The sequence below is a fragment of the Balaenoptera musculus genome, chromosome 5, assembly GCF_009873245.2.
Source record: "Balaenoptera musculus isolate JJ_BM4_2016_0621 chromosome 5, mBalMus1.pri.v3, whole genome shotgun sequence".
Classification (NCBI taxonomy): domain Eukaryota; kingdom Metazoa; phylum Chordata; class Mammalia; order Artiodactyla; family Balaenopteridae; genus Balaenoptera; species Balaenoptera musculus.
In genome coordinates this window covers 116,733,105-116,877,283 of record NC_045789.1, presented here as the reverse complement: position 1 = coordinate 116,877,283, position 144,179 = coordinate 116,733,105, and the positions used below count along the sequence as shown (strand labels likewise).

Below are 144,179 nucleotides of genomic sequence, written 5' to 3'. Positions count from 1 at the left end.
CTCTTAATCCACATTCCCTCTTTCTCAGCATGCCAGACACAGGCTGAAAACTCAATGGTGTTGGTAGCTCACCTGTGCTACCCACTCTATTCATCCTTCTAACTTTCAGAGACCCTTTCTGTTGACATGCAGGGGTGCTCTCTGTCCACTGTTGAGTATACACCTGCCTTCAGAAGCAGCACATTTCATTTTTGGCAAATATCTGAGGGAAATCAGTGTGTTGCTCTATGAAGGAAATAAATGCTGAAAAGATCAACAAGACAAATGGGTTACCATAACATGTAAGTTACAAAGTGAAAGGAACTTATTTACATTTATGCTTTTCACCTGTTATATATGTTTGACTAAGACTTATGACTTTGTGAAATTAACATTTGTTAAGTGGAGCACAGGGTGCCAGATGGTGAGCCCAGATGGTGAAAAGACCACAAGAGGAATTGAGACGGAGAAGTTTATTAGTCACAGGTCTTGGGGGAAGTACATGGAACAACTCGAGGGGTCCCTCAGGGAGGTGAAGGCAGAGTGCAGGCAGAGAGAGCTACAGGACCTGGGGTCCTTCATTAGGGTCCATGGGTGGAGCACTTTGGAGTTCCCAGGCCAAGGCACAATTGGTCAAGTCAAACAAAAACGAACAGGGTTTTAGTAAGCTCCACGGGGGTCTCATCTAAGGGGCACACAAGGGGAAGGCCCTAAGAGGTAAGGGTGACTTTTGATCCCAAGGGCTGTTGGGAAACTCGTAACAGGAACTTAAATTTGCTTGTGACTCTGCAAGCTGTTCCCTAGGGCATGGGGTTGAGTAAGGGGCTAGTGTCAGTTTAAGGCCCTTGCTGCTGTTTGGCCAAACCAAATGGTTGTCAAGGCAACAATACCATGGAGCAGCTTAGCTAAACTCTTGACAATAAGTAAAGATGTATATGTACGTGTATATGTATGTGTGTGTATATATATATACATGTATAAATAAGAATATGTTTTAGTTTATATTAATTTATACATATATAAAACAAAAAATATTATAGCCAAGCAAGATAAAATGGTATCAAAAAAGGAGGAAAAGAAAGAATAACAAGAGATTCTTTCTCTGCCTCCCTCCATTTGTTCCTTTTTGGAATTTTCCTGTCTAATTTTTCACCTCCTACATTCTATAATTTACCAGATAAAAACATATCATTAGCCCATTTTTAACAAAAACATTTATGTTACAAATTTCTCTGTAAAAATATGTTTGGTAAAGACAACACACTCTATAAATTATAAACATTACTTCTGTATTGTTCATTTTTAAGCTTCCCAACAAAATGAAAATACTGCTCAATGACTTCTTAAATTTACTCAATACATGTGTAGTTTTTGAAAGCTGTAATTAGACCTAAACATAGAGACTCTGGAATATCTTATATCTATTCTTTTCAGTATAGATTTATTACTTGCTTCTAACTGGTTGTTATTGGAAAGCTATTCTTTTTCTAATGTTTCTCAACACTAGTTTCAGAAATGGTGGAAGAGCAATAACTTCAAGAGTTAGAGGAGATTCCAATTAGTTAATTAACTCAACTCCTTAATTAGATGATGACTCTGAGGCATAAATGAAAGTTAAGTGACTCTACCACAACGCCCCCATTATAAGTTTAAATATAATAGTAATAACCATAGGTGACATTTATTGAGTGTTATTCACTACTTTAAAACATTTTAAATACAGTATCTTCTTTAATGCTTAAATTAAGGCTAAGGCAAATACAATTATCCTCATTTTAGAGACAAAGAGCATAAAGAATACAGTTACTTAATGGATTATTTTTTTAATCTACTAATTTGGCTCCCACACCTCCAATTTTACTACTGTGTGTTGTTCTGGTTATAAATGACTTGGGTTTTAAAGGTCCCAGGTATGACACACTGCTCCTGACATTTTTAAAACTGAGAAGAACCACGTCTTTCCTTCCAAATTTAGTTTTCATGAAGAAATTATCCATAATCTGAAGTTTCTGGAATTATTATTTTATTGATGAAATACCACATTACGATCTTTTAAAGAATGTTTTTCATCTACATATACATATTCTGTTTAATATAATAGTGTGTATATTTTTATCCTTTTCATGAACAGATTCCCAAATTACCTCTACCGCAGAATCCTGGTCTACAGAGTGTCCAAGATATTTGACTCTTATCACTAACCCAGGTTTTCTCAACTTTTTAAATGAATGATAATTCTGCCCTATCTCCCATCCCCAACACACATACATCCCAGGAAGTAATGTCCCAGGTATGATTTTCAAATCAGATGGATGCATGCATTCTGCGCTGTTTTCTAAATGAATTTTGGTTGAGCCCACTTACCACGTGCAGCATCTCTCACTCTGTACTTTGGGGTTTCCCACTCCCCCCACCACAACTTCCACCACTACTGCTGCTAGTGATATTCTATTGATTCTTAAAACTCAATTAATCTATTTGGTATCACATCTGAAAGATGACATATTCTATCTGCAGAAACTGTGGTATTAGGGAAAGGGCACTGGATTAAACATCAGGCCAACTGGGTCCCTCCTTTAGCTTCACTCTTTGTTAGTTATATGAATTTAGGTAATAAATATGGCCCATATTAGCTGATACATGTTCACAGTTTACAAAATGGTTTAACATGCATGAACTTATTTGATTGTCCCATGTTGTGGGTTACCTGTCATTATTATTTCTGTGCTTACATATTTGAAACCTGAAGTTTAGAGAGATTATATGATTCCACCCAAACTTTTACCTAGACAAAAAAAGTGAACCCAGGCAGAACTCTAGGATTTTGGGCTTCAGATATAGGCCTTCCTTGGACATACCACACTTTTCTTGATTATGTGGCGTTGGAGTTGCAGCTGATAATCAAATGAAATATTATATCTAGAAGTAGTCGGTAAACTGAAATAATATACAGAATAAAATATTTTTTCTACTAAATCAATTTCTAAAGAAATACTGCATTTATTTTTTACTTTATATGTACATGAATTAGAAAATATAATTAATTATAAATTTTTATTCATTATAAAAATAAAACTGACAGTAGTTCTTCACTGTTTCACTCAGAGAATTTACTGTTAATCTACAATCACACACATACACACAAATACAAATACACACACATACACAGCAATGTATCTGCTATGCAGTCTTAGTTATTGAAATATTCATAGTGGAAAACTATTTAGAAACTACATGTTAATATTTGTGTTAAGATATCTATTCTGATAACTGTCATTCAGTAGTCTTAGGGTGTGATGGTTGATTTTATGTGTCAACTTAGAATGTGTTTTTGGATGAGGTTAACATTTAAATAGTGACCTTTGAGTAAGTAGATTGTCCTCCATAATGTGGTTGGGCCTCCTTAAATCAGTTGAAGGCCTAAATGGAATAGAAGACTGGCTTCCCGAGCAATAGGGAGTAAGAGAGAAATCATAAGAGATTTCTTTTGGACTTTATCTGCACCATCAGCTCTCCTGAGTCTCCAGCCTGCTGTCCCACACTGCAGATTTTGGATTCACCAGTCTCCATAAAGACATGAGCCAATTCCTTAGTATAAATCAATTTCTCTCTCTGTCTCTGTCTTTGTCTCTCTGTCTCTGTCTCTCTCTATACATATATATGTGTGTGTATACATATATACATATTCTGCAACACTTCACAGGCAGTAAACATTTATTTCTGAAATAATTTTTATAACTGTTACATACGCAATTCGAAATAAAATTTAAGATAGAAATTCTGAAATCAGTACAAGTGTCTACATTGCTTCAAGGCCCAAGTTTTGATTGAATATTTCCACATCACAAAGGCACTTTATTTTTAATAATGTTTCTCTTTTTTGAAATAGACAAAATTAGAATGATTTATGGATTTATGGAGCATGTCACATAATTTAGAGGTTTCTGTTTTCTTAAGATTGCTTTCTTCCGAAAACATTTTTTCCATTCCCTCTGAAAGGTACATTTCTTTTCTGTAAGTAAAAGTTTCTATTTTTTTCTATTTTTGTGATTTGTTTTATCTTTTTCACCCTTTCGTATCAATAGTTTCATCGAGAATGTCACTGGTTCTCTGCAAAGTTTTCTTTAAAGAAAGGGTACAAACATAAATGTCACAAGTCTATCAAAAATTTTGAACAAAATCTTTTGGAGAAATGCATAATTGAAAAGAAGACAAAAAATCAGAAATCTTTGGAGAATCAATGACCCTAGGAACAGTTTTTAAATTATTAAAGTTATTGTGTTGGCCAAAAATTTCTTTTGGGTTTTTTGTAACATCTTATGGAAAAACCCGAACGAACTTTTTGGCCAGGCCAAAAGTTTTGTTTCTTCAAAGTAATTACACTGTTTCAGCTGGAATTTTTGAAAGCTGATATATATTGTGGAAGAACAGTTTCAATATAACTCAACTTATGTTTCTGTCAAATGTAATATAACTAGTATTATAAAAGTAAAAAGATACAAGAATTTGACATGACGTAGGAGCAAAGTACATCTCTATATCATTTTTAAAATTAGATGAGCATGTAGCCAGACCCATTCATTGCCAAAATGAGTACAGGCCTGGATCTGCTCTGTAGCTTTGGATAATACAGAACTTTGTTGACTTTTGTCCTTACTTCCTAGCAAGGAAACCCTAAAACCTGGTAATTTCCTGTGTAATAGAAGTGTCTCTGTTATTCATGATGAGACCATCAGATTTGATGAGTTTATGATAATGAAGGGGTGGGTCCCTAGATAGTTTATGCAAACAAGATGACTCAGGATGTGGGTTGGCCCTGTCAGAAAGTACAGCCATGTGATTAGAAGTGTGGAACTTTGAGACAGGTGATATAAGCCTGACCTCTGGGTAGGGGATGGGGGCTGGAATTTGAGCTCAAATCATGTGGCCAATGATTCAATCAGTCATTTTTATACAATGAACCTGAAGCTTGAGGCAGCTTTCCTGGTTAACAATATTCTGTGCATATTGCTATGTGTCAACCTGCTGGGAGGATGACACCTCCTCACTCCAAAGAGAAAGGACATGGAAGCTTCAAGTTTGAGTCCTCCTAGACCTCACCATATGTATCTCTTCTTTTCACTGGCTCAGATTTGTATCCTTATTGCTATAATAAAATTGTAATCATAAGTATAGCACGTTGAGTGAATTATCGTACCTGAATGGTTAGTAGGAAGCCCAGGATTTGTAGCCAATTGCTCAGAAGTACAGATAGCCCAGGATCCCCTAGGCTAGCAGCTGGTTTCTGAAGTGAGGGCAGTCTTATTAGAGAGCGTATCCTTAACCTGTGAAATCTTCACTAACTCCTACAACTTAGTGTCAGAAGTCATTGTAGCTACCATGACAGTCGCAATTTTCCTGCTTTATACATTGTAAATCTATTGTCAGGCACAAGCTTTTGGTCATGCAACTTATTATTCCCACTGTAAAATCAGAGACATTTTGTTCAATAGTGTATTACCTTGTATTTAATTACTTTGGTTGCTAGTTTGGATAACATGCCCTGAATAGGTAATAGAATCAGTCAAAGCAAGTTTCATTTCTACACAGCAATAACTACTCTTGTCTTTTCCAGTTTAGTAAACTGCCCAATATCTTGCAATTACTAAACACACTCTAATTGACTCGAATGGTAGAGTCAGAATCAGTTAGATTCTTTTGAAGCTGGATTTACATCACTACAACTTGAAGGTATAATTTAATTCTCTTGATCAGGTTCTATTAGAGAGTGGGAAGACTTAGTGAAACTAAGACCTTAAAATACATTTTTAGAATTATTTTTTAATCAAAACGTCTCAGTAAAATGGAGCAATACATTAAATGTTGGGTAATAGGAGTTTTAACAAATAGAATTAACCTGTTTGTGAACCAAAAAAAAAAAAGATCATGCATTGCATCATCCCTTGAATTTAGGTAAAATATACTTTAATATATTTGAAAATACAATTAACAATAACTGCTACCATAAGTACAACTTTTAAAAAGATTTCCTTGACTCCTTTTTGTTCTACTCTTCATTCTGCCTGATTAATTTTTAATTGCAAGCTATTTACTTTGTACTCTAATATGTTCACTGCATCCACTTTTTGAACCTCCTCTCCACATTCTTTGGATGTTTCCTGATCATCCACTCAGGGACAAGATCCCCTGGAGGAGTGGGGTATGTCATTGAGTCTGATTTTTGCCCTAATTTGACTGAAAGGAATAGAGTGGATATGTAGTGTTGTCACTCTGATCATTGGGGAATAAATAAGGCTGCACATATAATAATGCTGTCATGTGTAAGCTATTAATAAACTTAAAAAGCAGTGCTCAACCTCTCTTCTGAGGGGATAAAAAATCATTCTCTCACACACACCCAAAATGAACACAAAGGGATGGAGGTTCACTAAGTGTTTATATCAGTGAATCCAGTTTAACTAAATAGGTTATATTAACCGTCAAAATTCAATGCAATTTAATCGGTCAACCAACTAAGACCCAATGACAAAGAGACTCATTTCTATGTAACTCAGAAGCATTTAACTCAAAATTAAGAATGGTCATAATATCATAGACAAAACACTCTACCATTTCACAAAAACTAATACAAATTATGGGAATAATCTCACCTCAGAAAAATTGATTTCTATTTTCATTCATTAACAGAGAGAAGACTATTTCAACTTTAGGTACATTCCATTGAATTACTGAATTATTCCATTGAACTCTGTGGAAATACTTTCATACATGCTGAATTTTTTAAAAATATATCTTTATTCATTCAAAAGTAATAACAAACCCAGTACATTAGAACATAAATATCTGTCATGAAAAATGACTTTTCCCAAAAAACTTAAGAAGAGGAGCCTTGTTGCACATTTTGGCAAATTTCTTTAGTATCTGATTTAAAGGATGACAGCTGCACTCTCCTGTCTGCTTTGCATTCATCTGTGGAATATGTGGCTTCAGCTGATATGAGGACAATCCTGCCTCACACATATATACATCATTAGAAAAGAGAGAAGTATTTTAAATAGTCATTTTAGATCATCGTGGCTAGTCTCCTTTGACATGGGGTTGGCCAAAATGCTCATTCGGGTTTTTCTATAATGTCTTACAGAAAAATACAAACGAACTTTTTGGCCAACCCAATACGATACCAAGTCTCGACAAGTAGTAGTTTCTTTAGGACCATCTGCGAAGTGGAATCTGAACCCATGACGATGGACATGTACTGGATCATACTAAAGTCCACAGTCCATCTTGCTCTTTGAATGGATCTTCACCCACAGATGATTTTGTGTCAACATCACTGGTGATTTGGAAAATAACGGTTCACTGAGTCATGCACATCTTCTATATTTCACTCTCTAATGTCTCACATTTTGTCACTGGCAATGAATACTGTCAGCTGTTTTCCTTAAAGTGACTTCTTTCATCTTCTAAAACATGCCTTCCAAATACCCCAGGTCTGTCTGTGCCCTGAAAAGAGCACGTAGCTCAGATCACAACTCCTGGGTCACACCAGCACCCACACCAGGACCCACACACCCTTGCAGCAGGGGTGCTCTCCCTGCATTTCCCCTTTCACCACCAAAACAGTGAAGGTGTGCGTTCACGTACATGCTGAATTTTTAAAAAAGACTATTTAAAAGGGAAAACATTAATTTACTAGAGGCATATGACTCTCCTACCTTGCCTAATGCAGGGCATTAGACCCTTCTGTAGGATCTGGAATTGAACTAATGGAATCATAGAAAAATATAATTCTACAGGTAAATCTTACGTTCCCCATATGTTCCATTAGTTTAAGTTTTGTTATCATTAGAATAAAGATAGCTAATATTCAAGTTTTTGCACAGCACTAACACATCAAAAAGCAACGTACAAAAGAAAACCCTTTTTATTGCCTTCTTTAAAATACACACATATGTATGCACTGTCTTTTTAAGTGACAAATACATTTTTAAATTAGAAAACAAATGTATTTATCATTTTCTTTGCTCTACTGGAATAAACATCTCATCTCGATACAATTGAAGCTCTAAATTAATTGTATAATTTAAAATAAAACCCTTTTAAAAAATCTGAACTCTTGGCCTATCCTGTATACAAGGTCTCAATTCAAGGTCACATCTACTTCAGCAACAAAAGACAATTTGTGTTTATAACCCTGCTTATAAATTTTATTGTTAAATAATAATTAATTGGCTGAGAATGTGCTGTTTATTATGTAATCTAATCCTTTGTTACTTTATCACCTATATTTCCTATTGCAGACATAAGAAATGAGGTTTAAGGTACAAAAAAGCAAATTAGAGACTGCAATTTCATTCTTTCTAGTGTCAGGCATATGTGTCTTCAGGTCAAAAGGCACTATGTCTCTGAATTCTTAGAGCAATTTAAATAAAGGGAATTATTCAGGAGATTACCGAAAAAGGATTAGTGGTAAAATTAGGCAGAACTCTGTGGCTCTGGGCCTGCTTGATTACACTCTTAACTGCCTGAATGACAAAGATAACCCCATCTGTGTGCTGTGCTTCAGGAAGCTACTGAGTAATTCAGAGCTCTCTATATTTTTTATCCATTTGTAAAGTAACAAAGAGCATGACGTCTTTATGAGTTTTTCTTACCAGGACAATCATTATCAAAAGAAAACAGTACATAATAATGCTGGTGTAGCACTGTCAAAACTTTTTACACATGTAATTAGTTATCGGTTTGATAACCTCATTTCCAAAGTCAAATAAATATCAATGATATTTAATAGGGATTCCCTTAATTCCAGTATCTGGACATACTTTCTAATGTTCCCTTTTGTCACTGATGGAAATTGTCTTTAAAAGGATGCCTCTTGTTCCATGAGATAGTAACACAACTCTGAACTGCTTGGAAAAGAAAAAGTTGGGTTAATGTACTGACAGGAAATGGACAGAGGACAAGGGTCTTGCTGTCATAATGATTAATTCAGATCAACACGGACTGTGTTTACTGTGGTAACTGGTACCAATCATGGTGATAGTTGAAAAACATGCATCAGTCGTGCCAGAAGTGAGTTGACTACTCAGTATAAGGAAAGCCCACCAGGGAAGTTGCACCAAGCAGTTCATCAAAGATGCTACCAAGTCAGCGTCCTCGACATTAACTCATTGCTGTACCTACATGCCTGTGTATACAGAATAGAAAATACCCATTTAAGAAGTGGCAGATCAAAAATCATATAAACTAAACAGTACATAAAGTAAAATATATATATATATACCCTCTATGTCTGGGTTAAAAAAAAAAAAGAAAATTCTAATATGGATTATTAGAATTCTTGATATTAATGCTATATGGATTTTAATTGTGCTGCCATTATTTAACTGTATAACTATTACATGTAAATATTATTAGCAATTATTTCTTTACTAATTTGTTTTACCAGCTTTAGTGTTTGGAAAACATAGCACCATACAGCTTCAAACAAATACCTCCTGTCATTTTATCCAGCCAAGTGACTGAGAAAGGACCCACAAGTTCATCTGTATGGACATTTTCAAACTTGTTAAGAGTTAACATTTTTAAGAGAGTGTTAGATAGTAGTGACTGTCCCAAATGCTTTACACATCATATCTATTTAGGATTGGTTCAGTTGCACATTAGAGAACCCAGTCTGGGATGGTTTAAGCTCCCTACAGAACACAAGAGAAAACCCAGGGCTTGTTCAGGGAATGCTTCAATAGTGTCAGTGTTTTATATCATAGACACAAGAATGAAGGCTTTATACCCAAGCCTTGACTCTTGTCCTTATGATCCTAAGAAGTCATTTGTTTTCTAGGTATCATAGTAATAGTCCAAGTGCAAATAGGGAAGAACAATCAACGATAGTGCATGTCAGATTAGTCTACCACCCTACCCCCAATTAACCTTTATGGGCTTTTGGGAATGAGTCAGCATCCAATGGTTTCTGCTTATATCACTCGTCAGATCTGCGTCACTTAGTCACCATTCTCTTTATGAGAGTCTAGGAAGTGTTTCTTGAGCTGGGCACATTGCTGTGTTCATCCAAAATGCAGTTCTTCTCTTCCAAGAAGGAGGAATTGAAATATGGATATATGACACGTACTGATCATCTAACAATATCTGCCACACATGTGGATACAGGGAGAAGGACTCCAGGTGGGGCGATTCAAGAGCCAAATCCCTGACACACAGCTTTCTTGTTGTGTGAGATTAAAACTGGCTGGCCAGGGAAGCTGAGGCACAGGAGGCAAGGGGGTAATAGTGTGAGGTAAGGTCAGAGAGTCAGAGCCAAGAGAGTCATTTAAGGCTTTGACTCATGGTAAAGATTTTGGAGGTTGGAAAGTCGGAATGAGATGGAAAATCACTGGAAAATGTAAGCAGAGGAGTGAGTCTGATCTGGCCGCAGTTTTGACAGAAGACCCCAGGAGCACATGATTTGAAATAAGGAAATCAGTAAGTAGGAGCCTCTTGCAATAACCAGGAAAGATGTTATATAGATTGGACTATGGTAAAAGCAGGATATGTGATAAGAAATGTTCAAGTCTAGTTGTATTTTGACAGCTGACAGGATTTGTGGACAGATTGAACTTTAGGTTGTGAGAGAAAAGTGAGTCTAACATCAATCGGATTCATTTTTAACAAAAATAGATGATGATTTTATCTAAGACTGTTCCAGCCTAAATGCATGGGTGCTCATAATTTTCCCCTCTTTATTACTATTGCAAATTTTATTGACAGTTATTCATACTGAATCATCACTGTAATCCTCAAATATGGAGAAGGGAGACTGGTCTGCAGTTTTCGGTGACCGTGAAATAGTATCCCAATCCTGTGGTCAGCATTTTGATGGAGACTTGAAATGAATTTCAAAGACTTTTTATTGTACTTTTTCTTCTCTATGATCTGGCATATTTGAAATAGCACTGGAGTAATGAGTTACTTTTAGTTTTGATAGAAGTTAAATGTGAAATTGTAGAATTCATGCTTTCAAGGAAAGGAAACTTGAAAAAAATTTTTCTGTTTCTCCTATGACTAAAAAATCCATTTAGGTCTTTCTACTCTTCCTTGGTCAATATTTTTAGTATATATCGCCTCATGAACCCCCAATTATTATCAAATGTTTTTATACAGCACTATGCAAAGATATCTCTGAGGATTGTTTTTAAACTTTCACTGAATGTTGTTGTTCCCCAAATTTCACTTATTAGTTTACAAATTTGTATGTTCTTCTCTTTTTCTTCTTACATGAATTCTATGTGTTAGAAAATTCAAAGACCGAATTCTCGAGTTTATCTGGGAGTGTTACTGTCTTTCTGTTTTCCTATTCATTCTTTCCTGACTTAATCATTTATCCCTGCCTTCCATTTTTCTTAGATTATTATGTTTTCTCTTCTAAATTCCCTTTAAACTTTGATTGTATTGCTCTATTGTTTTGAAGCATCTGATATTGCATTAGAGAATTCTACTCTTAGTGTTCTTCCCTCTTTATGCACAGAGGTGATATTCAAGTATTGGGTAATTGAAATGGCACAGGCACCAATCAATCAGAAAGGGCAATTGCCCAAGCACAGTGAGGCTGTCTCAGGGTGCAGTAGTGGAATACAGCACTGTTTATGGATGCTTTAATCTTTCTGCTTGAATACTTCAAGGAATTTTTGATCATCTCTAAACCCCAGAAAATTTCTTAAGACGTGTCTCAATGCTAAAAGATCCATCTATCTTACAATACAATATGAACTCTTTCAGTATATTGATTAACCCTCAAACATCTGCTTGAAACTTTTTTTCAAATGCTTTTATTTTATTTTCCTCTTAAAGGGTATTCACTGTAAGTATATAGTCTCTCTTATTTGTCCTCTATAGCTGTTATTTTTTCCATATTCTTTTTCACAAGTTATTTTATATTTCATTTTTGTTCCCTTTTCAACATCCATTCTACATTTTTTTTTTTTACTATCTCTAAAAATTTGCTGTTTCTGTGCTGATTTTTTTCTCTTTAATTTCTTTTCTGAGTTCTATCAACTAATATTTTGTCTCATCTATTCACCCATTATATCTTCCCTGAATTTTTATACCCAGGCCTTGAATTCTGTATTCAAATCCCTCAATTTTAAAGCAGTATATTTTGTATCTTGACTTTTAGTTGCTGTACTGCTATATTCTTGTGAAATGCTCTTCACCATCAATTTGATTGCATTGTTCCCTTATCTTTTCTTTTAAAATCATGCACTATCATTTACTTGATTCTGTGCTGGTTCCATTTGGTTTATTAATAATTTTTGAATAGTTCTTTTTGGTTTATTAATAATTTTTGCATAAGACTGTTCCTACCAGGCCAGCAATTGGCAGTTGTTTCATGTGAGGAATGGAAGACGTAGATCTGTAGTAGTGAAAAATATCCCTCATTCTTAGTGAAATATTTTTATTTTGTGGCATTGAGTGACTCTATGTGTGTACGTGTGTGTGAGTGTGAGAGAGAGAGAGAGAGAGAGAGAGAGAGATTACTTTTTCTCAAATAACAGAGATCTGGATCTATTAGACTAAAAACCATTCATAATTTTACTCTTTAGTATGTCCTTACAGGTTGCTTCTTACAGAAAATGATGATTTCCCACATACTGCTTTCTGAAGAAAATGATAATTTTACAGATTTAAAAAACTCTTACAAAGTTTATTGTTATTATTTTACAAAATAAAAATTTATAAAATTTTTGATATATTTTGCAATTTATTGCAAGATTGTAGAATGCCTATTAGAATATTGTGAAGTAATTTCTTTTAGTGAACACTCTATTCCATTTGAATGATCAATTTCCTCTCTAGCCTTCTTATATTTTTGGCTTCTTTGTTTCAGGGTTATTGTTTTATGATATGGGCTCTTATAAAGTCACATGGAATCATTCTCAACACCCTTCTCCTTTGCCTTTCTCTTATAAGGATTCTAGAAGACTGAAATATTTGATTTTCAAGCCTCCCTTTCAGCTAGAAGTAGCCACATATACATTCTTGCCATGTGATGTAGGAAGAAGTCTCTGTAGAAGCTTTTTCTCCACGATTAAAATAAACCAGTCACCTTTTTCGTCATTCTTTCTGCCTGAACTAGGAATGTCGTTCCTGGAGCTGCATTGCCACCATGAGGCCACAGGGGAAAAATAAGTCAAATGATAAGTATTCTAGAGAAAGGATAGGATTCAGGGTCTTTAATAACATGCTGGACCTTTCTGAAAGGCCTACTTCCATACTTTCCTATATGTGAGTAAAAATAACCTCCTCTCTAATTATGTTGGTAAGTTATGGCTCTTCTGTGACTTATTACTTCTGTGAATTGATAGAGGAATTTCCTGTTTCATACACAGAACTTTCTAGGAATAACTATTTTGAGTTCTAAATACCTTTCCAAGTCTTAAAATCAACCAGTTCTTTTGGACACTTGAGCCTCTCTTGTGTTCTGCCAGATACACAGGGCTGCTCGTGACCACAGCTCCCCTCTCTCTGCATATATTCTAGGTTAGCATTTCTCCCATGATGTGCCTTTATTAGAACTTTCTATTAATATTCCTTCAATAAGGAATTTGTTGAAATGTCGTCTTTGGTGGATGCTTTTTCATTCTTTTTGCTGCTTGTATACTGTGTGTGTTTTTCAATAAAACTTTAATGTTCTTCATTCTTTTATTTTGACCCATATTTCTACCTGATATCACTTTCTTCTGCCTGTAGGATTTCCTTCAACATTCCTTGTAGTGATAGTCTGCTGGAGATATATTCTTTTCACTTTCTAGCTCCTAAGTCTTCACCTTGACTTTGTTGTTGAAAGATACTTTCACTGAGTATAGAATTCTCTACTGGTGGGTTTTTCCTTTCAACATTTTGCCCCACTCCATTATTACATTCATTACATTAAAGAAGAATTCTACTGTCATTCTCATCTTTGTTCCCATTTATGTAATGTGTCTTTCTACTCTGGCTGCTTTTAAGGGTTTTTATCAGGGTTTTAGAGCAGTTTGATTATGTGTCTTGATGCAGTTTTCTTCATGGTTCTTGCAATGATTTTGATGAGTTTCTTGAATCTGTGCATTTATAGTTTTCATCTAATTTGGAATTATTTTTGCCATAATTTTTTCAAGTAGTTTTTCTGACACTCCATCCCTCCTTCAAGGACTTCAGTTACACATATATAAGGCTCTTTGAAGTTATCCCATGATTCACTGATGCTCTTTTCATCCATCCTTTTCCTTGATTCTTTTTTAACATCCATCTTCATGTTGGATAGTTTCTATGTCTTCAACTTTACTATTTATACTTAAAAAAAATTCTATTTTGTTTTAAGTGAGTCTAAGGAGAGAGGCTATTGTTTAGCCCCTTTTGCTAATTGATATTTTCTAGTGGCAGTGTAATAATATATGAGAAGGAGATAAAGAGTACTAATACTGGGAAAAGGAAGCAATTTCTCTTTCTGTTTTCTATCTGGTTGTCTGGGTGCATGTGTGTGTGCAGGTGTGTGTATATATATTATTGTATATATAATAATGATATATATACATTTGTTCTAACCATTTTTATTAAATTTATATTATATATTATATTGTATGTTATATATATGTATGTATAGTGGGAGAGATTTGAAAGTAATATACTGGTTTTGGATGGTAAGAACAAAATAATAAAATATTTCATATATTATACATCAGTTCATTTTGTATTAAATACTCAAAATAAATATTTTATCACAATAATTTGCTTTTTAATTTTAATTTTTTATAACTTGAAAAAACATTTAAAAATGTTATGTAGAAATATAACATTAACTTTATCAGGAAAAAATTTAAAAAGAAGAGTATGTAAGAAAATATTAAAATATATAAGAAATAATGTGGAAATTCAAGAGTTTGGAAAGAAGATACACTGCAAAGTCCTGGTCAGCACAGAACAGACAAAGACTTGGTGACTCTGTGGGATTTGGGAAGGTGAAAGAAATTATCTGACACCTCACTAATTTGAAAGGGAAAGTCATAGTAGCTATGTTGAGAAAATCAATGGATTGATTTCCTTGGGGTACCAGGCACAGAATTCTGTGATATAAATTATTATTAACACTTGATCTACATTAAAGTTGTTTCCTACATAATTCACAAAATAATTAATTATAAATAAAATATTTCCTCATTACAGATCTTTAATTAGAGCATAAATATGTAATAAATTATATAATATTAAATATTTCAGTATATATTGTAATAAATTTTTGTTGACGTATAGTTGATTTACAATAGTATGTTAGTTTCAGGTATACAACATACTGATTCAATATTTTTATAGATTATACTCCATTTAAAGTTTTACAAAACAATAGCTATATTTCCCTGTGCTGTACAATATATGCTTGCTACTTATCTATTTTATACATAGTAGTCTGTATCTCTCAATCCCATAGCCCTATCGTGCCCCTCTCCCCTTCACTCTCCCCACTGGTAACCACTAATTTGTTCTCAATATTCTATTTTGTTATATACATTCATTTGTTTTATTTTTAAATTCCACATAAAAGTGATAACATAGATTATTTGTCTTTCTTTGTCATACTTATTTCATTAAACATAATATTCTTTAGACCTATGCATGTTGTTGAAAGCAGCAGAATTTCATTATTTTTAATGACTGATTAGTATTCCATTGTATGTATATACCACTTCTTTTTTATGCATCCTGCTGTTGATGGATGCTTGGTTGCTTTCATATGTTGGCTATTGTAAATAATGTTTCTATGAACATTGGGGTGCATATATCTCTTCAAATTGTGTTTTTGTTTTCTTTGGGTATATACCCAGGTGTAGAATTGCTGGATCATATGGTAGTTCTGTTTTTAATTTTTTGAGGATCCTCCATACTGGCTGGGAATTGACATTCCTACCAACAGTGTACAAGGGTACCCTTTTCTCCACATCCTTATCAACATTTGTTATTTGGGATCTTTTTGATGATAGCCATACAGACAGGTATGACGTGATATCTCATTGTGATTTTGATTTGCATTTTTCTGATGATTAGTGATGTTGTGCATCTTTTCATGTGCCTATTGGCTATCTGTATGTATTCTCTTGGAAAAATGTCTATTCAGTTCTTCTGCTCATTTTTTAATCAGGTTGTTTGGTTTTTGATATTGAATTGTATGAGCTATTTATATATTTTGGATGAGGGTATCAGTCATATCATTCACAAATATTTTCTCCCATTCAGTAGGTTGTCTTTTTGTTTTGTCAATGGTTACCTTTGATGTGCAAAATCTTTTAATTAGGTTCCATTTGTTTATTCTTGCTTTTATTTCTTTTGCCATAGAAGGGAGATCCAAAAAAATATTTCTACAATTTATGTCAAAGAGTGTTTTCCACTAGGAGTTTTATGTATTCAGGTCTTACATTTAGGTCTTTAATCCATCTTTGTGTTTATTTTTGTATATGGTGTGAGGAAATGTTCTAATCTCATTCTTTTACATGTAGCTGTTCAGTTTTCTCAGCATAACTTATTGAAGAGACTGTCTTTTCTCCATTGTATATTCTTTCCTCCTTTGTTGTAGATTAATTTACCATAGGTGTGTGGGTTTATTTCTGGGCTCTCTACGCTGTTCCATTGATCTATGTGTCTTTTTTTTTTTTTTTTTTTTTTGCCAGCACCATGCTGTTTTCATTACTGTAGCTTCGTAGTATAGTCTGAGGCCAGGGAGTGTGATACTTCAAGCTTTGTTCTTTATTCTCAAGATTGCTTTGGAATTTAGGGTCTTTTGTGGTTCCATATAAATTTTAGGATTATTCTTCTAGTTCTGTGAAAAATCTCCTGGGTATTTTGCATGGAATTGCATTAAATCTGAAGACGGCTTTGAGTAGTATGGACCTTATAACAATATTAGTTTTTCCAATCCAGGAACATGGGATATATTTCTATTTCTTTGTATTATTTTCAAATTCCTTCTTCAATGTTTTATAGGTTTCAGACTATAGGTATTTTACCTCTTTGGTTAAGATTATTCCTAGGTATTTTATTCTTTTTGATGCAATTTTAAACAGTTGTTTTCTTGTTTTCTCTTTCTGATAGTGCATTATTAATGTATAGAAAAGTAACAGATTATGTATATTAATCTTTAATAAGCTCTTCTTTATGTTTGGTAGAATTCCACTGTGAAGCCCTATGTTCCTGGACTTTTGTTTGCTGGGACTTTTTGTTACAAATCCAATTTCACTATCATGAATCTTGAGTTAAGAGGTTTAATAACAGTATGAGTCTACAATATCTGAAAATATAATGAAGCATCAATGATAACATGTTGTAAATATTCACTATTTTTTGACTGATTTGAAAAAAGTTTCGTAATATGAAAGTCAAGTGTACTATATTATAATAATGATAATCTAGGCCAGTGGTCAGTAAACTTTTTCTAAAAAGGGCTATTTAGTAAATATTTTTGGTGCTGCTGGCCACAGTGTCTTAGCAAGAAAGCAGCTCTAGATGATATACAAACAAATGGGTTTTGCTGTTATTTACAAAAACAGTGGTATGTAGAATTTGGTTTGAGGGCCATAACTTGTCAATGCTTGATCTACCAGATGAATGTAATGTGAACTAAGGATTTTTTTCTCTTGTAAAACCACATGGCCAAATTTGACACGTGATGTAAAATTGCAGGGGCTCTAGATTTGCCCTCACTTGAAGTCAAATCACAACTCTACCTTTTGCAAGACAGTTGACTTTTGGTAATTACTTCCCTCATTCTTGCTTTCACCTATAAATGGACAGAATAGTAATATCTACCACATAGAGTTGGTATAAAAATTAAATAATATAATTAATTTAAAGCACTTAAAAAATATCTGACACATAGTGCATGCTCCATAAATATTAAATATTATTGGTATATCATTTTAATAGTTATAGACTTATGATAAAAAGTATGACACAAAATTAATTCCTAATGCTATGCAAACATATTCAGCATACTTTTCAGAATCAACCATATAAGCAAATTACTATGTTAAGTACAAATTGGAGAAAGATCTTCAACAACAGAACTGGAAATCCTAAATATAACTCTCAAGTTGACCTGAAAATATGTATATTTATTAAATTAAGAAAGTAAGTCACCACAACAACATTTTTAATACATGCAACCTATGTTTTTGGACATCTGTGTCACTGTGTAGATAAGACAAATGTATTAAGGAACATGTATCTATTTATGCCCAAATCAATTTTCCAGAGTCTTAGGAGGGAGCACAGTCCTGCTACCACTTTGATTTCAGATTTCCGGCCTCCAGAATTGTGAGAAAAATAAATTTCTGCTGTTGTAAACCACCAGTTTGTGGTAATTTGTTATAGCAACTAATACAGTTCCTAAGTACCTTAAAAGCACAGTATATTCATTCCTAATTATCAGTTAGTTTATATTTTAATCTTCTGTCCTTATAATAGATTTACTCTGACTTCTGATACAGCTAATGCACCCTTATGAAAGACGCACTGGGATTTCAGAAGAAAAAAGTATTCCAAAATATGGTCGGCGAAAACCATAGGAATTCCAGGAAGCCCATATCCTATAAGTCTAAAATTTTTAAATACATAGTCAGATAGAGTGACTTACACATAAAGAAAACAATTTTAGACAAAGAGCTGAAATTCTTATAAAACTATAAAAAGTTAATTTAAGAGAATGAAAACACAGAAATCACTCTGCTTCCTGAAAAATAAACCTGTCTCTGTAATTTAAATCATAATTTCAAAAGAGATATACATTTTTGGTATTTTATGTATGACTAAGATTTTTGATGTAAAGGGGATTTAGTCTATATAATTGCAAATTTACAACAAATTGTGTTGTATTTGTTTTTATCAGTTTTAGAATAACAATGCAGTTAAATCAGACTTGTTGGATATGAATTATTTATATCATTCATATTTTTGCAGTTAATATATTTTTAATCACCACTGAGTTCCATTTTATGTAAGAATAGATCCTTTTCTGTCAGAATAAGCCTTTTTTCAGGCTCCCAACTTTTCACAGCAGAATGTTGTGCATCTTTATACTGAAGAATAAGAACTTAACTTCAGTCAATAACACAAAATATTTATCAGGATACAAGGCACTCATGATAATGTGACAATAAACTGGTTTCTTTTCAGTTTACGCCAAAATTGTCACTGAGATCATTATTATTTGAAAGAAAGTCTGGAGGTATTGCTAATTAGCTATTCTTTCAGATCTCTGGTTTTTAAGTGTTAGTTTGCTTGAAAATCATCTGTGAGTCTTGTTAATATTCAAAGTCTTTGTTCTCTTATTTAATAAAAGTTGAGGAGGAGGGTCACATTTATGGTCTCTCTTTTTTAAAAAATTTCCCTCTTGACCCACAGGAGGGGAAATTTATTCCTTCTCTCTTTGTTTGTCCTCATCCTCTTGCTTCTGCCTTCATCTGTGGTCAATCATCCATCACCAGCTGCTCTAGATTCTCTAATTGGAAGGTTTCTAAGATGCTTATAAGCCCAGGTTTTATTTATTAATGGGTGGCATCGCTGTTTCAAAGTTAAGAACAAAGGTCTACCTGTCCTTTTTTTTAACCAATTTAGATCATGTTCAGAGGACCTTCTCTCATTTTTTGTTTCCATATTGTAATACCAATCTGGGTACCACTTTTCAGAGGTAAGAGCAAGCACATCTGGTAGGTCCATGTACTGGATCCAGCCATGGAGGGCTGGGAGTAGGGTAGTTTCTGTGAGAGCCTTGTCTGATTATTGATTTGCCTATATTGGAGATTTATTTTCCTGCATATGTTTCTTTCTAAGATCAGAGCAGAAATGAAATGCAGTAGTTGGGACTTAAAATTAAACACTCTAACTGAAGCATATTTAAGAGTTTTATGTTATAATGAAAGAAATATCCAAATGTAGACTATTTCTTGATGGTCAAAATATCATCTAAAAAACTTCATTATTTTGGTTAATATTCTGTGTATGTGTCTGTCTGATAAACCATGATAAAAGATTACTCATGAATTTTTCTCATAGGAAAGTGTATGTCTCCAGAGAGACCTATATACTGATGTTTATTTAAGTATTGATATTATATAACAGATTAGCTTAAACTTTGCTTTGTTTTCTAGGAAACAAAGTTAAATATTGTTCTCAGTAATAAACAGTCACAAACATCTGCCAAGTTACAGCTAGAAATTTCCTTCCTCTTTGTAAATGTTTCTTGGGACACCTTTTTACAGAGGAACTATCAGCAAGCTGCTAAGTGCAGCCAAGACTGACATTAAACATCAAAGAGCCTCATTATTTGGTGCCACTGCAAATCCTAGCATCTCAATCTCAACAAGACCCTAAACTCCACCTTGCAATCTTTCTGGTCAGCACTCTCTCCCATTTCTTTACCAGTTGTTTTCAGTACTTTTCTCCCTTTTCATCAAATCACCTAGTTCACAGCAGATGCACTCAATTCCTATATCTCAGAGACCACTAGACAGAACCTACTAAACTCCATATATACAAAATCTGCCTCCACAACTATTCTTGCCTTCTTATTCTGTGTACCAAAGTAAGAGGCTTTTCCTCTGTTTTAGACAAGTCTCTGCACCTTTGTCAAGATCATATCCTCCTGGCTCCACACAGATATTGTTCCATCAGTTATTCCTTTATTCTAGATTTTTATTCTCTCTAACTTTTTTCTCTCAGCAATTTGGTTTAGCATTTTTTAACATTTGCTCTTTATTAACTACAATATACTTTTTACTATAAAATAACTGTAGAAAAATAATCACTTAAGTGTCCACAATCTAGAGAGTACAATTGTTAATATATATATTTTTTGGAGACAGAGTTAATTGAGTCCAAATGATCCAAAGAGGTAAAATCTAGAGATCCAAGAAGACAGCAAGGGTAACTAATGGTGGCATCACGAGAAGTAGCATTTAAGTAATAATTAAGTCAGGAAAGGAAAGGGAAACTCTAGAAGAATTTTGAGTGTCAAAATATGTCAGTACAAAAACAATAAATAAATAAAAACCCCATCACTCTAAGGTCAGAAATCAGTATTAGGAAAAGGTAGGATGAGAATTGTGGGTCCAATAGGGTCAGGATTTTGTCTGAATTCTATCCTTTTTCCCATCAATACACATTCAGTGCCTCGATCCGAGGTTGACATAGAGTATCTTCAGTACATATTATTTAACTGAGTTACTCCACAAGGTGGGAACTACAGGATTGCTGGCCAAGAGTGAGGGGGGTCAGAAATGGCTGGTGGAGGAAAGAGATGTTGAGTATTGGTTACAACTTTGGGAACAACTGCAACAGGAAGAACTGTATCTTGTTTCACTAACTCCCTTCTTTCAAGCTAGAAATTAGGAGCTTAAGTAAACTTTTATAAAAGTTATCTTTTAAATCTGAAAGAGTAAAACGTTACATTGCTCTAAGAATTAATACAAAAAAAGAAAAAAGAAAACACAGTTGAATGTAATTTTCCAGACCGAAAAGGGAGAAAGTCTAATTTTTTAAAAAGTGAAAAAAATTTCACTTCTTCAAATGTAAATTAAAGAACACATTTTTTAAGTATCAATTCAATCATTAAATATATTATTAAACACATGGAGATGTTTTGTTTTTCAGTGGTCAAGAAAATATAAAGATGATCAGGATATTCTAAATTTTGAACACTCTAGTCACTGGGATAGAGACGTTTGGGAAGAATGTTTTCAGAACTTTTATAAAATTCAAAAAATAATTACGATTTTGCCAATGCAGATATTTTCTTAAATAGATAAAATGGGAAAGCTGAAAATTTTCTATAATTATAATTATAGAAAGAGAGCTCAAGATTTATTGATATGGCAAGGAGTATGTTCTTATTGATTATTCATCTCACTGCTAACAATGTTTTAGATGATTCTTGGTTCCTTCATGTAAGATAACTAAATCAAAACTTCTTCTCCACTCTTCCTTCCTTGCTTTTCCTTTGAAATACAAATATAAACAGCAGGAGAAGAAAGTGAAAGGGAGAGCTTTGGTTTACTCATCACAGCTGAAGAAGCAGGGTACAGAATGACACAAATAGATAGGAGTAAGGAGTAATAAGGAAAATGGGTTCATAGATGTTACTTTATATTATCATCCTGTTTTCATCTCTGTATTAGTACATTTACTAATTAATAGAAAAAGAAAAATTTTGATCGTTTACCATCCGTGGTTTAAAGCTTTTGCGCATTTTGTGTGAACCTTTATACCTCAAGAATACAATGGCAACAATGAAACTATATTATAATTTTCTTTTACTTCATATAGTCAAATTAGTAAGAAATATGCCTTCGTGAGGATCACGTTTTTATTTTGCTTATAGACGCTGTGTTTACAGAGAAAACTGGTTGAATATTTCAAACTTTAATTCACTTTTTTTCTAACGATGTATAAATGAATAAACAGGAAACCATTATGGCAAGAAGCACTGTAAACTGTTTCATTTATTTGGAGAACTGCTCAAATTCTCATTTAGATAATTAATTCATAGCCCAAGAGGTACTATATTGAATGAAATATTATAAAACTCAGCAGATTAATATAGTTTTAGTAAAGTGTTGTTTTCTTTAATATAATAGTAAATACACTAGTTCCCTTGAGTTAAAGAGTTTGGCAAAATCATTTAAGAAAACAAGTGCTTCAGCAATCTGAAAAAAAAAAAAACTTTAATAAATTTAAATTTTAGTAAATAGCATTAATAACTGTGGGTGTTAGAAGATTCTGAGTTTGGGTGCATTTCAGGCATCTATTTTAATGTCTTTTTATTCAGGTGTAACATTCTTAATGTCTGCAAAAACATACTCCTTACTTATTGTTCTATAATTCAGAAAATTGTTGTACTTCCAAGAATTGCCCAACCAGAAGGAGAGGCTTTGTTCTGAGAGTAATGACCAGGAGAGATGACTGATGTATGAGGCAGAGAGCTTTCTCAGAGATCCTTGGGCAATGCTGGCCAACAGCTACATAGATCCACAGTGGGGGTAGGGAGGCACTGCAAAAGGGGGCAAAGCTTGCAGATTTCCCAACGGAAAGTGATTAAAACGTGGATTTGGTATCGACTAATGTGAGAAAGCCTGCCTTTGAATGACCGTAAATCTGTGTTTACTTTCTAAAGCATTGTAGACTATAAAACTGACAATTGAGACAAACTAGGGCTTGTTAAACCTAGAAACATACACCTTCAATAAATTCATTTTATAAATATCAATGTGTAATTTTTTACATATATATGCATTATATAACCATAGATAGGATTAATGGTCAAATAGCAAGATTCAAAAAATGATTTAAGGTCTACTTTGTCAGAAATACATTCACTTGAAAGCACTTTTATTTTCTCAAACAGAACAGAGAAGCTGTTCTTGTCAGAAGGTTGACAGCAACAAAAATGAAAGGTTTACCCAGACCTGATCAGAAATGTGTATTATTTTGCAATTCTAAATTTTGCTAAGCTGTGCTTTGTGATTACGTTTCTGAGTGAAGTTTTTCCATCGTTCTGACTATAAAGCAATGCAGCTGTCTCATTGTCCAATAAAATTGCACATACATTAACTGTCTTTCAACTGATAATGGTGAATACTGGCTAAGCAGTATGGGCTGTATTCCTTATGGAAAGTACATGATTTTAAAGAACACTTCCTGTATTGTGTGAAGACCAATTTGAGAATATTTGGATATTATTTTTCTTAGATATTTATAAATGTGGCCTAACTCAGGATGCTTTCCTGACCTGTTTATAGTGCTTCTGTCTTAGCTTGAACTTTTTTTAAAAAAATCAAAATTTGATACAACTGAAATGGGAATTCCCCACAGTCTTACACTGTACAGAGAATAAGTAGTACCATTAACAAGTCAGACTCTAAGCTCAGGGATTCACATGTTAATCAGGTTAGATTTATTATTCATTTATCAATTGATCTGAGCTTAGAGTCTGACCATTGAAAGAATTCAGAAAAGTAAATGGATTTCAAAAAATTAATCCAAACACTTGGGGAACAACTAGTTATTGTCTGCAGAGACAGATGTTCTAAGCAGTCTCTCACTGGTTGTTCAGCTCAGACACGTTAACATCTCTAACTTCTACCTCCTCAACAAAATAGAATTTGGAGGACTAAAATAGATCAGCTGTGTAAATGTCTTAGCATCTTATCTGATATATAAAAGATGTGTATTACATTTAATGATAATAATTACTTAAATGACTACTTATTGTCTTTCAGACTTAGGATCCAACCACTTTCTGTTGTTTTTTTCCACTTGGAGGATTCTGAAGACTTTGTTTATTTTTATTTCTTACTATGTTTTCATTAGGTAGAGATCATCATAATTATTTTTTCTTCTCATTATATATATCATTTCTCTCTGCCTTTATTAATCCAACAACTATTTAATTAAACTTCTATGTACAAGAAATTACATCACTGAAATGGTGTAATTATGGGATAAAACTATGACAATCATATAATCTCATCAGTCCATTGGCAAACATTAACCCAAATAATTGTGAAATAATGCAATTTATTTAGTAATGGAGACCTGAATAAATGTCTCTCCTCAGGGCTGCTCATTCACATTCTTCTTATTCATACATACCTCAAATCGTATTTGAGTGTCCACTATGTGTATAATATTGTGGAAGGTAGCTTATAGTTATAAGAAAGATACACACCTCAAGAATTTAAATAAAAGGTTATTTAGACACTGCTCCTTGGTGAAAAACTTCAGGATGAATGTAGAATAAGCTCAGAAATTTATTGAATGATCTTACTTATATAACATTGATCTAATTCAAGAACAATACTCAATCCAATTAGATAACATTTATTTAGAAATATTTTTTCATAAGCAACCTAACAATTGTCCTTCATATGCCAACAACAAACACAATATAAAATTTAAAATACAACAGCATGAAAACTATAAGTTGTCTGGAAATAAATCTAAGAAAAGCTATATAGGACTTCTTTATAGGATAGTATATAATGTTATTGAGAGAAATTAAGAAAGATGTAAACAGATGGAGATATCTCCTGGTTGTGATCACCAAAGGGGTAAGTGCAGCTAGCAAAGGGAAATGCAAGGGTAGAGCCCCGGAGTATGCCAATGTTTATAGACCATGGAAAAGAGGACAAGACATCAAATGAGCCTGAGAAGGAGGAATAAAGTAAGGTGAAATATGAGATTATGAAAGTCATTTGAATGTTTCTAGAGCAAGAGATTAATTACTCTTATCAAGTGCTGCTGAGAAGTCCAGTGAGATGAGTCCTCAGTACCCACCACTGGAACTTAGGTCTATTTTTACATGGGTGACTTCCACATGGAAGTGATTGGTAACCTTTAAAAGAACAAATAAATGACATGGAGTGTTCAAAAGAGAATGGAAGTTTTTCTCTAGAAGGAGGGAGGAAAACTGGGTGGCAGCCTGAGGGGTAAATGTTGTCATGAGAATTTTTAAAACATATATGTTCATTGATGGGAAATTTCCAGGAAGAGGAAGGGATGATAATGCAGAAGAGAAAATAGACATTTGTGAAAAGAATATCCTCAAGGAGGAGATAAGTCATATGGTCTAGTATGAAATTGGAGACATTGGTCTTAGCCAGTGGTGTGGACAGTATATCCAGACTAAGAGTAAAGAAAATAATGTATGTGGCGGATACGCATGGACACATACATCTGTGTGATTGTGGCATTGGATGTTCTGTTCTGATCACTTAAATTTACTGAATGAAATAGAAACCAAGTTCATCATTTAAGAATGAGAAGAGGAGGTGGGTAGTTGAAGATTTTAAGAGAGGAGAAGGCACTCAGTATTCACCTAGGAAACTGGGGAAGAGAAGTGGAGGTGGGTAGTTGAAGATTTTAAGAGAGAAGGCACTCAGTATTCACCTAGGAGACTGGGGAAGTGAATGGACTAGGGAAGTTTCAGTACGATTTCCAAGCAGTGTTAATACCCTTTGAGCATATTCATAAAGAATGCAAAATGAAAATGCTCATAATGATCACAAAATCAAAATTTGTTAAAAAATGCACTTTATGCTTAAAAAGCAAGCTACAAAGCCACATGTAAATAAATTGCACAAAGATAGTATTTGTATGAATAAAATTATATTATAGAATGATAGAATTTATACCAGGCTGTAAAATAGTAATTACTACTGATTAGGTAACAGAATTATAGATATGTTTCTTCTCCTTATCTGTATTTCTGTATTTCAATGTTTCGTAATGAATGAATGTTGAGTTAATAGCAAACATACATTTCAGAACTTTTCATATGAAAATTAAGAACAAATAAGATTAGGAAAATAAACACATCTATCCTCTACCTAAATTTAACAGTGATTAACATTTTACCTTATTTACTGAATTAATCTCTCTTTTCTTTCTCTCCCATGTAGAAGTAAGCTATAGACCTTATGACACTTCAACCCTAAATACTTCAGAATGTATCTTCTAAAAAGGATATTCTCTACCTAGCTATCATGCTATTATCACACAAAAGAAAATGAATGATAATTTTATTCTATTATGTAATATTTCTAGGCCTAAATTAAAAATTATTTTCTTGTTCCAAAATATATTTCATAGCTTAAAAATTCAAATCAAGATTCTAATTATTCATAAAATATTTTGTTGCTATTTTCTTCCATCTTACTTATCTTAAACAGTTTTTGTATTTTCTTTCAAAATTGCCACATTTTGAATAGGTTAGTTGTCTTCTGGAACATACCGTAACATGGATTTTTCTGATTGTTTCTTTATGACTAATAAATATATTAAAATATTTACCCTCAAGCCTATCTTACACCCAATAGTTTGCAACATGGGGAATACAGCCAATATTTTGTAAAAACTGTAAATGGAAAGTAAACTTTAAAAATTTATTTAAAAAATTTAAATAAATATTTACCCTTACAAGTCATGAGATTTATACATTTTAAGCCCATTTTCGTGTTAATTTTGTGACAATTAGAAATATGACATTATTCAGTGTTGAATAGGGCATATAAATGTATCCAATGAGCATGAAAGGTACAGCAGCCTTTTAAACACTGGGAATCATATTGCATTAATTGTCTGTGAATCAAAGTTAGTGGTCATAGCCAAAATTTTTAGAATAATGAAATATAAAAGAAAAGAAAAGAAGAGAAAGGAAAAATAGAGAAAAGACAAAGGGAAAAATAAGAAAAAGATGATGTTTCAAGATGAGATAATGGTATTATTTTTTTAACATCTTTATTGCAGTATAATTTCTTTATAATGGTGTGTTAGTTTCTGCTTTATAACAAAGTGAATCAGCTATACATATACATATATCCCCATATCTCTTCCCTCCTGCATCTCCCTCCCTCCCACCCTCCTTATCCCACCCTCCTAGGTGGTCACAAAGCACCAAGCTGATCTCCCTGTGCTATGTGGTGCTTCCCACTAGCTATCTATTTTACATTTGGTAGTGTATATATGTTCATGCCACACTCTCACTTCGTCCCAGCTTACTTTCCCACTCCCTGTGTCCACAAGTCCATTCTTTGGTACGTCTGCGTCTTTATTCCCGTCCTGCCCCTAGGTTCTTCAGAACCTTATTTTTTTTAGATTCCATATATATGTGTTACCATACAGTATTTGTTTTTCTCTTTCTGACTTACTTCACTCTGTATGACAGACTCTAGGTCCATCCACCTCACTACAAATAACTCAATTTCGTTTCTTTTTATGGCTGAGTAACATTCCATTGTATATATGGGCCACATCTTCCTTATCCATTCATCTGTCGATGGACACTTAGGTTGCTTCCATGTCCTGCTATTGTAAATAGAGCTGCAGTGAACATTGTGGTACATGACTCTTTTTGAATTATGGTTTTCTCAGGGTATATGCCCAGTAGTGGGAATGCTGGGTCTCATGGTAGTTCTATTTTTAGTTTTTTAAGGAACCTCCATACTGTTCTCCATAGTGGCTGTATCAACTTACATTCCCACCAACAGTGCAAGAGGGTTCCCTTTTCTCCACACCCTCTTGAGCATTTATTGTTTGTAGATTTTTTTTTTTTTTAAAGATTTATTGATTGATTGATTGATTGCTATGTTGGGTCTTCGTTTCTGTGCTAGGGCTTTCTCTAGTGGCGGCAAGCGGGGGCCACTCTTCATTGCGGTGCGCGGGCCTCTCACTATCGTGGCCTCTCTTGTTGCGGAGCACAGGCTCCAGACGCGCAGGCTCAGTAGTTGTGGCTCACGGGCCCAGTCGCTCCGCGGCATGTGGGATCTTCCCAGACCAGGGCGCAAACCCGTGTCCCCTGCATTAGCAGGCAGACTCTCAACCACTGCGCCACCAGGGAAGCCCGTTTGTAGATTTTTTGATGATGGCCATTCTCACCAGGGTGAGGTGATACCTCATTGTAGTTTTGATTTGCATTTCTCTCATGATTAGTGATGTTGAACATCCTTTCATGTGTTTGTTGGCAATCTGTATATCTTCATTGGAGAAATGTCTATTTAGGTCTTTTGCCCATTTCTGGATTGAGTTGTTTGTTTTTTTTTGATATTGAGCTCCATGAGCTGCTTGTAAATTTTGGAGATTAATCCTTTGTCAGTTGCTTCATTTGCAAATATTTTCTTCCATTCTGAGGGTTGTCTTTTCGTCTTGTTTATGGTTTCCTTTGCTGTGCAAAAGCTTTTAAGTTTCATTAGGTCCCATTTGTTTATTTTTGGTTTTATTTCCATTTCTCTAGGAGGTGGGTCAAAAAGGATCTTGCTGTGATTTATGTCATAGAGTGTTCTGCCTATGTTTTCCTCTAAGAGTCTGATAGTGTCTGGCCTTATATTTAGGTCTTTAATCCATTTTGAGTTTATTTTTGTGTATGGTGTTAGGGAGTGTTCTAATTTCATTCTTTTACATGTAGTGCCCAGTTTTCCCAGCACCACTTATTGAAGAGGCTGACTTCTCCATTGTATATTCTTGCCTCCTTTATCAAAAATAAGGTGACCATATGTGTGTGGGTTTATCTCTGGGTTTTCTATCCTGTTCCATTGATCTATATTTCTGTTTTTGTGCCAGTACCATACTGTCTTGATTACTGAAGCTCTGTAGTATAGTCTGAAGTCTAGGAGCCTGATTCCTCCAGTTCTGTTTTTCTTTCTGCAGATTGCTTTGGCTATTAGAGGTCTTTTGTGTTTCCATACAAATTGTGAAATTTTTTGTTCTAGTTCTGTGAAAAATGCCAGTGACAGTTTGATAGGGATTGCATTGAATCTGCAGATTGCTTTGGGTAGTATAGTCATTTTCACAATGTTGATTCTTCCAATCCAAGAACATGGTATATCTCTCCATCTGTTTGTATCATTTTTAATTTTTTTCATCAGTAACTTATAGTTTTCTCCATACAGGTCTTTTGTCTCCTTAGGTAGGTTTATTCCTAGGTATTTTATTCTTTTTGTTGCATTGATAAATGGGAGTGTTTCCTTAATTTGTCTTTCAGATTTTTCATCATTAGTGTATAGGAATGCAAGAGATTTCTGTGCATTAATTTTGTATCCTGCTGCTTTACCAAATTCATTGATTAACTCTAGAAGTTTTCTGGTGGCATCTTAGGATTCTCTATATATTTTATCATGTCATCTACAAACTGTGAAAGCTTTACTACTTTTTCTCTGATTTGGATTCCTTTATTTCTTTTTCTTCTGTGATTGCTGTGGCTAACACTTCCAAAGCAGTGTTGCATAATAGTGGTGAGAGTGGACAACCTCGTCTTGTTCCTGATCTTAGTGGAAATGGTTTCAGTTTTTCACCATTGAGTATGATGTTGGCTGTGGGTTTGTCATATATGGCCTTTATTATGTTGAGAAAAGTTCCCTCTGCGCCTACTTTCTGGAGAGTTTTTATCATAAATGGGTGTTGAATTTCGTCAAAAGCTTTTTCTGCATCTATTGAGAGAATCATATGGTTTTTATTGTTCAATTTGTTAATATGGTGTATCACATTGATTGATTTGTGTATATTGAAGAATCCTTGCATTCCTGGGATAAACCCCACTTGATCGTGGTGTATGATCCTTTTAATATGCTGTTGGATTCTGTTTGCTAATATTTTGTTGAGGATTTTTGCATCTATGTTCATCAGTGATATTGACCTGTAGTTTTCTTTCTTTGTGACATCTTTGTCTGGTTTTCGTATCAGAGTGATGGTGGCCTCGCAGAATGAGTTTGGCAGTGTTCCTCCCTCTGCTATATTTTGGAAGAGTTTCAGAAGGATAGGTGTTAGCTGTTCTCTAAATGTTTGATAGAATTCACCTGTGAAGCCATCTGGTCCTGGGCTTTTGTTTGTTGGAAGATTTTTAATCATGGTTTCAATTTCAGTGCTTGTGTTTGGTCTGTTTATATTTTCTATTTCTTCCTGGTTCAGTATTGGAAAGTTGTGCTTTTCTAAGAATTTGTCCATTTCTTCCAGGTTGTCCATTTTATTGGCATATAGTTGCTTATAGTAATCTCTCATGATCCTTTGTGATCCTTTCTGCAGTGTCAGTTGTTACTTCTCTTTTTTCATTTCTAATTCTATTGATTTGAGTCTTCTCCCTTTTTTTCTTGATGAGTCTGGGTAATCGTTTATCAATTTTGCTTATCTTCTCAAAGAACCAGCTTTTAGTTTTATTGATCTTTGTTATTGTTTCCTTTATTTCTTTTTCATTTATTTCTGATCTGATTTTTATGATTTCTTTCCTTCTGCTAATTTTGGGGTTGTTTTGTTCTTCTTTCTCTAATTGCTTTAGGTGTACGGTTAGGTTGTTTATTTGAGAGGTTTCTTGTTTCTTAAGGTAGGATTTTATTGCTATAAACTTCCCTCTAAGAATTGCTTTTGCTGCATCCCATACGTTTTGGGTTGTTGTGTTTTCATTGTCATTTGTTTCTAGGTGTTTTTTGATTTCCTCTTTGATTTGTTCAGTGGTCTCTTGGTTATTAAGTAGTGTATTGTTTAGCCTCCATGTGTTTGTATTTTTTACAGTTTTTTAACTGTAATTGATATCCAGTCTCATAGCGTTGTGGCCAGAAAACATACTTGATACGATCAATTTTCTTAAATTTACCAAGGCTTGGTTTGTGACCCAAGATATGATCTATCCTGAGGAATATTCCATAAGCACTTGAGAAGAAAGTGTATTCTGTTGTTTTTGGCTGGAATGTCCTATAAATATCAATTAAGTCCATCTTGTTTAATGTACCATTTAAAGCTTGTGTTTCCTTATTTAGTTTCATTTTGATTGATCTGTCCATTGTTGAAAGTGGGGTGTTAAATTTCCCTACTATGATTGTGTTACTGTTGATTTCCCCTTTTATGGCTGTTAGTATTTTCCTTAAGTAATGAGGGGCTCCTATTTTGGGTGCATAAATATTTACAATTGTTATATCTTCTTCTTGGATTGATCCTTTGATCATTATGTAGTGTCCTTCTCTGTCTCTTGTAATAGTCTTTATTTTAAAGTCTATTTTGTCTGATATGAGAATTGTTACTTCAGTTTTCTTTTGATTTCCATTTGCATAGAACATCTTTTTCCATCTCCTCACTTTCACTTTGTATGTGTCCCTAGGTCAGAAGTGGGTGTCTTCTAGACAGCATATGTACAGGTCTTGTTTTTGTATCCATTCAGGCAGTCTATGTCTTTTGGTTGGAGCATTTCATCCATTTACATTTAAGGTAATTATCGATATGTATGTTCCTATTACCATTTTCTTAATTGTTTGGGGTTTGTTATTGTAGGTCTTTTCCTTCTCTTGTGCTTCCTGCCTAGAGAAGTTCCTTTAGCATTTGTTGTGAAGCTGGTTTAGTGGTGCTGAATTCTCTTAGCTTTTGCTTGTCTGTAAAGCTTTTATTTCTCCATCAAATCTGAATGAGATCCTTGCTGGGTAGAGTAATCTTGGTTGTAGGTTTTTCTCCTTCATCACTTTAAATATGTCCTGCCTCTCTCTTCTGGCTTGCAGAGTTTCTGCTGAAAGATCAGCTGTTAATGTTATGGGGATTCCCTTGTATGTTATTTGTTGTTTTTCCCTTGTTGCTTTTAACAGTTTTTCTTTGTATTTAATTTTTGATAGTTTGATTAATATGTGTCTTGGCGTGTTTCTCCATGGATTTATCCTGTATGGGACTCTCTGTGCTTCCAGGACTTGATTAACTATTTCCTTTCCCATGTTAGGGAAGTTTTCAACTATAATCTCTTCAGATATTTTCTCAGTCCCTTTCTTTTTCTCTTCCTCTCCTGGGACCCCTATAATTCGAATGTTGGTGCATTTAATGTTGTCCCAGAGGTCTCTGAGATTGTACTGAATTCTTTTCATTCTGTCTTCTTTATTCTGCTCTCCAGTAGTTATTTCCACTACTTTATCTTCCAGGTCACTTATCCGTTCTTCTGCCTCAGTTATTCTGCTATTGATTCCTTCAAGAGAATTTTTAATTTCATTTATTGTGTTGTTCATCATTGTTTGTTTACTCTTTAGTTCTTCTCGGTCCTTGTTAAACATTTCATGTATTTTCTCCATTCTATTTCCAGGATTTTGGATCATCTTTACTATCATTACTCTGAATTATTTTTCAAGTAGACTGCGTATTTCCTCTTCATTTGTTTGGTCTGGTGAGTTTTTATTTTGTTCCTTCATGTGCTGTGTTTTTCTCTGTCTTCTCATTTTGCTTCACTTACTGTGTTTGGGGTCTCCTTTTCACAGGCTGCAGGTTCATAGTTCCCGTTGTTTTTGGTTTCTGCCCCCATTGGCTAAGGTTGTTTCAGTGGGCTGTGTAGGCTTCCTGGTGGACGGGACTAGTGCTTGTGTTCTGGTGGATGAGGCTGGATCTTTTCTTTCTGGTGGGCAGGTCTGCATCCGCTAGTGTGTTTTGGGGTGTCTGTGACCTTATTATGATTTTAGGCAGCCTTTCTGTTACTGGGTGGGGTTGTGTTCCTGTCTTGCTAGTTGTTTGGCATAGGGTGTCCTGCACTGTAGCTTGCTGGTCGTTGAGTGGAGCTGGGTCTTGGTGTTGTGATGGAGATCTCTGGGAGGTTTTTGCCATTTGATATTATGTGGAGCTGGGAGATCTCTGGTGGACCAATGTCCCGTATTTGGCTCTCCCACCTCAGAGGCCCAGGCCTGACACCCGGCCGGAGCACCAAGATCCTGTCATCCACATGGCTCAGAACAAAAGGGAGAAAAAAGAAAGAAAGAAAGAAAGAAAACATAATAAGAAGAAAATAAAATAAAATAGTTATTAAAGTAAAAAATAATTACTAAAAATTAAAAAAATTAAAAAGTATTTATAAAAAGATACAAAGAAAGAAGAGAGCAACCAAACCAAAAAACAAATCCACCAATGATAAGAATTGCTAAAAACTATACTAAAAAAAAAACCCCAAAATAAAAACAACCCAGCAGAGAGAACCCTAGGACAAATGGTAAAAGCAAAGCTATACAGACAAAATTACACACAGAAGCATACACATACACACTCACAAAAAGAGAAAAAGGAAAAAAATGTATATATCATTGCTCCCAAAGTCCATCACCTCAATTTTTGGATGATTCATTGTCTATTCAGGTATTCCACAGATGCAGGTACATTAATTTGACTGTGGAGATTTAATCCTTTGCTCCTGAGGCTGCTGGGAGAGATTTCCCTTTCTCTTATTTGTTCGCACAGCTCCCAGGGTTCTGCTTTGGATTTGGCCCTGCCTCTGCATGTAGGTCACCTGAGGGTGTTTGTTCTTTGCTCAGACAGGACGGGGTTAAAGGAGCAGCTGCTTCGGGGGCACTGGCTCACTCAGGCCGGGGGGAGGGAGGGGTACGGATGCGGGGCGAGCCTGCGGAGGCAGAGGCCAGAGTGACACTGCAACAGCCTGAGGTGCACCGTGCATTCTCCCGGGGAAGTTGTCCCTGGATTACGGGACCCTGGCAGTGGCGGGCTGCACAGGCTCCCGGGAGGGGCGGTGTGGAGAGTGACCTGTGCGCGCACACAGGATTCTTGGTGGCGGCAGCAGCAGCCTTAGCGTCTCATGCCTGTCTCTGGGGTCCGCGCTGATAGCCGTGGCTCGCGCCCATCTCTGGAGCTCCTTTAAGCGGCGCTCTTAATCCCCTCTCCTCGCGCACCAGGAAACAAAGAGGCAAGAAAAAGTCTCTTGCCTCTTCGGCAGCTCCCGACCTTTTCCCAGACTCCCTCCCGGCTAGCTGTGGTGCACTAACCCCTTCAGGCTGTGTTCACGCTGCCAACCCCAGTCCTCTCCCTGCGATCCGACCGAAGCCCGAGCCTCAGCTCCCAGCCCCGCCCGCCCCGGCGGCTGAGCAGACAAGCCTCTCGGGCTGGTGAGTGCTGGTCGGCGCCGAGCCTCCGTGCGGGAATCTCTCCGCTTTGCCCTCCACACCCCTGTGGCTGCGCTCTCCTCCGTGGCTCCGAAGCTTCCCCCCTCTGCCACCCGCAGTCTCTGCCCGCGAAGGGGCTTCCTAGTGCGTGGAAATCTTTCCTCCTTCACGGCTCCCTCCCACTGGTGCAGGTGCTGTCCCTATTCTTTTGTCTCTGTTTTCTTTTTTCTTTTGCCCTACCCAAGTACGTGGGGACTTTCTTGCCTTTTGGGAGGTCTGAGGTCTCCTGCCAGCGTTCAGTAGGTGTTCTGTAGCAGTTGTTCCACATGTAGATGTATTTCTGATGTATTTGTGGGGTGGAAGGTGATCTCCACATCTTAGTCTTCCGCCATCTTGAAGGTCTCCTCTAAGTTACTCCTTGAAACAACTGCCCGTGGTCCCCAGGAGGGTCTCGGCTTTGGCCGGTGGGGCCCCTCCAGAGCCGCCACACACTGAGGCCGTCCTGCCCTGGGGCTGCGGACAGCTCGGTGACAGCGAAGGGGAGGTGAGCCAGGTGTTCCAGCTCTGCCGAGACGTGGGCTTGTTCCGGGCGCCAGGGAATGGTATTATTTTTTGATGCTTATTCTCAGAAGTCCTGATCTAATCCATCAAGATAAATTGTGTTTGTGTGTGTGTGTGTATACAGTAGTTTGTTTGGCTCTAGGATTATAGATCACCACTTTAAAGAATCCCTTTTTAGCTTTATGTCGTATATGCCTCACCTTCAATACATGGAAATATTTTGTGAGCATCATATTTAAAGATGTAGATTCCAAAGCAAAAACTGTTTTCACTACTCTGATACTTTGAAAAATAAATTTGACTTACTCTGTTTGATGTCCACCAGATAATTTATTGACATTACTATATTGACATTACAATATATCTTAGGTGTAAAAAGAAGAGTTAACGTAGACAGTGGTGTGGACTATTGTAATAATTGTAAAATCTGTATTGTGAGAATATTGTCCATATTATATAAAATTCTCAATATTTTTGTTATGTTTATCAAAAACTATTTCAATGTAAAATTTCCATCACTATTATTACTATTTTATAATAATATATGTGCACAGGAGAATACACAGTTAAATTTTTATGAGAAACAACTTTTGGAAATGGAATTTTAGAGTTTAAAAGTAACCACATTTTCAAGTCTTTTATTGTGCATCATCAAATAGAAATTACAATTTGTACTGATTTTTATTCCTGTGAGCAAAGCAAAAGAGCTATTTCTAGCAGCATCGCTAACACTGCTTGCATTTGATAATTTATTTTTACATTTATAGAATGTGTGGTAGTTGTTGTTTAAGCTTACGTTTATTGAATGTACTAATTATTACCTATTAATAGTGTAGTTAATATATGTGCAAGTATGTTGATAACTTACACTATTCAGTAGTGTGTAATTGTCAGGAAGATTGTTTTATATTCATGTTATGGACTGTTTAATATTTAACACTGGTCAGATACCTCAAATCTGTTCCTTTACTTGGAGTTTTAGTGATAAGAATATAGAACTACTATATGATTTTTGAAAATATGAACAAGTATAATTCTTGGTGTGATTGGTAAAATAATTAAGCAGCTCATTAAATAATGAGTTACTAAGCATATACTAAATACATAGCACATGATTGGGCACATTGAATATGGAAATGAAAGACTATTACAATTTTGCTTAAGGCTTTCAAAGTCCAGTGAGAGAGGATTTTTTTAGTTAAAAAAAAAAAAAAAGTGTCATGGAACTAAATAATGCATTGGATGTCCCTAAACAAGTAAGAGGATGTCAAGAAATGTGATACTTCAGCTTGGTTTTAATTGGCTTTAACCAATTAAGATGACATGGAGTAGGGGAGAAGTATTTTCAGGTAGGAGGAAAAGGATGGGAAACTATTGGAATTTTAGAGGCATTCAAGGCTATGTAAATGAGTTGATGTAGAAGAAGAATAGAGTTAATAGTGACCTTAGAGGAGATGAGATCAGAGGATAGGCAGAGGAGGGATGCTAAATCTAATTTATTAAAAAACCAAAGACACTACAGAAGCATTTTAAGCCAGTAAGTAACATGATTAAGTCTTCATTTTCAAAGAAATTATGTTACCAGTGATGGGACAAACAAGTAGGTAGATCTTCAGTCTCAGGACAGTTTGATATTAGAATTTTAATTAGGTTTCATTGGCAGAAGGTATCATGAACATTTGTGTATGGAGGATAATGAAAAAATGTTTTTGCTCTATGGAAAAAGCTAGACAATTGTATCAGAGGCCTTTATTTATCTCTATTTTTCTTCCCAATTATTTTCTCTAATTGAAGGATGGGCATTAAATACCAAACTATAATTGCCTTTGTCTTTGTAAGCCTAAAAAATTAGCACCGTTTCATCTGCCTTCCCTATACAGGCCAATGACAGTACAACCCAGGAAGCATTCTATCATGATTATAATGGCTGGAAAGAAGGCCAAGAATCCATTATGTGCTGTTTGTTGCTACCCAAAAATGAATTTTATTGCTGTACTAGTCCCATTTTGCTATTATGTATATTGTTTATGTGATTTGGGTCATTTAATAGTTTAACTTTTATGAAGATCACACAGTTTTCTTTTACCACCATCTACTTTCATCTATTCTTTCCAACCCAGCAATTTAAGCCTTAATTGTTAGAAAAATTGAGAAATGTGCTGTCATTGGCCCTGAAATGGATGGGATGAATAAACACACTTAGCCTAGTTGTGATTTGTAATATTTATCCAAGCAAATACTAAGTTTAAAAATATTTCCAAGAAAAATAAGAATGTTCAGCCAGATAGCATGAAAATCTATTCTAGTCCTAAGATTTTATTTTTCTTGCAAACTGATTTTTCTGACACATATTTAGTATAAAGCAAACAATTATTTCTCCTCAAAAATAAATGGATGTAGTAAATTGTTTAGAGGATATGTAACTTTTTCAATTGTAAATATAAATTAAGGAGAAGCCTAGGAATGCAATCCACATTCAAATTCACATAAAGAATATAGAAGAAAAGTTAACATCTGGTACCAAAGAATGGTAAATGCTAAATCTGTGTTTAAAATAGTAAATAATATTTTTCAGAAATTACCCTTGGTGTAAATTAATAGCAAATTTATTTTTATAATGAATTTTTAAATTAAAATTCCTGTATTTGTCCTTCAAAAACATTTTGAGAAGGTACCAGACCTCATGATATAAGAGGTAACAAAAGAGACTAAAAATTTTATTTTTAAGAGAACTTAAGGACTTGGATTTCGGCAAGAAATAAAAAAAAAAATAATATGTAAAATATATAGCATAGTGAATGATAAGGATTCCAGGGACAAACGAAGTAAAGAAAAGGTACAGGAAGTTCTGAGGAAGAAAATGGATAATCAGGAAAGGCTCAATAAAGTAATTGTTGATTATAATCCCAGTGTAGCTGAGAGAGTAATCTATTAGGCAGGTCTGGAGGAAGAGTATTACAGTCAGAAAGATGGGCAAGTTCAAAGGCCCTAGGTTGGCGTTATCCTGTAATATCCGAGGAAAAAAAGAAGTATAATGTTAAAAGATACAATGAGTGAGGGGGAGAATATTAGAAGATGAGACTGGGATATAACAAAAGAGCAGATAATGTAGGGTTCTGTAGGTCAAAGTAAGTATCTTAACTTTTTACTGATTTAAGTGAGTTGGAGAGCTTTGAGCAGAGAAGTGGCTAATGCTCTAAAAAAATCACTCTGGCTTTTATTTTGAGAATAACCTGCAAGGTGGTGGAGAGATGGCAAAAATTGGAATCAGGGATACAATGGTCGCTTGGTCCAAAGTTGCAGCAGAGGAGGTGATAAGTGTTGGACTTCTGGATATCCTGAGAAGAACTAAAATCTGTCAATATATTAGATACAGCACAGGAGGGGAAGTCAAGGATAATGCCGAACAATTTTACCTGAGTAACTGGAAAATGAGATTACCTTAATGTAATAAAAGGAAGATTATGAGAGGAACAGTTTTGAAAGGGAAGGTTAGGAAATTGAAATTGGATGTGTTACATTTGAAATGTAGAAAAGTCTATTATGCTTATGTCTGGAGTTCAGAGAAAAGATCAATACTGGGCGTATATTTGGCAGATTTCAGCGTGAAACTGGATGAGATCACCTCTGGAGTGGGTGTAGATGGTAAATCAAAGTGATTGACGTTATGATTCTGTAACACTCAAACAAGAAATTTGGAAGCATATTAAGGACCAATAAGTGAAAAAGAGACACTAACAAGTAAAGAAGAAAACTGGGAGACTGTGAAGACCTAACAATTAAATGACTGTATCAAAGGCTAATACATAGTCAAATGAAATAAAGACTGAGAATTGATCATTGAATTTAAAAATATGGAGGTCAGTGACACTGCTAAGAGAATTTTGGTGAAGTGACATAGCCAAAATCCAGTTATGGTAGTTTCAAGAGAGAATGTTAAAAGAGGAATTGGAAATTGAAACTTTGGATATAAAAAGAATGCAATACAGAGGGTGGTACTTAAAGTGGGTAGAGATGGCTTTTTTTTAATTAATAAAATGTATTTTTTAGGGCAGTTTTATGTTCACAGCAAGACTGAGTGGAAAGTACAGAGTTCCTAGATACCCCCTGTCCTCACACATGCACAAACTCCCCCACTATCAACATCCCACACCACAATGGTACTTTGGTTGCAATTGATGAACCTACACTGACATCATAATCACCCAAGGTCCATAGTTGATCTCAGTATTTATTCTTGGTGTTATGCATTCTATGGATTTGGACAAATGTATAATGAGATATATCAACCATTATAGTGTCATAGTGAGTAGTTTCACTGCCCTGAAAATTCTCTGTAGTCCTCCTCTTCATTACTGTCTCCCCTCAACCACTGGCAACTACTGATCTTTTTATTGTTTCCATAGTTTTTCCTTTTCCAGTGTGTCATATAGCTGGAATCATACATTGTGTAGCGATTCAGATTGCTTTCTTTTACTGATTAATATGCATTTAAGATTTTTCCATATTTTTTCATGCCTTGATAATGCTTTTCTTTTCAGCACTAAATCGTATTTCATTGTGAGCAACTTACCACATTTTATCCATTTACCTGCCAAAGGACATCTTGGTTGCTTCCAAGTTTTGGCAACTATGAATAAAGTTGCTATAAATATTTGGTGCATGTTTTAGTGTAGACATAATTTTTCAACTCCTTTGGGTAAATACCAAGGAGCACAATTGCTATTTTGTACAGTAAGAATATGTTTAGTCTTGTAAGAAACCGTCTTCCAAAATGACTATACCATTTTGCACTCCCACCAGCAATGAAGGAGAGTTCTGTTGCTCCACAACCTTGTCAGCATTTGCTGTGGTCAGTGCTTTGGATTTTGGCCATTCTAATAGGTGTATAGCAGTATCCCATTGTTGTTTCATTTTGCATTTCCTTGATCATGTATGATGTGGAGCATCTTTTTGTATGCTTGTTTGCCATCTGTATATCTTCTTTGGTGAAGTGTCTGTTAAGGTTTTTGGCTCTTTTAAAAATCAGGCTGTTTATTGTTATTGTAGAGTTCTTTGTATATTTTTGATAACAGTCCTTTATCAGATGTATCTTTTTCAAATATTTTCTTCCAGTATGTGGCTTGTCTTCTCATTCTCTTGACATTGTCTTTCTCGGAGAAGAAATTTTTAATTTGACTAAAGTCCAGCTTATCAATGATTTCTTTCATGGATTGTGCCTTTGATCTTGTATCTAAAAAGTTATCACCATACTCAAGGTCATCTACATTTCCTTATATGTTATCTGCTAGGAGTTTTATAGTACTGTGTTTTACATTCAGGCTTATGACCCATTTTGAGTTAATTTCTATGATGGGTATAAGGTCTGTGTCTAGATTTGTTATTTTCCATGCAGATATCCAGTTGTCCTCTCACCATCTGTTGAAAAGATTATCTTTGTTCCATTGTATTACTCTTGTTTCTTTGTCAAAAATCATTTGACTGTATTAATATAGGTCTATTTCTAGAATCTCTATTCTGTTCCATCCGTTTGTTTATTCTTTTATCAATACCACACTGTCTTTATTACTGTAGCTTTGTAGTAAGTCTTGAAGTCAGCTAGCATCAGGTCAGTCATCCAACCTTATTCTTCTCCTTCAGTATTATGTTGACTATTCTGGGTCGCTTGCTTCTCCATATAAACTTTAGAATTAGCTTGTCTATATCTACAAAATAACTGGCTGAGTTATTTGGGATTGCATTGAATCTATAGTTCAAATTGGTAAGTACTAGATTCTTGACAATATTGAGTCTTCCTTTCCAAACATGGAATATCTCTCCATTTATTTAGTTCTTTGACTTTGTTCATCAGAGTTTTGTATTTTTTCTCAAATGGATTATGTACATATTTTGTTAAACTTATACTTAAGTATTTCATATTTTTGTGTGCTAAAGTATATGGAATTGTGATTAAATTTCAAATTCTACTTTTTATTGCTTTTATATAGAAGAGTGATTGGAATTTGTATACTAACCTGGTATCCTGCAGCTTTACTATAATGGCTTATTAGTTCTAGAAATTTCTGTCAATTTTTTTTTCAGATTTTCTACACATACATTTGTCATCTGTGACAAGACAACTTTACTTCTTCCTCCCAACCTGTGTATCTTTTATTTCCTTTGATTGCCTCTTTGCATTAGCAAGGGAATCCACTACGATGTGGAAAATTAGTGGTGAGAGGGGACATCCCTGCCTTGTGCCTGATATTAGTGGGAAGGCCTCAATTTTCTCACCATTGAGTATGATGTTAGGTGTAGAATTTTTTTTGTATAAATTTAGTCTTTATCAAGTCAAGAGATTTCCCCTCTATTCTTACTTTACTGACAGTTTTAATCATGATTGGATGTTTGAATTTTGTCAAATTCTTTTTCTGCACCTACTGATATGATCATGTGGTTTTTCTTTTTTAGTCTGTTGATGTGATGAATTATATTAGTTAATTGTCAAATGTTGAACCAGCCTTATAAACCTAGGATACATCACACTTGGTCATGGTGTATAATTCTTTTTATACGTTGTTAAATTCATTTTACTAATGTTCTGTTGAAGATTTTTGGATCTATATTCATGAAAGATATTCTCTATGGTTTTCCTTTTTTAAATGTCTTTTTCTGGTTTTAGTATTAGGATAATGCTGGCCTCATTGAATGAGTTAGGAGGTGTGCCTTCTACTTCCATCCTCTGAAAGAGATTGTAGAGTATTGGTATGATTTCTTTTTACATGTTTAGTAGGATATATAAATGAACCTATTTGGGCCTGATGCTTTCTGTTTTGGAAGGCTATTAATTCTTCAATTTAATAGGTATAGACCTATTTAGATTGTCTTTTTCTTCTTGTGTGAGTTTTGGAAGATTGTTTGCAATTTCATTTTATTAAAAGTAATTTTTAATTTCTCTTGCGATTTATTCTTTTACCTATGTGTTATTTAGAAGTGTATTGTTTAACATCCAAGTATTTGGGGATTTTCTATTTATCTCTCTGTTATTGATTTTTAGCTTAATTCCATTGTTGTCTGAGAGTAGACATTGTATAATTTCCTTCTTTTAAATTAAATTTGTATTTGGTAGCCCAGAATGTGGTCTATCTTGTTGAAAGTTGCACGTGAGCCTGAGAAGGATGCGTATTCTGCTTTTGCTGGATGAAGTTTTCTCTGATGTCAATTATATCCAGTTGATTGCTGATACTCTTGAGTTCATCTATGTCCTTACTGATTTGCTGCCTGCTGGATCTTTCAATTTCTGATAGCGTGGTGTTGAAGTCTCCACCTATGTTAGTGAATTCATCTATTTCTCCTTGCAGTTCTATCAGTTTTTGCCTTACATATTTTGACATTCTGTTTTTAGGCGTATACACATGGTGGATGGTTAAGTCTTCTTAGAGAATTGACCCCCTTCATGATTTTGTAATGCCCTTTATCCTTGGTAACTTGCCTTGCTTTGAAGTCCTCTCTGTCTGAAATTAATATGGCCCCTCCTGCTAACATTTGATTCATCTTCACATCAAATTTTTTTCCATCTATTTACTTTTACTCTACATGTGTATTTATATTTAAAGTGAGTGTCTTACATGTAACATATTGTTAGCAGTTATTTTTTAATCCATTCTGACAGTCTCTTTTAATTGGCACATTTAGACCATTGACAGTCAAAGTGGTTACAGATGTTATTGGATTAGTATATACCATATTTTTTATTGTTTTATATTTGGTTCATTTGTTCTATTTTCTTTTTGTATCCCATACTTTTTGTACATTTTGTGGTGTTAATTGAGCATAATTATACTATTATTTATATATATTACATAAAATGTAATTATACTATTCCATTTTCTCTCTTTTCTTAGCATGTTTATTATACTTCTCTTTTTTTTTTTTAACTTTCTTTAGTGGTTGCCCTAGATTTTGCAATATACACTTACAGTTAATCCAAGTCTATTTCAAATAATACTATACTAATTTACAGGCAGTGTGAGTACCTTACAATAACAAAATAATCCTACTTCCTCTTTCCTGTCCCTTGTGTCATTTATATCATTCATTTCACTTATATATAACCATATATGTATATATGTATACATATATGTGTATTTATTACTTATATACATGAGCATACATGAAATATATTGTTGCTATTGTTACTTTGAACAAAGTGTTATCTATTAGATCAATTAAGAATTTTTAAAAAGTTTTTATTTTACCTTAACCTAATCCTTTGATGCTGTTTCTTTCTTTATATAGGTCCAAGTATCTGATCTATATTATTTTTCTTCTCGCTAAAGGAACTTATTCCAACATTTTTTTCTAAGGTAGGTTTACTGGCAACATGTTCCCTCAGTTTTTGTTTGTTTGAGAAAGTGTTTGTTTTTCTTCAATTTTGAAAGATAATTTTGCATGGCACAGAATTCTAGGTTAGTGGGTTGTTTTTTTTTTTTTTCTCTCTCAACACTAAATATTTCACTCTACTCTCTTCTCACTGCGTGGTTTCTGAGGAGAATTCCAATATAATTCTTGTCTTTGTTCCTCTATAGGTAAGGGGGAGGGGGAGTTCCCTCTGCCTTCTTTCAGGATTTTTCTTTATCTTTGATTTTATGTATTTTCAAAATTATATTCCAAGGTGTTTTACGTTTTTTGTTTGTTTGGGGCATTTATGCTGCTTGGTATTATCTGAGCTTCCTGGATCTGTGGTTTGGTATCTGACATTAAATTGGGAAAATGCACACTGATTATTATTCCAAATATTTCTTCTATTATTTTCTCTTATTCTTCTCTTTCTGGTGTTCCCAGTATACATATATTACATATTTTGTAGTTTCTCAAAGTCCTTGGATAGTATGGTGGGGTTTTTTGTTTCAATTTTTGTTTTCTTTGTGTTTCAGTTTTCAAATATTCTATTGAGATATAGTCAAGCTCAGAGATTCTATCCTCAGCCATGTATAATCTACTAATAAGCCCATGAAAACATTCTTCAATTATGTTACAGTATTTTGCATCTCTAACTTTCTTTTTAGGATTTCCATCTCTCAGTTTACATTCCCCGTCTGTTCTTGCATGTTGTTTATCCATTAGTGCCCTTAGCATATTAATCATAGTTATCTTGAATTCCTGGTCTGATAATTCTGTTGTTCCTGTCATGTCTGTTTCTGATGTTTACTCTGAGTCTTCAAATTGTATTTTTTGCTTTTTGTATGCCTTCTAATTTTTTCACGATAGCTGGATGTGATGTACCTAGTAAAAGAAACTGCCAAAAAAAGGCTTTAGTTAGGAGTTTGGGATTAGCAGATACAAACTACTATATATAAAATAAACAACAATGTCCTACTGTATAACACAGGGAACTATATTCAATATCTTGTAATAACCTATAATGGAAAAGAATATGAAAAAGAATATATATATATATATATTTGGTCTGAATCACTTTGCTGTATACCAGAAACTAACACAACATTGTAAATCAACTCTTCTTCAATAAAAAAAAATAGGCTTTAGTAATATGATGGTAAGGTGTATGGGAAGGGGAAGCTTTCTATAGTGCCATGAGTAGGTTTCAGCCTTTTACTGAGCTTATGCCTCTGGACTGTGAATGTGACAAGTGTTTTTATTTTTATGTTTCCTCTCCTTAGGTGGGAGAGTATGGTTAGAATGGCCTGGGGTTGGGTATTTCTCTGCCCCAGGTCAATTGGGCTCTGATAATTCCCCAGCCCTTTAGGTACTGGTTAACATTTCTCCTGAGGGCAGGCTTTGTTAAGAAGAACAGAGAGAGCGCTGGTGTATTTCAAAACAGTTCCTCTTCTACTTCCACAGTCTGAAGCTGAAGGGGATTTTTCTCTGATACTTACTGTGGGAGCCTGTTGAGCTCATGGTGGTAAATCTCTCAAAACTGTGTGGAGCCCCTATCATTTGGCCCCCTGGAGTTTTTACACTCGGACTTGTCCACACTGAGCCTCCAACGAATTCGCCAATTTGAGTCTGGTTTTTCCACTCTGGCACTGTTTCTCGAGGGGCTTTCTACAGGAGTCTGATCTGGTGAGTTATTATTCTTGGTATTCGCCTTTTGGTCTCTCAGATCTTGGAGGCAGTGATTTTCTCTGTTTCTTTATCTCCTTATGAGTCACAAAAGAGTTGTTGATTTTTCATTCTCTCAGTTTTCTACTTGTTGTTAAGACAAAGTGGTGACTTCAGAGCTCCTTTTATGAGGAACCAGAAATCAAGCTAGCATTTCTTTTGCTCTTTTCTTTCTTAAAAGTTGTCTCTCTGCTTACATTACCCATGTGTTTTTGCTTGTTATCTACTTTTCCATTTAAAGCCTTAGCATATTAATCATAGTTTCTAAAAATCCTGGTCTGATAATTCCAAACATTCCTGCCATGTCTGACTCTGGCTTTCACGTTGGTTCAGCTTCTTCAGACTACGTTTTTGTTTTTCTTTCAGTATGTTTTGTCTTTCATATTTTTGTTGCTGTTGTTGTTGAAAGGTCTATATGTTAACCTGGGTAAAATGAATCCTTGTAAATAGGCCATAGGAAGGTAGTAGAATGGGAAATCATTCTATAGTCCTATGACTAGGTCTCGGTGTTTTGGTGAGTCTATACCCCTGGATTGTGAACTTCACCAGTGCCTCTCAGGGTTTTTCCCCCCGTTTTGGTGGGATAGGATAACTAGAGGGGGCTGGTGTTGGACATTTCCCTTTCCTCATGTGGAACATTAGAGCCAGCTGGAGTTGGGTACTGCCATGTCCCAGGTGGGTTAGATTCTAATAGAACCCCAGCACTTTAGGCTCTGGTAAAATTGTTTCTCCTGAGGGCTGGCCTTGTAAAGAGGAGCAGAATGTGCTGCAATATTTCAAAATAGTTCCTTTTTGCCTCCCCCTGCCAGATGCTTGAGATTTTTCTCTAATATTTGCTATGAGGACCTGTAGAATTCCTGAAGGTAAAAATCACAATGTGAAGGTAAATAATCTCCAGTGATTGGATCTCCTAGGAGTTTTTAACTCTCAGACTTGTCCTTGCTGAGCCGCCAGAAATTTTTCAATTACGGTTAGCTTTCTCAACCCAAACAGTGCTTACTGCAGAAATTGCTGCCCTGGTTAGTACTGATGCTCTATGTCTGCTCATCTGTCTCTCCAATTGGGGGGCACTGGTTTGCCCTGCAACCTCGCTTCTCTGACAGATCTAAGGAGAATTGTTGATTTTTTAGTTGTTTCAGCTTTTTACTTGTTAGGATGGAATTACGACTTCTAAGCTCCTTATCTGCTGCATGACGGGAAACCAGAAGTCAGTTAGTTTATTTTTTAAGTTGGGAAAAACAACAGCTTGTTAGAATATTGTAGAAGAAAATACAGTAGATAGAAAAATATTTGGTGATTCAAGATAATCCTTGAACTAAGTAATCCTTGAGTAAGTGACATTAAGTTGTTCTGGGTACAAATGGGTTTATTGATTAATAATTTGCATTGAATCTTTTGGAAATCTCAAATTATTAACTTCTTTGGCAATGCATTTGGAATGACTCATAATGGAATTTAAATGCTGAGTTTTATTGTAGTTTTCACAATCTTAACATAAAAATGGTTGCTTTGAAATTATCTTAGTACGTATATATTTTTTTCTTTTTACTGTAATAACAAATTATTTGTCTCTTTACACAAAGCATTTTCTGCTCTTGAAAAATTAAAATTGAAAAATTGCAAAAGAAAACTGAAAAGTTTCCTTTTGTGAACAATTTTATGATTAAAAAGATTAGAGGATGATTTTTAAAAATTATTTATGTGATGATCCATTGCTACCTTTTGTATTTTGTTCATCTTTGAAAATTTCAGCTTGATTTATTAAAGAACATTAACTCACAGAAACCCAATACTTAAAAGAATGCTTAATTGGGTTTTACATATTCCTAAAGATCTCTCTTACTTCCCCAATTTATCATTTCTTAGGGAAAAAAATGTGTTATCTTTTTAAATCAAAGGTATTCGAAAAATACTCATGTGAAAACTGAATTCCATCATTCATTTTATCCTATGGAATAAAGAAAAATTGTGAGCAATAGGAGAACTACATCAATAAAATTTTTTTTCATTACAAGGTTCTTGCTATGATTAGTTGGGAGAAATATAATTAAACCATAATTTTATTTCAAAGTTGACTTGTCTCTACAGCTCAGATTGTAAGAACTGTCAAATCCATATTGTATAAAACTACTAAAGAATTAATTTAAAGAGAGTGAGACAATAATCAAAGAGGACAGAGAAATATACATTTTTAATAACACCAATCTTTATCATATGTCTTGGATTCCTGCTCTTGGATTATTTTTTTTCCTTGTGAGAAATGAAATGAACATTTTCATTTATTTATGAAAACATTCAGAAGCAATGAATTGTACATTCCCTATATCCCAGGCAAATTTATACCATGTATAAAATGATGAATAGGAAGTGATCTCTGCCTTCCCAAAACTCAGATAAGGGCTTGTCTTTCAAACGTATATTATTTCTAACACATAATTCTTTTCGTGTTTGTGAGCTAGGTTGTCTTGATCAACCCTAATATTGAAAACAATTTGTAAAGGTGAAAATTAGTTATGAAAATGTGTTGTATAGATTAAAAAGCTGCCAGTGAAGTGTGGAATTGGGACTGAAATCCATGACAGCAGAGAGGGGGCCAGATATTTGCTGTGATTCCTTCCCAGAGGATAAAAATCCCAGGAGGTTTGGCATTTTTGGAAGCTGTGGCTGAGAATCTAATAACTTGAGCAGAGTTTTTGACAGGTTTGAAGAACACAAATTAGAATTTAGAGTCTGCTGAGGAGTAGGGTCTCTGGAAAACACTCAAGGTTTTGGTTGGACCCCTAGCAGTACAAATGAACTGGAAATAGATTCACTTTTCAGAGTCAAAAGCCTAGATTTAAATTATCTCAATTTCTTATTGAATTAATGTTATCAGGCAAAACTAGCTTCTCTAAATTAGGTACCTATTAGAGCAAAAGAAAAATGATATTGGGATGAAAAGAGCATCATACCAAGTTTTAATCATCAATAAAACTTTCATATAAAACATCCAGTACAAGATCAAAACTTCTCACTCATGTGACAGGGGTGGAACCCTGATCCAAAGAGCTGGCACCCTTATAAGAAGAGGGAGAGACACCAGAGCTCTCTCTGTGCCATGTGTGGACATAGTGAGAAGGCGACCATCTGCAAGCCAGGAACAGAGCTCTCACCAGAACCTGACCATGCTGGACCTCTGATCTCAGACTTCTAGCCTCCAGACTGTGAGAAAATAACTGCTGTTGTTTAAGCCACCCAGTCTGTGGCATTTTGTAATAGCAGCTCAAGCTGACAAATACAGTGAGGTATACATTACGTTTCTGATGTGATTGAAATATGACTCCCTAAATATGCTTTGTCAATCACTCCAATTGCACTCCTGAGTACAAAGCATATCCTTCCCTTTCATTTTTTGTCTATCATATTTATTGGTTATTTTCAAGTTCTTATTCAATAATGACAGATAAAATTACAGTCACTCATCTAACAGGCAAGGGATGCAATAATACTTAGAATTTACATTTTATGTATGTGTGCGCACATTGATTTTAAATTACATGCTCAAGTAGCAATAATTGAGATAAATATTTATTTGCAAATGGAACACATTTACGTGTCTTAAAAATAGCAAAGTAAAATGAATATTGCATATTGATAAAAGTATATTTTTACCGTATTTCTATTTCACTGACTTGATTGTCTCTAAAAGGTTTAGAAGATTTTTGCACAAAACCAGGTTTTCTGTCTTAGGCATCATTTGTTTTGATGCATGCATTTTCCTAGAGGAACTAACACCGAATATTTTACCTCTAATTTTTAAATTTGTGTGTATTTTGTTTTTTTCAAGCCATTGGCCTGATGCCATGACTTCTCTATTCTGAAATAACTACAGATTTCATAATCTTTGTGATGGTTAATGAAATTTTATTGATTTATCAACTAACTGGATGTTGAGTGCCCACAAAACTTATCATAAGAGAGACTTAGAAAAACAATCTAAATGATTTCTCTAAAAATACCAATATACACTATATAATTAAACATTTTCCTATATCACACAGACATCTTACTAATATTGTTTATGTATCAACTATAAATTACCCCTAAGATTTTAATCTCCCTATTCATATATATGTCTTTTAAAGATATTTTTGATATTCAGGAGAAGATAGAGAAAGAAAAAATGCAAAATGTGGAGTGTAAACCTGTTTTTCAGTTTCCAGTACTTGCTAAATAGATATTAAGAGTCATCTGCTTCTAACAAATTGTTTATACTCCTAGTAATTCTCCCTTATAAAAGGTAGGAAACTGCAGTGGGGATGCATTGCCAAAGCTCAGTACACAGACTTGATTCTCTGAAGGGCAGGAGGAAAAAACACAGAAACAAATATTCACAACAAAACCACACCAAACATCTTAGTAAATAAAGGCAGAAAATTAAGTGAACGCACTCTTCCACCAATAACACCAGCTGGGAGAGCCACACTCTGTTCTAGGTAACCCATGCTATATAACTGTTTTGGAAATAAAAATTAGGGTATTTACTACAGACTATAGTAAGCAATTCATTTCCAAGTCCCTGGGGGTGGTTCCTCTGATCCATTTCACAAGTTGTTTTGTTAAGGTGTAACTATTATTTTTGTACCTAGATTGAACTTTTTCCAAATCAAAGCACTTAACCTATGTAAAAATCATTATTTAAAATTCAGTAATTCATAGGCCAAAAACAAAGGTTTGCTGAACTTGAAATTTTGTTTTTCTAAGCAGTGGCCATAATAAAAGATCTTACTTTAATAGTGCACAGAGTCACCCTTAGAAAATCCCATGTAGTGTTTGGATCAAGTTAAAATATTCCTTTTACCTACATATAGTTTAAAATTTCATGTCAATTTTGCAGTCAACAAAGAACAGCATAAGTTATAAAAGTAAAATAAATTTTTTATTAAAATAGATATACCACTTAAAGTAAATATTAACTAAGTCAGGGGGAAAATAATAGTATAAACAAAGCAGAGACTGGGCTATCTGAATCATGTAAGTTTTGTTCATTTTAATCCTATATGGTTGTGTATGTGTTATGAACTGAATGGTGTTCTCACCAAATTCATATGTTGAAGCCCTAATGCCTAATGTGACTGTATTCAGAGATAGGCCTTTAGGGAGACAATTAGGATGAGGTGAAGTCATAAAGGAGAGGCCCTAACCCGATAGAATTGGTGTCCTTTTGTAAAGAGAAAAAGACAGCAGAGTCCTTTCTCTCTGCACATGGGCACAAAGGATAGGCCATGTGAGGACATAGCAAGAGGGCAGCTGCCTGCATGCCAGGAAGACAGTTCTCAACGAAACCAACCTTCTGTATACCTTGATCTTTTACTTCCAGCCTGTGAGAAAATAAATGTCTATTGTTTAAGCCATCCAGTCTGTGGTATTTTGTTCCAGAAGCTCCAGCAGCTCCAGCAGACCAATATAGTATGTTAGTCACAAATGAGTATCTTATGGTGCTGAGCTGTGTTTGGAGGTGAGCATTATCAGTCTAGCTATTTACAATATTGTTATCTGTGAGGGAAGGATGCCTAGAGACACAATTGGATCATAGGACTAGAGCTGCTTAAAGAGTGATTCATAACCGGGTGCTATAAGCAGAAAGATAAAACTGTGCTTTCTTATGTGTTTATCAAAATCATCCCCTTTAACGGTCTTGTTCCAGGAATAGAAAAAAAAAAAATTCCACAAAGCAATGGGTATCAGTTACAGCTCTTTATAAGTGGACCTTATACATAATCATGCTACAGGAAATATTAAGTGGCCTTGGAAAAATGGGGAATTAAGTGGTCACAGTATTTAAAAACGACAATGTTTTTCTGTCCACAAATACAGAGATTATTCAATGAAAATTTGACCTTACCATTCCTTGTAGTGAGCAAAAAATACAGATTATCAAAGCAAGCTATATGGTAGGCATATAGATCAACATGCACTTCAGTATGCTTTTTTTTCTTTATGAACCAGAGTCCAATTCAACATCCAGATTTTAACAGAGCATTGACTACATGTAGAACCTGCTCTCTGTTCTGGCCCAGGCATTCATGGAGACATTCTTCTTGATGTTATATAGACCCTGAGCTTCCAAACGTTCCAACAAGAAGGATACTGCTATTGTCAAAAGAAAGAAGAAGGTAAGTGTTTATTGTTTGTTAAAATCACACATAATTTTGTGCACAGGTAAATCCCATTAAGATAATGGTGAGCATATAAATAAATGCTGAAGGGACTATATAGTGTGGTATTACTTAGAGTTTAAAACATGTATAAATATCATATATCTTACAAATTTAATGTCTGTTATGGGAAATATTGCCAAGCTATTTAAAGGTATTTGCATTCTGTACATAGGGAGGAGGGAATGGAATTGAGGAGGGTACATTAATATCATCGATGGTATCAGAATAGTTTCTTTAAAAAGAAGTCTGATACAAATATAAACAATTGATAGAGTTAGAGGTGATGCAAATATGAGCAATTGATAGAATGAAATAGATTTAAATGAGTAAACAGAAGTCTGTAATGTTATTCTCTGTACTTAAAAAATCAAAAAATAATTCAGAAATGATTAAATACAAAAATACATTTTACATATTTGCACAAATCTTCCCCTTCCATATTGTTATTATTTTAAAATCATACTACTCTTTCAAAATAAGACTGCTGTTGATATTGTTGCTATCAATGTTACTTAACCTAACTACTCTCTGCTAAAAATAAAATTTTTTAAATTGTTATATTTAAATTCCAGTTCATTTCAGCCAGACTCTCTAATTTTTCTAATAGTTTGTCATTTAAAATATAATTTCTCATTTGCAGGTCACTTTGTTTCTATTTTTGTTGTTTTGTTACAGTTCAAGTAAAATTTAAGTATAGTAAGGTATAGAGATTTTAAGCACATGACTCCAGTTTGGTAAAATTTGGCAACCCATGTGTATACCACCACACATCAACAAATAGAAAATGTTTTCATCATACCGGAGATTTCCCTTAAAGTTGTTTCTAGCAAATCCCATCTTGAGACACAGAGAGAAAGAGAAGGAGAGAGAGGGAGAGAGAGAGAGAGAGAGGGAGAGCACAACTCAGGATCCTTTATTTTGTTTCATTGATCTGCAGTCTATCCTCACAAACTTGAAATCAGATGTTGTAGGATATAAAAGGTTTTTCAAGATTATTTTTGCTTCTAGGTCCTTGTTTCACCATGTGAATTGTTCAGTTAGTTTCTCAATATCTATAAAAACCCATTGTGATTTTTATTGGAATTGCATTCAATCATAGATCCATTCCATTCCATGAATTTTATTTTGTGGTTCTCAGTATATAGTTGTTCTGTGTCTTTTGTTAACTTTATCCTTAAGCAACCTGTCAATGAAATTGTTTTGACAATGTTTGTAATTGGAATTTACTATTTTAATTCACTAAAAGCATAAACAAAGAGACAAAATATCAGGAGAGTGTGGGATTGGCAAAGCTGACTCTGCGGAAACATTCCTTTGAAGTCTTAAAGTACAGGGTTTGCCCAGCTTATCTGATTTTAAAAGGATAAACGTGGTAGTCATATTTTCTTTGTCACAGAACACACATAGCAATGGTACTCAAGAGAACAACATTTTGCAGTTCTAAGTAGTCCTTGTTATTTTCCACATTAATCAGCTCTTGCTAACTGACAGCAAGTGCGAATGACAAAAGCTGATGAAACACCCAGTGAAAGAGAGATAAGGATTTCAGCGCTTAGGATGACATAATGAAGATATACATAGCTATAAGTGAGTCAAGTTGGCTCCAGATCAGTATGTACATTAAAGAAAAAGAAATTTTTAAAAAGAAAGGGATAAAGAGGTAGGACCTAATTCTTTTTACAGCACAAGATCTATGATCAAAAGCCAATTTCAAATGAAAGCAAAGAACAGTTTGAAGCAAAGTTTAAACAAAAGTGGTATTAGATCCCCAGAAGGAAGTTAGTTAAACACATGGCAACATGGTTTGTCGGAAAAGTTTGTTAGCAAGCAGATGTCTAAGGTGTTATTGTCCTTTTGCCATTCTGGTCTGTTAACACTCATAACACTAAATGGGAGAAACTGGGAAACAATTTTACATTTTTGGTTTCTGATATGGATCGTATTTTTTAAGGGAGGAGAGAAAGGTACAATTTGTGCCTTGAATAAAAAGTTATGACTTATCAGATAAAAGTAAACACTATGGAAAATAGTTTACATTTACTAGGAAAATTGCCTCATGATATTGAATTTTGAATTCAAAGTAATGAGGCTAACTTTCATGATTTGAGTATTTTTTATTTCAGCTCCTTATTGACATGAGTCATTTTCCCTAAATAAAATTCACACCCAGAGCATGTGTCTTCTGTTTTTGGCTTGAGGCTGCTTTAGCTATTGTATGTATCAAATGAGCACGTCATCAGTTCAGTGAAACATGCCTTTTATTTAGTTTCTTCCAGAAACACTACTCATTCTACTCAATTTATGTGTATTTGCAACCAGCAAAATTAACCTTCCACACAAAGATTTAAAATTTATCGCTTTGAAATTGCTGTTTCAAATCACACTTTTTCCCCCCACTTTTAGCATATAACGCAGGCAAAAGGTCATTCTTTTGCTTTTCATATAGAATACTTTTTAAAATAATAACTTCTACTTTGCCTATTATATTTTTATTATGTTGTTTTACTATTGTACATTATAGAATTTTAGAAATTGGAACTGAAATAACACTTTAGAGATTTTCTTAGTCTAAGTTGTTTTCTTTCAGTTTAGAAAAGCCCTGTAAAGTTAGGCAATTTATCAAAGGTTACTCAATAAATTAATGGCAGAACCACTGTAAGAGGTTGAGATTTAGCTCTTAATTTAATTTTTAAAAATAAATGTTTGAGAACAAATCTAATGCAATACAATCTAACCATTTGTAAACACTACCACAATCAAGACATAGAACATTTCCATCACTGGTAAAAGTTTCCTAGTAACTTTCCTCAGTTCTCATAATCTACCACCCCAGGCAACTCCTGATTGTATGTCATTGTGCACATTTGTCTGAATAGATTTGTCTTTTCTTTAGCTTCATAGAAATAGAATTATGAAGTACGTGCTGTGTGTGGCTTCCTATGTTCAGCATGACATTTTTTCGATATTAATCCATAAATTAGATGTATTACCCTTTGTATTGCTGAACAAAATTACATCCTGTAGATATAGCACAATTTGTTTATGCGTTTTTCAGCTGATGGACATTTTGGTTGTATCCAGTTTTTTGTTATTATGAACGATGCTGCTATGAATATTTGTATATGTCTTTTTTGCAGATTTATATGTCATTTCTCCTGGGTAAATGCTTTGTGAAGGAATGGCTGGATCATGTTTGAAGTTTATGTTTAAAAGTAAATTTATGCTATAAAGTAATTTTATAAGAAAACCATGAACTATTTTCTAAAGTAATTGTGCCACTTTATAATCCCACCAGGACTGTATGAAAATTCACATCACACTACGTCCTTGATAATGTTGAATTATCAATCTTTTGAAATTTGTTGCTGTTCTATAAGTTATGTAATAGTATCTAATCATGATTCTAACTTTGTAACTGCCTAATGGCTAGTGATATTGAATATCTGCTCTTGTGCTTATTGCCTATTTCTATATCTTCTTATGAGAAATGTCTGTTTAAATCATTTTTTAAACCACATTTCTTTGCTTTTATAAAATGAATAACTTATAGAATTCTTTATATAGTCTGTATATAATTCTTTTGTCAGATACCTCTAGTATCACTGTATTCTACCAATTTATGCTTTTTCATTTTCTTAGTGGTGTCTGTTGAAGGTCAGAAGATTTTAACTTTGATAAAATACAATTCATCATATTTTCTTTCATGATTCATCCTATTGTGCTCTTTCTAAAATATTCTTGCCTACTCTAGGACTGCAAAGGTGTTCTTTATTTTTTTATCTAGAAGTTTTTTAAACCTTTTATGTTAAGCCCATTATCTGTTTGGCATCCATTATTTTTGCGTATGGTGTGAAATAAGGGTCAGGGTTTTTGTTTTTGTTTTTTATATTGCTATGGAGTCATCCAGCAGCCACTGTTTAAAAACAAAACAAAAATGTTCCTTTACCCATGGAATATCATTGCCACTTTTGTAGAAAATTAATTGACTACATATGTTGTATTCTATTTCTGGACTATGTATCCTATTCCAATTATATTTATACCTACCATTATACTATAATATATATATTCATAATAAGTCTTGAAATCAGGTACTTTAAGATATGTTACATTTTTCTTCTTTTTCAAAATTGTTTTGTCTGTTCTAGGTCCTTGACATATCCAAAAAAACTTTAGAATCAGTTTAAATTTCTACAAACAAAACCTTACTGAGACTTTGATGGAGATTGCACTGAATTCATAGATCAATTTCAGAAGTGACAAACTAACAATATTGAGTTTTCTGATCCTTGATACATTATCTCCATTTGCTTAGTTCTTTAATTTCTCACAGCAATACTTTGTAGATTTCAGTGTACAGATCCTACATATATTTTGTTAGGTTTAATACTAAGCATTTAATACTTCCTTATACTATAGTAAATAGTACTTTATCTTAAATTTTTATTTTGAATTTGTTGGTATTATATAGTATAAACATATATACTTGTATATTTATATATATTCTTGCACATTGATTAATTTATTTTTCAAATAGTTTTTTACAGTGTCCATAGGATTTTTAACATAAACAATTATGTTGTATTTTAATAAACAACTAAAATGTCCATCAACTGATAAATACATAAATAAAATGTGCTATACCTGTATGACAGGATATTACTAAGGAATAAAAAGAAATGAAGTACTAAGATATGCTACAACATAGCTTAACTCAAAAAGATGCAAAATGAAAGAAGCCAGGCACAATAAAATACATTTTACTTGATTCCATTTATATGAAATTTTTGGAAAATGCAAATCTTTAGAGACAGAAGGTAGATTAGCGTTTGGAGAGAGGGTGGGAACGGGGAGTAACTACAGATGGGCGTGAGGCTTCTTTTTGGAGCAATGTAAATATTCTAAAATCAGATTGTGTTGATGGTTGCACAACTCTGTAGGTATACTTTACATAAGTGAAGTTTTATAGCATGTATAATATACATTATTAAAGCTGTTTTTTTTAAAAAGTAAATACCTAATAAATGGATTCACTAGTTATTCAGATATATATATATATATATACACACACACACACACACACATATACCTTTTATTTACATTTTGTTTTGAAAAAGATCTAAGCAATCTTTGTAATTCATATTTTATTTTGGGTGAATCTTTGTGTGAACCACTAACATTCTTGCATTTTATGACCTGGTTTTATACTTCAGTTATTATAGCTTAAGCATAGTTATCAAGCTTAAACATATCATAGCTTAAGCATCTTCAGAATATTCAATAATTAATGTTGATTTTCAACTGTAGTAACTTCATGTTAACAGTAGGCTGGGATTTTGATGTGTGATAACTAACTTACTGGCGCTATGGGCTGAAATTAGCTGAATATATCTGGACTGACCAAAAAAAAAGAGAACATTTCCTTGAAATGGAAAAAAGAATCACCTGGAGGAGGACGAGTAATAGAGAAGAAGTTTGCTAGTTGCATCACGTTACTGTGTTCTATGTCTGTTGATAGTAGATAGAGTCAAATTAAGGCACTGGAACATCAGCATGTATCAGTGGTTCTTAAACTTTGCTGTGCCTCACAATCATCTAGAGATTTCTTGTCTTAAACAGATCCTTGAGCCCTCTCCAAGGAAATTCTACTTAATTGAATCTGCCATAGAGCCTCTTTCCTAAATTTTAAATAATGCCCAAAGACTCTTTAATATATACAATTTAATCAATAATAACATGAAGATTTAAAGTAAAGTTACAGAAAAAAGAAAAACAAGGAGGTACTCAAGGTATAATGTCTATTTATCTCTGATTCATATTTTATTATACCATAGTATAATATTTCCAATAGGGTGAGTCATAGAGGAGGATTTACAAACTGGAAGACAATATGGTACTATGTGTCATAATTCCTTATGCAAGTTCAAATGATTTAATAATTTGTTTTAAGGAAATAGTCAGAAATAAGTTATCCACAAAGAAAACTGTATAATGTATGTTGGCATGTGGTAACAGTGAAAGAAAGAAAGAAAGAGAGGAAGGAAAGGAAGGAAGGAAGAAAGGAAGAAAAAGAAAGAAAGGAAGAAAGGAAGAAAGGAAGGAAGAAAGAAAGAAAGAAAGAAAGAAAGAAAGAAAGAAAGAAAGAAAGAAAGAAAGAAAGAAAGAAAGAGAAAGGAAGGAAGGAAGGAAGGAAGAAAGGAAGAAAGAAAGAAAGAAAGAAAGAGGGAGGAAGGGAGGGAGGGAGGGAGAAAATAGGGAAACCTAAGGAAATAAAAATAGAAAAAAGTCAGATGAACTGTCCTGCAATCTGGAAATCTGAACAGTAGTCAGCCACTAAATTCAACCTGAATTATAATATCTAATTATATGATAAAATACTATTTATGAGAATATGGAGCTGGCTTTTAATCCTGCCTCAACCTGACTTTAGTAAGATGGAAAGCTGGGTGACTTACATTACTTACCCAAACCTTGATTTCCATGGGAATAGTCTTAATAATTGTTTGAGTATTAAATAAGATGGAGTTTGTAAAACACTTAAGTCATTTCCTAGTATATAGTAATTGCTCATTACATGTTGGCTATTATTATCTGTTCTCTTTGAGACATACTGTGTGGGGTATGTGTGCATATATGATAACTAATTTATATGTCAACTAGACTGGGCCATGGCATGCCCCAGTATCTGGTTAAACATTACTCCTGGATATGTCTGTGAGGGTGTTTCAGAAAGAGATGAGCATTTGAATTGGTGGACTAAATAAAGCAGATGTCCCTCTCCAATGTGGGTGGTCATATCATCCAACCTGTGAGGACTCAGAACATAATGGTAGAGGAGAGTTGAATTCTTACTCTCTGACTGCTTGAGATATTGGTCTTCTCCTGCCCTTGGACAGGAACCTACGCCACTGATGCTCCTAGTTCTCAGGCCTCTGGACTCAGACCGAAATTTACACCATCAGCTGTCCTGGGTCTCCAGCTTGCAGACAGCAGATTGTTGGACTTTTTAGTCTACATAATCACGTGAGTCAACTCCTTATGTTAAATCTCATATGTTTATGTAAATATATATACATATATATTCTATTTGTTTCCTCAAAGAACACTAACTAATACAGTGTTTGTGTGTTTGTGTGTCTAAAGAGAGGGAAAGATAAAGAGAGCCAGAGAGATGGAAAGACACAGCAACAATAAGGAGCTATACATACCAAAAATTAACAGTAGATGTATTTAAACTGAAAAGAACATATATTTTTTTGCTCTTTATTTTCCCAAGGTTTTAAAGAATATAACATATGATGGTATGGGGCCGGGAGGAAAAGCTTTCATTAAAAAAAAAAAAATGGAGAAAGTATGTTTTCCTGAGAAACTCAATTGGTAATTATATTGTGAGAAAGATAAACTCTATGTATACCATTCTTCTATATGAACAAATGCAAAAGAGTTGTAGAGCTATTAGATTTCTATCTTGTAATTGTTTAGAAAATATTTCATTGTCTCTAACTTACCTTTTTTAAAGACAAGGAATCAGTTAGTTATAGTTTTGTATAAAAGCATGAAAGAGTATCGAATTTTGTCACATGCTTTTTCTGCATTTATTGAGATGATAATGTGCTTTTTATCCTTCATTCGGTCAATGTGGTGTATCATATTGATTGATTTGCTTATGTTGAACCATCCTTGCATTCCAGGAATAAATCCCACCTGATCATGGTGTATGATCCTTTTAATGTGCTGCTGAATGCAGTTTGTTAATATTTTGTTGACGTTTTTACATCCATGCTGCCCATTAGGGATATTGGTGTGTACTTTTCTCATGTTTTGGTCTGGCTTTGGTGTCAGGGTGATGCTGGCCTTACAAAATGAGTTGGAAATGTTTCCTCTTCAATTTTTTTGGAAGAGTTTAAGAAGGATTGGTATTAACTCTTCTTTAAATGCTTGTGACTGTGAAGTCATCTGGTCCTGAGGTTTTCTTGGTTAAGAAGTTTTTAATTGCTGATTCAATCTCCTTATTTGTTATTGGTCTTTCAGGCTTCCTACTTTTTCATGATTCAGTCTTGAGAGGTTGTTTGTTTCTAGGGCTTTATCTATCTCTTCTAGGTTGTCCAATTTGTTGGCAAAAAATTATTTACGAGAGTCCCTTATAATCTTTTATTTATTTCTGTGGCATCAGTTGTAATGTCCCCTCTTTAATTCTGATTAAATTTATTTGAATATTCTCTTTTTTTCCCCCTTGATTAGTCTAGCTAAGGGTTTGCCAACCGTGTGTGTCTTTTCAAAAAACTAAATTTTTTCCATTTTTCTATTGTTTTTCTAGTCTCTATTTCATGCATTTCTGCTCCAAGATTTATTATTTACTTTCTTTTGCTAACTTTGGGCTTATCTTATTCTTCTTTTTCTAATTCATTAAGGTATAAAATTAGGTTGTTTATTTAAGACCTTTCTTCTTTTTTAATGTAGCTGTTTATTACTATAAACTTCCCTCTTAGAACTGCTTTTGCTGTGTAAGTTTTGGTATATTTTCCTTTTTATTTGTCTTTATATATAAGCAGGCGGTTGTAGCAAGGCCTCCAAGAGCTAATGTAATATTTTGAAATGATTCACTTATTTTACTAATTAATTTGTTTTGGGAGCTGCATAACTGCATATAACTCTCTGACTCCATTTATATACACTATTGCATTGGATAATTTGGGGCCTCTCTCAAACATCAGAAACTTGAGTATGTAGAAAACAAAAATTGTAGACATTTTATGTGTCAAAAAAAAAAGCAAAAATATAATGTTGGTCTTATTTCTTGGATTTTTTTAGAAAATACTTTTTTTTTCCTTGGTTGGAAGATTAGCCTATAACAGATCTGCATTGTTATAAAGTGTGGTTTTAGGAGCCAGGTTTCTGCCCTTCCCTAGAAAGTCACCTTTTACATCAAACAGACAATCTGGGATTGGGCTATTGATGAGTTTTACAGAATTAAATAGGCACTCTGGCATTAGACAGGGAAGAAGTTCTATAATATCCCAGGTTAAGACATGGATCGTATGCTTAACTCTTCTTATTAAACTCAAATATACTGGCCAACATTTAAAAGAATAAAGATAAAATCTAAGTGGGCTTTTATCTTTTAGTGGGCTTTTACTTCCAAATATGATCAAGCAACAGGGTCAGGATTTACATTCTGCAGTCCAAAACTGGGCAAAAATATATTTTAAAATATTTGCAGATATTGGACAGGAAATAGCACAGGATTGCTTTGAGCCTTATACCCTTATACCCTGCTGGATGTCACATTCCAGACCAGGGAGCAGAGGTATGGATCCCAAACAGAGCCTGACCATTCCCCTAAGTTGAGGTGATCAGAATTCGGAGAAGCTGAGTGAGGTGTCTGTAAGTTGCAAAACAGAGTTCCACAAAGAAGCAATGCTGAAAAAATGCACAGGCATCCCATTGAGTCAGCTGACTACTAAACCATGCAGGTATAGGCTGAGATTACACAAGGCTATGCAAAGAACTCACGTGGGGCAGAGAAGTGTTGAACCAGCTGAGCAGAGCGTGCTTATTCATCACCTGGGGCTTGGAGAGGAGATCCCAGAAGGGTCAACCGTTAGTAGTAAGGACAAGTTATCCCTAGATGGAAGGCTGCTATGGACCCACCCACTGAAAGTTTTAACATAAGCCTCTGAGGCAAGGGTACATAAACTTTTCCTGAAGGGCCAGCTGGTAAATATTTCAGGCTTTGCAGGCCACATATGATATCTGTTGCATATTCTTCTTTGTTTTTGTATTATTGTGTTCTTACAATCCTTTAAACATATGTATTGGTTTCTTAGGGCTGATATAAAAAGTTGCTCAAAACTAGGTGGCTTCAAACAATAGAAATTTATCCTCTCACAGCTCTGAAGGCTAGAATCAAGGTGGTCTGAAATCAAGGTGTTGACAGGTCATGTTCCTTTTGAATGCCCTAGGAAAGAATCCTTTCTTGCCTCTTACAGCTTCTGGTGGTTACTGGCAATCATTGGTGTTCCTTGGCTTGTAGATGCATCACTCCAATCTCTATTCCTTCTTCACATGGCCTTCTTGTCTGTGTGTATGTACCTCCATGTGTTTGTGTCAGCTTTTATATGAAGATCAGTGAATGGAATTAGGGCAAACCCAATCCAAAATGACCTAATCTTCACTTGACTACATCTGCAAAGAGTGTTTAAATAAGGTCACATTAACAGGTAAAAGATGGACATGAATTTGGGAGGACACTATTGTGAAAACTCCTGTTAGCTCAAAGGCCTTCCAAAAGCTGGCCACAGGATGGATTCAGTACATATGCCATAGTTTGCTGGTCCCTGGTATAAGTACTGCAACTTTGAAACAAACTTACATTAAACTGAAAGTCTTTATTTCCCACTATGTAACCTAACTATGAAAAAGTCAAATATTAAAAAAAAAATCATTTTTAGATACTAGCATATTTTGCCGTGTAGCATACCAGGAACTGCTATCCAATTAGAGAAGCTAGGAGCAAAGTAAGGTAGAGCGCACCCTAATAATACTTAATTAGAACAGTTCTGTAAAGCTGGGCAAAAGGTGCCACAGATTGAAATGGTTAGTATTCTTATTTTTAGTTCAAAAAACAAAATAATAAGTAAGGTGTTTGTAACACTGACTTAACATCTGAATTCACCATTAAAAAGTTTAGATTAAAAAAAATTCTGACACCAGAGTGAAATAATGAAATTTTAGCACTGTAGTTTCACTGACAGGGTCAGAGGTAATATTAAATAGTAATGAAAGTACAATAAAGAAAAGCTGGTGCTTGCTTTCTAATAGCAGTTTCTAACCTTCATTGTTCTCTTCTCTTCTCCAATAAGGCGGCTAGTTCCCTAACTGCCAGTTTAAAGAGTTTCTTGACTTGATCCTAATTTCATGCAGGTAAAATTCTAGACATATACACCTAGGTCAACATCACTTTTTTGTAAATAAAATTTCTTATTTAAGAATACTTTTACATTTACAGAAAAGTTGTCAGGACAGTTGAGAGATTTCTAGTATATCCTAAATCTTGTTTACCCTTCCGTTAAAATCTTACATTCTTGTGCTACATTAGTCACACTTTTTTTTTTTTTTTTAGAAATTCACGTTCTTTTTATTTATTTATTTATTTATTTATGACTGTGTTGAGTCTTCGTTTCTGTGCGAGGGCTTTCTCTAGTTGCGGCAAGTGGGAACCACTCTTCATCGCGGTGCGCGGGCCTCTCACCATCGCGGCCTCTCTTGTTGTGGAGCACAGGCTCCAGACGCGCAGGCTCAGTAATTGTGGCTCACGGGCCCAGTTGCTCCGTGGCATGTGGGATCTTCCCAGACCAGGGCTTGAACCCGTGTCCCCTGCATTGGCAGGCAGATTCTCAACCACTGCGCCACCAGGGAAGCCCCTTGTCACACTTTTGAGCCAATAATGAAATAATATTCTTAACTAAAGCTCATGATTTATTTATATTTCCTTAGTTTTTATCTGAGGTCCTTTTTTTGTTCTGTCTATAATACTTCATTGCATGTAGTCATCATGTCTCCTTAGAATTCCCTGGGCTGTAAATGTTTCTCAGATTTTCCTTGTTTTTTGAGGCATATTAGCCAGATATTGTGTAGAATGTCCCTGTATTCATATTTGTCTGATATTTTTCTAATGATTAGACTGGGGTCATGGGTTTTGAAGCGGAAAACCACAGAGGTAAAGTGTCACTTCCATCACATCACATCATTACAAGGGTACATACTGTCAACATGACTTATCACTAGTGTTGTTCACCTTGATCACCTGGCTGAGGCAGTGACTGTCAGGTTTCTCTACTGTAAAGTTACTCTCCCCCCTCCCCACTTTCTATACTGTACTTTTTGGAAGGATGTCACTATGCATAGCCTACACTAAGGAGTAGGGAGTTATGTTCCATCTCCTCGAGGGGCAGTATCTATATAAATTACTTGGGATTTCTCTGCAGAGGATTTGTATATCTTCCCCTCATTTATTTATTTATTCAGTCATTTGTTTATATCCATTGGAACTCTTGGTTATTTACTTTAAACTTTGGGTTATAGTACAATACTATGTTTATTTTCTTACTCAAATTCTTCTAGTTCTGGCTGTACAGTGATTTCACAATTCTTATACCTTGCTCACATGGTCAATATTTACCAACTAAATTGCAGTACCTATAAATATTTCCTTTTGTCTTTAGTCCTACAGTCTTCACTCATTTCCCAAGTTACTTAGGTCAACTCATTTCAGCCCACCCCCTTCAGTGATGTCATGTTGCACATCTGTAATATAGATTCTTTTTTCACAGTCTGCATTCCTTCCTGGGATCCTCACATCTCACAACTGATTTTTAATTTGCATATATAAAGTTCATTCTTAGTACTATAAGGATTGCTATTAGTTTTGACAAATGCATAGCTTTGTTTATCCATCACTATAGTATCAAACAGAATAGTTTCATAGCCACCTGTGCTTCGCCTCTTCAACTCCCTTCCTCTTCACAAGCAGCTGACTGGCAACCTCTGATCTGTTTTCCATCAAGAGTTTTGCCTTTTTCAGAATGTCATATGAATGAAATCATATGGTATGTTGCCTTTACAGACTCACTTAGTAATAATCATTTAAGATTCATCTGTGTTGTTTAGATAGATGATTCATACCTTTTCATTGCTCAATAATATTCCATTCTGTGAATGTACCATACTTCATCCATTCACCTGTTAAAGGACAACTTTGTTGTTTTCATTAGTTATGATTATAAATAAAGCTTCTATAAACATCTCTGCATGAGTTTTTGTGTGTTCTATAAACATCTGTGTGTAAGTTTTTGAATCAGTTGGGTAAAAACTTAAGAATGCCATTGCTGAGTTATATAGGAAGACTATGTTTGGCTTTATATGAAATCGCCAAATTGTCTTCCAAAATGGCTATACTGTTTTGCATTCCCACCAGCAATGAATGAGAGTCTCTATTATTGTTCCTATCCTTGCTAGTAATTGGTATTCCCGTTGTTTTGGAATTTAGCCATTCTAATATATGTTGAGTAGTGTTTCTCTTGTTTTAATTTGCAATTCCCAAATGATATTGAACATTTTTTCATGTATTTAGTTGTCTTCTGTGTATTTTTTTGGTGAAGTATCTGTTCAAGTCTTTTGCAAATTAATTTTTTTTCTTATTGTGATGTTGAGTGCTTTTTATATTCTGATTAAAAGCCCTTTCTCGGAATTTGCAAATATTTTCTCCCTGTCTGTGGCTTGTCTTTTATTCTCTTCACAGTGTCTTTTGCAGAGCAGAAATTTTCAATTTCAATAAAGTCCAAATCATATCTTTTTCAGATCCATGAGTTTTTGGATCAAAACTCATCAACAAATCCAAGGTTATATAGATTTTCTCCTGTGTTTCCTAGATGTTTTATACTTCTGCATTTTACATTTAGGCCTTAAATTCATTTTGAGTTAATTTTTGTAAAAGGTGTAAGGTCTCTGTCTAGATTATTTTATTATGTTTGTTTATCTGTTTGTTTGCATACAGATGTCCAAATATTCCAGTGCCATTTGTTAAAAAGACAATCCTTTATCCTCGAAGTGCCTCTGTAGCTTTGTCAGAAATCAGTTGACTATAAATGTGTAGGTCATTCTCTGGGCCCTCTATTCTGTCCATTTATCAGTGTCTGTTCTTTCACCAATGCCATATTTTCTGATGATACTACCTTTATAGTAATTCTTGAAATCATATAGTAATCGTATATCATTATTTTTGCTTATGGTCCAGTTATCAAATTTTGCATGTTAAACAGAAACTAAATCCTTGTTTTTTTCTATGCACTGGATCCATATTTTAATACAGTCCCTTTAGGGTCAGACACCTGCCTATATATTGTCTTTCTCTCTCACACAATTGATATCCTTATTATGATCTCATGTTGAGTGAATAGAGTATTATACCTGCTAACAGACTTCTTTCAAACATTATTACAGTATTAATTGACCCTGAATTTTTTAACATCAGGTTGGATGTACCTATCATAATATGTCTCTTAGAAATCTTTATTTAATATTCAAATATGTTCCTTATTAGAAGAATAGTTATTCTACCTCAAAAAAATGTGCCTTGGGGTAGTACTGAAAGAATTGCTTACGTAGATTTTCTTTTTTTAATTTTTATTTATTTATTTATTATTTTTGGCTGTGTTGGGGTCTTCGTTTCTGCGCGAGGGCTTTCTCTAGTTGCGGCGAGCGTGGGCCACTCCTCATCGAGGTGCGCGGGCCTCTCGCTATCGCGGCCTCTCTTGTTGCGGAGCACAGGCTCCAGACGCGCAGGCTCAGTAGTTGTGGCTCACGGGTCTAGTGGCTCCGCGGCATGTGGGATCTTCCCAGACCAGGGCTCGAACTCGTGTCCCCTGCACTGGCAGGCAGACTCTCAACCACTGCGCCACCAGGGAAGCCCCCACTTACGTAGATCTTAATTTGCAAAATAAACTATTCTGTGGGCCCATTATTTGTTACCCAAAATCGTGTTGCGATTTAGCTAGCTAGTAAGCAAGAATGCATGGGTAAAAGATGAATTAGTACTGAAAAAAAAAATAGCTTGCAGTTGTGTAGTCAGAAATAATTTCACATTCAAAAAAGCACGAGTTATTTTAGAATAAAAGTCACAATAGGATATAGCACAAGATTAGAGCAACTTCACTTGCATTATTTGCAAAATTATAGATCTGCTTTGTAATAGAGGAAATAATAAATATTTTTCCTGGCCTTGGGACCTTTATTGTAAAATATTACTACTTTACTTTTAAGATGGGGTTCTTTTTTCCCTATTATTTAATTACTAGATTGTGTGAAAAGAATGCAATTCTTATTTTGTCCATTTTGTAATATCACAATAATTTTGGTGGCAAATTATTGGAAAGACAATAACATCAAATGGTGGTGAGTCAAGGAAATGGATACAGGAAATGGATTTCTGCTCTCTTGCAGTTGTAAGCTATAACTGAACCTATTTTAGGGCCTGTAAAGTAAGAGAGCCGCTAGGAGGAATACAGATCATGACTTCCACAAAAGTGACATCCACTGATTGATGCAGTCTATAGGAGGGAATTTGTGAGAAAGATAGTGTGTGAGGGACATTAAAATCATTTTTCTTGTCAGAAATAAACAGTGCACAGTCTTCTTTGCCCTTGACAACATGTTGTAGACTTAGGTTTTCATTTGTCTTTTATGCTCCTGTATATGAGACAAGTTTCAAAAAATTTAAAAGTAATTACCATCCACAACCTAAAAAATCTCCAGAGAAAATAAGTGAGGTAGGGATCAGTAATTAATTGTTCCTAGAACCACTAGGTCAGACTTCAAACTTCACTTTTGAATTCAACCTACCAAAACTGGTTTTTCATACCCTCTGTCTTAACCAGAACTTAGAAAACCTCCATGTCACTTACTGCCACAGACAGTGCTTTGATCAAACAGAATTCAGCAAGAGCAAATATGTGTGTAATGCTCATGGCCATTTTAGCAGTTTGTTAACAAATGTTTATTCAATAAATAAAGATCAACATTATAGCCTAGTTTTCCACCATATTTTGTATATATAAAATGATCTATACATAGCAAACTTTAGTAACAGATTTGAACACAAGTCCTCAAACCATTTATTTCCCTTTATGACTATGGAAAACTACCCTACAGTGTCATAGCTTCTTTAAAAAAATTGGTCCTTATTATATGTTGTTAAGTAAATTATTTAGAAATTGATAACCTAAGTATGAGAAGAATGAGATTTACAACTGACTTTATAATGAGATATATGAATAAATTAAATTGATCGACGTTGTAATAATTGCCAAAATAGGCAAGATCAGAATATGCTACCATCAGTATCATTATAGCAGAATTTGGAAATGTTGTATTGAGGTTTTTCCTTATTCCATTAAATATTCAGCCATATTCCTTGCTGTATTTTTTTAAAGCCTGTGTCTTATCAGTTATAAAAATGACTTAAATATTTAAAATCTCTTTAATCAAATTATTCAAGACTGTTTGAATCAGTCAAACCTCAAGAGACTTTGTAATTTCATGCACAAGCTAAATCATATTATGTTTTGCTTAATGGAACTAAGTGTTTGGTGATCTCAGTCAATTATGACTGCTAATTATAAACATTGATTTAAAGTGACTTATGTTTGATCTTTTGAAGTAGTTTTCTTCCAACATATATTGCTTCCTCAAATGCTATTGAATTTTAGCATTTGAATGTTCAGTTCAATTACTTGAATTATCCAAATTTAAATTATTAAATGGTAGGTATGTTAGAGGTATACAAATATAATTATTTTTTCATTGTGAGATAGAATAATATTGAAAGATGAGGCAATGTCTATATTATAAAGTTCCTAACGTACTTTTCTAGTTTAACAAAGTCAGAATCGATGTCCATTTATCTCTTTGGGGAAGTTATGTTTTAAAAAGGCACATAAGTCAATTAAAAGAGTTTTTTGGCTAAGCTATCCATATAAATAATAATGTTAAGTTATAACAGCAGTCCCCGACCTTTTTGGCACCAGGGACTGGTTTTGTGGAAGGCAGTTTTTCCACGGACCAGGGGGAAGGGGGATTGGTTTCCAGATGATTCAAGTGCATTACATTTATTGTGCACTTTATTTCTATTATTATTACATTGTAATATATAATGAAGTAATTATACAACTCACCATAATGCAGAATCAGTGGGAGCCCTGAGCTTGCTTTCACTTGCCATTCACTGATAGGGTTTTGATATGAGTCTGCAGACAGTTGATTTATTATGGTCTCTGTGCAGTCACACCTCTCTGCTAATGATAATCTGTATTTACAGCCGCTCCCCAGCGCTAGCGTCACCTCAGCTCCACCTCGGATCATCAGGCATTAGATTCTCATAAGGAACGCGCAACCTAGATCCCTCGCATGTGCAATTCACAGTAGGGTTCACGCTCCTGTGAGAATCGGATGCCTCTGCCACTGATCTGACAGGAGGTGGAGTTCAGGCGGTAATGTGAGTGATGGGGAGCGGCTGTAAATACAGATGAAGCTTCACTCACTCGCCCGCCGCTCACTTCCTGCTGTGCGGCCCTGTTCCTAACAGGCCACGGACCAGTACCGGTCCATGGCCCGGGGGTTGGGGACCCCTGAGTTATAAAATACATATGCAAAAGGTTACATTGTGTAGATAATGGAAATAACTAATTATTTGTATTAATATATAGTACCTAAATTATAATGGGGCTTTCTATTGATTTTTTTAAACCAATTGTTTCTCAACAAAATCAATATAGCATTTTAAAAGATACTTTGCTCAGTATGTGGCAGTCCTCTGTAAAGGATACTCAGATGCTAATCTTTCCATTCCTCTCTTGGTTCCACCATAAATTCATTGATAGAATGTTAATTCCTTGAAGTGCCAATAGTATAATTGATACATTATAATTAATAGTATAATCCACTATTACACCATAAAGACAAAGATTAACATTAACACATTAACATTACTTGGCTTCTAGGGGTTTTTTTTGTGTGTGTATCTTTTAAAATATACAAACCAATAAATACAAATAACTTGTAATATTTAGTCCATGTTTTAAAGAGCAAAAAAAAAGAAAAGAAAAATCTTCCACCATTTCTGAGGAAGAGAGACTGGGTTTAAATCAAAGATCTAGGGACTTTCCCCAGACCTCATAATTATATTTGTTCCCAGTGAATTTGAGGTTCTTGATATCTCATTGCAGAAAGAATTCAGTGAGAGACGAAGTGATAGGTAAGAAGTGGATTTATTTAGAGAGAAACACACTCCAGAGACAGAGTGTGGGCCATTTCAGAAAGCGAGAGAGCCCCGAAATATGGCGTGGTTAGTTTTTATGGGCTGGGTAATTTCATAGGCTAATGAGTGGGAGGATTATTCCAATTATTTCAGGGAAGGGGTGGGGATTTCCAGGAATTGGGCCACTGCCCACTTTTTAGCATTTTATGGTTAGCCTCAGAACTGTCATGGCACTGGTAGTGTCACTTAGCATGCTAATGTATTACAATGAGAGTATGATGAGGCTCAAGGTCCACTGGAAGTCGAATCTTCTGCCATCTTGGACCTAGTTGGTTCCAACCAGTTTTTGTCATGTCCTATGGCTATGTAATTCTTTCAAAGGCTGTGCCCTGCCCTCTTCCTCCTGTTTCATTTTGACCATTGACTGCTGTGTGCAACCAATTTACCCACTTCTTGTATGTAAGTGTCTATTGCATTTTTCCTATGCCTTAGGTGTGTGAGAGCCAGATACCTTGTTTCTTTCCTTTACAAGTATTCAGATGAAGAGTAAGTGTAACAAAGGAAAGGACCTAAGGAGCCCTTCTATGCCTGGATCTAATTTAGCTTTCAAATTCCTAGGTAATAAACTTGACCCTGTTGCTATATTGGCATGAGACATTTGTTTGCATTGAAAGGAAACAGTGCATATTTTATGTGAGAGGAAAGAAGAGTTGTTAAAAGAAAAGATGTGGCTATTTAAAAACTTAGCCACAAATATTCGGGTACACTTCTTATTAAGAGGTGGTATCTGTGTTCCCCACCCTACCCCCAACCAGCTCCACCTTGAAGTTAAAAGGCTTGTGCCTGCTTTGACAATGAAAATTATATGACATAACTTCCAATTCTGGGTCATAAAAGGCCACAGAACTTCGGCTTTTTTTTCACTACAAAGCTCAATCTTAGAGCCTATAGCCACTGCTCTGTGACAATGCCAACGCCACATGGAGAGGCCACATGTAGACATTCTGATAGACCCAGCTGAACCTAGCCTTTGTTTCATAAATTTTATACAGATGCTAAACAATGTGAATTTCACATTGTCAAGGTGTGGATTTTTCTGGCGGACAGTTCCTTGCGGAGCACCTTGATCCTTTGAAGCCTTCTTGAAAACTATAGGCACGCATGAATTAGCTTTTTCCCTAGGGCAAGTGCAGCCTTCCTATTGACTGTGACTTTTCTTGGCCCTTGACTGATTGTAGAGTCTCACAAGTGTTCCAAGGGGATTCTACTTTCTGACTTTTCCAAACTTCAAATTCTCCTAGTCCTGTTCGAATTCTTGAAAATTTTGAATTTACATTTCTCCTACTGTTCTTTGCTTGGCCTCATGTATTCTAACCTTATGCATACAAGACTCAATATTAGAGGCAGCCTCTAGGGAATGTTTATGCAAATTTCCAAAGCACTCTAATTACTTAACTTTCTCTGCAAAATTACTCTGCCCAGCAAACTTTAGTCACCTCACCTTCTCCTGTCTCTCCTCAATTCAGCAAGATCTCCAGGAGGCTCTTCTTGGCTGCCCTACCCTCCTTCCATCTCTGCACAATGGACTGGAAAATGCATCCAGGCAGAAATCCGGGGCAAATTGTGGGGCTCTCCTCATTTCTCTCTCTCCTTTTTTATTCTCCAATATCTGAAAGAAAAAAAGTTATTTCATATAATTTGTCTAGTTTTTCAGTTATTTACAATAGGAGTGGAAATTCAATTATAGTTACTCTTAATGATCGAAGCAGAAATCTCCATTTGAATTTAATATCACAGGCATAGGGCATAAAGTAGGAATACATGCCCATACATTAAATGATATAATAATCATAGTGGTATCCAAATTTTTAAGATATTGTTATATACTTTTTATTCTTTGTCAAATAGTGCCAATAAAACTACTGAAAGCAAATGGCATTTTCTATAATATTACTACAATACTCTTACAGATTCCAATAATTTTAGAAATTTGACATTTTAATATTTTTATGATGATGTTAATAAGAAATATGAAACTAAAATTCAAATACACTGTATTTAATATAAAATTTAAATTAATAATTTAGACTACAGAATATCATTTGATAGCCGAAGAAGTTTCTCTACTCAAAAAATAAGTGTGTGTTGGGGGGGAATGTCCTTTTTCCTTTAAGATATAATTTTAAGCTAGCTGAAAATGGCCTTTTTTCCTTTTGGTAAGAAAATACCATTTCACGACTATGCATAAATATTTGTTCTGTTCACTTTGATATGTTCCTTTTTTGAGGCAAAATCTATCGTATTTGCATAGGTAGAGTTGGAAGGCCTGTCAAAACTGTCAAACAGAAATATAAACAGAAATCTCAGCTCAGGAATTGCACAACTATTTTTATATTTAGTTAGTATGTCACAAAATGATTACAGTCATATTGTCTATGCCTATAAGAAAACTGATGAATTCTATATTTGAAATTATGATTATTTTCAAAAAAGTATATAAATTTGCACTTTCTTGAATAAACTCAACAATTCCCACTGCTCTTCTCCTTGACTATTTCCTCCCTGGCAACTGCCTTCAAGCTTGATTTTTTTTTTTTTTTCTCATTTCTTGATGCCCTCATTTTGGCACCTCTATTTATAATTCCTCACTGATTCAGTTAACCTCAAAAAGCACTCAAAATTGAGTTGTCAGAGCCAAGAACTGAGTAACAGTTCGGAAAACCAAATACTGTGCAGCTGATCTGTTAAAAAAAAAGTAGACTATCCAATAAGGAATCCGTCAAGAAATAGAGAATTCTTACTATAGAAAAATATGTAGGTACACTCCTTAACCCAAGAGTACTTTCCAAACTAATTCTGTATATGTACAATTGTTTGGCTCTTCCAGGAAATGCAGGCACACTGTCTATTGATCAGAGTACTTTGTTCAATATCTTAAAAGTCATTACACAGGTTGGACTACATCTTTTGTCAGTGCACAGCACACAGAGAAACAATGATAAAAGGCAATTAGACATTCTAAATTTAAAGTGGGTTTTATTCTTTAAATCATAAAGCACTTATTCTTCTGAAATGTATATTCCAAGCTTCAAACCTTAACTGTATCAGTAATGACAATGATCTCATGCAACACAGAAGAAACAAGAAAAGTGCTCTGCCTGCAAAGACAAATTTGAAAGCTGATAAGAACTTTGAACTGATGAAGATATTAACATTTACAAAAGAAGCTGTTTTTTGATATGTGATTTTTAGCAAAATTATATGCAAAAACTATAATAATGAGACATGAGTTTCTTATCTGCTAGAGAGAGGAAATTCAGTTGTGGGCTTTGCAACCAAAAGACCTTTCCGTGAACTGATAGTTTTCCCCTTCCAACCAACTCCCCATCTTTTAAAATGCAATAAATCTGATTACTGACTAGACAATATTTTTGCCACAATTATGATTGCCAATCGGGGAAGTATTTTTGAGTACGCTCTGTTGCTGCGCTAGCAAAATATTTCCAGGTGTGACTGATTTACAACAAGAGGTACTAGAATACAATGGTCAAGAACACAGGCAACGGATTCAAATCGTAGCTCTAACGCCTCCCAGCTGTGATCTTGGGCATACCGCTTAACCTCTGTGCCTCAGTTTCTCCTTTGGAAAAAATAAAAATAATTTTTAAAAAAGGTTAAAACTCTATTTTCTTCACTGAGTTTTCTAGAAAGTTTCCATTTATAAAAGTAAAGGCACCTGGTAAATGCTAAGCGCTAGGAGAGTTTGCTTCTATCATTATGATGCTGGTTTTTATCATTATCATGCTGCTGAAGAACAAGCAGAGCTCTGTCCTGCTTTGTCACGGTCAGCAATGAAGATGCTATGGACAAATCATTTAGGAGCATCTCGACGGTGCCAGCGGATTTAAAGAGACGCTGATCAACGTGGAAGATCACCGCTCGCAACCCCGGGCCTGGCGCCGGGTAGGGGCGCGGCGCTCGATTTCCTTCCCTGCCTCCGCCGGCCCTGGTGCGCATGCTCAGTCCTGTTCGGCCAGCTGCTTTGATTTTTTTTTTTTTTTTTTTTCTGGGTGGCCGAAGCGACCCGGGACCGGCTCCGGGATGGGGAGTGAAGCCCCCGGAGCCGCGGCGGCGGCGGCGGCGGCGGCGGCGGCGGCGGCGCCTTGAGGAGCAGCCACGGGGAGGCAGCTGCCGCTCGTCGGTGAGTATCTGGGAAGCGCCACCATGACGTTTCGTAAGAAGGGCACCAAGAACCCCCCAGTCCTGAGCCAGGAATTCATCCTGCAGAATCATGCGGACCTTGTCGCCTGTGTGGGGATGTTCTTCGTGCTGGGGCTCATGTTCGAGGGAACAGCAGAAGTGTCGATCGTTTTTATTACTCTCCAGCACGGTGTTACCTTCCCTGCCGAAGAAGCAGAAGAAAGAGCCACAGCACCTAAGTTCCTGTATCATTATGGTGCCAAAGATTTGGCCACAGTGTTCTTCTACATGCTGGTGGCAATCATCATTCACGCCACTATTCAAGAGTATGTCTTGGATAGAATTAACAGGCGAATGCAGTTCCCCAAACCGAAACAAAGCAAATTTAACGAATCTGGTCAGTTTAGTGTATTCTTCCTGGTCTCTTGTATTTGGGGCACCTTCATTCTACTCTCTGAAAACTGCCTGTCAGACCTGTCTCTCTTATGGAGGGCTCATCCCAATAACATGATGACATTTCAGATGAAGTTTTTCTATATCTCACAGTTGGCTTACTGGTTTCACGCCTTTCCTGAACTCTACTTCCAGAGAATCAAACCTCAAGATCTCTCCCAGCAAGTTGTCTACGTTGGTCTTCACCTCTTTCACATTGCGGGAGCTTACCTCTTGTACTTGAATCACCTGGGACTTCTTCTTTTGATGATGCATTATTTTGTGGAATTCCTTTCTCACTTTTGCGACCTGTTTTATTTTAGCGATGAAAAGTACCAGAAAGAGTTTTCTCTGTGGGCCATTGTGTTTATTTTGGGTCGACTCGTGACTTTAATAGTTTCTGTGATCACTGTTGGTTTTCACCTGGCTGGAGGGCAGAATGGGAATTCGGATGGCACTACCGAAGATGTGAACGTGTTGGCAGCTAAAATTGCTGTTCTGTCATCCAGTTGCACTATCCAAGCATACATAACATGGAATTTATTTAATGTTCAGCTTCAGAGGTGGATGGAAGAAGATGCTCCTCTTCAGGCCCCAAGTGTGAAGAAGAAACGGACCAAGGGCAGGTTTTCTAGAAAAGGAACAGAAAACGGTGTGGCAACTTCAAATAGAGTAGACTCTCCCCATATGAGGAAAGAAAAATCTTCATAATGAATTGCAAGTTAATTGACTAATGTCTCTAAAGAAGTCTGCTCTTTACTATAAGATACCTTTCTTCGCTGGAGACTTTTCTGTTCTTGAAAATAGTCTGTGCTTTCCTTGATTTCTGCTACTGTACTGTGTAATGTATTTTTTTAAAAGGCATTTGAGGGGAGGATGATTATTATGAGTGGAAAAATATTTAGTTTAGACTAAGCTACTCATCATCAACATGGTTTAGGGATTGCTATATTTCTTTTTTTACCTTTGAACATTTTCCTAATTTGTAGAGATAACTCCAAAACTCCACGTATCAGTGACACAGTTCTTGCTCCCACCAATCTTTTGTAACGTTAACAAGATGGTCTTTTATAGCAATGACATATTTTTAATGTTCTCTTCTAGGATAAAATAGAAAGATTATAAATCTGGAAGTCAACTTCATTAAGTTTTCCGTATTCCCTAATTCTTAGAATGTTTTTTTTTTTGAATTGACAAGTGGAGAAGAGATTTGTAAAACCACCAAAATAATGATGTGTTTTACAGGTAGTGGTTGTTAGTGTTACATCCCACTTAAAAAACCAAGATACTAATGGTTAACATGTGGAGACTTATTGCCATATATTGAATCAAAATATCTTGAATCAACATTATTACTAAGAGGTAAAATCATACTTGTCCATTTTAAACACTTGTAAACTGGAAATCAGAAAATTAAAGACTGTAAAAAGGAAATCAGACTTAAATAGCTTTTTTTGATATGTGTATTAAAAATTATTCTTCATGAGGTTTGTAGTAAGTTTGGTATCCACAGCATCTTAGAAGAATATTGTTTAACCTGTAAATCATTTTGAAAAATAATGCTTACTTGATTTATATCTATAAAAAGAATGTCATCTAATTACATGTTGAAAACATTTAATATACTAACCTTAAATAATGTGAAAATCATATTCTTATGAAGGCTTTTCAAAATAATGTTATAAATATAGCTTTGCTTCCATCTTTAATTGGGAAACATTTATCTGTATAAGCCATATTTTGGAGATATATATGTGTATATATGTATATATATGCATATATGTATGTGTATATATATATGTATATATAGGTATATGTTGTATCTTTAGAGAAGCCAATGGACTGTAGTGGTGAGTATTTATTATATTTATTTTTTTCTCTCAACCTTTAGTTTGCTTTTATTTCCATAATGTGAGTGCTTATATTTTTTTCAGAAGACAATGCTTTAAAAATATGCTAGGATAAGGCCATATATTTCCTATTCCTCTCTATATTCTCCTACCATGTCTCTCATATCTCTGCTTCTGATAACCTTCCATTTGACTTGTTGTAAGTAATGCAACTTTCCCAATCACGGGGGTCCCTGCAAATTAAACTTAATACAGGTATATTGCAGACCAAAGACAGAGGAGCCACGCTTGGCAAAACATTCTTTTCTATTCTTTCTGCTTTGAGAGGTACATAACAAAGCAAGATTGTTTCTGTTTTGTCTGTAGAATCCATCATTCTACTATTTTTTTTTTCTCAGTTGCCAAATACAATAGTTTTGGTAGCACACGCTCTAGGTCCAAAGTACAATAACTTCACTTTAACCAACCACCATGCAATTGTAAAACAAAGATTTTCCACTTCTCATAAGAGAGAGTGGTCTTTCTCACTTCCCTCACTTTTAAAGAATTATCCCCTGTTACTTGTAACCTCATTCCTGGTAACAAATTTCTTATCCATTATGTACATAATTCATTTTCCAATAAGTGCAGGCCTGATTCAAACTGGCAAATGATTGCAAGAAAAGTATTTCCTCACATGACTGGCAATGCCAAGAGCTAAATTGGGATTGACATTAAACATGATTTGGGCCCAGATCAATTTCCGTGGGATTTTCTGGGGCTCTGTTCCTCTCAGATTGTCTTTTTGGCAGTAAATGACTACAGATGTTCTAGGCTTCATATCTGCACACTACATACATGGTAGAGAGGAAGAGAGGAAATCTGATTTCTAGAATTCCCACAACACTGAGAGTTACCTTTACTGAATTTATCTGGTATAGGGTTGTATTGGGCTGATTGGTTAAATTAGTTTATATGTTTCACCCATGCAAAAAGGCAAAGCCCCTTTCCTGTAAGATGTGGGTCAACAAGAAGTAGCAAGGTTGAGGACAAAAGGGGGAAGGATGCTGGGTACATCTCAACTATTCATAAGAGTTCAATAAACGTTTCCAGAAAATAAATGTATGCCAAGTAAATTATGAAAGCAACACTATAAATGAAATTCAACACAATACAAATTGCTAAGTCTCCACCTTTTAGAAATTGCATTCTGAAAAACATGCCATAAGAAAGGTCAGCGTGACAATTTGGTTTCTATCAAAATGGATCACATGAAACAAAAATTTCCATGATCATTATTCAAGGTATTATTAAAGCAGGCATTAGCTAACCCTGTGAAAAGTCAAATAACCAATTGATCACCAAATGTTGTCAAAGTCATAAAGGTATATCTGATTATTGAATTTGAAGATATTTGTCTGATTTCTTGGCTTCAATGCTTGCCAAGCTTTATTCTTTAAGTACATCTACAGGTATAGAATTTCTAGGATGGATTTAGAGTGCATTTTCCTTAAAAAATTATTCTGCTAGCATTTATTTAAAAGTGTATCTCATTTTTTTTAACAAATAGTAGAAATGTGTTACTAAACCTACATGTCTCAGAAGAAACAAGCATGCTATTTTCCTAGTGATCAGTATAATTCTTCATTTCATTTCAGTAAGGAAGCAACATCCTGCAGATATTTCTTCATTTATCTCTCATCAGTATTTAACTGTCAGTAGAGGAAATATGTATAGCCAACAGTGTGCTAACTTGGAATAGATTCTCAAGAATATTAGAGTTACAACATTACTATTTTAAAGCTATCTTGAAGACATAAAATATTCTGACATCCTTTTAATTTGGAAAAACCTGGGTAAAGTTTTAAGTTCTCACTCAATGAGACTAAATGAGAATAATTTATATAGAGTAATAAAAGACTTATTACTGATGCTTTACATAGGAAAGGACATATTGGTGCAGTTCCTGAGATGAAATTCTTGGGGGGAAATATCCTTGTGAATGTGTCATGCGGGGTGGGCTAAGACTTGGGTACTTGAATTACGGCAGAGAATGCATTCCAGTTGGGATCACAGACCTGTGTAATCTGGTGACTTGCCTGTATGAAGAGGATAGATAGTGTGGGTGGGTAAAAGGAAGTAATTGAGGCTTAATAACAGATCAGATTACCAGAGAGTTAATACTCCCACTTCCTGAATTTCTCTGGAAATGGAGGACTTTTTTTTACTGCCATCTTTCAATCTTACATTCTGTAAGAAACTTCCACACAAAATAAGACAGAGTAGTATCTGCCAATTCCCCTCAATTATGTAGAAAAATTATCATAAATCCATCATACAAAATCCCCTACATTTCTAAATGTTAAATTAGAATTGTTCTCATGATGATACAGTCATATGACTGTCTAAATGTTGGCCTCTAAATCCCGATAAGCAAATCCTTTTTAGGCCCTGCACCACCTCTGGCACTTTTAAGTATTCAATAAATGTAGAAAAAGTCAAACATTAAGAAAACTGCCTCTGAGGCAATTCACCTGCTTTGTCCCATTGTGTTTGGGGCTACTGCACTGTGTCAGCTAATCTTTTTCATTTTACAGTTTGAAAAATACATTGATATATAAACTGACCATTTCAGGGGATACTTAAAAAACTTAGGAAATGACAGTGATATGTGGTTAAAGGTTTGCTTAAATTTTAACGTGAACAGAATTAAATTAACTTCACAGTAATGATGTGTACATCTTCTATCCATCATAAAAGTGATTAGAGTTGCTGTTAAGGGACTTGGCTACTCAATAATTCAGGCAACATACCTATTTTAAATAAAGGGAAAGTGACTTTCCTAAATTAAAAGTAAAAAATACTGAATTTCAATACCAACAGCACTATTCCCCAAATCAAATCAGGTCAGAATCTCATGGCTTCAGGAAAATTTGAGAAAAGAGAACATTTCCTCATGCCCTAAGGCATGGGATTTCACCTGAGCCATCACAGGCTGAAAGTATTTACATCCCAAGATAGATTTATTATTTCTTCCTCTTGCTGCTTTTGTTACCTAATTAATTTTTTAAAAGCTGTTCCTCAAATAAAAAATTACCAAAATACGTAATTTGTAAATTTTAATACATTGTTTTAAAAAATATGTTTCCAGTTATATTGTTATAAATTCAGCAGAGGAAGGTAATAATATGATTATAATAATGGTTAACCAAAGAAGTCAGGGTTAAGCCCTTGCTGTGACCCTTATAGCTGTGTGAACTTTGGAAGACCCCTAAACATTCTAAGTCTTGGATCGCATGTCACTAAAATGACAAAGATATGTATATATTTCAAAAGCTACTATAAAGATTGAAAATATATGCGTATACAAAGTCATAAATAGTTTGTGTGTGTGTGTATGTGTGTGCATGTGTATGAATACTGCTATTGTTAAGAGATGTGGCTTAAGATAACACTTGTTCATGTGTTGTCTCTATATATAATTTTACATTTTATAAATCTATACAGTCTCATTTAATACATACATATATGCATGTATGTGTTTATGCATACACATATATGTACATATGCATACACACAGATTTTCCCCTATACATTTACATATTTATTTTTCAGTAGACTTTATTTTTTAGAGCAGTTTTAGGATTACAGCAAAACTAAGTAGAAAGCACAGAGTTCCCTTGTATCCCCTGATCCACTCGCCCCACAACACACACATGTATAGCTTTCCCCCAGCATCCTGCATCATGGTGCTACACTGGTTACAATCAATGAACCTACACTGACACATCATAATCACTGCAAGTATATAGTTTACATTAGGGTTCACCCTTGGTGTTGTACGTTCTATCAGTTTTGACAAACACATAATGACGTGTATCTACCATTATCAAAGAAAATAATTTCATCGTCTAAAAATCCTCTGTGCGCCACCTATTCATCCTTCCCTCCCCATGCATTTTTAAGCACTATACAAATGTATGGCATTGAGTTTTCCCTCATGTCTGGGTAGGAAGCAGTAGAAAATTCAAGTATAGCCATAGTTCCACCACTGTATCTAGCTGATATTTCATAAGGAATCCTTTCCCCAAATGTATGAACTATTGTTTACTAAATATATAGTATACATTACAAATATATATTACTAAAAATGTATATAAATTATCTTCTGAGTAAATGCATGCTTATTAAAGTTAACTAAATTCATCGCAACTATAGACTATTTTTTACATAAATGATAGAAAATACAAATCTATGAAAACCCTTCATATATATTAGTTCTGAATATAGGTCCTTATTCTTGAAACATTTGAAACCATTGGTCTAGGTAAATTATGATAAGAATAAAAATTAAGTTCTTATCATATTCAAAATTAAATTTCAGACCAAGTAAATGAACTAAGCATTTATTTTGGAAAATCAAAGAGCATCAGCAAACATTTTAGTAGTAATCAGTACTAGACAACAAGCTCCATGGTATCAGGTAACATACATTTTTCATCGCCTTCTCGTTAATTAACATAGTGTCTCATAGTTAGTAGTTATTCAAAATTTGTTGAACTCAGTTGAAATAACCTTTTATTTTATTATTAAAACAAATTAGCAAACAAACTTAGTAGAGCTTTCCTTTGCTATCTCCTTTAATATTGACTTCCTCTCCTTTTTACACCCTTTTCCAATTTGAAATATTAATTATTGATGTATTGCTTGTTTATTGCCTGTCTCCTATACCAGTTTGAGGTCTTTGGACATGTGTCCTTAAATCACTAAGGTAACCTTAGCATCTAGCATAATCTTTAGTATACAGGAGCATGCAATAAAAATGTGTTGCCTGACAATAAACTCAATGATTTGGGAACGGAGTATACATTATTTATTGGCCCACACGTGCCTTAAAAAAGCTAAGACATTTAAACTTTAATAATTTGCTGTTAAACCTCTTAAGTGAAAACCCTGCCACCAAATACTAGACTTTCATTTAAAAATGGCTACATGTCATGTGTCATCCTAATGTCATTTGTGATTTGCCAAACTTTTTGAAATTTGAGTCCTTTTCTAAGTTAAGAGTTAAATTAGGGCTTCCCTGATGGCCAGTGGTTAAGAATCCTCCTGTCAATGCAGGGGACATGGGTTCGAGCCCTGGTCTGGAAAGATTCCACATGCCGCGGAGCAGCTAAGCCCGTGTGCCACAACTACTGAGCCCGTGTGCCACAACTACCAAAGCCCGCACGCCTAGAGCCCATGCTCCGCAACAAGAGAAACCACTGCAGTGAGAAGCCCGCGCACTGCAAGGAAGATTAGCCCCCGCTCGCCGCAACTAGAGAAAGCCCATGTGCAGCAACGAGGACCCAACGGAGCCAATAAATAAATAAATAAATAAATGTATATTAAAAAAGTTAAAATAGTGTCTTCTAAATATCAAGCTGCTATTAGAATCCTCAATATAAGAATCAGGATGTCATTTTGAATGTGCACATGCACAGAAGATGTGACATTTGCTCCTTGTGAACAAGGGGAAAAAGCTTTTTGAAAACTTGCAAAAGACTAAGGGAGGGAAATGCCTTATAGTGGGAAGGGACACCAAGATTTTATATTGGTCAATAACATCTCACATGCTTTTTAGACATCCTCACATGCTCTTGGACCTCAGAGGAATGGTCAAATCTGAAGACATAAATTTGGCAGTCATCAGCATAATGACAATGTTTAAATCAAGACACTGACCAGGGTTGTCTAAGGAGAGGGTATAAATAGGGAAGGGAAGAAGTTCCAGTGCTTAGCCTTGGAGCATTACAACAGATGGAAATCAAGCTGTGGAATTAGAGCCAGCAAAGGAGACTCACTGATGGCTGATGTGGGAGGAGAAAGATCAAAAGGCCAAGGGTACACTGCATCACAGAACCCAAACCTTGAGTGATGGCTGATGAAGTAGTCGAAAAACAAGAGTAAACAGTGTTGGAGAACCCAAAAGAAAAGTGTATTGAGAGGCTGAAGATATCAATTACATCCAATACTATTGAAAGTTCAAGATCCTTAAGATTAGAAATAAATAAATCCTGGATTTGCAAGATGTAGGCCACTGGAGACATGGGTGAGATCAATTTCAGTAGAGTTATGGGAATGAAAGCCCTTTTGGAATAGATTGAGGAGAGAATGGAAGATGAGAATGTGTGACATGATATTACAAATACTTTCTCAACAAATGTCTGTGTGAATTAGAGCAGAGGAATGGAAACACATCCCAGTGTGCAGTAAACAAAGAGGGATATGGTGTCAGGAAGAGTTGGTTTTGATGTTACTGTTGTTTTTAGGATGGGAGAGATTAGAGAAGAGGTGTATATTTGTAGACTGAAAAATAGATGAGATGACAGAGGGGACAAGGATGACAATTGCAAGAGGAAGCCCAGAGGACATGAATCCACTGAAGAAATGCATATACAATGTGGATTCCTGATCTGAAAAGAGAACTTTTAAATTAAATAAATCTCCAGTTCACATATTTTGAGGCAACATTTGGAACATCTGCATACAACAGATACATACAGGAAAATTTTAGATAAATATAAATAGATATGTATCTTATATTTTATACATATGTATATATGTCTTTGCCTTTATTCTATATTCTGTGTTACTGCATTATAGTAGATTTAGATTTATCATTACTACCATTAAAATTCAAGCAGAAGTAATAGTATAAAATAGTTGAAAGGATGGCATTAGTTGATCCTGGCCCTTTTTTCCCAATATGTGCTGTTCTAAATTAAGGCAAGCAATTTTTTTTTCTCTCAGAAAAGAAAAAAATCTATTCAAATGGGGGAGACAGTGAACTAAGCATTTGCAGTTGGCCTCTCTCATTGGCTAACAATTGACAAACAATTCATATCATTCTGTAGGGATTGCGTGGATGTCTATCTTGGTCAGTCAGTGAAAGAACCTGTCAAACCCAAGAGAGGGTGATTGTCCCAAAAGAACAGCAGATCCATCAGAAAGCTTGCAAAAGTGTGTGCAAATATTATTTATGCAACTAGCCAAACTCATCATTTCTATTAGCATGTATTCCATACTTCTCATATCCTAGTAGTACTTTAGATGTTCAGTTCTCTTAAATTCTTTCTAATAATGCAACACACAACCATTACTCATAACAGTAAATATGTGTCACATTTTAAAATTTTAAAGTTTTGTTTTTTGAAACACAATTCCAGGATTCCATAGGTTCAATCATCTTGTCATTTGGGCAGCTAGGCCATTTATTCAGTGAAATTCTAGCAACCAACCACCAGATGCCTTTAAACTCTAATCAGAAAGTAGCTTAACCCCAGCAGCCATAAACTCAGAACCTATATAATGCCTTTAACTACAGAATTGCTGTTGGAATTTTTATATATTGCACCACATTCCAAGTTGGAATTGAAATCTACTATAGAGGCTTGATGAAAACGGGTGAAATCTAATCTCTCTAAATTGTAAATCTATTCATACTACTAATTAAAATATATATTAGAAGACAAATGCGTATTTATAAGACAGACTTTTTTGTTTAGCTCTTTATATCTTTAAAGACCTATAGAAAATTTTAAAATGTTATCTTTAACTTGTATATAGCAGAGTCAAAACTGTAACCAAATTTATGACTTGTAGGAAAAAAATCAAATCAATAATCATGAAAGTGCCAACAAGCAGAATTAGCAAGTATTGCATGCATTTACATTATAAGCAAATGATGAAAAGATATTTGAAAGTATTATATCTCTAGCTATAACGCACAGATCTTTTTTTCCTTTATTTTGCCTCTTGGTACTAATTTTTTTCTCTCCATCCCTGCTTTCCAACAAATTCAAATATAATGCATTTCAAAGGCACCAGGTATTCATTAGATTCTGAGAAAACAGAAGATCTGAGATTTTCTTTGGAATTGAAGTTTCTGTCTTTCCATTCAGTTATCATGACTAGGACTAAACAGAGCTAATGACAATTTTTTTAAAAAGGGAAAAAAGAAAGTATGCTTTATTGAAAATCCACATCAAGAAGAAAAAAAACTCCTGATATTTTTGATCAACTTAATTATCCATGCCAATAATACTAACTCATAGTAAAACATACAAAAGACTCTGGAATTCATTAACACTACTTAAATGTCTCATTTCACTGCATTTTGGAGGCTGGATTTTTAATATTACTGTGTGTTAACAAAAATGATTTATTTTGAATGTGATTTCTCCCATATAAAAATAGCTTATGTCACACTCTATCACATATATAAGTATTAGAATAAAATAAAACAATACAAATTTTGTGGATAGTTGAGGTTCAAATTTATACAGTATGTCTGATAAAATCATGTGATTGGGGAGAAGGGAGGGAGAAACAAGTCCAAAAGATGACAAGATAAAAGTCAGCATGGGAAGGCTTTAGTGTACCCTTTTTTACCTAGGTAACCAGTGACAGTTCATGAGTATCACATGGAACAGTCACTCCAGATAAAACAGCATTGCTGTTACTTGAACTTGTTCCAACTTTGGTGATAACAAAGCTCTGTACAATGAAAGGACTGTCCTACTTACCTCTTTAAGCCTAAACTTCAAGTCTGTTGTCTCTATAAAAGAATATGCAATAAAGATTGGGAATCATTTCCCCATCTTAGAAGAAAAGTGAGTCTTAGCAACCAAAATAAATGCAGCTCCATTCCTTAAGATTTATTGTGTGCTTAGTATATTCCAGGCCTGGTGGTGGTAAGCAGAGAGGATACAATGATACGTAACATGCCCAGTGGCAGGTTGTAGTCACGTGGCATCTCATCTTGAGAATCAGCCACAGTGAAATACCCAGAAGTTGCCTAGAAGAGTAAAGAGTCAGATGACCTTGGAAAGACAAATACAGTGGTGCAGTGTACCTTGGCTTCTATAAGGTCTCCAGTGGCAGTGCTGTGGCGAGAGGCTCAGGTACAAATAACATACATCCTGATTCCCGCAGAGCCTTGAGTAGCTGTTCAGAAGAATGAATTCAGTGTTCAGCATCGCTCGCCGCCACCCTCTGAGTCCTCAGCATCAGTGTGGTCAGGAGGGGCAATGCCAAGGGCAGTGGGATAGCCAGAGTTCCCCTGCTGAGTGTAGAGGAACCACTGAGCTGGGTGAAAGGGTAGGGGTGGAAATGGAACAAACCCTGGTTCAAGGGGATGACATGCTGACCTGTAGCCAAGTGGAGATGGTAGGGGAAGAAGAGCTGGAAGCAACTTGGGAGAGTTTGTGAGACTAGACATTAGAGAGAGGAGGGCAAACTCAAAGGAGTCGATAACTCTAGAAGTTACACTTGTTGGAGTTAAGTCACTCATGAAATTCCCGTGCAAATGATGTGCTTGGTGTGGCCTGGAGAAGACAACTAGCCCGTTAAAATATGTCATAATGAAGACAATACAATGTGATAGATCACATGGAAACCATTTAAAAAAATACAAAAAACGAAGTATAATTTACCAAAATATAGGCCGACCTAAAGTTTAATGTATGATTGTGTGAGAATAGTGGACAACCTGAGAATATTTGTAAGTTAGAAATGGAGTCACAGATATCTACTTCATACTTTGTATGAAATTCTGTGACAGCTGTTTGAATTAATCCTCAGTGCCCTGGTGGGAGCATCTCTCTAGTGTATCACTTATTATCTTCCTACGTGATGGTCCTTATGTAAGTAACTATGCCCTTCAATAGTCCCCTCACTGGAGTCACTCTGGGAATGTGACATTATTAAAGAAATATACTTGATCCCTGTTTTAAACCTTGGAGAGGAGAAAATGTGACTGGGTTAAATGAAGGTGTCAAACAGGAATAGGTTCTGGCAGGGAAATCTATAGTGAAGTGCCAATCGTTCTCCACTGGGGCAGGGCTATCACAATGACCTCCAACTCATTCTGCAACCTTTTAATGTGCAGCGCTGCTCGCCAGCAACTCGTATCTTGTGAAGTTCTCAGAGACTGATTTTGCTTCCCAGGGAAATGTTGTTTATTCCCATCTGTTTTCAAGGTTGTTAAAGAGAAAATCACTTGCCTTTCCATTACCTACAGGCATTCTTGGAGAATGACACCACCATGGCTTTTTTATAATATTGACATTTTTTGTCAAATAATGTTTTCTTCTAAATTATTCTAAAAAGAAAGAGAGTTGGCATGTATTTGGGGAATGTTTTACATAAAAAGCAACTTAAGTATTGACTCAAATAATTTGATCCAATTGTTCTAATTTAAAACAATAAAATGTAAGGAGGGAAAAAAAAACTTGTCTTTTTAGTTATTCCTATGAATTTTGCTTAAGAAATACTTTTACCAAATTAGAAACTTTTTTTACTATATTTACATTGGTATTACAAAATATCTAGTTTTATTTTACAAAATATTTTAGTTTCTACACGACAGAGTTAATCTTCTTGGTGATTATGACAATGACCTTAAATTCTTGAAGTTAGTAAGCTTTCCTCATTATTTAATATCTGTTTTTTCCCCAATACATTATTTTTAAATATTGGAAGAAAAGAACAAGTGAGCAAATCCTGACTATTACACAAGATTTTGCTGAAATTAATCTACAAATAAAGATTTATGAGACAATTATTCACAAATAATTGACTTAAATTCTCCACTTTTACTATCATTTTTGAAAGTTATGTTTTATCAATTGAAAGACATATATAATAGAGAGATTGGAAGTTTTATATGCTTATAGATATCAGAAAAAAAATCTAACTAAATTTAAATAGCATTATTAGAATAATTAGATTTTTATGTCATTCATCAGATGCAATAAATTATTATAACATCAAATATATCAAAGCTTCATAGCTATTCAAGCTAGTCCTGACCCATACTATTACATTTCAATTATGGCCATCATTGCAATTACTATGCTGTTTTTAATTATATATTTTGATCACTTTCTCCCTCACTAAACTGTGAGAGGATCATGGAAACTGAAAACCTTTGTGGAATGGAACATTTCCATTCGTAAAATGCTTGCTTATTTTTCAAATTGGATAAGCCTGTTCTTATTTATCATGGAAATGGTATTGTTTACAGGCAAGAAATTGGGCTTCATTAGGGTTTAGCAGAAGAGAAGTGTGATAGAATTTCAAGGAATTATTCGGATAAATGCTCCAGTGATCACCTTTAGCAATTATTAGACAATAGTAAACAGCTTATTGTTCATTATCTTGATCAGCTTACATTCATAATGGATTTAGATCATTTATGGCCAATTAAATCATAACTACTTGAGTATAGAAATCTTATGCTTTTTTATATGCTTTAAATTCCCAGCATATAGTATGATGACTTGTTAAAAATTGCACTTAAAATCATATATTTTATTGATTATACTGATAAAAGGGTAATTCTACTTTCAATGCAGCAAGTATTAACTAAGTGCCTACTGTAACCAATACCACATTCAGGCATGCAGCTAACAGTGAGGAAAATGCAGTCCCTCCTCTCACTGAAGGAGACTAATTATCAAGTGGGTATAATACTCTCTGTTAAGCAATGTAATTGGGTGGGTTATTCATGCTATGGGAAACTAATCTAGTCTAACTGGTTAAGGAAGAACATCAAAGAACTAATGACTGTGATGAGAACTGTAGGAAAGTAGAAATTAGACAATTTAAACAGTGGAATATACATTTTCCAGACAGAGAAGAGCACCTGGAAAGGCTCAAAATTGAGAGAGGACATGATAACAACACTGTTAGAATATAGAGCACAAGTGAGGGAAGAAAGAGAGATCTTGAATATCATAGTAAGAAATGTATATGTATTTAAGATTCATGAATGTTCATTGAGATGTTTTACCAGGATAATCAGATGATCATGTTTTTATTTAAGGAAAATCTTTGGTAGTGGTGTGGAGAATGAATTGGAGAGAATGAAATAATCAATTTGAAGGATATTTCATAGAACTATGCAAAAGGAATTATTGTAATCCTTACAAAAGTAATAATAAGAATGAAGAATACACATTCCAAAGCTATGAATAGCATAGTCTCAGTAGAATTTGGTGCTAGATATGGACTGTGAGAGAAAAAGGGTGTTAAGGATTTATGACCCTTCAACTTGCTGGCGTGGGTAAATCAGCAGCTGGTGCTGCTGTTTTCTGAGACATTTCTGAGAAAGGAGAAATGAGTTTTTGGACTAAAATTAATTGAGTTTTAAGGTATTTTCAAACTGAGATGCTCTTGAAACAAGAAAAATATCAAAATATAGGATATCAACACCACCAAAATATACTGGACTTGAGATGGGGAGAAAGAGCTCAGATGGAAATAGATACACTTTGGAAAGTAACTACTATATGGATGATAAATGAAGTCACATTGTAGGATGAAATCTCAACGAATGAATATGTAGAGGGAAAAATTAAAGGGTTTATGAGATATCGATGGATGGATAGGTAAAGGAATTATATTAAAGGACCTATGAAAGAATCCTTAAAAATACTCAGCAGCATTCCTAGGAACAAACAGATAGTGTCTTTACCAAGACAAATGCTTAAATAAAGCAATAAAACCAGCAGGATCTACTCCTGGTAACTCTCTTATCTGTGGTCCAACAAAATGCACATTCTAAGGGAGATGTTAAATTATTTAGCAAAAAACAAACAAACAAAAAACCCAAACTTCTTTCATTCAGTTTTCCAGATATTGTTAAAATCATTGCAAAAATAATTTTACAAAGAAATAAGCATTTCACAATAAATCAAATAATAAGTACACAAAGAAGCAAAGCATCATGAACATATGATAGATGACAGAAAAGGACTTCCATCTACTAATGTTAACAGATTTCTTGTACTAAACATAACACCAGAGATTTTAAAACTATGATTAGTGTGTTAAAAGAATAACACAAGCTTGATGATATTTTCAGGGAACAGGAAACTATAAAATGTGATGTAGCTGACTTGGATAGAGAATAGAAGTTCAAGAAAAAATATATATAATGAGGAAAATGTAAAACTTAATGAAATAAACAACAAATTAGAAACATTTGAAGCTGGAGGTGATGTCAGAAAAAAATAAGATAAAATAGCACAGGAAACAGGGAAAATAAAGATTAGGATGAGAAGGTCTAATATGTGTTTAGCTGGAGTTCTAGGAAGAGAAGCAAGGGAAGAAGCAGAGGTCATATAGAAGGTAATAGCTGGAAAGTTTCCAGAACTGTCAAACAACACCAACCTTTACATCCAACAAGCCTAGTAAATCTCAGAAACATTGAACACACACACACCTAGTAATATCATAGTGTCACTTCAGAAAACTAAGTGCAGAGAGATGGTCTTAAACATTTCTAGAACAGACCATGTTTTCTCCATTGTATATTCTTGCCTCCTTTGTCATAGATTAATTGACCATAAACGTATGGGTTTATTTCTGGTTTCTCTATCCCCTTCCATTGATCTATGTGTCTGTTTCTGTGCCAGTACCATACTGTTGTGATTACTGTAGTTTTGTAGTATAGTCTGAAGTCAGGGAGCTTGATTCCTCTAGCTCTTTTCTTCTTTCTCAAGATTGTTTTGGCTATTCAGGGTTTTTGTGTTTCCATACAAATTTAAAATTATTTGTTCTAGTTCTGTGACAAAGGCCATTGGTATTTTGATAGGCATTACATTGAATCTGCGGATTGCCTTTGGTAGTATGGTCATTTTCACAGTGTTGATTCTTCCAACCCAAGAACACAGTATCTCTTTCCATCTGTTTGTGTTGTCTTCAATTTCTTTCATCAGTCTCATAATTTTCTGACTACAGGTCTTTTGCCTCCTTAGATAGGTTTATTTTAGATATTTTATTCTTTTTCATGTGATGGTAAGTGGAATTGTTTCTTCAATAAGTGGTGCTGGGAAAACTGGTCAGCTACATGTAAAAGAATAAAATTAGAACATTCACTAAACCATATACAAAAATAAACTCACAATGGATTGAAGACCTAAATGTAAGACCAGATGCTATAAAAACTCCTAGATGAAAACATAGGCAGAACACTCTTTGACATAAATCTCAGCAATAATTTTTGGATGTGTCTTCTAAAGTAAATGAAATAAAAACAAATATAAACAAGTGGGACCTAACTGAACTTAAAAGCTTTTGCACAGCAAAGGAAACCACTGACAAAATGAAAAGACTACCTATTGAATGGAAGAAAATATTTGCAAATGATATAACCAATAAGGGATTAATATCCAACATATATATACATAACTCATAAAACTCAACATCAAAAAAACAAACAACCTGATTAAAAATATGGGTAGAAGAACTGAATAGACATTTTTCCAAAGAGAAAATGCACATGGTCAACAGGCATATATGAAAAGATGTTCAACATTTTTAGTCATCAGAGAAATGCAAATCAAAACGACAATGAGATACTATGTTACACCTGTCAGAATGGCAATCATCAAAAAGAACACAAATAACAAATGTTGGCGAGGATGTGGAGAAAAAGGTACCCCTGTACACTACTGGTGGCAATGTAAATTGGTACAGGCACTCTGGAAAACAGTATGGAGTTTTCTCAAAAAACTAAAAATAGAACTATTACCATATGACCCAGCAATTCCACTCCTGGGTATATATCTGAAACACACAAAAACATTAATTCAAAAAGATACATTCACCCTAATGTTCATAGCAGCATTATTTACAATAGCCAAGATATGGAAGCAAACTAAGTGTCCATCAACAGATGAAAGGATAAAGAAGTGGTATCTATACACACACACACACACACACACACACACACACACACACACACACACACACACACAGTGGAATACTACTCAGCCATGAAAAATGAAATTTTGCCATTTGCAACAATATGGATGGACTTGGAGGGCATTATGCTAAGTAAAATAAGTCAGACAGAGAAAGACAAATACTGTATGATATTTATGTGTCGAATCTAAAAAATGTAACAAACTAGTGAATATAATGAAAAAGAACCAGACTCACAGATATAGAGAACAAACAAGTAGTTAACAGTGGAGAGGGGGCTAGGGAGAGAACAATATAGGGGTAGGGGAGTGAGAGGTACAAACTCTTAGGCATAAAATAAGCTACAAGGATATATAGTACAACATGGGGAATATAGCCAATATTTTATGATGATCATAAATGGAGTATAACCTTTAAATATTGTGAATCACTATATTGTACATCTGTAAATTATATAATGTGGAACAGAAATTACAGTTCAGTTTAAAAGAAAAGGACTGAAAAATTGCTGGAACAAAAAGAGAATTTAAGAACATAAAACAGTCTGAGAGAATTATTTCTCCACTGTGATGATGGTGGTAGAAGTCTGGGTAACATAAACCTCTGTGCTGAGAGAAATTGTCAAGCCAGGAGTCGATATCAAGTAAAAATATTTTTCATGGAGAAATAGACCATTCTTAGGCTACTCTCAGGCAACTGTGGCTCCTTCCCCGACCTCCTGACTTGAATGTAAGTTCTCCTTTCTGGCCCTGCTTTAGTATCACTTTGACCAATAAGTCTGCGAATCTACAGGGCCATGGGGATATGGCCATCAGAGCCCAGACCCTGCTTCCTTCTAAATGATGCTCCAAGGATCTAGAACCCCAGGATTCTGTGTTGCAATAGCTTCAACTTACTTTTTTTTTTTTAAACATCTTTATTGAAGTATAATTGCTTTACAATGGTGTGTTAGTTTCTGCTTTAAAACAAAGTGAATCAGTTATACATATACATATGTTCCCATATCTCTTCCCTCTTGCATCTCCCTCCCTCCCACCCTCCTTATCCCACCCCTCTAGGTGGTCACAAAGCACCGAGCTGATCTCCCTGTGCTATGCGTTTGCTTCCCACTAGCTATCTATTTTACATTTGGTAGTGTATATATGTCCATGCCACTCTCTCACCCTGTCACATCTCACCCCTCCCCCTCCCCATATCCTCAAGTCCATTCTCTAGTAGGTCTGTGTCTTTATTCCCGTCTTGCCACTAGGTTCTTCATGGCCTTTTTTTTTTTTTTCCTTAGATTCCATATATATGTGTTAGCATACTGTATTTGTTTTTCTCTTTCTGACTTACTTCACTCTGTATGACAGACTCTAACTCCATCCACCTCATTACAAATACCTCCATTTCATTTCTTTTTATGGCTGAGTAATATTCCATTGTATATATGTGCCACATCTTCTTTATCCATTCATCTGTCGATGGACATTTGGGTTGCTTCCAGGTCCTGGCTATTGTAAATAGAGCTGCAATGAACATTGTGGTACATGACACTTTTTGACCTATGGTTTTCTCAGGGTGTATGCCCAGTAGTGGGATTGCTGGGTCGTATGGTAGTTCTATTTGTAGTTTTTTAAGGAACCTCCATACTGTTCTCCATAGTGGCTGTATCAATTTACATTCCCACCAACAGTGCAAGAGTGTTCCCTTTCGTCCACACCCTCTCCAGCATTTATTGTTTCTAGATTTTTTGATGATGGCCATTCTGACCGGTGTGAGATGATATCTCATTGTAGTTTTGATTTGCATTTCTCTAATGATTAATGATGTTGAGCATTCTTTCATGTGTCTGTTGGCAATCTGTATATCTTCTTTGGAGAAATGTCTATTTAGGTCTTCTGCCCATTTTTGGATTGGGTTGTTCGTTTTTTTGTTATTGAGCTGCATGAGCTGCTTGTAAATCTTGGAGATTAATCTTTGTCAGTTGCTTCATTTGCAAATATTTTCTCCCATTCTGATGGTTGTCTTTTGGTCTTGTTTATGGTTTCCTTTGCTGTGCAAAAGCTTTTAAGTTTCATTAGGTCCCATTTGTTTATTTGTGTTCTTATTTCCATTTCTCTGGGAGCTGGGTCAAAAAGAATCTTGCTGTGATGTATGTCATAGAGTGTTCTGCCTATGTTTTCCTCTCAACTTACTTTTTTAAGCTTGTGCAGAACATTTCCCCAGGTTTATCTACTACAGGCTGGACAAAATCTCTGCTGTAACTCTTGTTGCACACCCAGGCTGTTTGAAGCCAAATGACGGCTGTTTGAAGATACAGGTGGGATTTTGAACAGAGTACAATTATGTGGACAAGTTGTCCACACTCAGGTACTCAGGAGCTCAAGAAGTCAGAAATGTAGGTGGGCAGGGCTAGGAGTATCCAGGTGTACTCTTGCACTGAGCTCTGAAAATGTTAAGGGTGGGCATATACAAAAAGATTTTCACAGGAGTTTGTTAACAGTAGAACTTTGCTAAACAATCTAAATGCAGTGCTTTATTCAGAAGGCAAAATAAAAGACAAATTTAAAAATACTCTACTATTCAAAAGAAAGAATAGAAAAATAAAAATAAAACAAAACCAACAGAAAATATAAAATAGGGCTATAGATCAAAAAATAATCAGTAATCAGTTTAAATATTGGTATAAATCTTCCAGCAAAAGATAATCAGACTAGATGAAAAAAATACACCCACCTTTACACTGTTTAAAAGAAATACATGTAAAATATAAGAAATGAAAATGTTGAAATCCAAGAACACACACACATATCCAAATGTGTGTATATACATATGTGTATATTTATATTTATATATAAATTCTATACAAAAGTAATGGTTGTAGCTATATTAATATCAGACAAAAGAAACTTTAAGGGAAAAGTTAATACTGGCTACCTGTATGAAAACTTCATGATGATTAAAGCTTCAATTTATCAGGACACTATAACAATTTTAAATTAGCATGCACCTATGAATATAACTTTGCAATTTATTTTTGGGTCAAGTTTCTCTAATTTCAAGCCACAAAACAAATAACTAACTTAGATAGAAAAGAAAAACTTTGATACAAAATGTATTGATTAGCTCATGGTGTTGGGAGGGCCCCAGACAATTAGGAAATAGAATAGAATGCTAGGCTTTAAGACCTGCAACCAAGGACATAATTCAGGGAGCAGTCAGGGTCCTGTGCCACAGTAGGCGCTGGCACTGCAGGGCACCGACACTGCTGTCTGACACAGCAGCTGCCTCCCCCTGATGCCAGCAACACTTCTGCTGGATCTGCCTCAAAGAGTCAATTATATAATCTCCTATTTACCTTTGTGTTACTTGTTTAATATCAGAGGTCCACAGGAGGAGCACTTCTTTGTGTTTCAGCTTTTAGAGATCAGGGAAAGAGTATCTACCCCCTTCGGCTTCCTTTGGGGATAATGCAGTATTGTATCCTCCTTTTTTAAAGTTTTGTTTTGATTAGGAGTGGAGTAAAGAGCTTCAATCATTTAGGTAATTACCCCCATTTTCTGAGATACGAAGTATTACATAATTTCCTAAAAAATATATGACCACCTAGAATGAGAAGTGTGTGTGTGTGTGCACGTGCCTACTTAAGAAAGAAAAACAGAGCCAAACATCCTGACTACCAATTCCTTTCTGTGTTCTGGCTACACCCCTGTACACTCTCTCACACACACACACCCTCCCCGACACACACATTCGTATAGCAGTGATATTTAGTAAAAATGAAATGAAATGAAAATTAAGGTATATTAAGATAGACTATCAGCCTAGCTAATAACAGAATAAAAACTTCCTTCAAAACTGTAGCCTAAGGTTCAAAGATTCAATTTTTCATGGAAATTACCACTTAGAATGAATTCTACTTGCCTTTTCATGCCTAACTCTGAATGGGATTTCTAAATGATTGATTCATCTACAAGAAATGTTCCTAAAATCACCTTAATAATTAAAAGAATAAAATTCAATTTCCTAACAAAAAAGATTGTCTCACACTCACTCCTAACACACACACACATGCACACACACACATATCTTATAATATTGAGATCTTTGTATATGGAACTCTGCCTACCAGTACTTGCTTAGCCTAGTCATAAAGAAGCTGCTGGCAATCTGACAGGGAGAGGAAAGTTGACAGCTTCTCATCAAATATCAAGCACTGCTGTGTTTCTAATGTCAACCTGGATTTGACTTTTAATTTTAAAAGTATCTTAACATAGGTCTACACACAATAAAACAGATAGCAGCTACAGAACATTTTGTCCTATTTAATGCTTAAAAAAGCCTCTTGCCCAGAAGGCAGAATTATTTTAAGAAAAGCATCAGTGCTATACCTCTGGGAATACTGGCAGTACTAAGAATAAAGCATTTTCACAAGTTCAAGATATTGGATTTACCTCATAAAGAGAAAATAATGGTGTTTAATAAGAACATTGGATTGCTGTGAATATAGAATTTCTATTGATATGTTTAGTTACCAATTTGGATAAAAGTATACTCCACTGGCGTGTGTGTGTGTGTGTGTGTGTGTGTACATATGCATGCATATGTGTGTGTGATTATTCATGCATATACATGTATATGCATAAACCATACCTGTATCATATAAACTCCGGCAATTGAATCTTATAGATTGTATCTTTCTTGAAAAATAAGGGCTTTATCAGCTCATGAAAAATATTTAGAGATTAGAAATGACAATATAATTTGACTTTACAGAAAAACAAGTACATTCTTAATATAACATAATGAGGGATAGATAGACGATATTTTTTCACCATATTATCAACCTAATAAAAATGCTTCAAATTTATTTAAGTGTGACAAGCTAATGAAAAACAACTTTTGGTAAATAACAGCAGATTTCAGTATGTGGTTTTCAGTGTATCAGATTGTATTAGGAAATGAAAGTTTAAGATCCTTCATTATCCCTTAAACTTCAAATTAGTCAGATTATAAAACACTAGGCTGAATTTAGCACAATCAAAATTATAATCAAATTATTTATTTATTACCATAAAAAGACTTCAAGTAGCAATGTCTTAGAGTAGCAAATATAAAGTCTGGTTTAAAATACTAGCTCCTTCCTGTGCTATAGTAAACTTGGCATTACCATCATGTCATGTACATTCCTTAGAACCCCCTTCCTTCAGTGGTTCCAGATTAGAATTTGCCAATGAATGGCCCTCACATTTGTCATAAAAAGCAGAAGAAAAGAAAAGTCATTATACCCTTGTGAGATACTGATGGCCATGGCACATGGCTGCTACTCAGCTTTATCTGCAATTTCCAGCTTCCCTACTGCAAGTTGAGACAGTAGGTAGGACCATATCCAGATAATTGAAAATTGTGGCATTATCCCTGTGATCATTTAAAAGCCATTTCATTTGGCTGGCCAGGTTGATGGGTTCTGTGACTGTTTCTCTGACCTTCCAGCAGCAGCCTCTTGGCCTGCACAGCCCCCTCTCTTTCTACACGTGCGGAAGTCCAAACTCCTTTATTAAACCGTTTTGCCTCATAATATTTAGTATGGCTCTATTTACTTGTGAAAATCCAGAGTGATGACGTTCATTAAAAGATGTAATACTTAGGGGCTTCCCTGGTGGCTCAGTGGTTGAGAATCTGCCTGCCAATGCAGGGGACACGGGTTCGAGCCCTGGTCTGGGAAGATCCCACGTGCCGTGGAGCAACTAAGCCCGTGAGCCACAACTACTGAGCCTGCGCGTCTGGAGCCTGTGCTCCGCAACAAGAGAGGCCGCGATAGTTAGAGACCCGTGCACCGCGATGAAGAGTGGCCTCCGCTCGCCGCAACTAGAGAAAGCCCTCGCACAGAAACGAAGACCCAACACAGCCAAAAATAAATAAATAAATACTTAAAAAAAAAAAAGATGTAATACTTAGACCTTAATGACCTACACTGAAGACCTGTAACAATAATGCAAATAAAGTAGCTATATAGCATTTAGGTATTTGCTCCATGTGCCATCACAAGGCAAGACTGGCCTCTTATCCAAATAAACAACAACAACAACAAAATCAAAAAGCAACTACCAAAAGAGCAAAAACTCTCCTTCCATGTGGAGTTTAATGACCTAAATTTTATTTTTTGATATCCCTTCTAGATATGTTTTCATTTCCTCTTACATGGGAATACTTGAAGGATTATTATCCTAAATGACAGCATTCACATATATCTCACTATGAACAACAATCTAGGGCTGTATTCTCTACCAGGGCATGGCATTCTAATGCGCTTTATTAGTTTACTTCTATCTGATTTCAACTAGTCTCTTCAAGCAGAGAATGGTTATATCTTTTGGCTGAGACAAGACTTAAAAAATGGTCTTTAAAACTAAATACCAGTGTTTCCTTTGTGGAAAAAAATACTCAGAAAATATTCTGTCCTTTACATTTTAATGTACACTGCTTGTGGGCAAAGACCAAGCTTTGTCTGTCAACACACACACCTTTTGCCTTCTCAACCGCAGTGTACAACACAGTACCTACACATAAGTACCTACACAGTACCTACACATTCTCTCTAAATGTTTGTAATTTAAATAATGAAGTTTAGGTTCAGGTGAGGTGAGGGACAGAGAGGTTGGACAGAGAGCCATACCTCTGGGTAAAGTAGAAACACTATGGTTAGATTATATTTACTGCATAGATGTGGTAGGACCAATCCATGGCATGGTAAGAATAAGAACAGAATGCCAAAGATATTCTGTCTTCAATCAGAGGCTACTCTGTTACATATACTTGTGTAATTACATATACACTCATCTGTATAGGAAAAAATTAAGCCATTATATTTTGCTTTTTTGAACTTGTCAAAATTATTCTGTATGTTTCATAAAATCTGATGCTTGCAATAATCTTATATAGGAGAGAGAGCCACTACTGACATAATCAAATTTGAACTTCTCATATATCTTTTCTCTAAGAAGCTTTTGTTTTCTATCTCAAATCAAATTATTCACTCCCCTCTTTGTGACCTCATTTTATATTACACCAACTTTTATCATAGCAATTTTAACATTTTATCATACTTGTTTCTTTACTAAACTGCTAAATTCCTACATTGTGCCTGCCTTGGAGACAGAAAGCTAGCATTGAAAATATGTACTTCTACGTCAACCAGGGTAGCCCTAAGAGAATTGCTTGTTTAATGAGTGAATGAATGCTTTTGAATAAATGTAAGGAGAACCTATTTTTTCCTATAGGTTTGTACATCCAAAATTATTTTTATTTGAAGACTTGGATAGAATGTCCTTCATTTATAATCAGACAAGGGAGAGGGCACAGATAAGGATAACGAAGAATATTTGGCTCATTACATCCAAAGTGAAATAGACAGTGTCAATGAAAAACATGCTGCCTGCCATATCACTAAACAAAGGATGTTGCAGCCATCAAGTCATCACATTACAGCCTCCCCTGAAGGTGCCTGAGGGACCTCAGGATGAAAACAGAATGCCTACCATCAAGCCATCAGCCACTGCAGCTACCCCCAAAGGTGTACCCTGAGGAGCATACCAAAGGAATGATTTCAATGAGGCCACACTTTTGCATCTTCCCATACATAGAAAAGGGCTAAATTCATTAACTTGAGACTTTTAATTAACAGTAATCTTTTGATGTTCCGACTATCTGGTGTTTGTTGCAAAAACTCCTGTATATCTTGGCTTCTCCCTTCTCTCTTCAGAGAAGTCTCTCAGAGCTATCTGAGAGGCTGATTCCTGGGCTTCAAGTCCTCTGTTTTGTTGCAAATAAAACATAATTCTCAACTTTTAGGTTCTGCATTATTTTTCGGTCGATAACAACATTGATCTACCTCTGCACACTCCACCTCTGTTTGTCTGTAATTATCGTTTTTACATCTAGTAGTAGAAAAGGTATTTTTGTTGGAGGAAAAGCTGGAGGGGAAAAGAGAGAATTTAGGGTAGATGAGGACTTGTGTATTTCCTTTGTGGCACCAGGGAAGAAACTTGAGCAGCTAGGAAGAAGAGGTGAGGGCCACAAATTCCCAGGATTGCATAGGAAAATTATGCAAGTCTCTGGCCAGGAGCACAGCTGCTTTGATATTCAGATGATCACATGTGATAACAGGTTGAGAGGAAAATTTTTTTCTGTCAAAAGGGTGAGCTCTGCATCATTCTGACTCTAAAAGGAAGAGAGGTACTCAGAGCACTAGGTGATAGCGTTCCTGGTAGTGATGCTGTCATTTCAAGATGGTGATTGGCAGCGGTGAGGTTTCCACAAGCAACTGTGTGCAAAGTAGGTGTGGACAAGTGAAAGCTGAAGCAGGAGTGGAGGCCAGGGTAATACAGTGTGGGGGCGAGAGTTCATAAATTCACAGCTGGGTGTGTGCAAAAGGCTCCTCTGAGATGCCCAGAAATAAGTGTAGGATGCCGTGGAAGGGAGAGCTGGGCTCACACCATTGCATAGGTCAGAGCTATTAAACTCAGAGTCATTTGAGTAAAAGGATTGACAAGCAATTCTGAGGACCCAACTGAAATTGGAACTATAAATCTGCCCCACCTGGCAGAGTTATGTGATTTTTTTCTGCAGGAAAGCTCAGGAGCTCAGAAGATGGAAAATGTCTGTGATTAGAGAGATCCAGGTTGAGAGTATGTTTGGAAGAAGTTAGAAGAAATGCAGGAGAACAGGGGTCTGAAGATAAGACTAATAATAAATGGCCAAATAGGATGATGAATTTCATTAGGATGTAAAGCCGAGAAGCATCATATGAAAAAAAAAAAAAAATGAAAGTTTAAAGACCCAAGTGAAAAATAAAAATATTGGGTTGGCCAAAAAGTTCGTTTGGGTTTTTCCATAACAGCTTATGAAAACCCCAAATGAACTTTTTGGCTAACCCAATATTTAGTGGGGATAAGCATTTGTTATCAGAGAGAGGGATTTAGGATATAGTTCAGTTTACAGGATTATAAAGCCAGACTTTGGCTTCAGGGGTAGTTTACTGAAGAAAATGATGTGAAATCATAGTCATTAAAGTATAATTCAGAATGCAATAAAGTTACCTGGGATAGTGAAAATTGTGGAAGTAGAAACAAAATGAGTGAGTCATTACATTCTCAGAATGAAGGACTACAGCCTGATATTTAAAATATGTATTAATTAGGAAAAGTAACAGTAACTATTCTTAATATCCTCAAATTGCATTCATCAAAACAAGAAAGCTTTTTCATTCACAACACAGTGCAAATGAGTGTGTGGCTGGGCGATAGAGGTACTCAGGATTTGTCCGTTCCCTTGAGCCCTTGGCAGGATTTGCTTCATCTGGCTGGGAGACAGGGAAGGGAGAGAGGGGGGAGGTTCTATTGAGATGTTTCACAGGCCAGCCCTGGAAATAGTACACCTCAGGTTCATTGACTTTCCTTTGGCTGGAACTCAGAAGGCAAATCGTAATTGCAAGAGAGCTGAGAAATAGAGTTTAGCTGTGTGCACAGAATAAAGAGGAGAAATATGAATATTGGCAGCATCAACATTCTCTGCTGTGGCAGGTGATGGTGAAAACATTGCTGTGTGCTATGAATCTCCAAGAAAATGAATTTACAATGGAGAAGAAGAACAATAACAACAAAGGTCTAGCGTAGATCTAGGAAGATTCTTAGCTTGTTCCCGGAGAAAGATTTTGTGAGAAAATAAGTAACTTTCTGAGGCTATTTTCAGGAGCAAATATTATTCAAATGAGGGCTCTAAATACCATGTGCAAAATCAATGAGAATGGAATTGAACTTTATAGGACACAGTGTCAAAGGGAGGATTAGTTGTGAGTGGCGATACTCAGAAGAGGGGACACTAGATGAGGAACTAGATAAATGGATGAAGGAAGGATTCTCCCCATTGGCATCATGGGGTAATATGGAAAGGAGAAAGGACAGTCTGACAGGGAAAGAACACTGGGGTGATATATGCCAACAATTTCAAATATAACTTCAGTAAAATCAAATTTTTAATTGTCTGTGACTATTTCTGTAACCAGGTGCCCCATGTGTCAATGGTTGTGAAGGCAAGGAGGTAAAAAACTTCTAACAGGCATCATCAACATTTCTGGTGGTATATTTCTGTGATAAGAGCATAAAACAATATCTTATTTACTTATTTTCAGGAAATATTTAGATACACTGTGATAAATCTTGAGTTACTAATTATTTTATTCTCTATACTTTTACCTATCCTTTCAAAGAATACATGTTTATAGTCTCTTGCTATTCGCTTGGCCCTGCTGGAGAACAAAAATACGGGATGATTTAACCTCAGAGTGAGAGACACCACTTAAGTGGATAACACATGCACACCCATACATACACATACTCACATACAAATTAGAGAGCTTATTTGGCTGTCCAGGAAACACATGCATATGTTGTGGGACAAGCAGTAGATACAAAGTGGAAAGAGTGCAAAATAACATGCTTTCCCAACAGCAGGCCTTTCTAGGGAAATTCTAAAAATTCTAGAGTTTTGTGTTGATGAGAAAGAGGAAATACATGAAGAATTGGCAGGAGACAAAACTATAAAAGTTGGTACCTGCCAGAGCATGAAACACCTTTGGCTCCATGTTAAGGCATTTAAGCCTATAATGACTCACTTAAGAACTATAAAGGGAGAAATGGCTTTGCCAATGAACATTATGGGACGATCACTCTGGCTGTTGTGTGAAGAATGGAGAGGAAAACAAAAATGGTTGTGAAATTTATTAGGAGGTTATTCCAGTTGTTCAGGTTAAAGTGGTAAATCCTAAATGAGGTTAATGACCAAAACGAAAGTGAGAGAAGAGAATGGATATGAGATGTTAAGAGTGCAGATTCTGTAACTCGTGGCTGACTGAAAGTAGAGGATGAGTGAGATCAGAGAGACCAAGAGTGATACTGGCTGAGTGAGTCCATTCACTGAGATGAGGAAAACAGGAGGACAAGATCATATCATAAATATCTTGCTTTGAGATACCTATGTGGAGATGCCTTGTATGTGATTTGAACTTTAGGTATGGGACTCAACAGAGATGATTTAGTTGGACATCTTGCTCTGAGATTCATCAACATTTACATGGAACATAAAGTCATATTGTGTATGAGGTCACCAAGGTAGATAACGTATAAAAGGATTTGGAAACAGAAAATGTAAGAGATGATTGGAGGAAGAAAGTAATATAAAAAATGAAATAAATGTGGGAGGGAAATTGGACATTGTAAACTTACAGAAATGAGAAAAGAGTTTCAAGAAAGAGAGAATGGTCAACAATCACAAATAATGCAGAAAGCTTCAGGAGACAGGAATGTGTTGAATCAACCGTATGAGCAGGATGACAAAACTATTATCTTAATAATACAAATTGCAGAGGCATTGCAGAGGTCAGGGTGATGGATTTCTTAAAAGAAATGATTTTTTTGTCAATACTTTTCTGTAGTAATATCTAAACCAGTAGTGTCCAAAATCTGATTTCATATTTCTTTTGTAAAAGTAATTTGAACATGCTCCTTATGTACGTATATTGAATGCATAAAGAACAAAGATACTGCTCATGCTGTTTGTTAGAAAACAGCAAACAACAATAAAACAAATACAACAGAAAGTGTGATTGGAGCAGCAGAGTGTATCAAAGAGATACTCAGTTAAAATAACATCTGGAAGCCAAGAGTAAAATACAGTAAAAAGTACTGGAGTTCTATGTCAGGGTATCTGATTTATGTCATCTACCTCAATTCCTTCCCATAGTTGACTTAATGTTTAGGAAAGATTCAAGCTGAGAGTAAGTGATTTTTATTATGGACGTAGGCTTAAAATAACCAAGGCTGGAAGAGTGTATGGCTAATAGTTTCCTAAAACAGGTTACAAGAGTGACTCCAAGGCAAACCACTGTGGGTATAAGGGAACTCTATCCATCCAGAAATTGCTTGAGACGTCCTATTTCACTAAAACTAAATAATCGAATTCCTTATATCGCTAAATGTTTTATTTTTTCTGAGAACGGCAAATTATGAATACAGTAGTGTTCCAAGTTGAACATTAGTGAAGATTAACACAAAGGTCTTCCAAGTAGTTATGGAAGTCATGGACTTATTTTAAATTTTAACTTGCTTAATGATAATCATATATTTTCTGAGGATTAGGATAAGGTCATGCATTCTCTTATTTTACTTTGTAAAATAAAATATGGAAACTCTTTAATTCTACTAGGGAAGCTAAAATGTATCCTTTTGGTGAAAGGTTTTTCAAGGAATCTCAAGGAATAAACAAGAAGGAATTAGTTGGTGTAGAGGGAACGATGGTGACCTGAGGAGTAAATAATCATAATCATGGCATCTTCAAATTCATGATAGCTATGAAAATGAAAACAGGTCATAATTACTCATGGACCCTAGAGTTTAGGAACACAGTCTTTTACAAATTCAAACACAAGTGATTTATTTCATGCCTCTCAAATGGACAATATCTCAAGCAGTCTGGATAGCACTAACATTTTTAAAAAGTATATCTCTCTGTGCAATTATATATGTCCTCAGTGTGGAAAAAGAAATAATGGTGTATTTTCAAAGTTAGTACAGCTGCACCTGAGCTCAGAGGAAATTAAAGGGTGAGAGAACATTTACCTAAGATGCAAATAAGGAAAATAACACATATGAAGAATTTAAGAGTAGCACAGAATTTTAAGAATAATATCAGAAGGTACAAAGCCTCAATAGAGCTGATCTTATAATATGAAATTTAATAATTGCCAATTGCAATAATTGCTTTTTAAATGTATTCCGAACCAAGTGATGAAAGAATAGTTGGATCACTTCTTAAGGCTGATGGTGTAATGTTTATGGATAATACTGCTGTAGCAGAATCCACCAACTTCTATTTGCTTCAGTTTTCTCCAGAAAAGAGACTCTGAACTGAAAAGTATATAGGAAGCATGTGTAAGAATGAATTACAATCTAAGGTGAAATAAGTGATTGTAATATCACCCTAACTTCTCTTTATAAATTCAAGTCTGGCAATTCCCTGGTGGTCCGGTGGTTAGGACTCCATGCTTCCACTGGAGGGGGAATGGGTTCAGTCTCTGGTTGGGGAAGGGAATGAAGATCCCTCAAGCTGCATGGCATGGCCAAATAAAAAATAAGTAAATTTTAAAAATTCAAGTCTCCTGGCTAAAAATAATTACATCTTATTATACCAAAAGTAACTGCAAATTAATTGTTTGGCCATGGAAAATAATTACTGAGTAATGGTGAATAAAGTAAAAGTTACCAGAACACTGAGAACAGGCAAATGTGATTATTTTAATCTGCTCATTTTTATCTTGGTTTAGACATAGATGATGAATCAATACTTTAACAAAAGGTGATATAACCATTATCAGGGGAGATAGATTCATATTTATAAAATATCCAGTCCTTTATTCTTAATCTTGCTCCATTAAACAATCGTGGCAATGATATTTTCAGAGAAATAAAAAGCAAGATCAGCAATTTTTTTGTGTACTTGTAGCTGAGGTTAAGAATATCTCAACAAAAAGGAAAAACAGATGGTAATTTAAATCTTAAACTTTCATTCTGTAGCGCTTAATACATTCTTTCATCTACCCCTCAAATTAACCCTATAAATTAGATACAGGTATACCTCATTTAACTGGGCTTCAGTTTATTGCACTTTGTAAATATGTGTTTCTGTTACAAATTGAAGGTTTGTTGAACACTATGTTGAGCAAGTCTGTTGGCACCATTTTCCATCAGCATTTTCTTACTTCATGTCTCTGCAACACATTTGGATAATTCTCACAATATTTCAAACATTTCTTCATTACTGTTACATTTGTTATGGTGATCTGTGATTAGTGCTCTTCTATGTTAGTATTTTAACTGCAGATGTGGTGGAAATAGCAAGAGAACTAGAATTAGAAGTAGAGACTGAAGACGGGACTGAACTGCATCTCGTGAAAAAACTTTCATGGATAAGGAGTTGCTTCTTATGGAGGAGCAAAGAAAGTGGTTTCTTGAGATGGAAACTACTGGCAAAAACGCTGTGAAGACTGTTCAAATGACAACAAAAGACTTAGCGTATTCATAAACTTAGTTGATAAAGCAGTGGCAGGGTTTGAGAGGATTGACTTCAATTTTGAAAGAAGTTTTACTGTGGGTAAAAAGCTATCACACGGCGTTGCATGCTACAGAGAAACCATTTGTGAAAGAGTCAATCGATGCGGTGTACTTCATCGTTGTCTTATTTTAAGGAATTGCCGCAGCTTCAACAAGCAGCACCCTGATTGGTCAGCAGCATCAACATCGAGGCAAAACCCTCCACCAGCAACACGATTATGACTTGCTGAAGGCTCAGATGATGGCTCCCATATTTTAGCAAGAAAGTATTGTTTACTTATGTGCATTATTTTTTTAGACATAATGCTATTGCACACTTAATAGACTACAGTGTAGTATAAACACAACTTTTATATACACTAGGAAACCAAAAAATTTGTGTGACTTGCTTTATTGTGATATATGCTATATTGTGGTGGTCTGGAACTGAACCCACAATATCTCTGAGCTACCCCGGTATTGTTCTACATATTGTGATAGCTAGTTATGTATCAACTTGACTAGACCACAGAGTTCCCAGTGTTCAATCAAACATTATTCTGGGTGTGTCTGTGAGGGTATTATTGGATGATTCTAACATTTACAATTGAAGTCAATCCTCTCAAACCCTGCCACTGCTTTATCAACTAAGTTTATGAATATTCTGAGTCTTTTGTTGTCATTTGACCAGTCTTACAGCATCTTTGCCAGTAGTTTCCATCTCAAGAAACCACTGAGTATACTGAGTAAAGCAGATTGCTCTTCCTAATATGAGTGGACCTCATCCAATCAGTTGAAGATCTGAATAGAACAAGACTGAACCTCCCCTCATAAGAGGGAATTCTTCCTACCCAACTGCCTTCAAGCTGGAACACATTGTTTCCTGCTTTCAAACTCAACTGAAACATTGGCTCTTCCTGGGTCTTGAGCCTACGGGCTTTCACACTGAAACGACACCATCAACTCTCCTGGGTATCCAGCTTGTCAACTGCAGATCATGGGATTTTGAGCCAATTCCTTATGCTAATTTCTCTCTGTGTGTCTCTATTTGTCTCTCTCTCTCTCACATACTCACACACAGTAGAGATGGCGCCTCTCTGACCTCGGATGGCCCCAGGGAGTTGTTCTCTGGTTTGGGGTATAGTCAGGAGCATTGTGTGTGTAGGAGGGGAGTGGAGTCAGCACCCCACAGGCCATCTTCCACACTGCCCAGAGAAGGCTGACATAAGCTCCAAAGTGCCATGACCTATTTCACAGGGTAGCATAAATTATCTGTAGCTTCACTGAGGCATAAAACATCGCCCCTACGTATGGAATTGGAGGATAGTGTGAACTGTGGGTTCAGAACCTGGTCTCACTTCTTCCCTTCTACCTAAACATGCAAGTCACTGCTAAGCGAGGCCCTGGATCACCACACAGGAAGCTAAGCATAACTTTATATAAAGGGTTGACTTGTGAAAGAAGAAACAATGTTAGCAAATCACGATGTGGAAATATTTCAGAAGGGCAAAGAATTTTTTTTCTCATATTCAGGGCTTTGCTTTGATTAAATGTGTACCCTAGAGGAATTAAGAATTTTATCAATAAATTCCTTAAGCATGAGCCACAAATCTCTTGGTAGTGAATATATATAAAGTATTCAAATGGTATTACTTTAGTTAAATTCATTTCTGCAATAGTAGCTCCAAATTAAATAATGACTCAAACACCCCACCTCCTACGCATGCACACGCACGTACACACATCATCACCATCTCTGTCTCTCTCACAGGCAGATTATTGTTCTCAGTGTGGTGATTCATGGGCAGGGTGCCTCTGTGATGTGGCTCTGCCATTCCAAGGGCCCTGTTAATCACCATCCCCTCCCAGAATTGAGGGAGAAAAAGGGACACATTCTCCTTCTAAGAGAATGCTGTTACACAGCAGACCTCACTTCCACTCACATTTCACAGGTTAAAACTCAATCATATAACAATGTTTAACTGCAACAGAGGTTGTAAAATGAGGTAAGTTATAGTTAAGAAAAAGGGGAGTAAATGGTATTTGTCACACCAGACACGGATCATTCATTGTCTGGATGACCATAGATTCCCCTTTTATAAGTCTGTGTGCCATGTTTAACCTAATGATTATGAACCCACTGGCAATATATTGGTTAGCAATGGATTATAATTATAGGTTTGCTATGAATAAAAGTTAGTCCTGTGTAATTAATCTAGTTCTTTTTTTTTAATTTAATTTCTTTTTTTGGCTGCGTTGGGTCTTCGTTGCTGCACTTGGGCTTTCTCTAGTTGTGGCGAGCAGGGGCTACTCTTCATTGTGGTGCGCAGTCTTCTCATTGCAGTGGCTTCTCTTGTTGCGGAGCACGGGCTCTAGGTGTGTGGGCTTCAGTAATTGCAGCATGTGGGCTCAGTAGTTGCGGCACACGGGCCCTAGAGTGTGCGGGCTTCAGTAGTTGTGACTTGTGGGCTCCAGAGCACAGGCTCAGTAGTTGTGGAGCACGAGCTTTGTTGCTCTGCAGCATGTGGGATCTTCCTGGACCAGGGATCGAACCTGTGTCCCGTGCATTGGCAAGTGGATTCTTAACCACTGCACCACGAGGGAAGTCCTAGTTCTTTTTCTAATAGTGTATTAGATTATAAATTTGGGGACATAATGTAAACATTGTGTATCTACTTCTGTCAGATGTTTGGCAAAGTTTTTCAAGAAATTATTTGTCTTGGAGGTAGAAATGTGAAGTAGATCTCAGCTGGGCTAGATAATTAACACCTGTTACAACAACCATATCCAAAGTGTACCAGTAGATGTATCAATGTTGGTCTCTTGGGGTGTCTCCAGTGCTGTGGCTCAGGACTCAGACTTGACCCCATACTCATTAAATACTTTAAAGGCCAAAATACCTAGTTTATCATCCTTTACCACCAAGTAAAGCAAAAGAGTCTGGTTATAGAAGCAGAATTTTTAAAAGTTCTATTCAGTCTGGAACCTGTTACAAAAATAAAATAGTGGGACTGTGTATGGACAACTAGAAACTCCTATCCTAGTCTGTTTGCACAGCAGCTGAAGATAACTATGAGTGAGAACCTTGGCTTGATTATGATTCATGAAAAAACAAGTTCAGTAAGCCATCAGTATATCATGGCTGAAAAAAGAAAAGGAAAGAAATAGTTCCTTTTGAATTCTGTACTCCTATCAGAGCATATCTGGGGTGACTTTTTGTTCTGGGCACTGTATTTTAAGAGAGACAATGACCAATGTATTGTGTCCAGAAGAAGATATATAGGATGAGGAAGGTAGGAAAACAAATCTTACAAAGAAGAATTGAATAAACAGAAATTTTGTTCCTTGGAAAAATGGAAGGTAAAGAAATAAATATCAAAAGCTGTTCAAGTGACACAGGGATTGCGTATAGGACATCTAAACAGGAACTCATGAACAAATGCTATTTTAGAATAACTGTATGACAAAGAACACTTGCTAATATGGATTGTTATTCTAACATTGTGCTTAAGGCTTTAGGTGGGGTGTCTCATTTGAAAGGGGTTGAAAATAAAACACTCAGCAGTCACTAGTTTCTTTCTTTCTTTCTTCCTCCCTTCCTTCCTCCCTCCCTCTCTCTCTCTCTCCCTTCCTTCCCTCCTTCCTTCCTTCCCTCCTTCCTTCCTTCCTTCCTTCCTTCCCTCCCTCCCTCCTTTCTTTCTTCCTTCCTTCCTTCCTTTCTTTCTTTTTCTCTTTCTTTCTTTCTTTCTTCCTGCCTTCCTTTCTTTCTTTTTCTTTCTTTCTTTCTTTCTTTCTTTCTTTCTTTCTTTCTTTCTTTCTTTCTTTCTTTCTTTCTTTCTTTCTTTCTTTCTTTTTCTTCCTTCCTTTCTTTCTTTCTTTCTTTCTTCCTTCCTTCCTTTCTTTCTTTCTTTCTTTCTTTCTTTCTTTCTTTCTTTCTTTCTTTCTTTCTTTTTCTTTCCTTCTTTCTTTTTCAGCAGTCACTAGTTTCAATTAGGAAATCCCACTGGGCAAATGTTGCCAGATCCTTCCACCTTCAGGTAATGTATGTTCCTTCATTAAGATTCAGTTCTGCTCCTTGCAGGAGCTCCCCAGTTCATTTTACTCCAGGGTTCTGCTGATCTTTGCAGGCCCCACTCAGGTTGGCTTGCTCTCTGTGGTTTGGCTGGTTTTGGATGGCCTGGTTGGAATGGCATGGCTTAGTTTCCCATAGTCTCCCATCCTCTGGCCATCTAGCCCAGGCTTGTTCACAAGGCAGTGGCAATGCCTGTTGAGGCCTGGACCACAAATGCTATGCTGTCACTCCTGCTGCCTGCTATGGGCCAAAGCCAGTCACAGGGCCAGCACAGATTCAAGAAAAGTGACATTGTAATTCATATAATAACAGGGAAGTATGGAGAACTGGTATAATTTTTAGAATCTATCAACACATGCAACAAGAAGTACAAGAAAATTATTATAGCTAAGAAAAACATAAATTTTGATTGTCATAAGTTTAAAATAATTATTTGGAGCTCTAACATTCCAGTTTGGTTTCAGTATTTCTTATTGATTTGGAAAGATGAAAGTAAGTAAAAACTGTTTAATCTGTACTTTTAGCATTTCTCATGAGAAACACTTTTCAGAAGTCACTGGTTCCTAGGGACATGAACATTAGTAAAAAGGAAGAAATAATTTCGAGATATGTAATAAACTGTACTGAAAGGAGGTTTTCATGGAAAAATATAAGTACTTATATTTTGTACAAAACCTATGGTATATTTAATGTGGGTAAACATAAGATTTCCTTTCTCTCTCTGATTTATTTAAAATCCAATTTAAAAATAAATCTTATATGCTTAAAAAGAAAATCAGTTGTACCAAACAGTAAATTATGTGTCACATTAGTTGTACATAAAAAGAGTTCTGTAGAAATTCAAAGGGAGATTGTTTAATTAGTCTGTCTGTGTAATTAAGAGAATTTTCTTGTCAGATAAATAGCATAATCCAAGGCTTGGAGAACAAATGCATAGGTCATGGCCAGAGGCCACTGAGAAATCTAATTGGAGTGTGGGAAATTAAAGAAATGGAAAAAGGTTGTCTGAAATTTAGATTAATCAAGTTTGAGAAGTTTTAAATGAAAGTTAGAATTGTTAGGCACTTAAATTACCAAAATGTGAAACACTAATAAAATTATTCAGGAGAATTAAATAACAACAACAAAAAGGTATTTTAAGAATATTTTAGTAGGGTTATTTTTTAAAAAATAATTTATTTAAACTAAAAAAACAAAAAGCAAGAACAGTTGACCCATTTCTCATCCCCTGTCCCCAACTTTGGAAAACACCAATCTCTTCTATGTATATATGAGCTTGGTTTGTTTGTTTGTTTTAGATTCTACATATAGGAGAGATAATACAGTATTTGTCTTTCTCCATCTGACTTTTTCATTTGGCATAATGCCTTTGAGGTCCATTCACGTTTTCACAAATGACATGATTTTACTTTTATGGCTGAATAACATTTTATTGTATATTTGTACCACATCTTTATCCATTCATCCATCTATGGATGTACAAATTGTTTCCATATTTTGGCTACTGTAAATAGAGGTGCAATGAACCTAGAGGTGCATATGTCTTTTCGAATTAATGTTTTTGTTTTCTTTGGATAATTACTCAGAAGTTAAACTGCTAGATCGTATGTCAGTTCTAATTTTAATATTTGAGGAACCTCCATACTGTTTTCCATAATGGTCATACCAATTTATATTCCCACTAACAGTGCACAAGGTTCCCTTTCGTCCAAATTCTAACAACATTTGTTATTTCTTATCTTTTTCATAATAGCCTCCTAACAGGTGTGAGGTGATATCTCTCTGTGGTTTTGACTTGTATTTCCCTGATGATTAATGATGTAGAGCATGTTTTTATGTACATGTTGATCATATATATATATATCTTCTTTGGAAAATATCTATTCAGACATTCTGCCTATTTTTTAAATTGAATTCTTTGTATTTTTGCTATCAAGTTATATGAGTTCATTATATATTTTGGATATTAGTCCCTTATCAGATATATAATTTGCAAATATTTTCTCCCATTCAGTAGGTTGCCTTTTCATTTTCTTGATAGTTTCCTTTGCTGCACAGAGACTTTTTTGATTTAATGTAGTCTCAATTGTTTATTTTTGTATTTGTTGCTTTTCCTTTTGGTATCAGATTCAAAAAGTCCTATGACCAAGACCTATGTCAAGGACCTTACTGCCTATTTTTTTCTTATAAGGAGTCTGAAAGTTTCACGTCTTATGTTCAAGCCTTTAATCCATTTGGAGTTAATTTTTCTATATGGTATAAGAAAGTGGTCCAGTTTAAACTTTTGCATGTGGCTGTCCAGTTTTCCAAATGTCATTTATTGAACATTATTTATTGACTGTCCTTTCTCCTTTGTAGATTCTTGGTTCCTTTGTCATAAATTAATGGACCATATATATGAGTTTATTTCTGGGCTTTCTATTCTATTCCATTTATCTATGAGTCAGTTTTTATGCTAATACCATATTGTTTTAATTACTAAAGCTTTATAATATAATTAGAACTCAAGGAGCATGATACCTACACCTTTTTTTGTCTTTCTCAATATTACTTTGACTATTTGGAGTCTTTTATAGTCCCATACAAATTTTAGGAATGTTTTTTCTATTTCTGTGAAAAATGCCATTGGTATTTTCATAGGCATTGCATTGAATCTGTATATTACTTTGGGTAGTACGGACATTTTAACAGTATCAATTTTACAATCCATGAGCAAGGACTACCTTTCCAATTATGTGTGTCTTCTTCAACTTCTTTCATCAAAGTGCTATAGTCTGGGGGGTCCAGGTCTTTTACCTTTGTGGTTAAATTTATTCTGAGGTATTTTATTCTTTTTGATGCAATTGTAAATGGGATTATTTTCTTAATTTCTCTTTCAGAAAGTTACTTATTAGTGTATAGAAATGCAATAGATTTCTGTATATTTCTTTTATATCATGTAACTTTACTGAATTCATTTATTAGCTGCAATACTTTTTCAGTGAAGCCTTTATGGTTTTCTATAGATATGTCATGACATCTGCAAATAGTGAATTTTTATTTCTTCCTTCTCAGTTTGGTTGCCTTTTATCTCTTTTTCTTATCTGATTGTCGTGGTAGGACTTCCAATACTATATTGAATAAAAATGGTGATAGCAGGCACCTTGTGTTTTTCTGATCTTAGAGGAAAAGCTCTTAGCTTTTCACAGTTAAGTATGACTGTTAGCTATAGGCTTGTCATATATGGCCTTTATTATGTTGAAGTATATTCATCTATACCCGCTTTATTGAGAGTTTTTATCATCAATAGATGTTGAATTTTGTCAAATGATTTTTCTGCATGTATTGAATTGATCATATGATTTTTATTTTCTGTCTTGTTAATATGGTTTATCATATTGACTGATTTATGTATATTGAACCATTTTTGCATTCCTGGAATAAATCACACTTGATCATGGCATATAAGTCTTTTAATGTATTGTTGAATTTGGTTTACTAACATTTTGTTGAGGATTTTTGCATCTGTGTTCATCAGGGATATCGGCCTGTAATTTTCTTTTCTGTGGCATCCTTGTCTGGTTTTGGTATCAGGGTGATACTGGCTGTGTAAAATGAGTTTGGAAGGGTTCCTTCCTTTTCTATTTTTTGGAAGAGTTTGAGAAGGATTAGCATTAATTCTTCTTTGAATTTTTCGTAGAATTCACCAGTGAAGTTGTCTGGTCCTGGACTTTTGTTTGTTGGAGGTTTTTGATTACTCCTTTAATCTTCTTACTAATAACTGGTCTGTTCAGATTTTCTATTTCTTCTTAAGTCAGTCTTGGTAGGTTGTATCTATTTGTTGTATATTTCTAAGAATTTATTTCTTCTCGGTTGTCCAATTTGTTGGCATATCATTGCTCATAGAAGTGTTATAGTCCTTTTTATTTCTGTGGTATCAGTTGTAATATCTCCTCTTTCATTTCTGAATTTATTTCAGTCCTCTCTCTTTTTTTCTTAGTGAGTCTATCTAAAGGTATGTTAATTTTGTTTATCTTTTCAAAGAACCAGCTCTTAGTTGCCTTGATTTTTTTTTCTATTGTATTTTTAATCTCTACTTCATTTTTTTGGTATCACTTTTTTGTTATTTCCTTCCTTCTCTAACTTTAGGTTTCATTCTTCTTTTTCTAGTTCTTTGAGTTGTAAAGTTAGGTTGTTTGAGACTTTTCTTGTTCCTTGAGATAGCCATTTATCACTATAAATTTCTTCTTACAATTGTTTTTGCAGCATGCCATAAATTTTGATTGTTAAATGTCCATTTGCATTTGTCGCAAGGTACTTTTTCATTTCTCATTTGACTTCTTCTTTGACCCATTGGTTGTTCAGTAGTATGTAGTTCAATTTCCACATATTTGTGAACTTTTCAGTTTTCTTTGAGTAATTAATATCCAGTTTCATACAATTGCTTGATATGATTTCATTCCTCTTAAGTTTAAGATTTGTTTTGTGGCCAAATGTATATTCTATCTTAGAAAATGTCCCATGTGCTCTTGAGAAGAATGTATATTCTGTTGCTTTTGGATGGAGTGTTCTATAAATATCTGCTAAGTCTATCTGGTCTAATGTGTCATTTAATGCCAATGTTTCTGTATAGATTTTCTGTCTGGATGTAAATGGGGTATTAAAATCCTACTGACATAACCCATTAATGTAAGTGGGGTATCAAAATTCCCTACTATTATTGTATTGGTGTCTATTTCTCCCATTAGGCCTGTTAATATTTGCTTTGTATATTTAGGTACTCCTATGTTTAGTGTATAAATATTTACAAATGTTATATCTTCTTATTGAACTGACTCCTTTATCATTATGTAACACTTCTTTTTCTCTTATTACAGTCTCTATTTTAAAGTCTACTTTGTCTTATATTAGTATAGCTACTCCAGCCTTCTTTTAGCTTCCATTTTCATGGATTTTAAAAGTTCAATTCCTTCACTTTTGGTCTGTGTGTCCTTACCTCTGAAGTGAGTCTCTTCTAGGCTGCATATAGATGGATCTAGCTTTTGTTTGTTTGTTTGTTTTGTTTTGTTTTAATCCATGCAGTACTTTATTTCTTTTGATTGAAGAATTTAGTCCATTAACATTAAAAGTAATTATTGATAGGTATGTGTTTATTGACATTTTATTAATTGTTTTCTGGCTGTTTTTGTAGTTCCTCTCTGTCCCTTTTTTTCTTCTCTTGATCTTTTCCTTTGTGTTTTGATGACCTTCTTTTGTAGTATGCTTATATTCCTTTCTCTTTATCTTTTGTGTGTTTACTGTAAGTTTTTGCTTTGTGGTTACCATGAGGCTTACATATAACAACTTACATTTATAACAGCTCACTATTGTTACTCTCCCCCCAAATACTATGTTTTTGATGTCACATTTTACATCTTTTTATTTTGTGTATCCCTTAACTAATTATTGTATAATTATAGTTATTTTCACTACTTTTGTCTTTTAACCTTTATACTAGCTTTACAAGTGATTAAACTACTACCTTTACTATATATTTACCATTCCTGTGAGATTTATTTTTTCATATGTGTTCTTGTTACTAATTAGTACCCTTTCTTTTCAGTTAAAAAAAGTCCCTTTAATATTTCTTGTAAAGCCAGTTTAGTGGTGGTGAACTCCTTTAGTATTTGCTTGTCTGGAAAACTCTTTCTCTCTCTACTTCTGAATGATAACTTGCCAAGTAGAGTATTCTTGGTTGAAATTTATTTTTCCTTTCAGCACTTTGAATATATTGCACCACTCCCTTCTGGCCTGTGATGTTTCTGCTGAAAGTCTACTTGTAGTCTTATAGGATTCCCTTGTATGTAACACATTGTTTTTCTCTTGCTGCTTTTAATATTATCTCCTTGTCTTTAACTTTTGACATTTTAAGTATAATGTGTCTTGGTGTGGGCCTCTTTGGGTTCCACTTATTTGGAACTGTGGGATTCCTCAATCTGGATGTCTTTCTTTTCCCAGGTTAGAAAAGTTTTTAGCCATTATTTCTTCAAATAAGATTTCTTCCCCTTTCTTTCTCTCCTCTCCTTCTGGGAGCCCTGTGAGGCAAATGTTAGTACATTTGATGTTGTACATAAGTTCCTGAAGCTATTTTCACTTTTTTCCTTCTTTTTTTTTTTTCCTTTTTTGATGCTCTAATTGGGTGAGTTCCACTGCCTTGTCTTTGAGTTGACTGGGCCTTTCTGCTGCTTTATCTGCTCTGCTGTTAAAACCTTTAGTGTATTTTTCTGCTCAATTATTGTATTCTTCACCTCTGTGACTTATATTGGGTACTTTCTTATATTTTCCATCTCCTTGTTGAATTTCTCACTGTGTTCATCTATTCTTCTCCCTAATTTGGTTGAGTATCATTATGACCATTACTTTTAACTCTTTATCAGGTAAATCATTTATCTCTGTTTTATTAAGGCTTTTTTCTGAGGTTTTATCTTGTTTTCTCATTTGGAACATGGTCCTCTGTTTCTTCATTTTGCTTAACTCTCTGTTAGTTTCTATCTCATCAATGAAACAACCACCTTTCCAAGTCTTGAAGGATTGGCCTTGTGTAGGAGATGAACCTTGTCATTAAACTCTGCCTCAGCTCTTGATGTTTCCCAAACATTTGTGCTTGTCCTAGCAGGCTATTATATTTTTAATAGCTCCCAGTATTTGAGGATGTGACAAGTCCTGTCAGTGTCTCATATGGGAGAATCTCTGCACATTGATTTAGGCTGGAAGCCAGATTCAAGCAACAAGTTTTATAAGTATGCAAATATATACAGTCCTGTAGGACTATAAGCATAAGTTCTGCTGTCCACCAGAGCCAGGCAATCTGGAGGTGTCCCTGAGTGGCAGTCACAGAGATCAGGGCTCCAGATGAGTGTATATGCTCTTTTCTGGGTGATACTGGTGAACTGGAGCAAGGCAGAGGGAGAATGCCAAGATGGCATCTGCAGCCTATGTTCCTTGAGAGCAGGTCCAGAGGCCACGAAATATGTGCCAAACCTGAAGACTGCCCCTCAGGCCAAAGCTCCAGGACAAGCAAAAGGGTCTCTTTCACAGAAAGATTGGAGAGTGTGCCTCGGTCCACTGTCTGTGAAGTGCCTTGGAGGTAGTAGCCTGCCAAGAACCGTCTCTATTATTGCCAAAGTCCTGTGGGACCCAGGAATGAAAGCTCCCTCAGCCACCAGAGACAGATGGTCAAGGGGTATCCCCTGGGCAGAAGCTGCAAAAACCAAGGCACCAGAAATAAAAACCAGGGCACCAGATGTGTGTAAAGCTCCCCTCCAGGAGACATGGGTGCTCTGCATCATGGCAGAGGATGAGCATGAAGACAGTTCCCACCCTCTGAGGTCTCTGGAAAGGATTACAGTCTGCCCCTAGATGAAAGCTTAACTAGAAGCCTGCCCCTTAAGCCATAGGCATGATGATTACCTAATAGACCTCCTTCACAGAAATACTGAGCTCCTGGGTCTGTTGCCTTTTGCTGTGCCCTGGGAGTGGTAGCTGTTTCAGAATCCTTTCTCCATTGGTCACAGTCCTGTGAAATGCATGAAGAGAGTCCCACTAGCCCCCAGAACGAGGCAATGTAGAGGTGTCCCCTGGCAGCAGTCACAAAAATTGGGGTGCCAGGCAGGACTATGGGCTCCTTTCTGGGTGACACCAATTATTACAGTTTGCATGGGACCAGGAACACAGGTTCCCCTGGATTCCAGAGCCAGATAGCCAAGAAGCATCCCCTGGGTGCACAAGTAAATATCAGGGCACTAGACCCATGGAAAAGCTCTCTTCTGGGGGAAGCTGGTGTTCTGGAACATAGTAAAGGGAGAGCACAAAGATCGCACCAGCCAAGTCTCCATCACTGGAGGGAGTTCCAGCAGGCTTCTAGATGTGTGTGTGTTAAATTAGATTCCTGCCCCTCGGGCTGATACTTTAATATAAGAATGAAAGCCTCCCTCACTTTTAGTCTAGATGTGATCAGTTGCCTCTGAGCTGGGCCGTGGGGTGGGTGAATCTGAGTGCATGAGCCCTATAATAGCAGTTTCTCAGATTGCTACAGTCTTGTGGGTTTCAGGATGTGAGCCCTACTGGTTTTCAAAGTTACATGTTTTGGGGACTTATCTCTCAAGTGTATTTCTTAAAGACTGTGGTGCTTGATGTGGGTTTGGAACCCTTCACTCCTCAGGGAGAAGCTCTGGGTTCTGAGTTCCCTCTTATTGTGGGACACTGTACCAGGGGTGGGGTTTATGGTGAGATTATGTCCCACCTTATCCTATCCGCTTCAGTGTGGTTCTCTTCTCATTTGCCTAACGTGTAGTTGCCACTCAGCCAGCTACCAGGTTTCTTTGTTTTTTTTTTAAGAGGAAATATATGTAGCTAGAGACTCAGTGTGTTGGTGGGAAGGGTGAGTTCAGGATCTTCCCACATCACCATCTTGAACTGGAACCATCTAATTTTGTATTTAAATTAGAAGCTCATGAGACAGAGAGATCAGTTGGAAATTGTTTCCATAAATTTTATAGACTTTGGTATTAAATATTGGGATTACAGTTTTGATGGTGAAATAGAGTGATTTTATTTTGGAACTATCATAAAAAGAGAAATAATAGGTAAATACTATTGTCAGTAAAGTTACTCCTATGCCTCTCAGTTGTTTAACTGGAACATATCTGCTGAGAATGCAGTGTGAGGAGAATGGTGCCAGCATGGCCTAACTGGGAGAGATATTAACAGGAAGTTGCCTCCATAGAGAGGAAGAAAGACTGTCAATTCTTCCAGTTTGAAACCATACTGGGAAACCCACAAAGAACTCAAGCTACTTCCCCTGATAAATCTGTTGGCTTGCTGAAGAGCAAACTGCCTTCCTTGACAGCTTTCTGCCACAAGTTCATCCAGAAACAAAATATAAACTCCTTTTTCCACAGATTGAATTTTGCCTTTAAAGCATTACATTTGCCTATGTCTACAGATATAAACTATATCTAATGGATGTCTTTAGGATGTAAAGATATGCAGCTGCACTCTAACTTAACATCTGTGAATTATTCTTTGACATTGCTGACAAAAATATGGCCAATGATGTTTTCCACAAAAGATACTACCTAGTATTACTTTTATTCCCAAATCCCAGTGAATTTTTTAGACAGACTGTAACTCACATTTCCATCAAGCAATTCAGATTCTTAGTGGTTGGGTGGAGATGGAGGTTTTTCAGGACAGAATTCACTACATGAAAACAGGTACCTATTATATCAAAATATTATAAAAAAATACATCCCCAGTAGTGAGTATCCCAGGGATAGTAAAATATTTATCTATCAATGACATTTTTCTCACATTTATCAATGTTACTCTAGGTATATATAACTACATATTCAACTGTTTTAACACCCATATTCTCTCCCTTCTTTGTTATAACTAGAACAATAAAATGCTGACTTTGAGAGTGTTTATTTGATTTAAGTATTTAATATTTTATAATATATTTTTTCTATAACTTTATTAAGTATTTAGAAAAAGTCTGTGACCAATCTAGGTGTTGTGGACACAAAGATGATAAAACTCCTGCCTGTGAGCTTCCCACAGTCCTGGTTGGAAGCCTACATCAAAGACCTACTGGGAGTTATGAGAATAGAGATTAGGGGAGGGGGCACTTATGTATGTACAGAAGTGCAAAGAAGCTTCCCAGAAAAGGTGACATTTGAGCTGAGTTTTAAAGGGTAAGTAATTTCTCTAGGCAACAGTAGGAAAATAATTCTGGATGGAGGAATACTGTATTAAATATTCCTTAAAGCAAGCCACATTTTTCTTGCACATAATATATGTGCACTATGTATAACTATTATAGCTAGTTTTAGCTATTACAGTTAATCTATGTTACCTAAAATATTTAGCCAGATCTGGTATTTGGAAATTACTCAGTGGATTGGTAGGAAAAGGTGTGCATTGGCGGAGGGAACATAGGTTTTAGGTATGTGTGAGAAGAAAAGGGAAGAGGTAGATCGCTATGGTATGTTTATAGAAGCAAATAGGATGCAGATGTCTTCCAGAGATTTAGCCCTCAAAACATATTCTCTTTGTATGGCCTATGAAAAAGAGAGTGTAGAAACTTTCTTGTACGATCTGATGTATATTTTTCTTAGTTAATATAAGCATAGATATATTGGGTTTAAATGAACTGCTTGTTCAATTGCCAAATATCCCTTTATAATCATTTTTTTAATTTAAGCTCTTGTTATGCAAAACACTATATAGGTTCTTACTGAATTCCTTTTTCTTTTTGGAGGTTAAGAGAATGTATAAATCAGAGTCTTAAGGCATATGCTAAACCTCTACACCTGTCCCTCTTTTTAGTTTTACATTTAGGAATTCATGACCAAGCAAATGGTAGCTATGAGAAATATCTACTGTGAATCTAAATTTAATTGTAAACTAGCAACTTAAAACTTTAAATTTATTTTTTATAAAATTCATAAAATGTTTTTTTAAATGAAATTAAAGCATGGATTATATTACTTGATTTTTCTACATGATTTAACAAATACACCTGACTGAATGGTTTCTGATGAAATAAATGTATTTGACCAATTGTTCTGTATTGCTGTCAGATTTTAGAAGACACACATGTTTAATTGTTGGCATATTCTAGATTAAAATAGATTCAATCTCTAAGAGTATCTGCTAAAGTGTTACAAACACAGTACAGGGTATCTCCAATTTTCTGATAAGTAAGGGAAAAATGAAACACAAATAGCCACCATACTGCCTATTATTTTATAAAATTTATCAAGATTTCCCCTATTTCCTTTGTTAAGTATAAAAGGGGGAGGAGATATGGGGATATATGTATATGAATAGCTGATTCACTTTGTTATAAAGCAGAAACTAACATACCATTGTAAAGCAATTATACTCCAATAAAGATGTTAGAAAAAAAATCATTGTGTTTACTTTATAACTAAGATAAATTAAAACCAACCCCAAAACTCCCTAGTGAACTTTTATTTTACAGAAAACTTTTTATTCCCATATTTTATTATTCCCCATCTAACAACTAACTTTCATTCCTTACTTTACAAATTTGCACTGATAATTATAAATGCCTAAACTATCTGATGTAATACATATCAAAGTGATAGGCACAGCCAAATTGTGTCATATAAATGAAAGGTATTCTGCATAGCATTACACTACTAATAACATTCTTCTTTATGTTTAGTGGCCATCTTAAAATGAAATTGTTTCCTAATTATACCCTAATGTTTTTCTACCTTAATATTTCCATGTTATTAAGGCATGTCTAAAAATGACAGGGGAGTCATTGCACACCTCATTAGTTTTCATATCGCTGAAATTCCATTTCATAAGAGAACTCCTGTATTTTAGGATGCATCCTTAATTTTATTCCCTTAGCTGATTTTAAATATATAATCACACATTTGGAAGAATAAATGTTTGCAGTTTGAGCCTAACATCTCTTTACCTTTTGGTGTATTTCATAATCTGCAGCAATGAGTGGGATGCTGGTCATGTGAAATATGTTAGATTAATTAGAATAGTTAATGAAAATTTTTGCTTCAGTATGGGACAATGTAGTGAAGTGGTATACCTGCATGAATTTTAAGAGTTGTTTTCATTGGTGAATTATTCAATGCTTACTGCATGCTGGGAACTGTTGTTTGAATCTAGTAAAAATTAATCATATTAATCAATTGTTAACTTTATTTATGTGGTCACAAATATGGAGAGGGGAACCACATTTTGCAAAATATAGCTGTCATAAAGTTTTGAGAAACATCTGTCAGTCATCTATTATGGACCAGGTAATATAAAAGCGGTGGAGAGTCCTACAAAGAATTATCCGGTTTCTTTACATTAAGGAACTCACTGAATTACTGAATCTTGATGATGTTTTTTCATGGGCATTTTTCTATACCAGTTTCTCTCTAAATATGGCAACAATTAATTCTGATGGGGGAAAAATAATTATCATACACGCCAACTTTGTGGAGCACCAATCTCTGCTTGATGTTTTTACCTACTCACCTTTATTTTGTTAACAGAGACTGTGACAATTTAGTGTTCCCTTAGACATCAAAGAATGAAAATAATAAAAGTAATAATACAACAAAGATATATAGGAATTTCCATAGTAGAAGAGGTCAATAGTTCGTCTAGTTGGATGTATTTCTTCTGAGTATTTATTTTCCAAAATAACTAAGACCAGATATTTTAGAGAAAAGCATAGCACTGACATAACATAACCTAATTTGCTACAGGGAAAATCTCTTCTTTATTCCATTAATGATTATATAAAGAAGAGTGATGTACTCAAAATTATGGTAAAAATTATTATTCTATCTGAATAATGAATAAAAACACTTTTGAATTTAAAATATGTATTCCTTTCATCAACTCTTGAAGAATAAATTATGGACTTTTAATCACTTTTTCTCATTACACATGTGAATATACTTGATAGAATTTAAAAGTTTGAATATGGGGACTTATATATTTTTATTAAAGCAAAAAAGCCTCTGATCATCTGCTAAATGACTTAGGTGTACGATAGAACTACTCTGAACATCATTTTGTTCCTTTGTGAGTTATTTATGATGCTGAATTTTGTCTTAGCTAAAGTAGGTAGAAGCACTTTCAAACTACAGAGAAAGATTTAAATATGATCACTATACTATATAAAATAGAGTAACGATCTCCACTTCTTCCATAATAAATTAATAACGTCTAATAGCTAACAGAAGTTGGATTCTGAAAAAAAGAAAAGCCTTTAAATTTTAATATGCTTTTAGATAGTGGAACTAGAATTAGTTTTCCAAAGCAATAAGAATTTGGTATAAATACAATGTATCCCGTGAGTCTGAACCTCAATCTTTCAATGTCTGTCATTTCATGTAACACATATTTAGTAGTCCATGTCACCCACATCAGGCCAGCTGTTTATTGGTGGGGAATATGTGGATATACCAATGAATTTCATCAGCTTAAGACCACTGTCTGAATGTTGATTCAAAATGACTTTTTTAAAATCATAAACATTTCTTAATCAGAATCAGTCAGTGCTGATTAACATGATAATCAAAAAAGTTAAATTCGTGGATAGAGGCACTGGGAGAAGTATGATCACAAGGAAGGGAAATATATATTTTAGTGGTATGTGAGCAGTTGTTACATGATACACTCTCGCCTTCCTATCTACATATGCCTTTGGATGGCTTCTTCTACACTGTAGCAAGGAAGCTCTGTCATATCATCTTTATTTAGTATAGACTACTTTTTGTTCTAGGATTCAGTCAATCATCCAGTCAAAGTGACTCAGGCATTTCTATATAACTCTAATACATGGAATACAGAATTTCTGTTTAGTACATGGTGTCAACAAATTTAGGTTGATCCAAGATTATTTTTTTTCACCTTGATCCAACACACTAAGAATTCACTCCCATACATATTCCCCATAATTTGTCTACATTATTAGCTAAATTTCACAATTCTTTTGATGAGTATGGTGAGTCTGGCTGAGTCAGACTTAGTACCTGAATCCCCTGGGCTTGCATGGTGAGGGAATGAGTTGAATCAGCAGTCTCCTGTCTGAAAACTACCTTAGAGGAGGCTATTACCCTTTCTTCAGGCAAGAGTAAAGTAATCACCTCAGACAAGGGAGGAAGAGCTGCTTCTATTGGCAAAGGCTTGGTAGAATTAAAAGGTTCAAGGTCTTTACCTTCATCAGAATATACACACATACAATCTTGATTTTTAGGCTCTTTCTTCTTCCCAGTCTATGTCCTATGGCAGTGCCATATTAGTGCTCAGCATTTTTCTGTCCTGCTAATTACTAAGTACTGGCATTAATTAGATCAGCCTGGTTGAAAGAAAGCCCACGTTGTTGAGCCCAGACATGATCTTTATTTCTAATATCGCTTTTTAAACTGTAAGCCCACTGAGTAATGAGATCACTCAGAGAAAAGGCTGATGGACATCCAAAAGTTGGGTTACCGTATCTACCTGATTTTTGACAATCTTCTGTTTTTGGTGAGCATTCACATGGGACAGACTCAAAGTCCATTCCGGGTGGTTCATCTACAGAATTTTTCCTTCATTAATTGTCATCAATCTTCTGTTCTTTTCAAATCTGTGAACATCTATATGTGTGCCCCAATAGTCTGTGCTAAGAGTACAGATCTATGATTCAGGCTGGAAATTCCTCAAAGGCAGAATAAAAACAAAACAAAGCAAACAAACAACAAAACAAAACAGATATACCACTCCAAGTGCTGCCCACTGTGGAGTTTTCTTTCCTTAATGTCTGTTGAGGATAATCCAATGGGGCTATGGCAGTTTATTTCCGGTAGGTGTCATCACATCATGAAAAAACAACTGTAAGCCATTAACCTTATCATACTGAAGTCTCTGTGAAGACTTACGTGGACTAAGGAACTGTTAATGGCAAAAAAGAAACACCCTGGGAGTAAGAACCATTTATTCACACAAGTTACTTGTGCTTCTGAGAACCTGCTTGACTTCAATATTGAATGTGATTGGTCTTAGGTGCCAAGTAGCACGTCAGCTTTCTTCCCAGTCTGGCTCAGCCATATACCATTTTTTTTTTTTTAACTTTGTGCTCCACTCAAATATGTAATAAATACATAAGAAAATACCTATTTATATTCTCTCATCCCTTATTTGGTACCATCAGCATCTGTCCCCCATTTCAGGATCACCAATGTAAATTAGCAAAATCTTATAATCCCTTTGGCATGTCACTCTTGTTCTGAGGCTTGATTTAGTAATTTACTCCTGGAGCATAACTCATTCTGATTGTAGTTTTTAGTCAGGAATCATAAGGAAAATTGATATCACCTTGCAAAGAAACTACTCCATGTGATGTCCCAACGATCCTCATGGAAAACAGGACCAACCTCATATGACAGGAAGGAACATTACTTCTGCTTGTCAAGAACACCCCACTCTTTCCCAATCTACTGCTCTTACTTCCCCATAATAGACTGGTGTGGCTATGAATTCGATCTATTTTGTGACTCAGCAGTCCACAAAATTAAATTCTGTATCTGATTTTGGTATTTATTGGAAGTAAAGCAGCCATTTAACCCCATATTATTTTTTATTTTGTTACATTCCAGTGTATTAGACCCATGCCTTACAATGCACATTATTTCAAATGGACAAGGCAATGATTTAAATAAGGTTTGCACTGCCTGTTATTTACTCTCCAGGCCTCATTTTTCAGTGGTAACTGCATAGCTTTGCTACCTCCAAACATTTTTTGGAGTGGATAAATTCTAATTTTGGATGAATAGATCTAGAAGACTTATTGCCCCAAATCACTTCTGGTACTAGATATTAGATAGATCAAAATATAATTGGTAGTAAATAACAAAACCTTTCTAGCTATTTTAAAGAGAAAAAATTTTTGGACAAACAACTGTTTAGTTGGAGGATCTGGAAGGCACTGGATCAAGGGTTAACTCCAGGGATACAGCGGCTGTGATGCAGAGACCAGGGAGTTTCCTTGAGAAGTCTTACATCCAACTTTCTGAAAGAATTCTGATGTGTAGAGTTTTTAATAATATTTGCTACAAGTCAAAGTCATACATTTATTTTTTTCTTAATTTCTTTTCAACAGATTTGTTATAACTTGTGCAGTAAGATTAGAGAATTTGTGTGTGTCCATTTTTGAACATAATGGAATGTTAAATTTATGAAAACTCAAGACAGAAACTGTAGAATAAAAACTGAACTCACTGGACTATAAATCTGTAAATAGCTACAAGGTAAAAAATTGAGTGAAGACACCATTTTTGTGTCTCAGGAAAATAAGTCCTTGCTTAAAGCCAAAGAAAAAATACATTCAAATACAAAGGACCAGTTTCATGAAATGCCTAAGTTCGAACACAAAGGTATTGTGTACCAAAGATACATAGAGGAAAGATATTGATCAAAACATAACAGAGAAAGTCATGGAAAAGCTTAGTATATTGAGACAAGGTTAAATTTCTATTTAAAAGTAAAGTTACAACTTACTTCTTTTGATGCCAGTAAGATATTATATAGCAGTATTTTCTCAGGAGAACTGTCATCTTGAAACACTATTTCTAAGAGAAAGGAAAGGAACAAAACCAGCTGTTAGAATCATATACTACTCTTTCATAGAAAATAGCCAGTAGGTCATTAATCATCTAGTCCTAATCTTATATTATTGCTTGCATTTATGGAAATTAAGAAAGAACAGAAATAAGAAAAGAGGAAGAGGAGAAAAAGGAGGATGGGGAGAAGAAAGAGAGAGAGAAGAAAGAGAACAGGGAATGGTAATGACAGAGAGATGGTGAGAAAGAAAATCAAGAGAGGAATGTGCCCTGTTCTGATTTGCCTCAATGGACATTTGGAAGAGGATATGCTTCAGCAGTGGAATGTGGTTTTTTTTAATCTAAATATTTTAAACAATATTTTTCTTATTTAAGTTGTGAAGATTGTCTTTTTCTTTCTCTCACACAGTTAATAACTATAAATTCATGTTCTTTTCCATTGAATTTCCCACCATCCCGAATTGTCCCGGCAAGATTTTGAGTTTGCCTTTGCCACGTTCTGAAGGTTTCACTTATTTCTAGGCTGACATTATGTTAACTTCTTATATTACAGTTCTGACACGATGTTGGTAGTGGTTATTAGTGGTCACAAAAAGACATGCCCAAGTCCTTACCTCTGGTACTCGTGAATGTGACTTTATTTGGAATAGGATCTTTGCAGGTGTAATTAAGGTAAGAACCTCAAATCGAGATCATCTTGGATTTAGGGTGGGCAGCATTATTCACAATAGCCAAAAGCTGGAAGCAACCCCATAGGTCCACCAATGAATGAATGAATAAGAAAATGTGGTACATACACATACACATGTGGAATATTTCTCTTCCTTATAAAAAAGGAAAGCCCTGTCATATGCTACAACATGGATGAAATTTGAAGATATTATACTAAGTGAAATAAGCAGTCACAAAAAATACTGTATGGTTCCAGTATATCAACCAAACTTATAGAAGCAGAAAGCATAATGGTGGTTGCCAGGGGCTTGGTTGTGGGGAGGTGGAGGAGGAATGGGGGGACGTTCAACAGATACAGAATTTCAGTTTCGCAAGATGAAAGTTCTAGAGGCCTGTTTGCACAACAATGTAAATAGAGTTAACACTACTAAATTGTACAGTTAAAAATGGTTGACTGTGATTTTTAAAATTAAAAATAAATTAAAAATAAACAGATCTAGGGGTCCTATCGGGCCTCTAATACAAACAGAGCAAGGAAAAAAAGAATTCTGTATACTTGGACAACATATAATTAGTTAATTCCCAACCTAAATTATTTGTAATTGGCACAATCATTAGATATTCTAAAGAAAAGACAGAAGGGCACACATGAAAGCAGTGTGAACAGGTTTATCTTAAAAACTTACAATTTTTATATCAGAACCTGATACTTCACTAGATGCAGAAACAGAAACCACTGACTCTGAAGCCAGTCCGTAACCTCGGCATCTGATGCAATGTGTTATGTTAAACACAGCCATCCGCTGCTGCATCCAGCCTTCCTCCAGGTGACATGTGCCAACACCACTACCCTGAGACCCCTCCCTAGAGCTGTGCCCATCTGACAGGTCTCTAAGTCACAGCGCTTCCCAGTACAACCCAGCTCCTCCTTGTTTATGCACAACCCAGCAGTTTCTGCACGATGCAGTATGTGTTTGGCAGCTTGCCAAAAACGCATGCCTGTTCTTGTCTATTTTTTCACGACAGAACACAGAAACACTGCACATCTTTTTTCTTTATAAACATCACTCATGATTTTCTATTTATCTCTTCTCTTCCAGCCTTGTAAATATATCTGCTTATAACAGCAGGGAGCCTCTTGATTGTGATTATGACTGTGACATTATCTGAGAACAGGTGTGGAGTGCTAAGATACTGATAAGAATTCAACTCTTTCAAAAACTTGGAACCAAATGGGCTCCAGGACACATTTTCCTTGCCAGGAAATGTAGTCTTGGAGTCTGAACCTCTGAACAAGTACTCGCTGTCACCTACTTCAGGACCAACAGGGCATCTGGAATGTGTGTTTTCTTATATTTTGGTGACTCTCTTAGCAAAAGTGTTCTGCCAGCATGTGCTGCACAGCATTTGTGTGAGAAACTGCAATCTCAAGGTGCTGTAATAACTAGTGCTTAGGACACTTTCAAAGGATTTTTATAATGGTCAGAGTTGTTTCAGAAACATTTAAAAAGTGAAAGACTTTGCTATTAACTACATGTCAAAGGTAATACTGTAGGATATCTCAATTGTATCATTTGATAAAAAGCAATATTATAATAAAATCGCAACGTTGTCTCTATCAAAGGATGTCTAGTTTTGAAATTTATTTATGTTGCTACTGAGAATTACATAGACAAGATTTCTATGATTTTATTGTCAATGAGAAATTATCTTATATTGCTTGGGTTCCACTTATAGGCCAAAACACGGCACAATCTTTTTTTTTCTCTGGTTTGCCTGTCTGGGGCTAGATTGAATGTTTTAGAACATATGAATCCCAAGAAGAAGGAGATTGACATCAAACGCTTCAATTAGCCCCAAGGGAGCTATTTAAAACAACTTTGGTTTCCAAAGTCAAGAACATGTTTAATCGTTCAACAGTAGCTTTGGAGAATGTGCTTCTACTTTCTGATGTTGTCAAAGTTGGCTTTTATTAGAATGCTAATAACCTCACCAGCAAAATGTAGTATTAGTAGGAGCAAAACAATCCAGGAATCAGCAGATTTTTGACACAGAATGCTGTCAGGATCAGTTACATAATTTGTGGGGCTCAGTGAGAAATGAAACTGTGGAGGACCTTGTTCAACATGCAGGAAAAATGTGCTGTTCAAGGTACTGACACACAGAGGTTTTCCCATTTTTTCTGTGGTTTCTCTCTGACTTTTCATGGTGTTTCAATTTGCTATTTAATGTCAGTCTAAGTAAAGAAAAATTAATGTTTTAAGCTACTAACATGAACTTTACCATTCATTTTTATCTTGTACAATGCCAGTTCTACATGCAAATACAAGAATCTTCTACTCATATGCAGTACCCCCCAAATTACATAACTTGTATGTCTTAGCTTGTACGTATATATGTACACCATTCTTACCCGAACAGTGGAAACACTACACAAAACAAACTCAAGTGTTTTTATTTTTTTCTTTATGCACGCACAATCAACACCACCCTCTATGTGGTGCTTACTGATGATGAGTAAGGAGAAGAAGGGGAAAGGAGTGATGGGTTGGGTATCTTTCCCTTTCCTTCTAGGTGTCATCAATACAGGATAAGTGGTTGGTTAATACAGGGAAGTAATATGAGTAAGAAAGAATACAGAGGGTTCCTTGGCTATCAGTGTTTTTCTTAGAACCCCCATGCCTTCGTTGTGAGTTCTGTTTCAGGTGGAAAGCATGGCTTCTCGGCATTGTTAGTACCCAGGCTTACCAGTCCTAGAACTCATGCATGCTTACCTTGGACTGCTTTGAATCTTGCGAACTCTTTTCCTATGAATCATGGGTCCATAGGAAGCCGTGCTCTGGGCCTCCTAGCCCATATGCAAATCAGATGACAGGGAATGCCTGACACACATATTGGACTGTATCTCCTTTGCTCACAGCTACTACTGACTCCCCATTAGATTCACTTGCAAAACAGCAGTTCTGAGATAAAGAACATTATTAATGTTAAGACAGTGACAAGACCTTAATCAGGCCTGGGGTCCTTCTCAGTGCATGGCTTTATGCTCTTGCATTTTACTGGTCACATGCCCATGAATTCAGCCCCTAAATGCTGTATTAATGTAAAATGATCAGGAGTAATTTTATTTTGAAATCACTGCAGCATATGATTTCGACAATAAAAATTAATGTTACTCATAATAATTGTTAGTAGCTCGTGTATACAAATGGAAGGAAGGACTTGGCGCAGAACCCCAGCAGGTATAGTTATAAAATAATATAAGTTCAGCTCTAGCCCTGAGCCCGGCAAGGCGTGGGGCACCAATAATATTTATTTCAGTATTTTTATGATGTAATTGAATCAAGTATATCTTGGCATGGATCATTTTCATTCCTTATTAGTTTTTACATTACTGTATACTTTAGAAAATAATTTCTGTTAAATAACAAGATACTAGAGAAAGGCATACACCCCAATATAATAAGTACTTAACTTTTAAAAAACATAAAGGTTTGTCATTGTATTTCTGATTTAGTAAGACTTCATTTTAGTTTAATTCTTTTTCCCCCTTTGATTCCAGAATGCGGCATATGTGCAGTTTAAAAATACCCATTTACATTGTCTTTCTATTCCTATATATATTTTTTTTCTTTCTAGATGGCCCCTAGCTTTGGGGGAAGTGTACAAATTGTCATTGGAAGGGACCTGGTCCTATACTCTTCTCCAAATCCTTACTGATATCCACCAGGGATGTAATGAGTCTGGATCGGCCTCTAGGTGTGTGTAGATCTCCACTCCCAGTGTATGTAACTACCCCAAATGCCCCCTAATATTTGAGATCTCCATGTTTTGGGATCTTCTTATCCAAAGCCCAAAACTTTTAGATACACTTGCCTATGCAGTTTGTCTAAAACCTTTTTCTCCCAATGAGGCATGAAAGAACATTTAAGTTTCCTGCAGACCATAACCAGGTCATGAGAAACAGGAGGTATGTATCCTGGACTTTCTCCCTGTCTATCTCAGCCATTCCACCTCTCCTGCAGTCGCTACACAACTGGCACTGTGTGTTTTTCAAGATTCTCTTCTCTCAGAGTTTCAAATGGGAAGCAAATTCTTTCTCATTGGAATGCTCTTGAAAACTATCAGATTTTTTCCAATTTTGGCAGAAAAGGGTGGGTGGTGGTCACTGGAAACTCACTCAAAAGAAGGATCTTCTCTCAACTAAACTTCCCAACTAAATTTATCCAACTAAATTTATCCCAACTAAATTTCTCCCTGAAATTACACTCCCACAGAGGAAGGACTTTTATCTCCTTTTGTGAGAAAAAAAAAAAATGTTCTTATGGCCTTTTGATGATTTGTCCTATTTTATGGGCATTTAGGAAAAACTTCAGTTCAGAAAGAAAGGTCTCATCTCAAGCAGATGGGTTTTTTGCAGTGGAACACCATGTTATTTTGCCTATAGTCCTTTTTACAAGGTTCTGTTTTGAAGACAAATAAACACACATTTTGTTTCCTTTGCTGGGTTCTACCGTTCCAGCAAGTACTTGATGCCTCTTGTTTGGAGCTGTAAGGAAGCAAAAATAGCAAATTCCATTTACAGTATGAATCCATTACACTCTTTGAGCATTGATCAAGTTGCCTTAATGTTTTTCTTAGATTAACTAAACTTTAGACAAGTTTGTTTCTGACTATAGATCACTGACCTCTCTTTTTTTAGAGCATTTACTTTTAGAAAACTTAATTCTTTCTCTGCCCCTTTTAATATAGTAACATTTTCTTCATTCTACTTTCCAGTTTTACAACCCAAGGCTGTCTTTCTCAAGAACCTGAAATCATGTCTTTGAAATGTAAATATTAAAGGATGTAGCATTCCTATCTCCCAGTCTCTAGGAAGGATAAGTGTCTTGATGGGTGCAGAGCAGCAGACACACCTGGCTTAATCACATTAAGAGAAAACATTTGCCAACTCAGGAATAACTGTGTGCTCACATCACATTTGTCAACCTCCCCTTTAATGTCCTCCAATACTTTTCCACCAGCTCACCCCAGCACTTAAAAACCATCCACCTTTTGCTTTAGCGGAGGGGTGTTCAGTCTCTTTTCCCTATTGCAATAGTCTTCCTTGCATGTTAACTTTATCTCATGCAGTTTCGATTTGATAGCATCATAGAGAGACTTACAAATCTTATAAGTGAAGAGCATGAGTCCCCAGTTCTTTCATTCAAAAGCGACAACCATTGCCAGATTTCAAAGAGGAATATGGAAAAGATCTTTCAGGACTGAAAACTGTTCACTGCAGAGATAAAGACCTTGGCTTTCCACAGCTGTTCTACCCTACCTTTTTTGATCAAAACATTGCCTAGCAACAGCTGCTAAACTGAGAAAGAATTCCTGCCTCTTCTGAAAACCAGCCTTGACCAACTATTCCTGAAAGCAGCTGAGTCATCCTCATGATAAGCTCCCAAGTACTTCACCTTCTTACCCAAGGAAAAACACTTTTTGGAATTGCTTCAGTATTTAGAATGAAGGCCCATGTTTAATGATGCACTGGGTGATTTTGTTGTTGCTCTACTAAGTTGTCTGAGACATTTCGACCAAAGCAAAAGTTTGGTAGAGCTAGCATTTACTATGATTACATATCTTTTTTTAACTTTTTACTTTATATTGGAATATAGTTGATTAACAGTGCTGTGCCAGTTTCGGTGTACAACACATATCTCTTAAAGAAAAGATGAAAGCATGCTGAAAGTTGACAATATATATTCTGAAAGCAATTTTATAGGTCATACATGTTCATGCTATTTTAAAACATTATTTGTCCTTAAATTATTAGAATCCCAACTCATACTGTGTTACAAGTTTAGATGAGCCTAAACAATTGATTCCTCTACAGGGATGATTTTGTCCTCATGCCCCTGGAGACATTTGGCAATGTCTGGAGACATTTTTGATTCATGATTGGAGGGGTGGGGTCACTAGTACCAAGTGGATAAAGTCTAGTATGCTATTCAAAATTCTACACTGCATAGGACAGCCTCTTACAGCAAAGAGTTACCTGGTGTAAAATGTCAATAGTGACGAGGTTGAGAAAGTCTGGCCTAGGAAGTAGATACGGTATTTTTGTCAGTAACCTATGCAACTCAATGAAATGAGTAAATTAGTTATTTTACCAGGCACATTAACTCTTTGAAACCACATAAGAAGATTAGTGGCTTTCTTCAAAGGATTAACACATTAATGGGAAAATTCCATTCTATTCAAAAGTAGATTAGAGTTTATATGTTGAATCCTAGTTCAAGATTATGGAGTTTCTGATAGCTGTCAAGGGGACATGGTACCTGATGAATGGAAAGGCTAATAGAAGCTCTGCACCTATTTACCCAAATATTTATATGGTGCGTCTGTAAGCAAAAATCATCAGCAGTGGGACTCAGGATTACTCAGTTAAAAATTAATAGTAAATTTAAATCTAAAGTGATTTCCTTCTTTTCTTGAGAGAATTATCTTTCAGATTGATATGTCTAAAGTAAATATAAATCTCCCAGGAAAAAGGTTTTCAACAGTGAGCCTTCCATAGACTCAGATTTACCTTGTGATACTGTCATATTTTACAAGCATAAGTTTCCTTTTCATAAAAGAGACTTTTCTCTGTTAGAAGTCTCCTTTTTTACCCAGAAGAAAGTCACAGTGCTAAAATAGCTTTTAAAGGATATTTTTCACAAAAGAGGGAGGAGTTATAAACACTTGAGAGTTGAGTGTAATAATAGTCAGATAAATAGGGGAACAAGCTGGAATTTAGGAGGTAAACAAACATACCTTATTAATAGCTTGGGAACACTTGTGTAAGATTCACTGACTGATTGCACTCAGTTTCCCTTAAGCTTTCCATAGTCTGGTTGTAGATTATTCTGGAATGTCAGTTTTGTGCTCTGAAATAAAGGGGCCATTAAGAAGGAGCTCTCCTTTCTGTATGTTATATCTTCCTTAAGTAGAAAAGTTTGAATGAGTTAGATGATTTAGTTAAAAAGAAGAATATGTGGAGTTTTTAAAAAATATCTGGGCTATTTAAAGTAATATTTTTTGAAGAGATGATATTCATTAGATGAACTCCTACTATTTACATTCCATTCAGTTAGAAGACTTCAAAAAATTAATATTATAGTAAGACTAATTTTTCTAAAGCTCTCTAACATTTAAGGAAACATTTCATTTTCCCTCAAATTGAATGGTTATAACTTTTATAAAAGAACATCCTGGGAATTGTAGTGATCTCTTAATGATTAAGTAACAATAGTTTTCATGCGTCTCTCTCTGTTCTGTAATGTATTTTCAGCAATCAGAAGCCAGAAAGAATAAGACACAAAATAGATAATGGGAACTTCTATAGCAGCAAGGTCCAGACAATAGAAATAAAGAGATTCGTGTACAATAAGCCTGTTTATTAGGATTGAACCACAATAAATTTTCAAAGACTTCGTTTATCTATTGATAAGTATGATGTCTTTAAAGGTATTATATAAGTCATATGCCATTAATAAAGATTTGTTTCTGGTTTTTCTTTATGGTCACGTATCAAAAAATGGCAAGTTTTTCCTGTGGACATTGATTCAGCCATTTGTATGGATATGGTGAGACCTGCATATTACCAGAAAATAAGTAAAGACAATTAAAACATTTATATTCAGTCACTGCAGAGTCGAAAACAAGTTGGTTGAATTTACAAATATATTTTTAGTCACTAATTGTTTTCATATGTGTAAGTGTATGCAACTTGGGAATGGTTTTATACCATTTCAGTTTTTTGTCTCTTTTTCTGATATTTTTAATTTAGTTGTCAGTCAATTTTTTGTTGTTGTTGTTCTACTTGTTTTCATGAATTTAAAAATTTTGTCCTGAGACTTCCCTGGCGGTCCAGTGGTTAAGATTTGCTTTCCTATGCCGGGGGTGTGTGTTCGATTCCTTGTCGGGAGCTAAGATCTCACATGCCTCGTGGCCAAAAAACCAAAACATAAAACAGAAGCAATATTATAACAAATTCAGTAAAGACTTTAAAAATGGTCCACATCAAAAGGATCTTTAGAAAAATAATAAATAAATAAGTAAAATTTTGTCCTGCCTCTTAGTGAATTGTCTGAGAGCAAAAAACTACCAATGATTGTTTTGAAATTATTCAAATATTTATTTTCATAAAAACGGATGATTAAGAAATTTAAAAACCATTTGAAAGAATTTTTACTTTTTCTCAAGTATTTTTATTTTAAAAATATAATTTGTATTTGATTAATGGTGGCTATATTACCTCTTTAAATATGTTTTCACCATTTTCTTGCATTTTTAATTCTGCAAAAGCAGGATTTCAAGTAGCATTTTAAATATAATTTCTGCCACTTCTTGTAGTTGCTATAATGTAAAACAATTTCTCCTTTTAAGACTAAAGCTTTAGAAGGAATCATGTGCAATCTCAGTCACATTCAGTGACAGGTTTAGACATAGAAAATGGAACTATGATGCTTCGAATCATGTGTAAATTTTCAAAACCATCTCAGAATTTGTGAAAATTTTCCCCAGATTTAGACAAAAAGATGAAAATGCTCAAAGGTGCAATAAGGTGACAAAACACCCCCACTGTGCACAGTATTTCAAACTATTGAAAGTAAGTGGCTAGAAATCATTGTTGACCAATTTGACTTTTTTGAGTAATGTGGCATAATTATCAATTTTTGAGTCAAGAATGTCTTTTTCAACTATTTCATTTTGAATTAAATACAATAGGCCTATGTTTGTCAGTGCCAGCCCTGGAATTTCAAAGCCACTAGGAGAGAAAATTCTGTTTGAGGCAATTGCTCATAAAAAAAATTCTCCCAGGGGAATTAACCTTTTTTTCTCTTTAGTCACTGAGGTATAGTGTGGAATTACCTCAGAATTCTCAATTTAATTGTACTTCAGAAATGAAAGATGTCTAAGAGTTGACATTGTTGATATTGTTGAGTAAAAGTAGCACTTTTCCAGGAAAGTATGGTTAGTGTGACACTGCTTTCATACAAGAAAAAAAAAAAAAACAACTTTAAAACATCTACATGCAGTTGATTATCATTTTTCAGGATAGTGAACAGTAGTGATAGAAGTGTTTTATCAGGTCTCTGGGCATCCTTTAGCCCCATCAAGTTGACACATACAACTGACTACCACACAACCCCATATAGCTGGCTACTAGATGCAGTTCTGAGGAAAAATGATCTGCCTATGATTGAACCTTAAGACCAAGATATTTAGTATCATAGTTAAAAAGTCTCAAAGGACAAATGAACAAGTGGATGGCATAGAAAATAAAATGACCTTTAATTATTTTAATACATATTTCCTTTCAGAATTTAAATAATTTAGGGGGTGGGTAAAATTGTATAAAGTGATCTTGAAATTAATAGGATAATAAATATGTTAGAATATCCAGGAATATTAACAATAAAAGCCCAGTGAGATGAACTTACTTCCTTACCAAATTTCACAATATGTGATAAAGAATTTGTAGTGTAATCAATGTGAGTTATAAATAGCCAAAAAATGAGTGAAGCAGAGTAACGCATCCAGAAAGAGATTTCAGTATAAAAGGGAAATTAATATTCAGTATAGCTGTTAGTTCAGTCAGTGAGAAAGAATGTGTTAGTTAATACATATTGCTGGAAAAACTGGCAATCCATATGTAATTATATAAAACTAGACCTCACCTCAAGTCTTATACAAAAAATAAATTTACAGTGGCTTAAATAATTATGTGTTAAAAATCCTGATATAGTTTTGTGGCAATAGTTTTGAAAGTTAGCTTTTACTGAATGAGAAAACCCTTTATTGACCAGGACCACTATTTTGGTGTCTGACTATAAACACACAAAATAGAAATAACTCGGTGTATGATCACACCAGTTTCTCCTTGTCTAGGAAGGAAGAGGGGCATCCTTACAGACAGCAGGGCTGGAGACTGGAGTGTGAAGATAACTGACCTGGAGAAAAGAGAGATTAGCAAGGACCCAGCGCACCCTACATAGGGATGGTTTGGGTGTTGAGATAGGGAGGTGGCAAAAGTCTACAGGAATACTTGCACAATTTTCCTACTTCCCTGCTGACCAAAAGGTGGTACAGGAGAGGACAGCAGAAAGAGCCGAGGCAAGTGTCTGCTCAGAAGGCCAGGACAGCACTCTTCAATTTCTTCTGCTCACTAGAGGCCAAAAGACTACAAAAAGTTTCATGTGCTGCCAGGGACCGCATACAAGGTAGCTGACTTGACTGGTGAAGTACAAGAGAGGTCCCATCATCAAAGTTTTGGTTTTTGTTTTTTAATTGAAGTATAATTGATTTACAGTGTTAGTTTCAGGTGTACAGCAAAATGATATATATATACATTTATATATTTTTCAGATTTTTTCCCTTATAGGTTATTACAAAATATTGGAATAGTTCCCTGTGCTATACAGTAGATCCTTGCTGGTTATCTATTTTATATAAAGTAGTGTGTATATGTTAATCCCAAACTCCTAATTTATCCCTTCACCCCTTTCCCCTTTGGTAACCATAAGTTTGTTTCCTATGTCTGCGGGTCTATTTCTGCTTTGTAAATAAGATCATTTGTATCATTTTTTTTAGATTCCACATATAAGTAATATCATATGGCATTTATCTTTCTCTTATTTACTTAGTATGATAATCTCTAGGTCTGTCTTTGTTGCTGCAAATGGCATTATTTCATTCTTTTTTATGGCTGAGTAATATTTCCTTGTATATATGTACCACATCTTCTTTATCCATTTATCTGTATACCACATCTTCTGTCAATGGGCCTTTAGGTTGCTTCCATGTCTTGGCCATTGTAAACAGGGCTGCAATGAACATTTTCTTTTTTTGTGGTATCTTTGATTCTTTAACTTAGAGCTGTAAGGAGGATCTTCAAGCCATGGTCTCTAGTATTTGCAGCCAGACATCAGAGGATCTGCAGGTCAGTGAGAGGCTGATGACATCATGGTGAGAATGAGCTAGAGCTCTGCTTCCTGGGAGCTATGGCCCTGCCCAGAGAGTAGACTGAAAGTTCATTTTACTGCAAATAGGAGGAGAGAGCTTGATCCACACACCAGCTTAAAGAGGTCAAACACAACTGGCAGTCAGTGGCAACTTGCATAGAGTGAGTGGGCCCTCTTCTTGAAGAAAAATAAATATTCCTCTGTTTTCACACACATCAGGAAATGAGGAAGGTGCAGGAGTACCCAGGGGACAGATTGCATAGGGAGTTTGAATATTACAATTGACTGAATAAAATGCACCAAAATAACTCATTTAGACTGAGAAAAAAAGGGGGGGGGGGATATCGACATGTTTAAACCTCTGGGTTTTTTTTTCCCTTCCATCAGTGGAAATTAGAGTTTGTGAGCAAGATGATATTTATTACAGAATATAAGTTTCCTTAGAGATATTTATAGTTTGCATATATGGATTCTACTGTGTACATGCTAATCTCATTAAAACTTATTGGTGAATTGTTATTGCTTTTATTTCACATTTTAATTTGTACAGAAACCCTGAACAAAAGCTATTAAACACCAAAAAGATAAAAAATCTTATATACCAAATAAAAGAATATTGCATCCTAATCCCACTAAATGTACAAAACGTAACAAAAGAAATACTTGTTTAATTGTTAATTTCTATTGTTTGATATGAACAATATCACAGGTTTTGCCATCACTTTAAAATGAGAAATATGTAAGAAAGCCAGAAAAATAAATATTATACATTAAAAAGAAAGCAAAATTTTGGTTTTCAGTGAAATTTGAAAAATCATTGAAAGTCATAGAGAAAATCTCCTTTGTCATATTTAGGTGACACTTTTCTGTACTTCCGCTCTTTCCTTAGTCTTTTATATTGCTGATCATTCTCTTCAGTGTTCGTTTCTGTGTTTAGCAGGAGATGGGGTAAGAGTTTCCTTACATCATGCTTTCTCTGTTACTCTTACAGTTTTTCTATTTCTGATTGATCCTTTCATATTATTGTTCCTGAGGCCTCTATACATTGAGAAATGTAGATGGTCAGTATTGTTCGGAAAACGTGAAGCTTGGAGGGAGTATTTGATTTTTCTTAGGATAGCAGAGTCTTAAGAATTTTTGCTTCCTCAGGAAGGCACTTAGTGGTGCACAAATAACTGAAGAATCATGCAAGAAGGAGCAAAACTGAAAAGAATTAAAAACCTGCATCATTAAGGAAGAGATGGAAACACAACATGGGCCCCAAATCCCAGGTGAGAGGAAAAGTCTGGAGGAGAGAATGCCCACATTTTTCTTTAACCTGAAGGAAGAAATAAATTGAAATGTTATTAGGTAGCATGCGGATGGGCATTTATGTGCCTCACTCACACTTAGCAAACACTTAGGGACAACATTAAAAAATGATTTGATATTCTGGATTTTAGCTCAAATCTAGACTCTTTCTTATGCCATTATAAAGAATTAGTTAATTTCATGTAATTAAGTAAGGAAATACATTTTCCCACAAGAGAACAAAAGTAGGTGAATTGTAGCTCCTAAAGTCATAATGGATGAGGTTCCTGAGTAATCACCTAATATTGACATTAACTTGCTCAAGGATCTGGCTTTTTAATACCCTTATCCTAACATAAGATCCAATTCTAGTCATCCTAAGCACAGTTTTGAGAAAAAAAAATCCATTACTTGCCAAATCCCTATTTATTTGTTTGTTTATTTATTGTTCATACAAATTCTGCAGTGTAAGAATAATTACCTGATTTTAGAGATGATAAATTTGAGGACCAGAGAGATTAAATAAGCTACTCAAGGTCACACATACTGTATTTGATGGAAAAGAGATTCAACGCCTGTGATTTTCCTAAATCACAATGCACTTTGAGATAAAAGCTTTACTTCCTTAAGCAAATAGTGTAACATTTGTAATTCACAAAAATTCATTGACTGATTACATAGTAAGTTAATGATTTATTGATGTACTCCAAGTTAGATTTTCTTTGATATAATAATTCCATACTTTCTATATAATGTATTTACTATTTTCATAACTTAATATTTGAATAACAGCAACAAAAAATAATACCCTAATGGATAATCACTTAGCTTCCCCCCAAATAGAGAAGTTAATTTGTATTTAAGACACTTGGAAATATTGTTTCCATTTATTGGCATATTTATTCACTGACCTTTTTTTCCTAACCAGCTTCTTCTCTATTCCTTCCACTTTCATGTTTGGCTATAGAGAGGGCTAGTAAATAGGGAAATTCCCCTGTTGTAATTGCAACCTTAATGCCCATTTCATCCCTCTCTCCTTGGAACAACAAATATAGTTTTGGAAAACCACCTCAGATCCAGGAGTAGGTCCTGATTAGTTAAGCCAAGTTATGATAGCCATCTCTCTTGTCTGTGTTTGGCTCAGTGGTAAGAAAAGTATTAACTCAGCAGGCCTGGCTTGCTCCAACCCTGCATATTCCAAAGAAGGGCCTTTGGTCAACTCCCTTTAAGATAACCTCTGAGTCTTTGGAATATTCCACCTGATAAGAGGTTTGCCTGAAGCCTTGGACCTTGCTGTATGAGTGGATAAGTATATCCTAACAATATGATAGACCATGGATGCAGGTGATGGTGTGTGTGGTGGGATTGGAGTCTGAGAAGCTGAGATCAGTCATGTGGGCACTGCCCCTGTGACACGGAGGCTTGGGTGAGCTTCCTAAGTAAGTAAATGTTCCTAAGGCAACATTTTGAATGTGTTGTTACATGTTGTTGCTGGGAGAATTAAGGGCATTCCCAGGTGACTTTGATGGGAGCTATTTCCAGAGTAGCTGGAAACATGTGCTGCTATTTCCTGGACTGTTCCCCATGAACTCTTTCTTTTTTGCTGATTTTGATTTGTACGCTTTCAGTGTAATAAATTGTAGTCATGAGCATAATAGTTCTGAGTTCTGTGAGTTCTTCTACAGAATCATCAGAACTGAGCGTTGTCTTGTGGACTCCTGACACATTCAAGGATCCAAATTTAGCTAATCATTGCAGTGTTTTCTCCTAAGGAATAAATAAGCATGTAGCCTTAGTTGACCCTCAGAATAAACCAAACTTAAGTATCAGACTACTTCTGGATTTTCTGTTATTTCCATATTAAGCCAGTAAGTTTCTGTTTTGTTGTTTGTTTGTTCTTATAGCCAGAAAGCATTCTAAGTGAAACACACAGGATATATTATGTTCATACAAGAAGCAGTTCCTTTTGGGTTCAATGTTATTTCAAATGGAGGACATATATTACCTTTAGTATTACCAGAGTTTAAAAAGCTATAAGCCTATTTTTAAAATAACATGCTGGTAATTGGATTGCCTCTTTAATTAGAGTTGAACATTTTGTAGCTATTACCAAGAATATCAAAATTGTGTGTGTGTGTGTAATTAACAAATATATGTATTTTCCCCAAATGAGGAACTGTGGCATTGGTAAGGTATCTTCTAAATAATAAAATCTGCACAGGTTGCTTCAGCTATAACACTTTTGAAATTTAAAAAAAAAATATTGCTTGTTAATGTTATTAACCCTGTAATTTGCATCCCTGTTGCCAACAACAGTAACAACAGCAAATGTATTACTTCTACAAAATATCCTTTGTGGCATTCAGATTTAATGAACAAACTGAGAAGAAATAATTCAACAGGGCAAACTTCAAAAGAAGAATGTTGGAAGGAACATTTTTTATGAATACAATGTATTTAATTTTTTATGTAAAATATACATTTTATTATTAGCAAAAGTTTAGTTTTCCTTTGGACAGAGGAAAATAGAATGATTCAAGCGCTCATTCCCCTGTACCAGCAGAGGAAATAATTAAACAATATGTTTACTGAATAGTCTTTTATTTTAAAATACTTTTTCCTTTGATCTTAATATTGAATTTTTTAAAGACAACCCCAAAAGTTGTGTAGCAACTTGCTGATGATTATTTGTATATTATATCTCATAAAGCATAATGTATTGTGATACTTGTAAAGTATCATATTAGATAGTATGTTAAAATGAACAGATTCTAAAAGGATATTTTATTATATTCTCTTGACATTAATAGTTTAAAGTTAATTGAGCTTGGCATTTAGATAATCCAGCTAAAAGACCACATTTTCCCCCTCTGTTGTTATAAGCTTTTCTTTCTCCCACCCCTTCTTCTCCTCCTCCCCACCTCCTCTTCTCCCTCCTTTTCCTTCTTCTCTTCTTCCTTTTTCTCTTCCTCATCTTCTTCTTGAACTTGCATTTAAATACACTATGTGCCCTAAGAGCATAGCTACATAGTCAAAGCAAATCTTAGTTATAAGATTTTTATTCTAATTTCTAATAGTTCCCAAATGCCCATTTAGTATCAACTTCAGACAGTTTCTTGATGTCATTTTGAGGTTGAAGAAAATATTGTTTCCTTTTTCTGTTAGAATAAACGCTGTTAAAATATACTCCTAGAAAGGAAAGGAAAGTTGATCCTACTTGAAGAAAGGCAATATCCATACATGAGAAAAACACAAAACATTTATGAAGCAAAGTAAAACATGTGAGTATAGTGTCAGCGGAACCTGATTCTATTCTAAACTTTATTAGTAAGTTTTTGGTTTGGTCATCTGTTTAAGTCTATAAAACAAAGACTAAAATAATATATGTGTGGTTTCCTACATATAAATGATTGTATTATTCTGATATTATATAAATATAATATAATGAAAACTATACTAACTCTTAAATTTAAGGGGGTGGTAACGAAGACTCTCTCCTTGGCAAACTTTAATCATGTTCCTCAAAGCATTAATTTTGACTAGGCTTTGACCTTGGCCTTTGTCCTTTCCTTGGGCTGTCCGTCCAGTCTTAGCAAAGGATCCTGCTAAGTCATCCCCCACCACCCTTGATATCTGACCCACCACCCTTGATATCTTATCGCTCGTGGTATCCTATCAAGTTCCTCATCCCCCACTTTTGATGTATAAATGTTTGCAAGAATCCTGTTAGGCCAGTTTAGCAAGAATCCTCTACACTAAGTATTTCCTTTTAGTGATTTTCCATGCACTGACCTTCTTATTATGTTCATTGCATATAAATCCCCACCTATATTTGCTGTATTCAGATTTGAGCACAATCTCTCTCCCCTATTGCGATAGTCATGACCCCTACTGCAATTTTCTTAAAGTCTTCCTTACCGTCTTTAATAAGTGTCAGAATAATTTTGCTCTTTAACAGTAGCTAATGTCGAGAGCGTTCCGCGAGGGAGTAGCAAGTAAGAAGTCCTGATTTTTATGCCAAATGTTTTCTATAGCATAGAATTCACACTCTAATACTTAGTTTAATATCTTCAATAAAGACCATCCGATTTCCCCCGTTGATTTTTTTACAAAATTGAAAATCCAGTGTCACATCCCATTCTATCTATAAAGTATCTTAAATTAAATTTTCCACTGCCATAATATTTTCTAAAATGTTGCCCCTTTCAAAGATTGTCAGTAATTTTAACAATAATTATAGTTTAACCAGTGGCTAAGCTAAGAATTTTAGGCAAATATTTAATTTGGGTAAGTCTCCTTCTGGGTCTGAATTTCCATTTTCTCATCTGTGAAATGATGGGGTGAAGGGCTTGGATAAAATTATTCCTGTAATTCTTTCATTTGAACTCTGAAACTTAGTGACTTTGTAGACAAATAAAAAATACTCCTAAAAAAGGATGTTTCTTCTACGGAGGGGTCTGGAGTCAGGAGATATAAAACCCTTCTGCAACTTAACATATGTAGCTGGCAGAGAAAAAGTCAGGAATATATATTTTTTGTAAGTGATTTGTTTAAAATAAACAAATATAGCTGTGTGCAAGGTGACAGCTTTTTCACAAATCATCTGAAAATTGGGGAAATTTTGAACTAATTGAGTAGTCAGCTTACAACTAGATTTGTTCTGACTTCACAGAAATAAAAGGGCTCTGGAGTTAGGTGTGGGTTAGAGGGAGAGAAAAAATGTTAATTCTGCCTTTGGAACTAAAAACTACTTCATTCTAGGTTTATTTCCTTTACCCGTGTGAATTACTGTTTAGAATGGGGTCTTTTGTCTTAATATATCAAATTCTTACCAATATTTTGTCATAAATACCAAAGCAGTACGAGAAGTAAAATCAAAACAAGAATATAAATTTTATGTATACTAATATGGTTATATTATTTATTCCCCTTGACACTAATCACAGAATTACTGAAAACACAATTACATGTGAAGTGTAATAAGTAATAAGAATGACAATTTGAGAGATGTATCTGAAGTTATACAGCTACTGCTTATTGTACCCTTCCTAGTAGTCAGCTTTCAGGTCTGTACACTTTATCCAACTGGTATGTAATTGTGGTGCTTTTAGATTGTGAATAATAGTATTTTTACCAAGTAAAGTGAATCATCTCAATAAATTATTTTTTTGGTTATTATTAAACAAAAATGAAATTGATCAACATGGTCAACTACTTAATCCTCTAACACAACTCCCCAATGACTTTGGGCTATTAAATACACACAGACATACAGACACATACACACACAGCACGTTTACATCTCAAACCTAGCATCAAAGAATTATTGACATCAGTGAGGATAGTCAGAAGAATAGGTTGTGAGTTGTCACTGAAATTGCAAAACCAATTATGAAACAGTTTTAATCAATGAAGTCATGTTGAAAGAAATACAAAAACTACTGAAGAACTATTTCAAGGTAGTTACTGTTTATTTGGATAAATAACCTAGATAATTATTCAAAAAAGCTGATATACAATATAGTTTCAGAAATAATGGACACATAATTATCATTTAATATATATTCTTTCTTTAGAATATATGCTCAATTCTTTTTTTTTAACTTTTTATTTTATATTGGAGTGTAGTTGATTAGCAATGTTGTGTGAGTTTCAGGTGTATAGCAAAATAATTCAGTTATACATATACATGCACATGCATGCTCAATTCTAAAGGTCAGATTTTTCATTCTTTAAGATTTGTCTTTAAGGAAAATAATTCAAATATGAACTCTTTAAGACAAAGGAGGTTGGTTATTTGTCACATGAAAATACAAAACAACTTGTTTGCCCGTAGAATATGATTAACATAAATACTTGATGTCTTAGTCCTTTTGAGCTGCTGTAACAGAATACCATAAACTGGGTGGCTTATAAACAATGGAAATTCATTTCACCTAATTCTGGGGGCTAGAAGTCCAAGATCAAGATGCCAACAGATTCAGTATCTGGTGAGGGCCTGCCTCATGGTTCATAAAAGCCTGTTTTATTTTTTGTTTCTTTTGGCTCTGTCATCACATGTGTGGGAACTAACTGGGATTTTTTTTTATATGGACACTAATCCTATGCATGAGTGTTTGGTTTCACAATGTCCAAGATCTTATTGAGATATCCTAAATTTGAATAAGTAATGTCTCTGTTACACATGCTCCTGACATCAGAGATTTGAAAGTATCTATTACGTTTTTGGATTGAAGTTCCTCAAACAGTACTGTCTCTCTGATTCTAGCTAACAGAGAAGATAGTCTCAGAAAAGTAATTCCTGAACTCAGCAGCTTAGGGAAGCAGTGAGGCTGAAAAAAAATCTTGATAATTTTCCTCCTTTTTCTCTTTCTAAAGCTTGTATCCAAGATTTTGTAGTTGGTTTGTCATCATATAATATATGGCATTCTGTCTTGTTTTCTTCTCATGGCACTTTAAAGACCGGATTATCTCTTCATAACATGATATCTTAAATGTATGAATTTATCCGGTCTAAAAATTTTGTAGTTTGTCTCATAAGTGCTGTATATTTTTCAAAACCAAACTACATTTAAATAATGTCTTTCTTTGGAAAGTTGAAATTCCTATGAATTTATGAACATCAGAAATTACTTAAAA

General features: G+C 35.1%; 1 protein-coding gene and 1 long non-coding RNA gene across 2 annotated transcripts; one reads left to right on the top strand and one right to left on the bottom strand.

The window, feature by feature from the left end:
* Window positions 1-50,832: 50,832 nt before the first annotated feature.
* LOC118895180 lies at window positions 50,833-126,053 on the bottom strand. The gene is made up of 4 exons (XR_005019900.1): window positions 125,943-126,053; window positions 124,523-124,593; window positions 70,558-70,725; window positions 50,833-51,176 (listed from the first exon to the last, which is right to left on the bottom strand). It is a non-coding gene; the product is annotated as an uncharacterized LOC118895180 (long non-coding RNA).
* Window positions 73,133-75,290, top strand: TRAM1L1 (translocation associated membrane protein 1 like 1). Its single transcript, XM_036852023.1, has one exon. The coding sequence runs from the start codon at window positions 73,281-73,283 to the stop codon at window positions 74,397-74,399; it is 1,119 nt and encodes a 372-aa protein (XP_036707918.1). The 5' UTR covers window positions 73,133-73,280; the 3' UTR covers window positions 74,400-75,290.
* Window positions 126,054-144,179: the final 18,126 nt, after the last annotated feature.

Excerpts from the sequence above, each read along its gene's own strand:
- TRAM1L1 (XM_036852023.1), top strand. The coding sequence starts at position 73,281 with ATGACGTTTCGTAAGAAGGGCACCAAGAACCCCCCAGTCCTGAGCCAG.